Source organism: Ictidomys tridecemlineatus, chromosome 7 (genome assembly GCF_052094955.1).
Source record: "Ictidomys tridecemlineatus isolate mIctTri1 chromosome 7, mIctTri1.hap1, whole genome shotgun sequence".
NCBI classification, from domain to species: Eukaryota; Metazoa; Chordata; class Mammalia; order Rodentia; family Sciuridae; genus Ictidomys; species Ictidomys tridecemlineatus.
The window spans coordinates 1138590-1260485 of record NC_135483.1 but is presented as its reverse complement, the minus strand read 5'-3'; the positions used below and the strand labels follow the sequence as shown (position 1 = coordinate 1260485).

General features: G+C 53.3%; 9 protein-coding genes across 29 annotated transcripts; 4 read left to right on the top strand and 5 right to left on the bottom strand.

Moving 5' to 3' along the window:
* Positions 1 to 2460: 2460 nt before the first annotated feature.
* Positions 2461 to 6850, top strand: Gsdmd (gasdermin D). The gene is made up of 11 exons (XM_005316096.5): positions 2461 to 2674; positions 3454 to 3674; positions 3854 to 4046; positions 4528 to 4696; positions 4930 to 5032; positions 5258 to 5311; positions 5573 to 5671; positions 5797 to 5969; positions 6043 to 6187; positions 6285 to 6358; positions 6472 to 6850. The coding sequence occupies exons 2-11, from the start codon at positions 3458 to 3460 to the stop codon at positions 6712 to 6714; spliced, it is 1470 nt and encodes a 489-aa protein (XP_005316153.2). The 5' UTR covers positions 2461 to 2674; positions 3454 to 3457; the 3' UTR covers positions 6715 to 6850.
* Positions 6848 to 14667, bottom strand: Mroh6 (maestro heat like repeat family member 6). The gene is made up of 14 exons (XM_005316349.4): positions 14368 to 14667; positions 13988 to 14140; positions 13670 to 13824; positions 12973 to 13090; positions 12581 to 12765; positions 12361 to 12498; positions 12120 to 12234; positions 11868 to 12011; positions 11624 to 11797; positions 11241 to 11408; positions 10869 to 10988; positions 10548 to 10650; positions 10372 to 10437; positions 6848 to 10230 (listed from the first exon to the last, which is right to left on the bottom strand). The coding sequence occupies exons 1-14, from the start codon at positions 14650 to 14652 to the stop codon at positions 10001 to 10003; spliced, it is 2154 nt and encodes a 717-aa protein (XP_005316406.3). The 5' UTR covers positions 14653 to 14667; the 3' UTR covers positions 6848 to 10000.
* Positions 14668 to 16088: 1421 nt separating this feature from the next.
* Naprt (nicotinate phosphoribosyltransferase) lies at positions 16089 to 19297 on the bottom strand. The gene is made up of 13 exons (XM_005316095.5): positions 19025 to 19297; positions 18774 to 18901; positions 18616 to 18698; positions 18300 to 18430; positions 18099 to 18214; positions 17681 to 17877; positions 17466 to 17606; positions 17101 to 17185; positions 16930 to 17010; positions 16733 to 16835; positions 16492 to 16646; positions 16302 to 16409; positions 16089 to 16213 (listed from the first exon to the last, which is right to left on the bottom strand). The coding sequence occupies exons 1-13, from the start codon at positions 19248 to 19250 to the stop codon at positions 16151 to 16153; spliced, it is 1617 nt and encodes a 538-aa protein (XP_005316152.1). The 5' UTR covers positions 19251 to 19297; the 3' UTR covers positions 16089 to 16150.
* A 1059-nt stretch (positions 19298 to 20356) lies between these two features.
* Eef1d (eukaryotic translation elongation factor 1 delta) lies at positions 20357 to 34946 on the bottom strand. Of its 10 annotated transcripts, none has more exons than XM_013357013.4 (9): positions 34790 to 34946; positions 26611 to 26734; positions 26179 to 26250; positions 22130 to 22186; positions 21733 to 21832; positions 21556 to 21656; positions 21111 to 21332; positions 20628 to 20822; positions 20357 to 20448 (listed from the first exon to the last, which is right to left on the bottom strand). In XM_013357013.4, the coding sequence occupies exons 2-9, from the start codon at positions 26725 to 26727 to the stop codon at positions 20410 to 20412; spliced, it is 903 nt and encodes a 300-aa protein (XP_013212467.1). In that variant the 5' UTR covers positions 26728 to 26734; positions 34790 to 34946; the 3' UTR covers positions 20357 to 20409. The 10 variants fall into 10 exon arrangements, with proteins under 10 accessions (XP_013212467.1, XP_013212472.1, XP_077872684.1 ...); XM_013357018.3 differs by having other exon boundaries at positions 26611 to 26731; positions 34790 to 34945; XM_078016558.1 differs by lacking the exon at positions 34790 to 34946 and adding an exon at positions 28547 to 29741 and having other exon boundaries at positions 26611 to 26731.
* A 265-nt stretch (positions 34947 to 35211) lies between these two features.
* On the top strand, positions 35212 to 40391 carry Tigd5 (tigger transposable element derived 5). The gene has a single exon (XM_005316348.4). It carries the CDS (start codon positions 35341 to 35343, stop codon positions 37282 to 37284), a length of 1944 nt encoding a protein of 647 aa, XP_005316405.2. The 5' UTR covers positions 35212 to 35340; the 3' UTR covers positions 37285 to 40391.
* Positions 40392 to 41064: 673 nt separating this feature from the next.
* Positions 41065 to 45822, bottom strand: Pycr3 (pyrroline-5-carboxylate reductase 3). The gene is made up of 6 exons (XM_005316089.5): positions 45666 to 45822; positions 44123 to 44187; positions 43532 to 43711; positions 43141 to 43353; positions 42738 to 42830; positions 41065 to 42578 (listed from the first exon to the last, which is right to left on the bottom strand). Exons 1-6 carry the CDS (start codon positions 45757 to 45759, stop codon positions 42396 to 42398), a joined length of 828 nt encoding a protein of 275 aa, XP_005316146.3. The 5' UTR covers positions 45760 to 45822; the 3' UTR covers positions 41065 to 42395.
* A 689-nt stretch (positions 45823 to 46511) lies between these two features.
* Gfus (GDP-L-fucose synthase) lies at positions 46512 to 51034 on the bottom strand. Of its 6 annotated transcripts, none has more exons than XM_078016561.1 (12): positions 50906 to 51034; positions 50243 to 50399; positions 49804 to 49918; positions 48902 to 48925; positions 48661 to 48789; positions 48503 to 48576; positions 48195 to 48328; positions 47997 to 48061; positions 47670 to 47736; positions 47446 to 47525; positions 47148 to 47247; positions 46512 to 46839 (listed from the first exon to the last, which is right to left on the bottom strand). In XM_078016561.1, exons 2-12 carry the CDS (start codon positions 50386 to 50388, stop codon positions 46784 to 46786), a joined length of 990 nt encoding a protein of 329 aa, XP_077872687.1. In that variant the 5' UTR covers positions 50389 to 50399; positions 50906 to 51034; the 3' UTR covers positions 46512 to 46783. The 6 variants fall into 6 exon arrangements, with proteins under 6 accessions (XP_077872687.1, XP_077872689.1, XP_077872690.1 ...); XM_078016563.1 differs by lacking the exon at positions 50906 to 51034 and adding an exon at positions 50794 to 50890; XM_078016564.1 differs by lacking the exon at positions 47148 to 47247 and having other exon boundaries at positions 47409 to 47525.
* A 34268-nt stretch (positions 51035 to 85302) lies between these two features.
* Positions 85303 to 102609, top strand: Znf623 (zinc finger protein 623). 3 transcript variants are annotated; one of them, XR_005737638.2, is made up of 3 exons: positions 85303 to 85456; positions 91180 to 92954; positions 102042 to 102609. XR_005737638.2 is itself a non-coding variant. In XM_005316085.5 (2 exons), exon 2 carries the CDS (start codon positions 91253 to 91255, stop codon positions 92750 to 92752), a length of 1500 nt encoding a protein of 499 aa, XP_005316142.1. In that variant the 5' UTR covers positions 85303 to 85456; positions 91180 to 91252; the 3' UTR covers positions 92753 to 94634. The 3 variants fall into 3 exon arrangements, 2 of the variants coding, with proteins under 2 accessions (XP_005316142.1, XP_021579327.1); XM_005316085.5 differs by lacking the exon at positions 102042 to 102609 and having other exon boundaries at positions 91180 to 94634; XM_021723652.3 differs by lacking the exons at positions 85303 to 85456; positions 102042 to 102609 and adding an exon at positions 85481 to 85676 and having other exon boundaries at positions 91180 to 94634.
* A 2490-nt stretch (positions 102610 to 105099) lies between these two features.
* On the top strand, positions 105100 to 113953 carry Znf707 (zinc finger protein 707). 5 transcript variants are annotated; one of them, XM_078016556.1, is made up of 5 exons: positions 105100 to 105241; positions 108281 to 108316; positions 109178 to 109337; positions 109836 to 109952; positions 111337 to 113953. In XM_078016556.1, exons 3-5 carry the CDS (start codon positions 109304 to 109306, stop codon positions 112191 to 112193), a joined length of 1008 nt encoding a protein of 335 aa, XP_077872682.1. In that variant the 5' UTR covers positions 105100 to 105241; positions 108281 to 108316; positions 109178 to 109303; the 3' UTR covers positions 112194 to 113953. The 5 variants fall into 5 exon arrangements, with proteins under 5 accessions (XP_077872682.1, XP_077872681.1, XP_077872680.1 ...); XM_078016554.1 differs by having other exon boundaries at positions 105101 to 105241; positions 108248 to 108316; positions 109839 to 109952; XM_078016553.1 differs by having other exon boundaries at positions 105101 to 105241; positions 108248 to 108316.
* Positions 113954 to 121896: the final 7943 nt, after the last annotated feature.

Here is a 121896-nt window from a genome sequence, read left to right as displayed (position 1 = left end):
TAAAGTGTACAGTTCTGTGGGGTTTAGCATATTCAGAGGCGTGTGACCATCACTACAATCTTTTTTTTTTTTTAAATCAGGATTTTTTTTTTACCACTGAGACACATCCTCAGCTTTTTTTCCCCCTTTTCTTCTTCTCCTCCTCCTCCTCCTCCTCCTCCTCCTCCTCCTCCTCTGCCAAGGTCTCGGCTTGGCACAGAATCACGAGCCACCACACACCTTGTAGATTCAAACAGCAATCCTTTATTCCCGAACTCACACGGGCCTCTACACAAACAGGTTCTGGGACAATCTAAAATCACTCCGCCCAATTTACCTACTCCACCAGGCTTTTTCCAAATCCCATTTGAATCTCACGAGAACTCAACGGGAACAAGCAGCAGGAACACCCTAATCCCAGCAGCAATAATCTTCAACCTCCAACTTCCCTAAAACCCCTATTGTCTTAAACCGGGAACGCCCTAAACTCAAGGAGCGGGAAACTTCCTCAAACCTGATCAGCTCTAAACCTGGATCCGCCCTGGTCTTTGAGCAAGGTCACCTTACTAAAGCACACATGCAATGTCCCATCGAATGTCCTCTAAGCAGCATGGGGTACACTGACAAGGAGATTTTGATGCGTCATTCCTACTTGGCAATGGCCCTCAGCACTCCTCCTCCTCCTCCTCCTCCTCCTCCTCCTCCTCCTCCTTCTTCTTTTTTAAGCAGGGTCTCACTAAATTGCTTAGAAACTCACTAAGTTGCTTAGAGACTCACTAAGTTGCTGAGGCTGGCCTTGAACCTGAAATCTTCCTGTCTCAGCCTCCCTAGTCAATGGGATTACAAATGTGCACCACTGTGCCCTGATACCATATTTTTCTTATCATGCATCACTTGATGGACAGTTATTTCAGTTATTTCTACTATTTATTGTTTGTTAGTTTTGCAGTATTGGCAGTGGACATGCTAGGTAAATACTCTACAATTGAGCTTTACCATCAGCACTTTTTAAAAAGTTTTAAGATAGAGTCTTGCTAAGGGCTGGGGATGTGGCTCAAGCGGTAGCACGCTTGCCTGGCATGCGTGTGGCCCGGGTTCGATCCTCAGCACCACATACAAACAAAGATGTTGTGTCCGCCGAAAACTAGAAAATAAATATTAAAAAATTCTCTCTAACTCTCTATAAAAAAAAATTGCTGAGGCTGGACTCTAACTTGCAATCCTCCTGCCTCAGTCTACTGAATAGATGGGAGTACAGTCATGTGCAAATTGTCAGGTGCAGGACAGGCTGAGTAAGTTGTCTGCAGGGCATGCCAAACAAAGTTAGCTGCAGGGTGACCTGGTCACTCAAACCCTCTGTCTGGTTCTTTATCAACTATTTGCTTCAAGCCCAAACGCCCCAGCCCCTGCTCAAGGCTGAACACTCAGCTACCTGCTCAAGGCCGGACATGTAACCTCCTTGTGCCAACAGGCAGCTTGCAGAGCCAGAGAACTCATTAGATGTGGGCTATAAAAACTCCCTCCTGCTGGGCCCCTCTCTCTCTTGTTTTCTCTATCTCTCTTGCTCTCTCTTGCTTTGTCTGTCTCTCGTGCGCGCTTCCTCTCTCTCTCTCTCTCTTTCTTTCTCTTTCTCTCTCTTCTCCTCTGTTGCACTGCTGCAATAAAGATCTCTTGGTTGCTCTGAGTGTTGTGGTCACTTCCCTTTCACAAATGACACGTTTTAAATTTTTTTAAAAATTTGTTTTAATTAGTTATACATGACAGTAGAATGCATTTATGCACTTTGGTATGCGACTGAACTTTTTGACTATTATGAATAATGCTGCTATGAACATTGGTGTACAAGTCTCTGACCTCTTGCTTTCAGTTCTTTTGGGTATGTACCAAAAGAGTGAAATCACTTGGTCACATGGTAACTCAAAGCCCACCTGTTTAAGGAGGTAGAACTGGAAAGGGGCTCTGTCTGCCCTGGGGTTTCAGCACCTCCACTCCTCCCCACCACTTGTTAATCTTTTGTGTGACAGCCATCCTCGTGGGTGTGATATCTCGTGGTTTTGATTTGCATTTCTCTGATGACTAACGATCTTGAGCATCTTTTCATGTGCTTGCTGGCAATTTGTATATTTTGTACATGTTTGGAGCAATGCCTTTCAGATCCTTTGCTGTGGCCCCAGATTTTATTTATTTATTTATCCGTTCATTCATTCATTGATTGGTACCGGAGATGAAAACCAGAGGTGCTTAACCACTGAACCACATCCCCCGCCCTTTTTTAAATATCTTATTTAGAGATAGGTCTCACTGAGTTGCTTAAGGCCTCACTGCGGCCGGCTTTGAACTTAGGATCCTCCTGCCTCAGCCTCCCAAGCCACTGCGACCACAGGGGTTCGCCACCGCGCCGGCATTTTGGCGCGTGCTGTTCTGGGTACCAGAGCGGGTGCGGCCGCAATGCTGTGTCGCCGCCGAGGCCGGCGGGAGGAGGGGGTGCGGGCGGGTCCCGGGAGGTTCCGGGAGGGCGCCCCGGGCACGCAGCCGCGCCGCCCGCCGGCCGCAGTTTCGCTTTTGGCTCCTGCGCTGTGCTCCCGGCAGCGGCTCCCTCCGCGCTCCCTCCGGGCTGAGCGAGCTCAAGACCCCGGCCCGCCCGCCGCGCCGCCTCCCTCCGCATCTGGCCGGACCCCTGGGCCCGACGGCCACGGTGAGCTCACCGGCGCCTCCCCCGTCCACCTCGGGCGCTGCCCGGCGCGGGCGGGGTGCGGCCCTACCCGGAAGCCCTGCGCTCCAGACCTGCAGGCCGGGGCGCCGGACTCCGAGGTGGGCCCTCCAGGCACGGAGACCCGGCTGGCCCTGTGGCCCGCAGGGGCCTCTGGCCCATCCTGCCCCTGTGGCAGGTCCTGAGCCCCGGGCTCCCTCCCACTGGCCAGGTGGCCTGTGTGGCTCAGGCCTGTTTTGCCCTCTGACCCCTGAAGTCTCAGCCCTAGACAGGTGGCTCAGGGAGCTGCTGGGGAGAAGGCCCAGGAGACACAGCCAGGATGGGGAGTCTGCCTGGCCTTGCCATGGACCCCTCCTCCAAGTGCCCCCAAGGCGGAGGCTCCTGCTCCTTCCTCTTCCCTCGGGCTCCTCAGACAGGAAGGTGCTACCCATTCGGGTAGCCTTGTCGGGTTAATTGCTGTGTGACCCTCAGCAGGTGGACTAGGGCTGCCTCCAACACAGGTAGCCCCAGTAGCCACAAAAGGACCATGTGGATAGCTCGAATCCTGCTGAGGGTCATGAGTGATGGTCCTGCCTGGAGTACTCATGGCCCTGGAGAGATGTAGACAAGCAGGTGACAGGGTGGACACTGTTTTGCTATGGGTTGAGTAGTGGTCAGGGGCAGGAGCTTTCTCCCAGCCACAAGGTCTCAGGACTAGTTGTGGAGGGACTGAGGTCCCAGGTTCTGGGGGCCTTAAGCACAAACCCAACCAATGCCCTTCTCAGGAGTATGCCTTCAGCCTTTGAGGGGTTGGTCCGGAGCGTGGTCCGGGAGCTGGACCACAGCAGGGAGCTCATCCCAGTGGACAGTCTTCGGAGCTCTACCAGCTACCAGCCTTACAGACTGCTGAGCAGGAAGTCCCCAAGCTCCTGGTTCTGGAGACCTCGTTATACCTGTGTCAACCTGTCAATCAAGGACATTCTGGAGCCTGATGCCCCAGAACCAGGTATCCAGGGAGAAGAAAGGAGTGGCCTGGCCACACCTGCCACCTGCTAGGCTCACCAGCTCTGGGCCTCTGGCCCTGTTTGCAGAGGGTTGGCCTTTTCAAAGGTCCCACTGCCTGGGGGTGGGACAGGACAGGAGCAGGTGGGACAGGCCCCATGCTCAGGTCTGGTCTTGCTTCAGAGTTGGAGCGTAGTGGCCCTATCCACTTCTATGACGCTGTGGACGGCCAGCTGCAAGGCACTATGGAGTTGGGAGCCCTGGGACAAGGGAAGATCTCAGGTGGAGCTGCAGTGTCCGGCAGCTCCAGTGCTTCCATGAACGTGTGCACCCTGCGTGTGGACCCAAACACTTGGGAGATCATGCAACAGGAGAGGTGAGCTCTGGAGGGACTGAGGTCCCTGACCCTGTGCAGCCACACATATGGGGAGGCCGCTGGGTCATGGACATCAGGAGAATCCCAAGGCCATGCCTGTGTGCCAGCAAGGAGAGTCTAAGAGGCAAGGGAGCGCTGTGGCCATGGTGGGCTGCCAGGGAAGGAGGCGGCACAGTCACCCAGACCTCAGTTGCAAGGACATATCATGAAGGCAGAGACCTGGGGATCCAACTGAGCCTCAGGCTCAGTGTAGAGGAGAGTAAAGGCTAACGGGTGCCCCCAGGCCCCATGGGTCCACTTCTCCCTGTTGGACCTCATCCCTCCTCTTCACACCCACCTAGACACTGTTGGGAGTTCTCAGGAAGGGTCCCCATGCCTGGCATCTGCAGACTCCCAGATGCCCTTGCCACTTCACCCCACCCATCGTGGGGCAGTGGGGAGGCCAGTCTGTGGTGGACATACCCCAGTGAGCTTCCTGCAGGCGCCTGCGGCAGCCCGAACACAAGATCCTGCAGCAGCTGAGGAATCGCAGAGACAATGTGTATGTGGTGACGGAGGTGCTACAGACCCAGGAAGAGGTGAAGGTCACCCAAACCCGCAAGAAGGAGGGCTCTGGCCAGTTTGCACTGCCTGGAAACATGTGCCTTCAGGTGTGTGGCCAGCCCTCAGCCCATCTTGGCCTGACATGAATGCAGGGTGGCAGCAGGCAAGGTTTTGCCAAGAGCCCTGCGGGAGCAGTTCACAGCCCCACGCTTGACCCAGGGCTCCCCAAAGCCTGGGTTGGCTGACACCAGTAGCCAGCTTGTTACTAGCACCCAGCACACAACATACCCCACGTCCCCACACCTAGGGCCCAGTCCTGCTATGTCTATTCATCCCTCAGGGTGAGAGCCAGGGCCACCTGAGCCGGAAGAATACGGTCACCGTCCCCGCAGGCAGCACCCTTGCATTTCGAGTGGCCCAACTCATCATTGGCTCTGACTGGGGTCAGTAGAAGCTGGGGAATGTCTCTGGGGCCCAGACGCCATGGAGAGGTGGAAGGCCTTGGGAGGGCCACCGGCTGCCTAGGGGCTGCTGCAGGCATCTGGCTGCTCAACCTCCCAGGGCTCTGGTGTGTGGAAGACTGAGGCCAGGCCTCACCTGGGGAGGGGGCCTGTGCAGGAGGGGATCCTGGTGACCTCCTTCCCCTCTCTGCTCCCACCCATCGCCAGACATACTCTTCTTCCCGGATGAGAAGCAGAGGACCTTCCCACGGACCCCCAAAGGTGAGCCCTGCCTGTCCAAAGGGAGAACCCTTCCTTTGCTATTAAGGCCTTCTCCTGTGTTCAGGACCCGTGGTGCTGGACAGCCTCCCCAAAGGACAGGCTCCTCACATGCACACACAGGGGTCACATCCAGGTGTCACGGACCTCTGTGGTCTCACACTGCTCTGGGCTGCCAGTGTTGGGGATGGGGCCAGGGAGGAAGGCCTACTCTGGCACTCAGCCATGCTGTCCTCCCTCCCCTGTCCTCACACCTCTGCCCAGGCCACAAACCTCCCCGAGGGGCAGGCAGCTCACTGAAGCAAGCCTTCAGACTCTCCTCCGTGTTAGAGTCCATCCACGACCGCCTCAAGTTCCTGTCAGGTTGGTGCACTTTGACCCCTCTTGGACCCCTGGGCTCTCCTTCTGCTCCTTGGGTGTGCCCTTCCTGTGCAGGGCTCTCCAGGGCTCTGTGGGCACCAGGAAGTGCCAGCTCTCTGTCCCCATAGATGGGCCACTTGAAGAGTTGGTTGTCACTGAAGACTTCCAGGGCCTGCAGGCAGAGGTGCAGGCTGGCTCTGAGGAACTGGAGCACATGGAAAAGAACCTGAGACAGCAGCTGCTGAGGGCCCTGGGGAGGATCCTGAAGGACTCGCTGGCCCTGCAAGCTTTAGAGTCCTCAGTAAGTAGGGCTGGGTGGCGGTGGAAGGGTCTGCCCAGCCAGCTCAGGCTCATGCACCCCGTCTGTGCCCCAGCTGGAGCAGGGCCTATGCTATGGCGGGCAAGTGGAGCAGCTGGATGGTCCGGCAGGTGCTGTCCTCGAGTGCCTGGTGCTCCCCTCCAGGATGCCTGTGCCAGAACTTGCCGCCCCTGTCTTCTACTTGTTGGGGGCGCTGACGGGTGAGTGACCTCTGGGGAGTAGATGTGGGACAGAGGGAAGGACTAGGTTTCCCACTAGGCCTCCCTGAGCCCCCTCTCAGACCATGTCTCTCCCCAGTGCTGAGTGAAACGCAGCGTGAGCTGCTGGCTGACTTGCTGGAGACAGGGACCCTGTTGGAGCAGCTCAAGCTGGTGAGAGGGCACAGCATGGGGGCTGGAATGGGCCCTGGGACACCGGTAAGGGCAGTGCATGCCCAGGGACTCAGGACCAGCTCTTCCACCCATAACCTCCTACCCTCCTGCAGGTGGAGCACCTCTTGCAGCAGAGCTCCCCATGGCAGGAGCAGAAGGCTATTTCCTTGCCCCCTGGGCTCCTTGGGAGTAGCTGGGACAAGGAGGCCCCAGGGTGGACCCTGCTGGAGGAATGTGGCCTGGTGCTGCAGGTGGGCGCCCCCCATGTGTGCTGGGAACCTCAGGCCCAGGGCCCCACGTGTGCGCTCTATGCCTCCCTGACCCTGCTGTCGGGGCTACATCAGGAGCCCCGTTAACGCTGGGCAGCTCTCCAGCCAGGCACCACCCCTGCCAGCCCCAGGAAGGCTGAAAGCCCACTTAACTACAGGGCCAGCTCACTCAAAGGCCCAGGAGTTGGGAAAACTCAATAAATATGATGTACAATGGAAAGAATGGTAACAGTTCTGTTTTTGAGGGTCCTGAGTCCTCAAAAGGATGGGTAGGATGGGGACCATGCCCAAACAGGACTAGAAGGCACATGTGGGCCAAATGCAGGTACCCCCCATGGTCTTGCTCCTGCCAGGGGAGGGGTTTGGACATGGCCACATCCCCAGCCTCCCCAGCCTGCTTGGTTGCCTGTGAAAGGAAAGCAGAGCAGTTTAGGGGAGTCAGTTCCACAGGGTGGTCTGTTCCTGAGGCACAGGGAATGGCTGCCTTGCTTTAGGGAACTTGGGGTACCTTGCTGACAAGAGCAGGCCCCTTCTCAGCCCATAGGCTGGGACACAGGGATGCAGCTGTGGCTAAGGCCCAAGAGACCCAGGGCTCCTGGGACCACAAGGAAGGTCCTGGAGAGGTAAGTAAGGGTGACTTGTCCTAAAGAAACATCTTTGCTCATAGGTAGGAATCTCTGCAGATCCGAGGCCTCCTAGTCCCCATGTTCAGATCCCTGGGAATTCAGCAGGTCTCAGAGCACAGGCAGGGGATTCCTCCCAGGGGATCAGCAGCCCATGGCACCCATGTCTAGAGTGAAACGTGTGGTTGATGTGGCCAGGTACTATGGGTGCCCGGGACCTGGGATGCCAGGTGAGTGTCTTTATTGGCAGGTCCGCAGTCCGCAGCACAGCACAGGCTCACTCACACTGGTGGGAGGAGAGGGAGCTGCAACACCCCTCTGTCCTGGCATGCATGTTGACAAGCACTTGCACGACTTGCTAAGGAGAAAAGAGTAGGTTCTGCCATGCTGGGACATTGCACCCCCAAGAAAACCCAATCAGTGCACCTCAAACATCTCCTCTCCAGGTTATAGAAACCTAAAACTCAGCCTCCATACAGCAGAGCAGCTCAATGACTCTTGGGCCCATGGTCCCCCTTTGGAAACCCTGTTCTGGAACTTGAAAGCAAAACCTGGGTGAAGGGGATGGGAACAGCCCAGGCCTTGGAAAGCACTGAATAAGCAGGCATTGCAGCACTGCTCCTGAGGCCCAAAGACCCCCAAGACCAGGTGACAGGCGGTCCTGCCAGCCTACTGAAGCCCCATTGGGAGGGTCCAACAGTTGGCTCTTGGATATGGGACCATTAATGAGGTACATAGCAACAAGACCCGTGTAAGAGCATCTTAACACCAGAGTAAGGCTGGCTAGCCGGGCGTGGTGGCACAGGCCTGTAATGCCAGCAACTTGGAGGCTGAGGCAGGGGGATCACAAGTTCCAAGCCAGCCTCAGCAACTTAAGTAGCTGGGGGTGTGGTTCAGTGGTGAAGCACCCCTGAGTTCAACCCCCAGTACCAAAAACAAATAAATAAATAAAGCCTGGCTAGCCTATGGCAGGGCCTTATGTGAAAAGGGGAGAGGGTGTACATGTGTCAGGGTGCAGCTGCCCCCTGGCCCTCTAAGCCCAACCTCCAGGTAGAAGATTAACCATGAGTGGACTTTTCTGTGGGTGAAGGGGATGGATCCCCTGGAGGGCTGGAGCTGAGGCGTCCTCACAGAGGGCCCAAGCCACCTGGCCACCTGCAGCTTCCCTGGAATTGTAACAAAGTCCCAGGGCAGAGTCACACTTCCAGAGGCTGTGGGTACTTCACTTGAACCTCACACCACACCAGGGAGTACGCATGGCTGCCAGCTCCTGGGCCAGGGCCATGGCAGGCAGGTGGACCCAGGTCTACAACAGGCAGACGCTTGGGCAAGACAGCCTGGCTCCAAGCAGCTTGCAAAGGGGTGTGGGCCGTCCAAGTACCACAGGTAGGGTGGTGGGTGCTGTCTGCTCACCACTGCTTCCCCGTCAGAGCCCCCACCTGAGGGTGGGCTGTGCAGCACGTAGGGCTTGCCCATGGACACGCTGTGCTCTGGGGTGCAGATAAGCCTGTGCTTGGAGGGAGAGTGTCACATGCCCCTCCTGGGGTCTGCTCCTGGGTTGCAAGGAAGGTGGGGAGGCCAGGCTTGCTTTGGGGGGCACTGTTCCTGAGGGGATCCATTTGGCTTTTGTTCTGACACTCACCCTGCACATGGCTGACTGGCTTGAAAGCTCCTGAAGGCCAGCATGGATGTCCACAGCTCCCACACAGACGCTTTTCCTTCCCTCCCTTTCGGTCACCAGATCTGGCGCCTCCCAGGCTCTCCGGCCTTTCCTTTGACATATCTCTGCATGTGATCCCTTTCAGCATCTGCTCTGGAGGATCCTAACTGATTCACTGACCCTCGCCCCTGGGTCTACAAAGACTCACTCACACATTGGCCTGACCCTACATCGCAGCCTGACCCTGAGGCCGGTCCCAAGAGCTCTGGCCCTAGGGCTTCCCTGGGCGGGGCCTTGCCTGCTCCTTAGCTGTCCTGCAGGCACTCGCAGTCAGACCCACCCCTGTGAGCCCCGTGTTTATTGTAAACGCTGTCCTATGGGTGGAGTGGAGCCAGGGAGCTGGGGAAAGGGCAGGACCCCATCCCTGTCCCTGAGGGAAAGACATCTGCGTGTGTGAGCCTCGCTGAGGAAGAAGGTTCCCTCAGCCCATGAGGGTAATCCCCCTGTGCTGTCCTCAGGACGGGTCATCGGGGAGCCTTCCAGAGAAGCCCACTGTCAGATGGGGTAGGGGTGGGTGTCCCCTGGAGGTGGACAGTAGGTGTGGGCAGGAGGACAGAGAGGACATAAACCAGGACAGCAATCAGGAATAGGGACAGGGTAAGGAGAGGGTGATGACTGCCGGCAGGGCTGGTCTGCTGTGGTGGGCGACGGCAGAGTCCAGGAAGGAGCAGGACAGCCTGTGGTGTGTGGCTCCATAGTGTCCCTACCAGACCCCCATTTAAGAGGCCAGATGTCCTCTAGGCCAGATGCCAAGCCAAAGTTAGGACAGGGCACACTCCAGGGGACTAGGAAAATAGGCCTGGCAGGGGACAGATGGACCCGGGGATTCGAGAGGGGAGGAGCTCAGGGTGAAATGGTACCAGCTGTCCCTCTCTGTCACGTGGTGATCTCTGGAGAAGAGTCCCAGAGCCAGGGGATGGCGTCCAGCTCCAGGCCCAGGGTACCCTTTGCAGATCTGCCATCGTGGGGACTGAGGATTGTGTGGGTCAGTGTCCCCGTCAGACGCTGGTCCGAGGGCCCTAGCTTGGGCTCAGTGGGTTCCCGAGCTGCCCCAGCGGCCTGCGAGGCTCCTACGCTGGAACGGGCTGTCGTCGTAGAGAGGCGCGGGCTGAACTGAGCGGGCGCGACGCCAAGGGAGGCGCAGGAAGCGAGGACCGCGCCGTCGGTCCTGCGAACGGGTCAGCAGCGCCACCTGCTGGGCAGACACGTGCGCCGCCGCGGCCACCGCCGGCTCGGGGTCGCTTCGCAGCTGCCCTAGGTCTGTGCACACACACACGGTTCAGGGAGGGAGGGAAGGTCACTCGGGATGCCAGCGTCAGAGCCCTGGCCCTCCAGCATCCACTCGGTCCTAGCACCCGCCACCCCTTCAGGACCTCACGTTCTGACACGCTGAGTCCTCACCCTGGAACAGGGAATCCAACAGCTCCTGGCTGACTCGACTGGGACTTGCGTGATAAATCAGGAAGCCTGGACCAAAGCAAACGCCGAGTTCCGGCTGCATGTCCCAGAGGGGAGGGAAGGGTCCAGTTCATAGATCCCCAGGTGAGATGGTCTGCGATACCCCAGGACTACCTTACCTAGGAGCACAGTGGCAGCGCGCCGCAGTGGGTCCTGAGGGCTCCGCAGATAGCCCTGGGTCTGGCTCAGGAAGCGGGGCAGGTGGTTGGGGTAGAGCTGAACCTGGGAACAGAAGGGTTTGTTGCAGGAAGGAGGGCCAAAACTGCAGAGGTGAATCTTGGGGTTGGGGTCTCCTGAGGAACCCAAGGGCTGGGCAATATGGAGCAAGGTCCTGCACCTGCCCCACCAGGAGCATGATGGTCAGGTTTGTATGGGGTAGAGACTTGTTTTGGAGGCGGGGGACCACACCCCCTCACCATCACCGTGCTTCCTCTACCTACCAGGCGCCGGCAGACACGGCTTAGAGCCTCAGGACTGTCATAGTGGGCCACAGTGACCATCTCCTCCAGCAGGCCCCAGCGAAGAGCCTGGTCACAGCGGGCCAGCGTCCACTCCGAGCTCTGGCATAGGGAAAGGGAGCGGGGTTAGGGACCCAGGAAGTGGCACCAGGTAGAGGGGAAAGGGTTGTGACCAGGAGCGTTGGAAGAGCCCAAGGCAGGGGATTGAGTACAGCAGCCCAGGGGAAGACTAGGAACCTGGGAGCCCATGAGGTCACTGTGGGTGACCCTGACCTAACCTTCGGCGAGGCAACAGGGTGGGAGTAGGGAGACACAGTTGGATGGGATAGGGATGGGACGCGAGGGGCAGCTGACCTCAGCAGCGTCCCGACTGGGGTCGTGAAGGCGCAACAGCAGCGGCACCAGACTCTGTAGGATGAGCCTCCGCAGGGGACCGCGGAGCCCCACACGGAGCCCACTCTGGCCCTGTCGCACCAACGTCCCCAGGAGCCCGACAGCCGAGGCGCGGACCGAGTCCCGGGCCTGCATGGGAGGACACAGGCGGATGGAGAGGGAGAAGGGTTCAAGAGTGAGGGGGTGGTCAGGTGGAGCAAGGAAGGAGAGGGTCTGAGGGTGCTGACTGGGGTGCCTCTGGAGTCAGGGGGCGGGAGCGAGCCGAGAGCCTGGGGGAGGGGCGGAGACTGCCGCGGGACCGGGCCTGAAGGGCGGGTTGATGGAGGAGGCGGGGCCTTGCTCACGTCGTCCAGCAGCGGCGGGAGGCTTAGCCGGAGCTCCCGGCTCAGCAGCCGCACCGGAGCTCGCCTTTGCATCAGTAGTCTCCGCAGTGCACCCAGCGCTGCACCCACGAGCCGCGCGTCGCCCTCGCCCAGTGCGCCCAAGAGTGCCGGCAGCAGCGTGCCCACATGCCGCACCTGCAGAGACAGGGACTCGTGGCCAACCCCTGGCAGACCTGCCCTGGCCCTGCCCTGACCGGGTCCTCACCTTCCCTTGATTCAGGGCCAGGTGGCCAAGGCCTAGCAGGCCCAGCCAACGCACTGTGGGCTCAGAGTCGCCCTGCCAGGTCCGAAGCCGCTCTAAGATGATGTCCTCCCGCAGTAGCCGTGCGGTGGGCCGGCTTTGCAACAGCTAGGGAAGGGACACACAGTCAGCACGGCTCTCAGTCCCCTTGCAGGCCGGTGCTCCTTAGGGTTCAAGTAAGATCATCCCTCACCGCCCTTCTGGAAGAGGACTCACCCCTGTGAAAAAGGCCATAGCGGTGAGGCGCTGCGGCGCGTTGGCACTGCGTAGCCGGGGAAGCAGATCTGCGAAGAGGCCTCGAAGGTGGTGGTCGGCGTGTGCCACCATGGCACTGAGGGTGGGGTAAATGGGAGGTCTCCCTCCACTTGGGGCCTCACCCACCCTCCTTATACCCCTGCCTTGAACCTGGCCAACAGGAAGCCTCCTCCTGGGGTGCAATCCTGAGGCCCCTCCTCACCTGGCCAGCAGCAGGACACCCTCTAGGTGGGTGTGGACTCCCACCAGTCTCCTCCAGCCTCCCGCTTGCTCCATGCAGGTGACCACCATGCGACCACCATCCCCGGTGAGCAGGGCCTTCAAGGCCTCCACCGCACAGCTGGAGGTAGGGGCAGCAGTTCAGTGGACAGTGAGGGCCAAGGAGGTGCGAGCATCCCACTTACCTCAGTGTCTCTCCTCACCTGGCATGGCTGTGTGGTGGCCCTCGGTGGGACGGGGCCCAAACCTTAGGGCTGTCAGGAGAGCGTGCCCCGTGAGCCAGTTCATGTAGCTGTGTGACCAGCGCAAGCAGCAGGTGTGGGTAAAATCCTCGCGTGGCTCCCACACAGCCGGACACCGCCAACATCTCCCCAAGAGCCCGCGTGGCCTGTGGAGCAAGTGGTCCCCACAGGCTTGAGCAGTGCCCAGGACCGTATCAGGTACCAGGGAGGAGAGTGCTCCGCAGACAGGACAAAGCCTAGGACACCCATGTGATATTCTGCAAGATGTCCGTGACGCAAGTGGGAACCTGTGGGCTGACTCACAGCCAGGGCAGCCAGAATGGCCTCCTGCTGGTGCCAGTGGAGCTACTCACCGCCAGCGCCTCGGGCTCGGGCCCTGCTGCTCCCTTCAGCGCCCACAGCAGTTGCACCAGCACCTGTCCGTTCACGCGCTGGTTCCGGCTGAGGCTGCGCCACAGTTCTGCCGCTGCCCTGGGGGCACAGGGTGACAGGATGTGAGACAAAAATTGGGTGCAGGGCCAGTGCTGAGTGGCTGCAGGAGGTCCTCAGGCTGGGGCCAGGGAGGGGAGAGTAAACCATCCCTTGCCCTCCCAAAGAAACAAAATAAGCCACAGTGACTTTGGGGTTGGGATGCACTTTGGAGCCCTGTCAGGCATGACAGTGAAACACACCTGGTTCTTTCTGTTTACACAATAGCTCAGAGAGAATAAAACCAAAGATGATTTCTCCTGGAGCAAATTAAACCAATAACTAGAGGCATCCCTGAGCGGAAGCCACTCTGCTTGCTCACCCACCCCAGAGCACAACACCAGGTACTTCGTAGAACAACCCTCGATCCTCAGGAGAGACAAGGTGACCCCATTAAGGAATTCCATCATCTGGGATCCCAAGACAGAATGGTAAGGTGGAATGGATGGAAAGCAGCAGTCGAGGGGAGGGAATTCCAAGGCTCTGTTCCCTCACAGCCTGCCTATTGCAGAGCCAGATGGCCAAGCAGGAAGCGGGAAGGAAGCCGCGTGGGGCCGCAGGGGAGCAGACGGGTCAGGTTACCGATCTGGAGGCAGCGACCGTGGCAGCAGCGCCCACACCACATCCTGTGCATGCTCCAGGGCCAGTGCGCTCAGTACCCGCAGGGCCGCCCGCCGCGGCCTCCCTTCGGCCAAGCTGGGCACTTGTGCCAGCAGCCCACGCACCAGGGCATGCACCTGGGTGGAGGGGGCAGGTGTCAGCGGCCAGAATTCCACTCTTCACTGTGACCCTCTTGCCAACACCCCACCCCCAACCGGCAGAAACAGCCCAAAGGGGGCATGGGTGCCAGGCTGCAGGCTCCAACACCCCAGTGTGAATAGGGAGGGAGTGGGGGCTGACCTGGTCTCCCAGTCGTGCCCCATGGGCCTCCAAGGCTGAGGACAGGGTGAGTGCTGTGGCCTGCGTCCCTGCCAAGCCAGCCTCTTCCAAGCAGGCAGCCGTGTAGAGCGCAAGGTCAGAGAGAGCACCCTCCTCCCAGGAACTCTGGAAGGCCTAGGGCAGGGTGGGGGGTGTATGAAGTCTCCAATCCTCTCCCAGCTCTCCTCCCCAGCCTCCAAGCTTGGCTGTAAAACCCTGAGCCCCTGTATTGCTCCTCAGCCCATTTTATCCTAGACACCTTCCCCAGTTACAGCACCGCTTTCCATCTAGTGTCTGGGTGACCTGGAAGAGGAGCTGTGCTCCCCAGTGGTCCCCACAGTGCCCGATCCCTCAGCACTCACCTGCTGGGGCCCCTCTGGGGCTGGCTCCTGGGCATTGTGTGGGGAGCAGGGCTCACAGCCAGCTATGGGGTCAGTGGTCCCACTTCCAGGCTCAGCTTCATAATTAATGGGTGCCTGGTCCTGCAGCTCAGCCTGAGATCCAAGCTCCTGGGACTCAGGCTGAGGGCCTGTGGAAGGGGGTCCCAGAGGCTGCCTCTGGCCTGACCGTATTCCTTCAGCTAGAGCTGTCAGGGTTAGGGTCCCCATGGGGTGCCCCCAGTCAAGTCCCCACATGTCCCCAGCCATAGTACGCGACTAGCAGCACTTGCTAACTGCTCCTCCCAGGAAATCCTGTCCAAGCTTGACCTAGAAGCAGGCCCCGGGCGGGCCCACGGACAGGTGTGGTGTGTGGTGGCGCGTGCGTGTATGCATGCATGAGCATGTGTCTGGGGTGGCTGGGGAAACGCCGAGCTGCTTGGCTGGTGAAGGGCTCCCTTGCTGGAAGAGAGCAGCCAGCCTGAAGCCTGGGTGTCTGTCATCTAGCTCTGCCTACCGGGGCCCTAGGAGACTATGGATCCAGAAAGAATAGAGAAGGATCCTTAACCCCAACATCTGACCCCTCTTGCCAGGGTAGCTGAAGACATCCCTGGTGAGGTCCCAGCAGGGTCGGGCCTGGGCTGGTCTGTTGCATTCCAACCTAGTCAAGCATCTGGGGATAGGCACTGATGGGTGCTGTCACCATCTGAGCTTGGGGAGAGTTTGCTCCCTGCTACGGAGCAGAGGAGATAGGAGAAGTTGCAGCCTCTCGCCCACCACCGTTGGGATGGGCCCTTCTGGGTCCTGGCTAGTTCTGACCTAGTGACCCCTGGGCTGGCTCCTAGGAGTACAGGGCTGAGATCACTAGTGCCTTGGGTGCCTGGGTGTCGTTTGTGCTGCCCAGGGTATGAGTCATATTTCTCTGCAGGCTCATGCTTCTCAGAACTGGCCTGATAAGGCCTTTGCCCTAAATCCCTACCCTCCACCTTCACCCAATCACACAGTGGGTGCTGCCCAACCCAGAGCCAGGGGAGCCGGATAAGCTGGTCTGGCAGAGTGCCTGGGCAGGTGGCAGTGCTCCCGGAAGAACCCCAGATGGTTCAGCATTCTCCCCATTCCCTCACTGGCCTGTGTACCTCAAGCAGCCGGATGGGAGAGGCCCAGGCCCCGTGCCCTGCTGTCAAGCCTGGAGCACCCCTCCCAAACAGTTTTGAGGTCACCAACCTGCTGAGCAGAGGCAAGACTAGCCCCCACGGAGCTTCAGCTTTGCCCCTCCTCCTTCCCCTTTCCCAGCTGCTGTCAGGAGTTGAGGTCCCAAGGCCAGACCCTGGCTGGTCTGTGACACTTGCTAGGATCATGCAATAGCAGGGGACACCTGGGCTCTCCTCGGCTTGGGAGGCTTGAGATATCCCTACTGCTTCTGAGCCCAGGGACAGTGATCTCAGCAAGTGTGGGAGACAGAGCCATGCTTGGACTGTCTGATGCCCCTCTCCCTCATCTGCCCTCCGGCAGGAAAGGTCTTCCACAGTAACTCCTCCAACTTTGAGGTAGACACCAAAGCCCTCCCTCTCTTGGCCTGAGGCTCCAGCCTCAGCTCTGGTCTAGCCCCTGAGCCTGGGGTGCTCCAGGTGACCTCCACATTCCTGACTCCAGCCCGGCCCCCAGACCAGAGAAGCAGGCTGAATGAATAAATGACACGTGACAAGTTGTAGGGACAATGAAAGATTTATGTTGTTTCCGGGCAGCACTCCCCCCGACCCCGGGATTCTCACAGGAGGCCTCCAGCACTCAGACTGTCCACCAAGGCCCGAAGCTTTTCAGAGAGAGCAACCTGCGGGAGACAGGAGGGGCTGGCAGGTGGATGGTGGAGGGTGGGGTGTCCGTACACAGGGCTGCCCACCCACAGGCCTTCTGCCCACCTGGTACAGTGCAGGGCTCTGCAGCCGTCTGTGCGCAGGGCTGAGGCGGCTAAGGGACTGCTGGGCAAAGGCTCTGGACTCTGACAGGGACGGGAGCGGCTCACACAGCTGCAGGAGAGGGGTAGAAGCAGGGCTTGAGCGTGGCTGAGGGTCGGGTCTCAGCTGGACTCAAAGTGTGAGGAGCAGTCACCTCTCCCAGGCGCAGCCAGAGTCGCAACAGGGGCTCCACCTGGGCAGGCCTCACGGTGCAGGGCTCTTGAGCCCCGCGAGGCCAAACCCTCAGCTCCTGCCCAGCCTGGGGCGGTGGCTCTTCTGCCAACTGAAGCAGGTCCATCAACAGAGAGCCTGTGTGGGTGGGGGGCAAGAATAACAAACGTGTGGTGGGGATCTGGGGCCTTGAAGAAGAGCCCCAGGGACAGGAAGGGGCTCACCATCAGAGCCAAGGAGCCGGAAAGCAGCCTTGCTCCCTGGCAATGTCTGTTTCTCAGGGTCCTCGGTCAGCTTCATTCGAGGTTGACCTCCCACAGACACCAGCTGCAGGGAGACAGTGTTGGGATAGCTGGACCCCTGTCCTCTACCTGCCACAATCTCCTGGACCCACCCAACGTTGCCCAGACACTGTCCCCACCTTGTAGACGCAGCCAAGGGAAGGCTGTTGGGGACAGGTGACCACACTGGTGCCAATGCCAATGACGTTTACCTCACTGCCCTGGGGGGAAGAGGTAGAAATGAGCCCAGCCAGGACCTATAGGTTACAGGACCCCTCAGACCACCCTCCATCTACCCACTTCCACCCCACCTCCTGGGCCAGTCGGGCCAGCTCTTTCTCATCAATATTGTTGCTGACAGCGATGGGGACAGCCTCCAGCCAGGGCACCTGGAACCTGTGTGTGATGGGATTTGGGGACAGCCCCTTAGACCTTCCTGATTTACCTGGGCCTCCCCCGCCCCCAGTCAGTCACATTCACATTGGTCCTTAGCTTCAGAGACCCTGGTAGACCCACCTCATGCCTCCCTTCCAGGGCCTGCTCTGTTGCCCCTAAAACAAGACCTAAAGCCTTCGCTGTGGGGGAAAAAAAACACCGTTCCTCCCTGCCTCTACACCCCATCTCCCAGCTCCCCACAGGGCCTCCTACAAAGCATGCCCCCTGGCGGGGGACTCACTGGGCAGCAGTGGTCCGGAAGACTCTGCGGATCTCCTGAGCCTGCTGAAGTAGGTCACCACTGTCCAGCCTTACACCCACTGCCCTGTAGCCCAGCTCCCCCAGTGCCAGGGCTACTGCCAGGAAGTTAGGAAGACCACTCCTGCAGGCATAAACAAAGGGTTAGGGGCTGCAGCTGCTCTGCCAGGCCAACCCTGGGGAAAGCCTGCAGCTCACCTCCGCACACTGTAGGTGTCTAAGAGGCCCTGGAAGGCCCGGGGAAAGGCCAGAGCATAGGCCACAAAAGCTGCCTGCTCCCCCAGGTGGGGCTCTTGCAACCCCAGCCCCAGGTGTGCACACACTCGCTCCAGCCACAGCTTTACCCTGGCAACCAGGTCCACCCTGGGGCCTTTGCCAGCAGCTGGAGCCAACATCTGCAGAGATAGGTCAGTGAAGGATAGACCCTGTGGGCAGTGTGAGCTTGGGAGTGGCTGATATACCCTGCCCTGAGGGCAAAGGCAATGCCACCAGCGTGCCGACTTCCTGAGGTGGCATCTGTGTATAGGCAGCTGGGCCCAGCCCACCCCTACAGGGACAAGGGTTGGTCTTGAGGTTTGCCCTCTGAAGTACAGCAGGGTTAAGAAGAGGTACTGACCGGGTCAGGGGGCACCTCATTGCCTGAAAATGAAGTGATGAAGGAGTGGGCCAGGGTTCCAGCCATCGGCACACCCCGCAGCTGCCCAGCAAGTACGTTGCTGCTGCTGTCAAACCCTGGGCAGAGAAGTCAGGCAGGCTTGTGGGCTCTGGGCTGTGGTGGGGCTTGCTCCTTCCCAGCCCTGGCCTCCCCCATTCTCACCGCCCAGGTAGCTGTAGGTGGAGGCCGTGAGACCCCCATCTGGGCCCTGAGCACGCCGCAGGCCAAGCTCCAGCAGTCGCTTATCTGGCCCTGCAATCAGGCGAAGCCGGGCTGCGTTGGTGGCGACCAGACTGTGGCAAGTGACAGGCCAGGGAACCAAGTGAGGCTGTTACTCGGGGCCTGGAGTTCCAATCCAGAGCTCCACCTCAGCCCTCCCACAGTCCCTCCTGGAGGCCAGCCCTCTAAGGATCCCAGTCCAGCGCTCTATCCCAGGGGCTAGGCCTATTGGGGCTTCCCACGAAGACTCAGGTCCCACCTGGCATAGCTGACCAGGCAGAGGAGCGGCGTCTCCAGCAGCTGCACCAGCAGGAGCGGCCCTGAGACCTGAAGCAGCGGAACCTGCGGGGAGGGTAGTCAACTCCATGTGGCCGACGCACCTCGGGTCACCCCCTCCACCCCTTCACCCGCACTCACGCCTGGGAAAGCAAGGGAGCCCTCAGGAAGGGCTCGCACGGTCACCCCGGAGCAGTCCAGGGCCCGAAGGTGCTTGAAGAACGCAGGGTCCGTGTCTGGGGGCAGCATCGAGGCCAGGAACTGCACGTCTGGAGAGGACACAGGCACTTGTGCAGTAAGGGGTCTCCCGGGGTTGTGGAGGGGCGTGGGGCTTCTGGTGGGAATGGGACTGTCCTGTAGGGTCGCGTGGGCGTCGCTGGGCGCGTGGCTACCTGCGTCCAGAAGACGGAAGGTGCGCAGAAAGCGCATGCAGTCGCGCAAGCCCGCGGCCAGGACGAAGGAACCGCCGAATGGGCAGCGGCGGAAGAAAAGCTCGAACTCGGCGGGGTCGAGCGCCCGGCCTGCCCGCCAGTAGCCCAGCGCCATGGTGGCCTGGTAATAGTCGGTGAGCAGAGGCCGAGCCGCCGCGCGCCCCTCGGCGTCCCACTCCGCCGCCATCCTGCTCCGCTGAGCTAGTGACGCGCCCCGCCTAGCCCCAGTCCCATGACACTGGGAGACCGCGCCTCCCCCCCCTCCCCCGCAAAAACCAGCAGACGGCCACAAAGCTTGTGGAACCTGGACGGGGCGGGGACTTGTCTGTTGCTTGCCCCTCTCAGAACCCAATCCAGAGCCGGGCTCTGGACTAAGGGGCGGGCCTTCCAGCAGTCATCTCCCCCCTGTCGGGTAGCGACTTTCCAAGAACTTGCCAGGAAGTGGGTGTCACCCTGGCTTGTGCCCAAAGTGCAGAGATCCAGGACAGGCTGGGACTAAAAGGAGGTGGGTAGTTGGGGAGCCTGCAGCAGCTGGGCTAGGACACTGCTAGCCAGGACAGGCCCCCAAGCCTGCCCTTCACAAGTGAGGGGTGCCTAGGAAAGGGAGAGGGGACTGCGTGTTGGTTTGAGTTTCTTCACTCCAGGACCCCACAGGAAATTCTCACTTTTTGAAAAGGCATCACGTTGCCTGGTGGGCAAGAACCCCGGGATGGCAGCTCCAACATTAAGTAACCATATCCCCAACACCCTTTTAACCCCAAACCCATTGTGACCAGCAGTGCTGGCCTACAGCCCAATGGGGCACAACTCCAGAACATGACTGATCACATTTTGGACATCCCAGTTCATAATGGGACTGGGCCAGAGCCAGGTCTCCAGCAGCGGGGGGAGGGGGAGAGGGACCCAGAGAGTTAAAGAGGTGCAGCATGCTCCAGATGGTGGGAAGCAGCCAGTGTCAGGAGACAAGGGGGTGGGTTCCACCTTGTACTGCAGCAGGGCCAGGACACCTGCTGGGATCAGGGACAGGAGGCAGAGCAGAAAAAGGAAAGGGAGAGGGGGGTTGCTCTTCAGTGAATGAGCCAACAGGCTATGTCTGGCTTAAACTGCTTCAGACTTGTCACTTGCATCATAAGCAAAAACTGGTGGAGAACAGAGCAGAGGGCAGGTGAGCTAGGGGTGAGGTCACATGACCACCAAAGCTGTGGAGCTCCCAGTGCTGTGTAGGAGGGGCAGAGACCATCAGGGACAAGTGTAGGCCTGGCGCCAACCAAATGACAGGACAGGAGTCAAGAGTGCTGAGTCTCAGTCTTTAATCTCTGTAGGTCCTCACACAATGTGTGCTTGGCTCAGATCTTGTTGAAAGCTGCAATGTCGACACTCTGCACCTGTGGAAGAAATGGGTACCATCAGAGGTTTCCCCAAGGTCCACTGGCTCCAGTGCCTGTGCAGTAGGAGCGCAGTGGGGCTCCATTCAGGGACCCATTCATCACTGATGGGGCAGCAAGTGCAGCAGTGGGGTCCCAGGTTCCGCCCAATTGCTCACCAGCCCTTGCCCCTTACTCACGTGCTCCTCAAACTTGGTGATCTGCTCCTCCAGCAGGTCGGTGCCCACCTTGTCATCCTCCACCACACACTGGATCCGCAGCTTGCGGATGCCATAGCCCACAGGCACCAGCTGAGAGCCACCCCAGACTAGCCCATCCAGCTGGATGGAGCGCACACAGGCCTCCAGCTGGGCCATGTCTGTCTCATCATCCCACTGTGAGAGAGTGGAGGAAGCAGAGTGAGCCACCCAGAAACCCCCAGAGCACCAGGGGAGAGCCCACCCCTCCTTGGCCTTGAACCACCATAAAGACATAATTCTGCTTCTTTTGAAGGGCTCTTGGAAACAGTCCCACTTACACCCACCGGCCCCATGTTTCTGTTCTTATCCCAAGATTTCTAATCTTGACTTCCCACCCGGGAGAGTCAGAGGCTGAGGCTGTGGGCAGGCACAATATCCTGAGGGGACTCCTGCCCTCCCGAGTCCCTCCCTACCCCCACTCACAGGTTTGACATCCAGGAGGATGGAAGACTTGGCCACCAGCAAGGGCTTCTTGGCCTTCTTCTCTGCATACTGCCGCAGCCTTTCCTCCCGCAGCCGAGCTGCCTCCTTGTCCTCCTCCTCGTCACCGCTGCCAAACAGGTCAATGTCATTGTCCTCGTCGTCCTCTGCAGGTGTGGCAGCCTTCTTGGCTGGGGGTTCCACTTGGCGCATGGGAGACACGTGCTGCCACAGGTGAGGAGAGGCTGAGACCCAGCCAGGCCTCTCCTCTCTGCTGACCCTAGGCATCCCAAGGGCTTGGGCTCAGGGTCCACAAGAATAGCCGCCCCAGGTGAGGATAAGCTCCCTCACCCTGACTTGGGGGTCAGCCTGGGCACCATGAACCTTTCTGGGCCCTACTACCTCACTGCTGACCACAGCAAGAGGTGTGAGCCAGGAGGGTGCTCACCTGGGTTTGAGGGGCTGTGGCTCGGTGGGCGGGCGAGCTCTTCTCCAGCATGCTCAGCCGGGCCTCCAGCCTAGCGATGGCCTGCTGCAGGTCCTGCACCACTGTGGGTACAAGGGGACAGGGTCGGATGGCAGGTCTGGGGTGGGGAGGGACCCAACCATCAGGCCCAGGCCTCACCGCTTCGCAGGTTCTGGTTCTCTACTTCCAGGCTGGCAATGCGTACAGCCAGCTCGCTGTGGTCTCCACCAGGCCCGCCAGAGGCTCCAGGGCCTGAGCTCTGCAAGGCAAGGGAAGGGGAGCTTAGTGCCCAGCTGTGCCTAGGGCCCCTCAATCAGCCACTCAGAAGCAGAGTGCCATCCTGGGCAAGAGGCTCAGGATAGTCCTCCCTGCTGAGGCCCACCCTCGAGGGTGTGAAGACTTGTTAACCTCAGGGAGGGTGGCTGCACAGCCACAGTAACATTCTCAGTCAAGCACGAGCACAGGACAAGAAGCAGGGGGCCTGTGGCAGCCGAAACACAGCAGCAGCTCAGGGTTGTCACTGCTCAGTAGCTGGACAGGAGGTAGCAGGACTTACAGTCCCAGGGGCAGCCTGGCTCAGGGCTTCAGGGGGGCCGGGCAGCACCGCCTTCAGCTAGAAATGGGAGGGGAGAGCAGTTGAGGGAAGACTTGGCCACCAGCAAGGGCTTCTTGGCCTTCTTCTCTGCATACTGCCGCAGAGCAAGCGTGCAGGAGACCACTAGTCCAGCCCCTTGCCTCCCAACCCTCACCCCCAACTGGGGATTGAACTCGGGACACTCTGCCACTGAGCTACATTCCCAGCCACTTTCATTTTATTTTTGAGGCCTCATCAAGTAGCTCTGCCTGGCCTCGATCCTTCTGCCTCAGCCTCCCAAGTTGCTGGGACTACAGGTATGCACCATGTCAGCAGATCTGACCTGTGAAGGTTCCACTTACCATAGGGCAGGCTCCCCTCATAGGGCCTACCTTAGCTTCTAGACTACCTCCAAATGTTACGGTCCTTAGGCCAAGGGGGCAGGGGACTACATAACAGGTCAGGGGGTGCACGAGTCCTAGCCTAATGTTCTTGCAAATGGGATGGGATCCTCCAGAAGGATGGGAGGGCCTTTCTCAGGATCTGCTCCACAGCAACCTAATCCTTTCAGCAGGAGGCAGCAATCAGGCCTCTGCCCATTGCACAGCATGTGTGCCCCTGGGTCCTATCATAGCTCTTGGGAAGACAGTGAGTGTCCCCCCTTGGGAGCTGAGTGACACAGAGCAGGATTTGGGCAGGGATGGCAATCAAAGTGAGGCCCAGGAGACCCACCTGAGAGTGGAAGCTAGCTAGAGTGCCAAGGCTGTTTCCAGGGCAGGGAATGGGGCTATGCCCTGGGGACTGGTACCCACTCTAGTCTGTGAGTGGCAGGGCCTGGGAGCCTGGGGCCTCACCCACCATATACAACAGGCCTGAGGAAAAGGAAAAGGTCCCTCTGGAAGAGGCACAAGTTAGCACAGGATCTGGGAATGGTCTCACTCTGTCTCCACACAGCCTGGGCTGGCTCCAGGGATGGCCAATCAGGCAGGCGGGAAGACTTCCTGCAGCCCCAGAGCCACCGAGCCGGGTCTGACCCTCTGGATGCTGGAGCTCAGTATGCCTGATTCCAGTGCAGTAGTCTGTGAGGGTCTTCCTGGACTGAACTAGGGTGAAGGGTTGGGATTTAGGACTGCTGAGATGAGATCAGGTAAAAGGCAAGGACAACAGGGAACCAAGGATGGGCATGGTGGCCAGGCCTGTAATCCCAGCTGCTTGGGAGGCTGAGGCAGGAACGTCAAAAGTTCAAGGCAAGCTTTGGCAACTAAGCAAAACTCATCTCAAAAAAAGGGATGGGATGTAGCTCAATGATAAGAGTGCTTGCTAGCAAGCCTGAGGTCCTGGGTTCCACCCTCAGCATAGGGGGAAAAAGAGAGGGAAAAAAAAAGTGTGTGTGTTGGGAGAGAAGCCTGCATGAAGCAAGAACCATCATACAGTGGTGGCACTGCTCCCAGGAGCCCATGTGCCAGCTGTGCCAGACAGACTGGCCCCCAGACTTACCATACAAATGCTATACAAATGCCAGAGCCTGTAACACTGGCTCACATGGCAAAGTGGACTCTGCAGAGGGCATTAGGACCTGGAGATGAGGGTAGGCCTAAGGTCACCACAAGGCTTTATGCAAGAAAGAGGAGCCAGAGAGGAGGCCAGAGTGATGGACAGCTGAAGAGAGCCTGTGCTAAGGCAGACAGAACAGAATTTCTCTAGACTTCAGAAGGAACCTGCAGACAGCTAAGACACCTGCCTCCTAAGACACATTTCAGACTTCTGATCCCGGAACCACAGGATGATAAATGCATACCATTTTAAACCACTAGATTGTGGCAATTTGTTACAGTGCCAGCAACTAGAAAACACAAACAGGCCTTGGCTCCTACAAGGGGGTGGGGGGGTACTGCTAAAAGTCCCTAGAAATGTGGAAGTGGCTGTAGAATTGGCAACGGTAAGGCTGGAAGGCCTCTGTGAAGCATGACAGAAAAATCCTGGCTCCCTTGAGCAGGCTGTGGAGGCAAAAGCCTGGGAAGAGGATGAGAAGCAGCATCACCTTGGAGACAGAACACTAATGGCAGATGCTGCAGTGAACTTAGGTGACAGAAGTATGCATCACGGGCTGGGGATGTGGCTCAAGCGGTAGCGCGCTCGCCTGGCATGCGTGCGGCCCGGGTTCGATCCTCAGCACCACATACCAACAAAGATGTTGTGTCCGCCGAGAACTAAAAAAATAAAATATTAAAAATTCTCTCTCACTCTCTCTTTAAAAAAAAAGAAGTATGCATCACCAGAGAGGATAGGGGCATTGGAGGACAGGCTGGCTCCATGTATCAGGCAGAGCGCAGAAAACAGGACTTCTAGATGAAGGAAGCTGACCTTCCACTGAGACTCCTGAGCCAAGTCTGGAAGGCACAGGTTAGCTTTGTGACCCTTACAGCAAGATGAGGAAGAGACAGAGGAAGGAAGCAAAAAGAAACCAGAACACAAGAAGGGCCAGGCACAGTGGCACTTGCCTGTAATCTCTGTGGTTTGGGAGGCTGAGGCAGGAGAATTGAGAGTTCAAAGCTTACCTCAGCAACTTAGTGAGGCCCTAAGAAAATCAGGTCGACTTTGTCTCTAAAATATAAAAGGCCTGGGGTGTTGCTCAATGGTTAAGTGTCCCTGGGTTCAATCCCTTGTACCAAAAATATAAACAAAAAGGATATCCTAGGGCTGGGGTTGTGGCTCAATGGTGGAGCACTTGCTTGGCACATTGTGAGGCACTGGGTTTGATCCTCAGCACCACATATAAATAAAATGAAGGTCTATTGCTAGCAAAAAAAAAAAAAAAAAAAAAAAAAAAATTTAAAAAAGAAAGGATATGCTGGATCACCTGGACAGGCCCAGTGCAATCACGAATCCTTGTGTCAGAGAGCTGAAGCAGTAGCAGAGGGACTAGGGATATAGCTCACTTGGTGGAGTGCTTGTCTCACATGCCCAAGGCTCTGAGTTCAATCCCCAGCACCACCACCACCAAAAAAAAAAAAAAAAAAAAAAAAAAAAAGCAGCAGAGACGGAGGGTAAAAGTGCAGGCCAGAGCCATAAGCCAAGAGTGTAGAGAGTTTTGAAACCTGGCAAAAGCAAGGATGGATGCTCTTAGAGCCTCAGAAGGATCACAACTCTGTGGGCACCAGGGCTTTAGCTCCGACATCAATTTTGGATGTATGGACCTCTGGACCATGATAGAGGGTAAGTTTGTGGGTTTTTGTTTTGTTTTGGTGGTGCTAGAGATTGAGCCCAGGGCCCTGTGCAGGCAAGGCAAGCAACTCTACCAACTGAGTTATATCCCCAGCCCCAAGTTTGTGTTTTAAGCACAAATCATGTGGTAACCCATTACAATAGCCAATGGGAAACCGGAACCCAGCCCTCAGGACAAGACATCACCCACATCCCAGAATGAGGCCCTGACTTCCCTAGAGCAGGGAAGCCAGAGCAGCAGATCTGTCCTCCATCTGAAGGCACACCTTCCCCATCCAGCCTGCCAAGCCAGAGTGGGACAGAGCTTGCCATTCCTCCTCAGTCTGGGGCCTGGAGGCCAAGCAGGTACCAGCTCTGATCTAAAATGCAACACACCCTGTGAGCCACCATTCTTTCCCTGGGGAAAGCCACTAGATTGTAGCTTGGCAGACACACACACTCCTTCAGCAGGGAGCAAGCAGGAGGACACAGGCTTCCAGAGTGTACCCAGTGTGTGTCTTGAATCACTCAGCCAGCAGCCCAGGGTTGACACCAAGGGAGTGGCCAGGGTGACCACCAGCAAACAGGTGAGAGGGTTGTGTAAAGGTGGAAAGCAAAAGATCATCTCTGTGGAAGTTTGGGTCCTGCAGGCCTCACTGTTGTGTCCTGCAAGAACACAGCACTGCACACGGTACCCTAACTTTGATCCACAGGGCCAAAACAGTCAGTAGTACCAAGAGGGAAAAAAACAAAAAACAAACAAAAAAAAACTGACGTGCGGTTTGGCCGAGCACGAGCCCACGTATACGTGGGCTGTGGGTACTCACTCCGGCCAGGGATTTCTGGATGTTCTCTCTGGCTCTTGCAATGTCGCGGAGGATCACGCTGGCACCATTCTCCTGCAGACAGTGCAGAAAGAACCAGTCTCTCTCTTTTTTGTTGTTTAAACACACACACATACATACACACACACACATTCCCAAGAATCCTCACTTAGAAAGCAAGAAAGAACTGCACAGAATGAAAGTTCCAGGGGCAGTGAAAAGCAGGATTCAAGGACAGGACCACAGGGTCTCAAGTGCGGGTCTGCAGCCTGGCCCCCCACTGCCTGGGAGCATCAGAAGCATGCTCTCCTGTGTTGGGACAGGAGCCAAGAGCAGACGCCACTCCCCACCCGACCTTGCCAGCAACCTCTTTGCAGGCTGCGGCCACTCCTACTGAGCAGCAGAGCCACCTGGTGGCCCCAAGCATTCCCTCACCTGGCGGGAGGCACCAGCCACAGGCCCATTCATCTGCTCATAGAACTTCCTTTCTGCATCATCGTATTTGAACTTGTCAAACCAGATCTTCTCATGCACTAGAAAGTTTGTAGCCATTTTTCTGCTGGGAGCAGGAGGAGAGGTAAGGTCAGAATGGCTGGGAAAAGGGGGTCCTAGTCAGTGCCGGCCTCACCTTCACCACAAGCCCCCAAGCCTGACCCACCCTGCCTGGGGAGTGGCCCAGAAGCAACAGGGTGCTGGGTGGGCTGCAACACCCTCCCCCCGTACAGTCCCAGATGTCAACTCTGGGCCTGCCCAGTCCTTCTGGCCCATAGACCACCAGTCCTGGGTGACAGAGGCTTCAGAACCCAGGGAAAACACAAGTGATCCTTGGCATGACAACACGAAGCCCACAAGGGCCCTCTGCACACAAGTGGCCACACCAACACATCATCCTCTCCTCCCACCCCGTAAGGATTTCCCCCAGGGCCTCGATGGGGTCCATAGGCTTGTCCTCTGGCCAGTGGGTCTCAAAGTTGGTCCAAAATCCTCTAGGGATCCCCAAATTCCTCTCCTTTTTTTTTCTTTTTTACAATTCTTGGGATTAAACTCAGGGCATGAGTGCCAGGCAAGTGCTCTACCACTGAGCTACATCCCCAGCCCTAAGGTGCTCCCTTTCAAAAATCAGTCAATTTCTGCAGTTGAGGGCAGAAGCAGCTGCTGCCATGAGAACACAGAACTCTGACCCAGATAGACCAAGGGAGATTGCAACAAGGTAGAACAAGGCCACTCTGCTTTCTGAATCACTTTGCTACAGGAAAGGTATTTTTGACAACATGTTTTGGGCACTAATGTGCAAAAGCTTTTTTTTCTTCAGTAAATATATACTTTTGGTACTTGTAGTTTACATCCTTTAACAGCCAAGATGTAAATATCAATAGACATAAAAGCTCTTCAGGGTCCCAAGACCAAAAAGCTCGAGAACAACTGCTCTGGCCAAGTCCAGCAAACTATGGCCCACAGGCCATGTCCAGTCCCATCTCTGCATACCAGGCCTCACTGGGTCTCTGGCCCTTCAGTTTATCTACTCTTTTTCTCCAGCTGTCTTGCCAAGTACTACAGACAGACCTGTCTGGCGCTGCCCTCAATTCTCTGTGCCAGGGACCCCATACTATCACAGGGCCTCACCAAGTGCCCTCTCACAAGAGAAACAACCCTGTGTCTCCTTTACTGCCCTCACCCAGGACGACCTGGCAAGCAGCCAGGCCACCAGGACAGGTAGGTGCAGGCAGGAAGTTGCAAACCTTCCCCTAGCACTCAGGGCCCAAAGGGTATTGCTTCCTAGGAGGCCCAGGCAACTGGTTGGGACCCTTCATGTTCCCTCTGTGTCCACCCACCTCACCCATCATCTGCCCAGGTCCAGCAGCTGTGGGGGATGCATTCTATGACCAGGCACTGACCCGAACCCCAGGCCTCCAGCCTCCACTGCTGGGTCTATGTCCACCTATCCTGGAACAAGGCCACTTGGTTCCCAGGCTGAAGGAGGTCTCCCTCCGCAAGGAGTCCTTTAGACAGAGGCTGCTAGACGAGCCACCAACTCTCGATCTGATGCCCACCTTACCTCAGAGGCAGGCACACCCAGTGGGCAGGCTTGCCACCCTGGCCCCCACACCTCACCCAGGGTATCTGTCCAATGATGACATCTTCACCGACCAACCCCAACAGTTTAGAACTGCCATCTCCATCCAGGACAGACACACCAGCCCTGCCCGCCCAACCCACATTCAACTTGGCCGGGTCCTCAGGTAACTGGAGCGCCCCCACCCAGGGGAAGGGTGGGGAGGGAAGCATGAGGGGCCCAGGCTGGGGGTGGCAGTCCCTGTGCCTGCAGCCCAGGCCGGACCGGGCTGGGTGCCCAAGAGCACAGGTCTCCTACTTGGGTCTCAGGCTGGACATGGATGGGCCAGAGCGGGGCCCAGTTCGGTGAGCCAAGGAGGCGGCCTCAAGGCGCCAGGCCATGCGCAGGGCCTCGGCAGCATGGTGGCGGCACTCAGCGCTGTCGTAGGAGGGCTTGCTGAGCCAGGGGGCCTCAGCATCCTTGTGCAGGAAGTACCAGTAAGGCAAGGCAGAAGGGGCCTCCCCATCAGCCCGCAGTGGCCCGGCCCTCTTGCTTCCTACGGGGTTGCGGCCCCGCCGGTCTCTGCGGCCCCGCCGGGTGCCCTCTGCCTGGCCAGCTCGCTCCTGTAGGCGCACCTTCCCGGGAGGATGGCCATCAAACAGGGCTTCATAGAAGCCCCTCTCGGCAGCATCATACTGGGGCTTCTCCAGCCACACCTCCCGGACCAGTGCCTGTAGGCTGCCCAGAGGAGGCTGGCCGTTGGCTGGTGGGCTGGGCTGGTGAACCAGGGCCAGGCTGGGAGTGGCCAGCAGCTGGCCTGCATCAGGAGCCCCCTGCCTGCAGCTCCCCTCTGCGGTCAGCAGCAGGGTCTGAGACTGCTCCACAAAAGCCCGCTCGGCCTGGTCAAAGGAAGACTTGTTGACCCAGACTCCCCAGGTCACGTGGTGACAGGCCACCTGGTTCCCATGTGTGCAGGGACCCCAAGGGGCCAGGGCAGGCAGCTGGGCTGCCTGGGCGGCCACATCTGCCAGCCTCTGGCGGTAGGAACTTTCTGCCTGGTCGAAGAGTGGCTTGTCCAGCCACACGTGATCAGCTGAGAGGCCCACGAGGGCCAGGTCCACCTGGCCGAGCCAGCTCTTAGGGGAGCGCTTCCTCTTCTTCTGCAGGGGCTTCTTGCTGTCACGGCTCTTCCTGGGATCGCTGCTGCTGCTGCTGGTATCGGGGGCCCCTGCCTCGCTGGCCTCCTTGGTGTCCTCCTGACCGGGCCCGTTCACGGCTGGCACCTGTGTCAGGAGCTGTTGGGCAGAGGCGGCGGCTTGCGTGGCCTCCCGCTCATGGAAGCGCCGCTCGGCCTCCTCATACTTGTGCTTGTCCTCCCAGACGGTCTCCAGGGCACAAGAGGCCTTCCCGCTCCTCATCTTCGGGCGCAGCATTAAAAAGCAAGCACAAGAAGGCAGTTGCAACACAGCAGAGGCACCTGCCTCCCAGGCCCTCCTCAGCCTGACAGGCAGAGGTGGGCAGGAGACCTGGGGCAAGGACTGGGTGGGGCGCCTCCCAAGGGGCTCCATGAGAGGACATGCCGAGGCTCAGAAGTCAGACCCTCGTGGGGAGCTTTTGTAAATAAAAACCAGGAGACATACATACACACCTAGGTAGTGTGTACATGTTTTCACTGCCAAAGTTGCCTCTGTTAACTCCACAGGCCCCACGGCCCTCTGAAAGGAATCTAGAGAACACTACTTCCAAACCTGCCACAGAACCCTCTTCTCATGGAGCCTCCAGGTAGGTTGCAGATGAAACGGAAACAGCTGTGCTCAGACTTGACTTTCATGTGAACCCCCATAGTTTTCTAGTACAAGTACATTCCATTAAATATTTGAGATTAACTTACACTAATTAACTACTCCCCGTTTATCTGAACTGAACTCCAACTTGACTTCCTGGACATGTGCTAAACCTGGCTGCCCACCCTGGAATAGCTGGTAATGCACTTCACAGAAAGGCTGCTGCAGCTGCCCATCACCATGCCACCTGCACTGCCACAGCCTCACCACTGCCCCACCCAGGGCAGCCACCTGTCCAGTACAGGGACAGGGATCTTAGCAAAGGGACCTGACTGACCTCACAGGAGGGGTGGGTGGCTGGGAGCAGAGGCCAAGTGTCCATCCCCAAATGATAACATCAACAGGACACACCAGGGAGGGTGCCAACAACTGGTCCTAAAGGGAAGGAACCAGAGCCCAGGCTGCTCAGCCAGCTGTCACTATGTCCTCAGTTGGTACTGTGGCCAGTGCAGGCAAGAGTCATCCCTGGGGGCTTCAGCCTTCTTACTGGCCTGGGTGTTCCCTCAAGCTGTGCGAGATAGGGCCCTGGGTCTGATACATTCACCAGCAGCCACATGATGTCATGCCCCTGCTGCCCCAGCATCCTTCCAGGAGCACAGAAGCCCACAGTCTGCCCCCAGAGACTCTGCCAGCCAGCCCCCAAAGCCAGGAGGCAAGTTGCTCAGAGGATGTAGGTAAGCATCGGCCATGTGCTCAGCTGCCCTGCCCCATAGCCATCTCTGTCTGGATTCTTTCTAAGCCAGATCCAACTAACAACCCACAGGAGCTGACTACAGATAGGGGCACCACTGCCCCACTGCTTCTGTGGGTTTGCAGGGAGCAGCCTAGGGGAAAACAGACTTGACAGGTTCCAGGACCTCTGTGTAATCATGCTACCTAATGGTCCTCACCCAGGAGGGCAGCAGCCTGTGGCTAGACAGCAAACCTAAACCACTGTCCAGGACCCTTTCCTAGTATCCACAACAAAATCACAGTCTGACCTCCCTTGTCCTGGGGGTGCTTAGTTGTCTAAATTCCACCCATGTAGTGGACTTCAGGAAGCCCTGCCCGTCCTATCCTGACACCCACTAGGCTCCCTCCATCACAGAAAGGAGACCAGGAGCCATAGAGATTCAGACAGGGAATCCCCGGGCCACCCCTCACTCACCAAGGCCAGGCTGCTAGGGCAGAGGCAGGGGTGAGTGTGCGGCCTAGAGCCCAGGAGGCAGGGCACTGTGACATCACCCACTGTTGCCAAGAGGCAGTAGAGTTGGCCTTGAGTGTTGTCAACACAGCAGGGACTTGTCTGTTCTCTAACCTCCCCAGCATCAAACCCCCAGGACTCACCAGCTGCTCAGCGCCCATGGAGCTGATCCCTGTCCCTTCAACAACACCCACTAAGCTGGCCCCAGAACTCATACCCTGCCAAACCTTACTGGCCTAAATGACCCAAAACCAGGACCTAGGGGCTCTTCCTGGGGCAGGAGCTGCAGTTCAACGAGGGGAAGCCACCTCCAAGGTACATGCCAACAAGGAACACTTCTTAAGGCCACATCTTCACATGTGGCTGCCAATACTCTGCAGGGGGCTGCATGCCACCTGCCTGTTCCAGGCCAGGACCCTGCTTAGTGCCACACTGCTGCCCCCCGCCCTCCAGCAAGCCCAAATCCTCACGGGCACTAAGGGGACGGCTGGGGGGCTCCCTGGCGCAGGAGAAGAGAGGCGGTGCACCAGACAGGTGTACTTACTTCTGCTTTGGCCTCCTAGGACAGCATGAAGGAAAAGCATCAAGGTTAGAGCAGTGGGAAAGCCAGCCGTGCCAGGCAGCAGCTGGGGCAGCCCGAGCAGGCTGGATGGCCTTTCAGAAGCTGCTGAGGTGACATGGGTCAGAAGGTGAGCATTGAACACACCTGTACCACCCAAATCCCAGGCAGCTGCCTGCACACTTGAGGCAGCCTCACCCCATCATCCCTTGAAACACAGCTCTTATGTTGGCTGCATGAGATCAGCTATTCCCTGGAGCACACATGTACGTACAAGACCACAGCTGTCCGGGAAGGTCAGCCAGGAACAGGAAGCAATGAGGTTCTTGAGCACCAGCTGCATCCCTACTCAAGGTGGCCCTTCTGAGGCTCATCCAGGCAGCAGAGCTTGCCAACAGAATGAAGCACAGGGAAGAAGGCCAGCTGCCAGACAAGGGAAGGGCCTGAGCAGCTCTTGCTCCACTTAGGGATGCAGGCTGAACTCCTGCCAAGGTCTCTCCTGTGAGAGGTGGAAGGGGCCCAGTCTCCGGGGCGTTCCAGGATGCAGACAGCTTAATGGGCCCTTGGTCCTAGTAAGAGGTGCCCAAAAGCCCCACGGGGCTGTCCAGCTCAGCAACCTATACAAGAAAAATCTCATAAGAAACTTAACGAATGAGCTCACTGGCCGAGGCAGACACAGCCTCTGAAGTATGTGTGAGGCCCCATGGCCAGGCCACATCTATTCTGCTGAAGGGAGGACATGGGGTATGGGGCCGTGTCATTTGCTAACCTGGAACCTGGCAGCAGTCCCTGTGAAGGACCCTCCTGAAGTGCTGTGCCCTGAGGAAGATGAGGGCATGACCTGGCACAGCTACATCCACCACAGTGGCAAGGGCCTGGAGGTCTCCCTGTACCAGGGCAGATGGAAGAGAAAGAGAGGGCTCCCAGGCCCTGCCCTCCACACCTTCCATCCTCTGGCATGTCACCCCATTCGCCATCCACACCGATGGGCTCCCAGACTGTCCACCCTCCAACACAGAGTGGAAATTCGCTGAGGATGGGGTCAGCTGGTTAGACTATACTCCAGCAGCATGTCTCTCTGGGCCGGCCTGAGTTCGTGGATCAGTGCTGTCCAAGAGAATTTTTGACATATTCCTTGTCCAAAAGGGCAGCTGCTAGCACTTGAAATGTGGTAAGGATGCCAGAGGAAGGGGCTTTTTTATTCAGGACAGGAATGCAGCCACGTGGCAAAGAGCAGATCTCTGCATGGGAATGAAGCCTTTGGTCTTTTCTCTCAGGCTGCAAACTCCACAGCACCAAGTTTCTACTCATTGCTTCCCTGCATACTGGAGCTAACTAAGCCACCCCACCCCAGGCCTGGCCAGCCCCAACAGCTTTCTTGCCTCAAATGCCATCTCTGTCACTTCTATTTCTGTCCCAGTCCACAGTACCCTGGGCTGACCCATCAATCGGCCCAACTCAGCCATGGGGCCTGTTAGGTGCCTCCTGCTTTCCTGACTCTCCCCCACATATACACCTGACTTTATAAGACAGGTGTGTCCTCACACAGGAATGAGAACACCTAGCTGGGGACAAGAGTGTGATGTCTTACACTGTGGGAAAATTAAGGCTCCAAGTGTTATGGCCACCGAATGCTGCCAAGTCAGTGAGGTGAGGGGCTCGACACCAGCATTTCACACAAATGCCTCATTTTTTGCAATTCCCAACATGCACATGTCATCTTAGAATTCTGGCACAAGGCAAGGGCCCTACAAAGGCTTAATGTCTCATTTCCTGCCCTCAGCCCCAGAAACGCCGACAGCAGCAGCAACACCTCAGAGACACTCTCTTCAACTACCAAGCTCTCTTCAAGCACATGTGCCCACCTGTGCTGAGCCCTGCTCCCTTACCCAGCTCTCCAAGGTTTACACCCATCAGGCTCCTCCAGAGGGCAGGAAGCCATTCAGTGATCCCAGGCAAGAAGGTACCAGTGGTCTTTCTCCACTCACACCACCCCAGTAGCCCGTAGGGAGGTGCTGCTATCCCTTAACTCCAAGATAAGAAAAATAGCAGCCTGAACTGGTTACCATGCAGCTTAGAAGGGGACCTGCCCTCCTTTAAGAGGTCCTGCCTCTTCCTGGTAGATCCTTGATTCTGCTGACACACAGGACTGGCTCAAGACCACTTCATAAAAAGGCCTAGGAGCTCAGCTGGACCTGTGCCAGGGACAAGGTGAGAAAGCATTTCTCAGGGAAACTTGGGAGCTCCTGTCACATCTGTCTTTTGCCATCTCCCACCCCTAGCTGGGCACAGTTTCAGGAAAGGAAAACCAACAGCTGGAGATCTCATTTCCTTCTGCCTCTGGCAACATTAAGAAGAAGCATCCCTCCCAACCTGGTAGGGAACACCCCAAAGTTTAGCTTCAGCGTTCTTTTGCTAAGAGGGGCCCTTCACTCAATAACCAACCCAAAGTCCCCCCACCTCACTTGCTCAGCCTTCTGAAAGTGTTCATTTCCTAGGAACAGTACGACAGTCTCTGTCAACGTCCCCCCTCCACCCAGACCACCTACCTACACCAAAACTGTCTCTTTCGAACCACTCAGCACAATACATTACTCCTTACTCTCTCGCGTGTTTGGGAACCATCTAAGTCTCGCAAAGGTTGCACAGAGCTCGGTGTGCTGTAGGTGTTTAACACGAGCTGGACGAACGCAAGGATTACAAGCACGAACAGCTGGGGCAGATGGGTGCTAGGGTTCCCACGAGGACGAAGTCAGACCCCGAACCCAGCGGCCCCACCAATCTCAGGGCAGGTTCCAGGTTGGGCCGCCGGCCACGCAGTGCGTCTGACCACGCGCTCAGCAAGAGGCGCGCGGGGTCTGCGCCCAGGGCGGCCGTCGCCTTGGACCCTGTGGCGGTCCACGCTGGCCCACTCGCGCTGGCCCGTAGGGCCTCTCCGGCGCGTGCGCTCCTTACGACGGGGTCGCGGTACTCACACGCCAGCCACCAACACGACCAAGAGCAGGGACCTGCAGCGCGGGTCTGCTGAGGAAAGGGCGGGCCGTCCGCGCCGCGAACGGGAAACGGAGCCGGGCGTACCACGACAGGCGCCGCGGGGGAAGCAGCCCTGAGCTCACGCCGCCTCGCCTACGGAGCTCTAGGCGTTATGCGCTTTGTAGCTGCCAAGGTACAAGACAGTGGGGTCCTACCCCAGAGGCCTTCTCCACGGGAGAAATTGGCTCAAAGTGCCGGGGAAAGAACAGCAGCCAGCCCCACACCCCTCCGCCGTCCACCTAATGGAGACGTCCGCTAGGCCTGGCATATTCGGCGCACGCGCCCAGGGACCGCGAGAGGCGGCCAGTGCGCAGGCGCGGCGAGGCTGGGGGCGTGGCCGAGCTGTTGGGGCGGGGCCAACGCGCCTGCGCCGGCTGGGCTGGCGAGACAAAAAGGAGGAACCGGGGCGGCCCCGCCCCTAAGCGCCCCGCCCCGAGCGGCCCGCGGGCGGGCGTCAGGCTCCCGCGCCCCCGGGGTCGGCTCTGCAGCCGCTATGTACCCCGCGAGTCCTCCCGCAGGCTCGGCCCCGCACTTGGCCCCACACTGCGACCGCTGCCCCCCGCCCGGGCGCCTTGCGGAGCCGCCGCGGGCCCCCTTGCCCGCCCCGGACCCCGTCGCGCGCCCGCCGCACGCCGCGCCCGGGCCGCGGCCCCGCGTGGCAGTGAAGATGGCCTTCCGCAAGGCCTACTCCATCAAGGACAAGCTGCAAGCCATCGAGCGCGTCAAGGGCGGCGAGCGGCAGGCCAGTGTGTGCCGAGACTTCGGCGTGCCCGGCGGCACGCTGCGCGGCTGGCTAAAGGACGAGCCCAAGCTGCGCTGGTTCCTGGACCAGCTGGGCGGCGAGGTGGGCACGCAGCGCAAGAAGATGAGGCTGGCCAACGAGGAGGAGATCGACCGCGCGGTCTACTCTTGGTTCCTCACGCTGCGCCAGCACGGCGTGCCACTGTCGGGGCCGGTCATCCAGGCACAGGCCGAAGCCTTCGCGCGCCAGATCTACGGCCCCGAGTGCACCTTCAAGGCTAGTCACGGCTGGTTCTGGCGATGGCAGAAGCGCCATGGCATCTCCAGCCAGCGCATCTACGGCGAGGCCGAGCCCCCGCCTGCAGGACCCGCGCCTGGCCCACCAGTCAAGGAGGAGCCGGCGCAGCCTCCAAGCGGCGGCCCGCTGCCCGACCGGGCACTGGCCGCGCCGCCCCCAGCCGAAGGCGGCTATGGTGACGAGCAGATCTACAATGCCAACGTCACTGGCCTTTACTGGAGGCTGCTTCCGGAGCAGGCTGCACCCCCGGGCACAGCGGACCCCGGGACGAGGGTCTGCGGCTGGAGCGCCGACCGGGTGACAGTGCTGCTGGCCGCCAATTTGACAGGCAGCCACAAGTTGAAGCCACTGGTCATCGGGCAGCTGCCAGACCCGCCCAGCCTGCGACACCACAACCAGGACAAGTTCCCGGCCTCCTACCGCTACAGCCCCAATGCTTGGCTCAGCCGCCCGCTGCTACGGGGCTGGTTCTTTGAGGAATTCGTTCCGGGCGTCAAGCGCTACCTGCGTAGAAGCTGTCTGCAGCAGAAGGCGGTGCTGCTGGTGGCCCACCCGCCCTGGCCAAGCTGGGCCACCAGGATGCCCGCCCTGGAAGAAAGCGAGGAGACCCCCAGGCGGTTTGGGCCTGAGCCCTTGGGGCCCCCTGAAGAGCTGCAGACACCAGACGGCGCTGTGCGGGTTCTTTTCCTGTCCAAGGGCAGCAGCAGGGCACACATTCCTGCACCACTGGAGCAGGGTGTGGTGGCTGCCTTCAAGCATCTGTATAAGCGGGAGCTGCTGCGGCTGGCAGTGTCCTGTGCTAGCGGCTCCCCGCTGGACTTTATGCGCAGCTTCATGCTTAAGGACATGCTGTACCTGACTGGCCTCTCCTGGGACCTGGTGCAGGCAGGCAGCATTGAGCGCTGCTGGCTGCTGGGCCTGAGGGCTGCCTTCGAGCCTGGACAGCAGTCAGCCCACCAAGCTGAGGAGGCTGCGGAGCACAGCAGGGCGCTTAGTGACCTCACACATTTGGCTGCTCTGGCCTACAAGCGCCTGGCACCTGAAGAGGTGGCTGAGTGGCTGCACCTGGACGATGATGGGGGCCTCCCTGAGGTCTGCAGAGAGGAAGTGAGCCCTGTCTGGCCCCCTGCATTGGCCCCTCTATCCCCAGCCAGCCTGCCCTCTAGCATGGGGGGTGGAGAAGAGGAGGAGGAGGAGGTCACTGAGCGTGGTGGGGTATTGGTACCCACTGCAGGGGAGGCTGTGTGGGGGCTGGAGACAGCTCTGCGGTGGCTGGAGAGCCAGGACCCCAATGAGGTGGGGCCACTGAGGCTGGTACAGCTGCGCTCACTCATCAGCATGGCTCGGAGGTTGGGGGGCATTGAACCTTCCACAGCAGTTTCAGATGACAGTGTGTGACCACACTGACCCAATGGCCTTTTTCCTGTACTCAGAAGGAGAGGCATGCACAGTCTCACATCTCCCTCTCTCTCTTCTCCCTGAGGTGGCCCACCACATGGGCCCAGGGGTTACTGGGTCCAAGTCCAGTCCAGCTTGGAGGGGGTCCTTTGGTGAAGTGATGTCCTGCTCCATGGTCCACAGTCTTCTGGGGGGATTCCAAGAGAGAAGCCTCAGCTCACGCTCTTCCCTGAGCAGGCATATACGTGGGGTTCCCCCTGAACATGCTGGGCACCCAGTCACAGCATCTGAGAGCAGTTGACTGTGCTCTTGCTCTGGCCCCTGTGGGGCTCACACCTTCCTCTCCCCAGCAGGTTATATGTGCACTGGATGAGGCCTCTGTGCCATCGTTCTGCAGCCCTGGTGCTACTTGGTCCTATCATCTCAGTGGAGAAGTAAACCACTTGTTTGCTTTTTTTTTTTTTTTTTTTTTTAAACACATTGAATCTGAATCTGTTTTTAAAGGTGCTCTTCAGAGGGGACAGTGAGAACAAGGGCAATATGAGATAGTCTCTGGGTTATTTCTGCCCTTGCTCTGGAAACTATAGGCTCCCATCCTCCTGGATCAGAGCCCAGACCCAGTGCCCAGGAGGCCCAAACCAGTTGGTCACAATGAAGTGGTAAGGGGAGGATGGGCTCAGTACTGAGGTTCTGGATGCAGCAGCGAGTGTAGACTTCTGTTCCACTTGGATTCTAAGTCCTTATGATTTATTCTCAGTAGATCTTTTATTCCATGGGTTTGGCAAGTGTTGAGATTTGGTCCCTGATTGATTCCTTCATTGACCCCAGAACACTGTCTAACCCCAAGGCTTGGATCCACATAACCTACCTCGGAACAGGCCTGGCACTGGCCCAGCCATCTGGGGACAATCCACAGTGCCTTAGTGCAACCCCCTTGGGCTCTTTTTGCCCCAGCCCCCCTCCCCAAATTTTTCCACTTCTTGATACTGCCAAGGGTGTGGTAGAGGAGCTGCTTCTGGGTAGCTCAGTTTGAGAGTGTGTAGAAAAGGCCAGGTGACTGTCCATCACTCATGCCATTCTGTTGCTCTGTCCAGTTCTAGATTCAGAAGTCTCCCAATGGCCTAGGACTAAGAGGTGCCCATGCCTTTTGCTGCTTTGGCAGAGATGTTGCCCTGAAGCCTCATGAGGAGTCTGGTGCCAGGGCTGAGGAGGACCACATGTCCTCACCTGATCTCCTAGTAGTCTAAGCCTTGAACACAAAAACAGTTGGTGAGTGCAGGTGCCTGTGCTCAGACATTATGTCCATGGACCAGAAGGGCTGTAACTGACAGTGGAGCAGTGGGAGGAAGTACCTCCCCAGAGCGATTTCCACTTGGGTCTAAGAACAAACAGCTCCTTGGAACTGCCCCAGTCCAAAAAAAAAGAAGAACGTGTGCTTGTGTGACACACACATGTAATATTATACATATCTCAAACCTGAGTGCAAGGGAAGGTATGAGACTCTGGGAGGAAGAGAATCAAAAGTCCACCTGTCTAGGTTTAGGCAGCAGCCTCCACCCATACCTGCTGAAGCTCATCTGGCCACCTCCATGTCCAACCTCCCTGAGCCTGCAGACCTAGAGACTCTTTGGTGGTCAGGGCTGGCTAAGGATCTCCAGCCTAAGTGGTTGGGACTGGGCCCCAGGAGATCTAAAGCATTTATACCAGAGCCTTCCTATCTACCCAGCACCCAGACTAGGAGCTGGTACCCTGCTCCTCTGGCTCTGCCTCCAGGGCTCTGAGGAAAAGTGAACTTTGAACCAGGAGCATGGTGAGGACTGCACACTGGACCTTAGTGTGCATGCAGACTGGGTAGCCTCAAGTAGTAGCCCTCTTGGTGTCTAAGAAACCAGGGGTGAGACCTCTTACTTGTTCACCACCTGTCCCATGCCTCTTGAAAGGACACTCATGGCCTGGGAGGTGGTTCTGGTCTGTCCCTTTGGCACCAGATGACCATTCTATAAACAAGCTAAATGCAGGCCAGCAGGGTTTTAGGGAGCTCCTTAGTGTCTGTCAAGTTGTGGGTTTGTGTACTGACATTTGCTGGTCCATGAAACACCCCGAGAGGGCTCAGAAGGTGTTGCCTTGGGCCGGAGATGTTGCTCAGTGGAAGATATCTGCCTTGCGTACATGAAGCCCAGGGATGGATCCGCAGCACCACAAAAAAGTGTTTTTGCAAAATGAGATACACTGGTGTTCCTGTGGGCCATGGGCAGTTTCAGGTGGTTGTCGCCTGCTTGTGGAGATAGCTGCTCTGCTCTGATCCCTGGCCCCATGGGCATCCGCAGCTATGGGTCTCAGGGACCCCTGGGGCCTTGCAGTGGTGCACAGATGCTTAGCCCCAACCATAGCTCTACCACTGGCTCACAGCCACCCCATTTCTGGGTTTGGCTCTGTGGTAGGGATACCCCAGGGTTCATGGACCCCTTCAGAGGGCTGCATACCCAGCTGGCCTGTGCCCCACTGCTGTTCACTGTGGGCTTTCTGAGTTTGCCACCTCAGGCTTGAGATAACATGGCAAGTCACTGAGGAGCTTGAAGCTGCAGTTTCTCCTTGGCAGGTGGCAGCCCTTGGGCTGTGGTAATGCTGGCAGATAGCAGCTTCTGCTTCAGGGTCATTAGCAAAGTTCCTGGGCTGGGAAGGGAAGGCATTGTGAATAAAAAGGCAAATGCAGGTTGTTGAAGCCATCACCAAACCACTGTTTTGGGGGGAAGGATATGGCTGCAGCAGCCACAGGCGGTCTTCCCCTAGGCCTCTGCACACTTGGGAAGTGACTGCCTGAACATCAGTTGGGCTGTGGATGGAACAGCATGCTCGGAGAGGGAGAGAGGGGGAGCTCCCTAAGCTGGGGACATGGTCCTCCAGGAGCCTGGCAATCTGGCCCTCACTGGGTGTGCCCAAGGGTGACACCTGACCCCAGCAGTGTGTCCTCAAGAAGACCGTAGGCATGTGAGGTTCACGCAGCGTCCAGGGACCTTCCTCTAGCACTCAGCCCACTCACAGCTGAGTGCTCACGGCCACATAGCCCAATGGCACTTGTGTAATAAATATGGAACATGTCAACTTCATGAGCACCTATTTCAGTCTTATTTTTGTAACTCTTGGCCCAATGCCTGAACCTGGAACACCGCACAAATTGGGAGGCATAAAAGTTGAGCAGTAGTGATTGAAGAGGGTACTCTGGTTACAGCCAGTTTCCATCTTGAAAAGCTGTAATTTTAGCCTGGCAGCATAAAACAGAAGAGGATTAGATGGTATGATCACAACCCTGTTCCCCATCAAAGTTTCCCTTCTTGAGTAACTAATGTGTCTTTGTTTTGGGCCATAGCTGGGTCTGGAGCTCCATCACAGCCTGCAAAAGTTCAGGACTGGGCAATGGAGAGGTGATTTCCCTGCCAGGTCTCAGGCAGTGACAGGTGTTGGCTCATACAATAGTGGTTCTCTTGGCAGGTGGCTCTTAGGTGGGCTGCCCAAGGAGTTCCTGCTCAGTGCAGCCTACAGAGTGTCTTGGAACCCCAACATGCCCAGGCTTGGTGTGGCCTGATCAGGGTCAAGATACAGGGCAGTGGGTGATCCTGTGTCTGTACAACCCACATGATAGTGACCTGTAGCTAGAATGGGACCCTCTGCCATCCACACTGCCTACACCTGCTCCTACTCTTGAGGTATGTCTTAAAAAGTTTCAGACACTTGCAACTTGAATTTCTCAGCCTATAATCAAAGAACCAGTTCACCCAGAGCTCTGAGATGTCCTTTATTCCCATTTCACAGATAAGGAAATCAGGCTGGCTCTTCTGACAAGTGAAAGCACCAGGGTCTGACTAAGGGGTCACTGACCGAGAGCAGCCATCTTCTGGCTGGAAAAGGGGTTTGGTGGGATGCCCTGGGCAGCAGTCTCGGGGAGAATGAGTGAGACAGTGTAGAGACAGGAGGCATGGCAGAGAATTACACACAGGGATGGAACATCCTGTCCCTGCTGCCTAAGTGCCACTAGCTCCACTTCATAATATACCTGCCATCACCCAGCTAGCAGATGGCACTGTCAGAGCCACCTGAGCCAGACATGCAGGTGCTTTTACCCAGGCTCAGGAGGCTAGGAGTGGAAGCAAGGGAGAGTGCAGCACACCCGAGTCTGTGTGGCAAGCCAGGCCCAGGAAAGCAGAGCCAGAGGGATGGGTGGTGCTCAGTGTAAGGATCAGAGCTGCATGCTGCTAGGCCAGACCCTCCCCACTCAGGGACCTCAGAGCCCCAGCCCTCAGTCTCATGGCCTTGCTCCTCTCCTAGTCCTAGCTTTTCTGACTTGTGGTTCATCTTAAGGGACATACTTCAGAGTCGAATCCTGCAGAGGCCAGTGTAATGATGCCATGGCCGCAGGACCTCCAAGACTTCTGACCCAAGAGGCCATCCCAGGGCCTGGCTCCACCTGACTATGTGCCAGGAGCTTAAGGTCCAAAGGAGGGAGGGGACATCTGGCTGGCAGGGGGTGGGTCTCCTCTCCCAGACACTGAGCAGCCTCTCTGCCCACTGCCCACCTGGTACTGCCCAAACACTGAGGTGGACCCAGCAGACACACAGCCTTCCCAACAGCAGCAGGCCAAGCTTACTGGCTTTAAGGAGAGAAGGGTGCATCTTGTGCAGACTCCATGGTCCTGTGCAGGTCCTGGAGCTGGGATGAGAGCACTGGCCAGGCTGCACTGCTGAGAAATCTGAGGAAGGGCCAGCGCTCCAGACCAGTCCCAGCTACTCTTGTTGCCAGCAGCTCTGCTCCTGGCCTCCAACCACCCCAAAATGCAGGCCCCTAAGAAAGAACATCACCCACTATGGTGGGCTCATTAGGGGTAAGGTCACCACTATTATGGGTGGGAGATCCCCATAGGAGGGGTTGCATTTATCTCTGCATTTATCACTTGTGTGGGATGGAAAGAGAATTGTGGTCCTTAAGGGAAGGGAAGGAGGGAACTGGGTGGGGTGGGTCTGGGCAGCAAGGAGGCCAGTGTGCCACAAAGGGCTGTTCTAGGCACTCAGGAGATTCAGGTGGGCGAGGAGCCATGGCCTCCTCTTGAGCCTGGGACCTATTTCCTGCTGAGCTCTTTTGCCCGGCAGGTGGCAGCTTCCACAGCACTCATAGTAGCCGCTCGCAGTCCACCTTGTTCCAAGGCGTGGAGCCCATAGATGGTGGTGCCAGCTGGTGTAAGCACATCTGTCCGTAGTTGGGCCGGGTGCTGTCCCTCCTGCTGCAGCAGCTTGGCTGTCCCCTGGGAAGAAAGACATTAGGGGCGGTCACTCAAGAGAGGTGGGGTAGCTACATGTTTCCCCAACCTTGGCCTGGGATTGCAGGCCTGCTTCCTCCCTGCCCACTGGAGATGGTACAGGTTGGACCTTTCCAACCTTCCCCTGGGAAGACCCTCACTCACCAGCAGGGTCTGGGCAGCAATGCGGTGAGCCAGAGCACTGGGCATACCCATCTTGATGGCGCCTTCAGCCAGGGCCTCAGAGAATGTGCACACCTATAGCAGCAGCATGGTGGAAGGGTAATGTCAATGCTGACACTGCCCAGACATAGCTCCCGGCCTTGAGAAGGCTCAGAAGCTTCAGGAACAAGGCCTGGAGCATTACCATGCATGCCCAGAGCCAAGATCAGCCCCAAAGGCCACCAAAGCACAAAGTTTGGAGAGGGAGAAGGGCTAACAAGAGGCTTGGAGCCAGCACTTGCGGCCCCAAGGCTGGACTCCTGAGGGCACAGGTATCATGTGAAACTGGGAGGGCCTCTTTTGATTGAGGGCTTACCTGCTGGGGTATGGGCAACTCAATACTCACAAAGGCTACACCACTGCCACTGAGGCCAGTGTGGATGTCCACATAAGCCTCAGGCACCTCCTCACACTGCCCACAGGCCTCCAGCAGATTTTGCAGGAGCTTGGCCTCCTCGCTCCCAGCATGGTGACCCCGTGCCATCACCATGGCCCCCTCCTGGACTATGCAGGGCAGATTGGGTGAGACTCGTAGCACTCGTGTGTTCAGGGGCAGCAGCTGGTCAGAGAGGTCAGAATCAGGCAGCCTGCAGGACCCGGCCCCGACAGGCGATGTCTCAGGCAACTGCAGGCTCCAGTCCCCATGTCCCAGGCAGTGTCAAGAGGCTGTCTGCTACTCCAGTCCGACCAGCACAGCCGAGGCTGTGGTCAAGGCCTCACCCACAAGTGTTGCTCACCTCCTCCAGGGTGCTCAGGGAGACCCCAGCAGCCACAGACACCAAGACATGCTCAGCAGTGACCACAGGAGCCACCTCTTTCAGGACAGCTGGCAGGACTTGGGGCTTGGTGGCAAAGATGACCAGCGAGCAGCTCTGCAGCACTTCCTGGTTAGAGTGAGTGGTCTGGCAACCCAGAGCCTGCAGAGGGACACCAGGACCAGAACCAGGACCAGAGCTGCATGAGCGGGCACTCTACCACACCACAAGCTGCCCTCCATCCCATGAGTCCCCTCAGGCCTCTTTCACTTTAAGAATCTGCATTAGCCCTGCTCTCAATAGCCAAGACCAACCAACTGGCCCCGTTCTTCACAGACCCCCAAGCCTGCACCTTCCTGACCCCTCCATCCCAATGAATACCCATGCCCAGTCCTGCCTACCCCCATAGAGCACGAATGTGTTCAACTTGTATCTGCGCCTCCCTCTACAACCTTGACTTTCCTCTTGGCCTTTGACCTCCCTTTCCCCAGCCACCCAGACAGTCTTAATAAGCTACACTTTCCTGAACCTAATGACTGTCTCAGGAGGACAAGTCATCTGGGCCCTGCTCACCCGGAAGTGGCAGAGGTTCCTGTCTGTTGGTGCACTGGCCAGCACCTGCTTAGCTTCCACTTTGCCTACAGAGAAAGGCAGAGGTGGAGGCCACTGATGAGGAGGAGATAGAATGGCCTGGCAACCCGAAGTCAGGCTATCAAACCCACCTGATTCAACTCGGCAATCACTGTCACCTGCCTGCTGCTGGACACAGGGGCCAGGAGTTTGTCTGGTCCTGTGAGGGACACAGATGCTAGGGGCCCCAGCCTCCAGGGAAGGGATGGCTGCCTGGAGCACTTAGGTTGTTGGCCAAGGGACAGAACCCAGAGGGAGCACCAGGTCTCGGGATGGGGTGGAGGAGTGGGTATGAAGCAGCTAACAGAAGGTTCAGCAGCAGCTGGGGTTCCTTGAAGAAAAGGAGTGTGCTAGGATGTCCTAGAGGAAGCTAAATGACCCTTTGGTGGAAACTGTCTGCTTTTGTAGGATATAGGGATGAGAAAACTGAGCCAGATTTCTGTAAGGTGTAACAGGAAGACAGAAATGCACACCATGGCCCCTGGATGCAAGTGAACCATCAGGTTTTGCCTGAGACTGTGGTAAACTATTTTCTGATTGATTGTGACCCATCTGGACTTTGAAGTATGGCTGAAAGCAGAGAGCCAAAGGTCACCAGATCCCTATCTGTAACTTACATGCAAAGGTTTCTAAATGCTGTGCAGTATAGGATTAGGGTGGCAGTAATGCCCCTGCTATATACTATTGAGCCCAGCTGGGATGATATCCCTGGCCCAGAAGACATTGGTGTTGTCTAAAGACCAGCTGTCACAACTCAAAGGTAACTAGCATCTAGGGAGAAGAGGCCCAGAAGGCTACATGCCCTTGGATACACAGGTACACAGGACAAATTATCTGGTCTAAATGTCCACAATGCTGTCCACTATTGGATGTGGAGCCTGCACACAAATAGAAAAAATAATTAGAAGCTCAGGAAGACCACCCGGACCTAGGCCATGAGTCCAGGAAGCTGGCCATAGATGCCAGGGTAAGTCAACACTGTCCAGGAGAAATATGGTTCAAACCAAATGTGTAACTATAAATTCCCTAGCAGCCACTTAAAGACAATAAGAAACAGGTGAAGTTAATTGTATTCTTTACACCCAAAGTATACAAAGTCACAGCTGTACTAAAAAAAAAAAGCCTAAGGCATGTTACTTTTCTAACTCTTCCCAAACCAGAATGTTCTTTATTCTGCTCATCCACACGCGATCCAGAGGCTGGTTTCACACATGGCTCATGGCCAGGTCGGGCAGCAGCTCTGGCCGCCCACAGTAGGAAGCCAAGTCTAGAGGAGAGGGTGGGCACCACGCCTAGCACAGCCACAGCTGGTGGAAAGAGAGCTCAGCCAGCCCGGAGATCTTGGGGGCGTGGGGACCGTGGAAGCACCGGGAGCTTGCTGCCCAGGAGCCCTGCAGTTCACAGCACCCACCCGGAAGCGCCCCTCCCACCCAGCCAGGCGACCTGTTCCCACAAAGGTCCCCCCAACCAGGGACAGCCACCCCACCTGCTCGGATGAGGCCTTGCGCAATGGCTTCCGCCATGCGGCCCGCGCCCACGAAGCCCACGCGCAGCCCGGCTGGCACCGCCGCAGCCTCCATCGCGTCCAGGGTCACTACTTGCGAGGCTGCGGCGATAGGCCCCGCCCCTCGCTGCTCATTGGCTGCAGGAACTACGGGGCTCCTCGTCGCCTTTTGCGGGGAAGTCGGTGGGCGGGGCGTACCAGCACACGGGTCAGTGCTGACAGTAATAGGGAGCTGTGGTGGGTTCTGGACCCAGCTAGGGGCCAGACCTTGTTTTTTACTGACTGCATGTCCGTCCACTGAAAATGCGACGGCCAATGATACTCAACCCTCTGGTGGCTGGAGCTGATCTATCAAAAAAACAGTGCAGCCTCCCCCAACCCCTACCACGCAACCAGCTGCTGCAAAGGGCTATGAGATGAAGGGCCAGGCCTGGCCCAGCTCTTCTAGAGTCTCAGGGAAGTCCGTGCTACCCAATCACCAGCCCCAGGTTCTCCTCAAAATATCAGACAGCCCGCTGAGCTCGTCCAAATCCACACCCTGCATCTTTCCTGAAGGTCCTCAGGGTTCAGATGAGCAGGCCCCAGGGAGCTGCTCACCCAGGCCTAAAAGGGTTAGGCTTAACTGAGATCCAACGGGACTACGGAGACATTCCCTCTCCGCACCTCAGCCCATCAACAGCCTGTTCTGCCTGCTGCTTCCTGCTCCTCAGAATCAGTTCTCAGAGGCTGATGATCCCAAGGGAAGAATGGGCCCCAGGACTGGCCAGTCTGGGAGACAGTCAGTGCCGGGTGTGGGGGATGGCTGAGCACAGAGCTGCCCAAATCAGGTCTGTGGAAACGTACTTTATTGGCTCCCAGACAAAGCACAGCGGGCCCAGAGTGCACTGAGAACAGGGCAGTGGGGGGTGAGGTGCTGGGCCGGGTCTTGATTTCCCTGAGGATGAGCACAAATGAGTCCCCGCTGGACAACTGCCTGGAACCCCTGGCAGAGGCAGTGGGACGTAGCCCGGGTTGCTGAGCAGCGTCCTTGGTTCCTGGCAAGGTCTGAAGGTGGGGGGCGCTGGGCTCTGCCAGCTGAGTGCCTGCTCGTCTGCACGGCTTTACTTCCGGGCCTGCTCATAGTTGTCAGTGAACCAGGCACAGGTCTCCTTTACAGCTGCAGGTGGACAAGTGAGGGCTGGTGAGCAGGTGAGGGCCAAGACCACAGTGACCCACAGGACCCAGGGAGGGTACAGGCCCCAGGGACCCAGGGAAGTCACTTCCTCCAAGCTGCAGTACCCTGACTCCCAGGTGACCAGGCCTGGTGACCAAATCTGCAGAGCACCCCACCTCCACATCACAGTAGGAAAGCAGAAGCCACAGCAAGGAGCAAAAGGGAGGAGCAGTGGAGGGGGGTCCAAAGCCAGGGGGGGCCGGGGGATAGGAGGTTGCCAAGGGGAGGGCACTGGAGGGGGAGGGGCTCACCCTGCTTGAAAGGTGTGAACCGGAAGTCAGGTAGGTAGCCCCGAAGCTTGCTGTTGCTGGCTGTCTTCTTAAACTGCCCGTCTGACTTGGTGGTATCATACTAGGCACCTTAGTCAAGGCCACAGCAGAAGGTACACCCCACCTCTTTGCTACTTTAAACCTGCCTTTCCTGGGGAGGGAGCCTGGCCAAGACAGACCCCCCTCCAGCTGCCAGGGCAAGTACCACCTGGCCACAAAATGGTGTAAGGCTGAGTGTCCCACCTGGGCTTCAGTTCCTCTAGAGTGCCTCAAAGGATACGGTGACTTCCCCGTGGAAGCCCATGGCCTCCATCACAGCCTCAGCTGCCTCCTTGATGGAGACCTCATCTTCCTCGCCCACTGTGGGAGCAATGGGCAGTGGCCTATTAGGCTTCCTATCAGCCTCCCATGGGTATTTCTGCCCCCACTTCTCTGCCAGCCCTCAAAGACAAACTGGGTCTTGTCCCACTGTAGGAATGGGGTGTGGGGGCTGTGGGTGCCAACCTGAGAGGATGATGGGCTCCACCTCACTGTACTCCCGTAGGACCCAGATGAAGAGCCGGGCCAAGTCCTGGAGGTCAGGCAGGCAGGTAGGTCAGAGCCCACAGTGACAGTCAGATGAGGGAGCCAGGGGGCCACACTGCTATCTCTGCTCACTGGGGGCACAGCCATGGCTCACCCAGGAGGGTATGGGGTTCCTCCTCCAGGCAGCCCTTTCTCTTGCTGAGCTCACAGCTGGACCAGGGACTCCCAGGCACCCCCAGGCACTGTACCCAGACCCCCTCATGCCACTGCCTCCCCATCAACCCAGCAGGCCAGCCTTATACACACCAGCGAGTAGATGAACTGCCTCCGTGGTTTCCCTGTACCCCACACTGTCAGGGCAGAGCCACTGCCTGCAGATTAGGGGCAAGAGCAATTGTCAGAAGCATTCCAGCTGCCATGAGCTGTCTAGATGGGAGCCCAGGGACCCCTTCAGGCCAGAACCCTGGGAACTCTGGATGGGACATGCTGGGCAGCTGCACTCACTCTTCGCCAGGTGCACCTTGTGGATAAGGCCGGGCAGCACATGGCCATCTTCAATGTTGAAGTTGTCGTGGGGCCCAAAGACGTTGGTGGGGATGACAGCGGTGAATGTGCAGCCATGCTGCTGAAAATAGGCCCTGCAGAGGCCCAGCATCTCCTGCCTCATCCCAGGACACAGACCCCACCCATAGCTGGTCTCTCACAGATGCAAACACCAGACTCAAGAAGGCAGCCACCCAACTAGCCCCACCACCAGAGCTTAAGCCCTCCCCCACTCCTGGTTAGGCCTGGCCAAGGCAGCATAGGAGGACCTGTTCTGCACGTCAATCATCCTCTTGGCGTAGGAGTACCCAAAATTGCTGTTGTGGGGTGGCCCGTTGTGGATCTATGGGAGCAAAAGATGCACTGAGGCTCCCACTTCCAGGTTCCACCCACAGACCAAGTCCTACCCCACATAGGCCCCCCTCACCATGGTCTCATCAATAGGGTAGGTGGTCTTGTCAGGGAAGATACAGGTGGACAGGCAGGAGACCACCTTGCAGACGCCCACCTCGAAGGCAGAATGCAGGACATTGTCGTTGATGTGCACATTCCTCCTCTGCAGGGTGGAGCAGGGCAGGTCAGGCTGCCCAGGCAGGAACCCAGCCCCTTTCCACTCCTCCAGAGACAGAGGTGGGGACATACTCTGGCCCCTTAGACATAGGCAGTACCTGTGCCTGTTCGTCTAACTCCTCCTGGGACAAGACAAAGCCTCTCAGCACTGACCTTACTGAAGCCACTATCCCTATCATAGCCACATAGGGTCTGGTTCTGTTCTGCCTGCCTACCTGGGGTTGCTGAAGGCAGGGCAGGTCGCAGAAGAAGGGACAGGAGCTCAGAGGCCTAACCTAGCCCTGGGTGGGAAGCTCCCACTACACAGAAGTGGCCCCTCCCCTGCCCACCTCAGGGGAGCTCACACCCAGGTCTCCTTCCCTGTGGCCTACCCTGATCCCCCATGACTCCCAGTTCCCTTTCCTAAATTGACATGAGATGGCCATGGCATTTGGCCTGGCCTCAGAACAGGGAAGAGGCTGGTGGCCAGGCAACTTATGGGGGAGGCTGAGATAGACAAGGAGGGCCATGGGTGACAGTGACCCTGGGCAGAGTCTTGCAGAAGCTTCTGATCCCAGTGCTGGCACAGGCCAGTAAGGCCAAGGCTGCTGCCCAGAGGCAGGAGGCCAACCAGTAGGGGTACAGCCCTTACATTATACCCCCTATTCCCAGGGCACAGACACCCTTGCACCCCATCAAGCACTGTGGGCCTGGCTCAGGAAGCAGGAACCAGCCTCAAGCCACGTAGAATGACAGCTTCTTTCAAATCCCCCACCCTCTTTGCAGGTTGACTTTTTACTGATCTAAATGCCCCCAGACCCACCTATATGGCCTTCTGCCTGCAGCACGAATGTGTGTCACTGGGAGTCCCTCAGGGGCTGCCCCCATCAGGCTGTGCCAAGCCCCAATCCTCAGGGACTCCACGAGGTAGGAAGAGGAACCTGAGAGTGGGAGACCCGCTAGAAAGTTCTCAGAACCTGGACTCCTGTCTTCCAGTGCTTGCTGTCTGCCCCCAACTTACCCAGAAGTCCAAATTGTATTTGATATTCCGGAACAGGCCCCCTACCATTGCAGCAAGGTGGATGACATGAGTGGGCTGGACCCTCTGGAACAGGGCTTGGGTCTGTGCTGTGTCCCTGGAGGAAGCCGGGTTGTCAGGGGCCCCATGGAGGGCCCTGTATGGGGGAATGGGGGCTAGTACTAAGTGGGACCATTGCAGAAGGGGCAGCCAAAAGCACAAGTGGTGGAGTTCAGTGGGTAGCTGTGAAGGAATGGCTTGCAGAGAGGAATGGGAGGATGCCTGCCCAGAGCAGCATACCTAGGCCAGGCCAGACACCTGGCAGGGAGGGCCCAGACTGGGGCCAAGCTGGGGGTGGGGGGCAGCAGATGTGACTCCAGGCTCTTCTGTCTGGAGAGGGCATGGGGAGGAGGGGAATGCTTCTGGGATGGTCTCCACTCACGTGAGATCGGCATCTTTGGAGGAGACAAACACCCATTCCTCTCCAGGAAGGCCAGCCCCATCTTCCACCACCTTCTGGATGGCTCTGCCCACCAGTCCAGAGCCCCCTGTCACTAGGATCCGCATGGACCTCTGGGGGTCACCCATGGTGGCTGTACCTGGAGGGCCAAATTGGTGTGAGGCCAAGGCCATCTGGTTCCAATCCTTTCATGCCGCATCCTGGGGGGCAACGGTCACAGGGGCAGACCCCGGGAGGGGACACAGGCCACAGGCAGTCAGACAGACCCTGCTGGACTGAATCACACCACCTCCCAGTCCTGGAACCAGAGCAGCTGGAGGCAGAAAACCTTGGCGCTGAGGCTCCAGGAGCAAATCGTGGGGGCTACTCTCAGCCAAAGCCCACAAGCCACAGACAGGCAAGGGGCAGTATGGTGTTGGCAGCCCCGTGTCCACCCACGTCCGGCTGGTCCCTGGAGGCCCTCGCGAGCCAGGTTCTTCCCTGCAGGCCGCGGGCTGGAGGAACCTGGCGCGCCGCCGCCGGGAGGACCCAACCTGGGAGCTGGATATCGGCTCCGGCCGCAGGGCCCCCACGACCACTCGGACGGGAGGGGCCCCGCGGGACACCTGGCGGCCCCCACCCGGCTTGCGGCCCGCGCCGTCTCACCCGCGCCCGGCCCCCAGCGCCGGCAGCTTCCGGCGCGGTCGGCGGCGGCGCGGTCGTGGGCGGGCGGCCCGCGGCACTCTGGGAGCCGAGTCCCGGCTGCGCCGGCGCCGCTCGGGCGCTTCCGGGAAACGCGCAGGGCCGCGCGGGAGTCCGAGCCCCGGGCGCGCCCGCCGGGTTCCAGCGCCTGCCGGGGCCGCTGGGGACTGGCGAGGGCTGCGTGGCCCTGGCAGAGCCCGGCCGCCCCGAGCCGCGCCGCTCGCCCGCGCGATGCTTCTGGCGCGCGGGGCCGGGGCCTGGGGCCAGGCGCGTGGGGACGCGCAGGCCTCGGTCGCCCTCCCCGCCGTGAGGCCCCGCACTCGGTGTCTGCCTGCTCCCTCTTCCCGGTGTGGCCGCTCCCTGAGCCCCTAGGTGTCTGCGAAAGGACAGGGCGCAGACTGCCCCGCTGCACCCACGGGGACGGGGGACGCCGCGGCAGGGACGACCCGCCGGGAGCAGTGTGCCCTTCGCTGCGGGCCTCGTGACTGCTCCGTAGATTCCGCGGCCCTGCTCCTTTCGCGCGGAGCGTTCCGATCGCCCCTTTTGCGAACGGCCCCGCATCTTCGCACGACTGGGCCGCAGCCTTCGCTGTGCCACAGCACTGCCCCACCGGGGGTGCTGGTGACCGGCCTTGGCGCAGCTCGAGGGCCCGGGCAGGAGCTCACAGGGGAGCAGCAAGGGGGCTCGCATCCTATCAGAGTACTAGGCTTTAAAAGCAACCGGTCCACCAACCGGTAAATAAACTGCACCCTGCCCTCCTACCTTGACGTCTTATTGTGAAAGTGTGTTTCCTAACGACAAAACCCTCAAATATCCATAAAGGGATGAGGTTTTCATGTTGATACCGCTGACGATGAAAATCAGGACCGAGTTCTGCCTCCTCCAATGTTGAAGTTTGAAATCCGAGAACCCTCGAGACAAGCATAGAAAGCTAGTTTTATTAGAATAATAATAGACTTCTCCCGTGAAGGAGAAGGGGGCTTTGGACATTTTAGGCTTTCTTTGTTCTCCTGTCCTCTTCCCCCTTATCTCTCCTTCCTGGTTATGTGATGAGAAGCAGATGCCAGGCAAAGGGCCCTACGGAGTAATCCAGGCAGGTGGCAGCCCAGGAGGCATTAATTAACACATATAACTCCTTGCAGCGAGGGACAAGTTACCTTAGCCACGGGTTGGAGCAGGAGTAGGTTATCTTGCTAAGGGCTCTGGAGGCATTAACACTTCAATCCTCCATGGGTGCCTTCAGCTTCCCAGACCCAAACCGGCCTCCATCTTTACAACGGGAATCCCATACTATCTACACTGACTGCCTGTCTTTAATTCTTGCTTCAGTACAACTGAGGGCCCACAGAGCATCAGCAGTGGTAGAGTTTGTAGTGCACATGTCAGGGTGCTCTGGTGAGAGTTTGGCAGTGCTGTTAATACAGATGTCAGTTGAGGCCCTCACGAGCCTTCAAGCAAGCACACTGGCTGGGGAGTGGGGCCTCCAGGGACAGCTGTCAACCTTGTACATGGAAGTGGAGGACTTGTCCTCTGGAAAATGAAGCAGTCTCTAAAAAAAAGCCTCCTACATAATTGGAAGAAAATAAAGACATGATTTGTCTCCATTCCAGAAAATTTTAGCGTTTTACTCTATATTTCAGTAAAATTGCTAATTGTTATTATAATGAAAAGTCACATAATTTGTATTCTGAACAAGACAATAATTAGTTTTTTGTTGTTGTTTTTTCTTTCTGGTACTGGGGATTGAACCCAGGGGTGTTCTACTACTGACCTATATCCTTAGCCTTTTTTATTTATCATTTTGAGACAGTGTTAGAAATACTAGGGTGCTTCAAGGAATCAAAGGCATGCTCCACAATAGCTCAGGAAGGCAAAGAGAAAACCTTACTTCTGCAGAGTGTGCTGTAAGCAAGCACACTGGTGGAGGGAGCTTCTCATTTTGTTCCTAACAGAGCACTGCCCCTTGCTCTGATAGGAGGAGGACAGGAGGAGCTGGGGTGACAATCTATGCATTCGCTAATTTTAAATTTGGGGAGGGCAAGGGGAAGGGCTGTAGTTACAATAGCTAGGATTGGATCATACATCCCAAAGAAGGCTAAAGACTATATTCTGAAAATGGACAACTGGACTTTCTATTCTTAAAACAGGTTCTCCCTAGGTTGCCCAGGTTGGACTGAAACGTGCAATCCTCCTGCCTCAGCCTCCTAAGTTGCTGGGATTACATGCATGCACCTCTGTGCCAAGCTAGACAGCCTTTCTTAACTCATTGTACTTCTTTTTTCTTTATTTTAAAAATTTGGTTCAGTTTGTAGAATTTTTCTCTATCAAGGCAGTAGCATTTGAAAGTGTCAATAAAATCCAAAAAAGTACTTCGATTTCGAAATGAGCTGATGATTTATGTGTATCATATTCCCAGATTGTAACAGATCATATATGATAATTTTTCAGGATTGCAGAAGCTATACCAAACATTTCAATTCCAATTAAAATCACCACCTCCGGGCTGGGATTGTGGCTCAGCGTTAGAGCACTCGCCTAGCACGGGCGGGACCCAGGTTCGATCCTCAGCACCACATAAAAGAAAGGCATTGTGTTGTGTCCGTCTACACCTAAAAAATAAATATTTAAAAATAAATAAATAAAATCACCACGTCCATGGAGTGCTCTTCACCACCTGTCTGTCTGTTGGGCTGCTATAACAAATACCATAACCTGGCTGGCTTAAAGCACAGAAATTCCTCACAGTTCTGGAGGTTGGCAAGTCCAAGAACGAGGTGCCAGTGAGACTCGATGCCTGGGGCGGCCACTTCTGGGTTCATAGGTACCACCTTCTCACTGTGTCCTCACATAGTGAAAGAGGCTGCGAGGTCTCCCTCAACACACACACACTCTCTCTTCTTTCTTTTTAAATCCTTTAAAGACAGAGACTCCTATGTTGCCCAGACTGGTCTCAAATAGTTGGGGCCGCAGGGCGACACCAGCCAGCCCAGTTTCTCAGACCTCTGTTACAGGGACACTACTCTCATTCATCAGGGCAGAGCCAAAGGCCCCACCTCCCTCTGTCACCTTGGGGTTAGGAATTCTGTATAGAAATAAAGGACACAAACATTCAGACCAGGCACTATCTCTTATAGCGATATATGATCACTTTGATGCAGAAAAGGCAAACTGCATCACATTGTCAGGAGAACATTCAAGAAGCTAGGAAAAGAGGAAACCCCCTAACCTGATGAAAAGCCCTCACTGAATATTATACCTAATGGTGGACGACCAAAGCTTCCCCTTAAGATTGGGAATAAGGATCCCATTTCCCCTGAATTTATTCACACTGTTGTAGAAGTTCTAGCCAGAGAAACTTGGTAAGAAAAAGCATTCAAAAGCCTCCAGATTGGAAAGGAAGAGGTAGAGCCATCTCTTCACGGTGACATAGGACATGTAGAAAATTCCAGGATACACAGAGATTGTCACAGCTAAACAACAAATTCATCACAGTGGCAGGGTACAAGATAATACACCAAAATCAATTTATTCCTATACTATAAGGAAAAATCTAAAAAAAAAAACAAAAGGAAATTAAGAAAACAATCAATTTACAATAGCATCAAAAGCAGTAACTTGAACCAAGGAGGTGCGATTTTTGTACACGGAAAACTATAAACGCTGTTGAAAGAAATTTAAAGGGAAAGTCATTCTGTGTCCATGGACTTCAGGACTTCACATTGCTCAGTGGAATGGCATGACGGGATCGACGTTTCTCCCAGATGCCTGGCACAAGGCTCCCAGATCCCTTAAAGTGTCCCTGTGGCCAGGAGCATAGCTGGTCACTAAGGTCCCCTTTAGATCACACCTGAGTGTGTGCTAATGAGGCCACACAGGACAAGCTGAGGGCCATCGGACAGCGCAAGACGAGTGTGTGACTTTCAGCACCACCCATGCACCTCCAGGAAGCTGGTGGCATGGGACTGGAAGTGAAGCTGTATAAAAACTCTTCAAGAGGGCTGGGGTTGGGCTGGGTTCTGGCCCAGTGGTAAAGCACTTGGCTCACACATGTGAGGTACTGGTTTTTGATCCTCAGCACCACAATAAATAAATAAAGATATGTGTCCATCTACAACTAAAAAATATTTTTAAAGGGGGTGGGGCTGGGGATGTGGCTCAGGTGGAAGTGCACTCGCCTGGCATGCATGAGGCACTGGGTTCAATCCTGAGCACCACATAAAAATAAAATTGTCAGAACCCGCTGACAATCTGTAATTCCTGGTACAGCAGAGATGCTTAAGAAAGACACATGCACACACACGCATCAGTAGAAAATGAGCACCGCCTTTACTTTTTTCTCTCCTTCTTTTATACAGCATTGTTAATTAAAACCAGGGAAAAGAAAAAAAACATCCTTTCGGCAGCTTAATCCTTACAAGCATGGATAAAACTTCTCAGGAAAACTTTGTTTATGGTCACAGTGCTCCATATTTCTTATCAATTAACTTGTGATTAGTTATTCCCAGGCAAACACACACACACACATACACACACACATATATAAATTTTACACTCAGCAGAACATTCTTTTATCTTCTTAAGACAGCAACACGGACACAGTTCAAAGAGTTCATACTTTCTCTCTTTTTTTTAATATTTATTTTTTAGTTATCAGTGGACACGCTTGAGCCACATCCCTAGCCCAAGTTCATACTTTCTCACAGAACTCCTTGTTTTGCTAAGCACAGCAAAACTTAACTGTTTGTGTGCGTGAGCACACAGTTCCCCCTTAAGTAACAATGACGGCGGTTGCGCCTGTCTTAGGTTGTGAACCATACTGCAACATTCTTACCCGTCATGGAGGACTTCCACTGATGGAAAAGGAAAGTCTCTGTCTTAGGTTGATACGTGCAGTGATTCATCTTACCCGTCACCGGCAACAATCATCCAAACTGTCGGGGGCGTATGAAGTCACCACAGGAGGACGATGTAAGACAAGTGATCATACAACGACCATCGACACAAACAAGTATAGACATGCCAAGTATCAAAATCACACATAATCCTTTGAACCAGGAAATATTAGGAAGCCGAGAGGTTAACCATGACAATAAGTCTTCATTCCCTTCATATTGTCTGACATTACCAATCATTTCTTTCAAATGATGAATTTCTGTGTCAGTAGGAGCACTGTTATCTGTCAGATTAAAGCAGCACATATTTTTTACTTGAATACATTTTTGTGGTGTAACAATAGTAAATAATCTATAGCAGCTCTATTATCCAAAACTCCTTGTCGTAAAACCTGCTGTTCTTCATTCAACAAGCCTAGAGCAGTAGATGTTCGATTAATGTTCTTTGCCATTGCACATGCCAATTTCATAGCTGTCTTATAAGCTCCTACTGCCAATCCAGGGATCCCCACAAGGGAAAAGGTCAATGCATCAAACTCTGCTTTAGATAATAAGTTTATGTCGTCCTTACAGTCCGATGTTAGTGTAGCCATTCTTCGTAAGCGACGAGAAGGAGTTCAGGAAGCAAATCATCAATGGAGGGAAGGAAAACTGTGAGACGACTAAGCCAGCAACGTGTTCCATGAGTCATATTTGCTGGTAAGAAGTTGAATGTATAAGTGCCACAGGGAAAAAACCAGCCTCTTGGAAGTGGCACATGTCCATAACTTGAAGGAACCGCAAAGGAATTATTACATGCAAAGGAAGGTCCCATAGATCTACATTTAGTTGCACAATTGTGAAGCTCAGCGCAGGTGTCATTATCTGTCACAATAACAGTAGTGGTCATAACGTGAACTGCATTGCGGAGTAGGCGATAAGACGGGGTGCCCCAATTAGAATAATCAGCATAAGTAATAGTTTTATCAAAATTGGAGAAAAAGGTCTTATTTTTTATTTCTTCTGCTGGATGACAGGTAGAAAACAGGAACCCAATACTGCTCCCAGATGGACATCTTGTTTTAGGCAGATATTATCAGTCCCTGCCAATTGAGCCAATCTCAGCCATACACTGGTGTGATTGAAAGAGGCAACTTCCATAGCTCCGAAAAGGAGAAAAAAGGTTAGGGACAGCGTCTATAAAATATAAAACAAACCAAAGAGGTAAGAGCATTCATGATGTAGTTTTAGAAGAGTCAAACAGAATCAAACGAGAAGGAATCCATCGAGGTCCAGGATCATTTTGCGGAAAAACACAGGCAGCTCCTTTTCCCCACATTAATACAGGATCAGGACCCATCCACTGTCCTGTTAAAACATCTTTCCACCTTACAAGTGGATGGGCTGTTTGTCCCTTAGCATGCCATAAGTGATCTGCAGCTGTCAGTTTTGTATTATTTATTTTAAATTTTTTAACTTAGCTGGGTCTAAGTTAAAAAATCTAAAATAAATAATACATGTGCTAGACGAGAGCGGGGACTGCTGTAAAATAAAGATATTTAAAAAATAAAAAAGGAGGGCTGGTATTGTGGCTCTGTGGTGAAGTGCTTGTCTAGCATGTGTGAGCACTGGGTGCAATTGTCAGCACTGCATACAAACAAATAAATAAAATAAAGGTCCATCAGCTATACACACACACACACACACACACACACACACACACACACACTCTTCAATAAGGAACACATGATCTTCTACATTGCTGAACACAGCAAGGAGCTTGGGAGGGTGGATCCCTGGAGAGGGCATGGAATGTCTTGCACCCCCAGCCCTACCCCCATCCTGTCCTATGCATCTCTTCAATTCAGTTGTTCTTGAGTTATATCCTTTACAATGAACTGGTAAATGTCAGTAAAATGCCTTCCTGAAAGTGTTAGTCAGCTTCCCATTACTATAACAAATGCCTGAGACAGTCAATTTGAAAGAGAAAAGGTCTGGTTTGCTTCACATTTTCAGAGAGTCCAGTCCATGACCAGTTGATCTTCTTGCTTTTGGCCTGTGATGGAGCCGCAGGTCATGGAAAGAGCATACAGAGGAACAACTGCTGGTATCATGGCAGCTAGGGAGCAAAGAGAGAAACAGGAAGTGGTCGGCATCCCAATATCCCCTTCAAGACAGGCCCCGATGGCCTCCCTTCCTTTCACCAGGACCCACCTCCCAATAGGGCCAGACACTGGGGACCCAACCACCCTTTAAGACCTGGGCCTTTGAAGGCTCTGATCCCAGCCATGAGCACTGCATTCTGGGAGCCGTTCCAGTACAGTGCCCGTGTTGTACAGGGTCACGGGTCCCCAAGGGCTGCAGGTGCACCCGGTGAGACTGACCCCTTGGCCTGTGGGGTTGCAGTAGCACCGGGGGGTGTCGGAAGGGACTCCATCACTGGACACACAGCTGGTGTCCATGAGCAGTGGGTGGTGTGAGGACAAATCCCACACGTGTGGTGTCAGAGGTGTTGTGAGGGCTGGCGTTGTGACTCAGTGGCAGAGCGATTGCCTCGCACAGGTGAGGCACTGGGTTCTATATATAAACAAAATAAAGATAGTGTGTCCATCTGTAACTAAAAAAATATGCCAATCAGGGGAAGGAAATAAGTAAAATTTAAAAATAACAACATTACTCACTAACAAGACTCATTAAAGGAATAGGAAAAAATGCATAGTAAAAATGTGGCCACAGATCTAGTACGTAGAGGGACAGTTTCCCAGACGGCAGTGCTACTCAGGGCACTATGGACTGAAGACAACCCACACAAAGTTCCAAAGGCCCTGGGGCTGGCGCTGCGGCTCATGGGTAGGGCATTCACTTAGCACAGGTGAGGCACTGGGTTGGATCCTCAGCACCACACAAAAATAAAGTGAATAAACTCATGTGTCCATCTATAACTAAAATAAGAAAGTGAAAAATCACCACGGTCCTCTGTTGAACAATGAAAAAGCCGATCGATGCTCAGGTCCTCTGGCCCACGGAACGCACAGACCACCTCGAAAAGAGACCACATTGGAGAACGCTCCTTTCCCCATCTCAAAACACACCACCCAGCTTCAGCCATCAGAACAGTGCAGCACCGGCTCAGGACAGATGTGGGGACAAACGGCATGGAACCAAAGGTGCAGGAATAAGCTGAGTGATGACGACCTGTGTCCGGGACACGTGAAGGCCTCTTACGACCCCACGCAAAAACAAACAATGCAGATAAAAAAGGGGACAAAAGTGGTACACGCCTGTCCTGCCAGCTCCTTGGAGCCTGACGGAAGGGGGACTGCAAGTTCCAGGCCAGCCTAAGCTACTTAGAGAGGCCCTGTCTCAAAACAGGAAATAGAAGGGCTGAGGGTGTAGATCAGAGGTAGACAGTCCCCGGGTCCAAGCCTCAGTGCACGCACACAAACACACACGCATGCACACACACTCACACACACGCACGCAAACACACACTCGCACACTCACACACGCGCTCACACACACTCACACTCACACGTGCACACACTGTCACACACGCATGCACACTCTCACACACGCATGCACACACACACACACTCTCTCTCACACACCCACACACACACTCACTCACACAAAAGGGGACTGAGAGACATTTCTCCAAAAATAGATAAATGACCAAAGATGGTCCACCTCATTAGTCATCAGGACACTATAGATAAGTCCCAACCACCATGAAACACCCCTGCATACCACTAGGTCAGCTTAATAGCAGCAAAGGAAGTCACAGATGTTGACATACGAAGAAGTTGGGACCCTGGTCCCGTATTTTCCTGGTGGGAATGTAAAACCGTGCAGCTGCTATGGAAGACAGTTGGTTGCTCCTCTACAGGTGGGTACCCAGAACACCTGCCCGAGTGTGTACCTGGACAATGAGGCTTGTCCATGCAGAAGTGTCCACACAGCATCATTCATCATTGTCAGGGGTGGAGACTACTGAGATGGGCAAATGGAGGAGCACAATTTGGGGTTCGGCCCATGGGCATTCCTCCTAAATCACAGGAGCAAAGCCCTGGCAGGTGCAGCAGCATGGGGGACGCAGAACACCAGTCAAAGTGCTAACGTCCACCACCCCAGGCCGCGGAATGTGTGACTCCACTTGACAAACCGGGGGACAGGGAGTAGATGGGTGGCCACCAGGGCTGGGGGGCAGTGGGGGACAGGGAGAACTGCCCGAGGGCACAGAGTCTCTGGCGTGACAGGTGTCTGGAACCAGCGGTGGTGGTGGTCACAGAGCCTGAAGAACCCACGTCCTGAGCCTGGTGTCACGTTCATGCCATGATGATGTCACCTCGGGGAATAAAAGGGCAAACAAAGCCCCAGAGCAACTTCAGACGGGAGGGTGGACCGGAAGGAAGGGCAGGGTGTGTGCAGGTGGGATGCGGCTGGTGTGGGGAGGGAGGGCGAGGCTTCCGGAGAGTTGGACACCTGAGGGATATTGTATTCAATTTTATGTAGAGTTCCCCAAGTGGGCACCCATTGCTTCTGCAATTAAGTCATTGGGGTGTGAGAACATGGCTGAACCCACCCATACCAGGTTTCACCATAGATAGTAACACTTTGAGTGATAACGTGAGCTCTTCAGGACTGCAGAGAATTCAGGGGGCCATCCGTCCACAGAGGCACAGCCCTCCCTCTGCTCCTGGACACATGGTCAACTAACTTTGCCAACAAACTGACTTTCATGCCAACCCGGTATTTTTCCTGGTCTCTGGCTTGTCTTATACATCTTGCATTACAACAGTTGTCACATTACCGTGGAAATATTCACACTCTGCAAACTTTATGGAACAACTGCCAAGAAAAGACTCTGAAGAGAAACGTGCACACTGAGTTTTCAGCCACCCCTGACTCCAGCCAAAGGCAGCTTTTGTGAAAGGCAGTGTAATTGGCTAAAGATCCTGGTGCCTAAAACCAGCAGGGGCTGCGCCTGCCAAGCAGACACGTTAGCATACAGTTCCAACAAATTAGCATCAGAAAATTGTTGGGAAAAGTATAAATGGCAGCGTACCCCAGAGAAAAAACCCCAACATGGCGCCTAAGGACTTCTTCCTACCTTCTTCTTCTCTGCAGTGGCGCGAAAAGTTCCTGCCCTTGTGAACTCTCCCGCCGGCGCCAATTTCAAATCTCACTGGCGGGGAACCTTAGCCCCAATGAGAATTAATTCCTGATATCTGGAAGAACTTGCCAATAAACGGGTGGCCTGCCATTTATCTAAGCCCTACCATCTCCCCTTTAGTTCTATATAAGCACACAGCTTTTGCAATAAAATTGGAATTCTCCCGGCGAAGTGTCTTTGCATGGGGAATTCTTTCAAAAATAAAAAATTTGACCCAGCCAGGCATGCACCATACTTGCAATCCCAGCTACTCTGGAGGCTGAGGCAGGAGGATTACAAATTTGAGGCCAGCCTTGGCAACTTAGACCCTGTCTCAAAATATATTCTTTTTGTCTGGCATATTCGAGGCCCTGGGTTCCATCCCTAGTACTTTTCTGAAACAAGTAAATAACAAAACACACACACACACACACACACACAAAAACCACCCTGGACTAAATGATGATTAGCATTGTAACTTGTGGACCCTCTTTCCACCACAGAGATCTGCCAAGTGCTTGCCCACTGTGGGCAGCCCCTTTTGAGAGTTGTGGCCATTTAGAAAACAACTATGTTGCAAATAAAAAGAAATCTGTCTTTTAAAACTAAATTCTAGTCAGTCACGGTGGCTCCCACCTGTACCCCTGAGGCACGGGAGGCTGAGGCAGAAGGATGGCAAGTTCAAAGCCAGCCTTAGCAATGGGAGGTGCTAAGCAACTCAGTGAGGGGGGACGTGGCAGGGATGTGGCTCAGTGGTCGAGTGCTCCTAGTTCAATCCCCAGTACCCAAGAACAAACAAACAAACAAAATCCCAAAACTAAATTCTGGATGCTTTTGAAACGCCTAAGGTTTGTGGGAGGAAGGGCCGCAGAGACATCAAGTCCAACTGCAGCAGGATGCTCCTCAGGAGGACCAGAACACACGCCTGGTTTCAGGTCTCAGTCTTCCGACTGCAGGGCTGTGGCCTGAGGAAGCGCCCCACTGCGGAGCCCTCAGCCACACCCAGCCCTTTCCCTTTGCTCTTCCTTGTGCCAGAGGCACCCAGGCTGACCTTGAAACTAAGGTCAAGCCATCCTCCTCCCTCTCCTCCAAGGAACTGGGACCACCCCCCCAGGTCTTTGGGGGTATTTTACAAGTTGAGGTTCCACTCTTCCTTTTTATGGGTCTGTCCATAGTGTCTGTGTCTCCCTGGGTCAGCCGTGTCTTTTAGGAAGGTCTCCCTTTGATGTAAGCCAATTCACAGAATTAAATGCAGGCCTTGGTTTAGGAGGAGGGCTCACTGTTGCCCGAGCGGAGCTTGGGCTCCTGGGCTCCAGCAGTCCTCCTACCTCACCTTCCCAGTAGCTGGACGACAGGTGACCACCCGTCAGAACTGAGATGCCCACGTGGACCTGGGGCTGGCATTGTACGGGGCTGCTGTCCCTCCCCGGTGAGTCCTGTGGCGTTCCTCACTGCAGGAGGCAGCCCTGCTCTCCCGCAGCCTGGCCTCCAGCCCTGCCCTTCTCTCTCCCATGGCTGCTCCCAGGGCTTCCCTCTCTGGGTCAGAGAGGCACATGGCACAGGTGTGACTTCTGAACTCGACTTCCGTGCCCCGCCCCTCCCACTGCCCACACTGAGCGGCATCGCCTGGGCCTGGACGTGGCAGGTGCAGTAGATAAGTCTCCCCAGGCCGGCGCTCGAGCCGCAAGGCTTCCCTCCGTGCGCTGATGCTGGTTCCGGGGCCGCCTGGCCAGGCACGCCAAGGCTTTGGTGGCCCTGTGGCAGCTGTGTGGCTTCTCACAAGTACGGTGGCTGCTCCCCACTGTGGATGGTGATATCTGAGCAGGGGCGACAGGTACTGGCAGCTCTGTGGACTCTCTCCTCTCAGGTGTCTCTCTGGTGGGGTCCCAGGTCATCACTCGGGGTACCCTGGGTTCTGTTTCCTGCATCGCTGGGCACCTCCTCCTCTCAAGACTGTCCGGGGTTCTGCCTTGCCGTCCCTGGCGGCCCCGACTCCAGGGGCCTCTCTGTTGACAGTGGTAGGTCCCTTGGGAAGCTCAAAGGTGCTTCTGACCATTTCACTGCAGCTATACGGTCTTTGCTCAGCCTCTGAACGACAAATGAAGTGACAACCAGCATTTTAAGGAAAAACTTTCACTTTCCCGCCCAAGGACCTTTCTGAAGAAGACTCATCACTCCCTCCTACCAACGCACCCTTAACTGCCTGCATGAGGATCCTCCAGGCTCTGATTCCTGAGCTCCCCATGAAAGTCCCAGAACCCCAGCCTGTCCTGCCTCTCTCTCCTACACACAGATGGCCTTTGTTTGTCAGCTCTGACAAATAAACTCTTGTGTGTATCTGCCTTGCCTCCATCTTTCATTTCTCGCTTACCTGTCTCTCATTCCTTACTTTCCCTCCCTTCTGGTGCTGAAACCTGGGATCAGGTTCCCCAGTGTGCCCACTCCCCTCTTTGAGGGTCACTGAGCATCCCGGGCCCCAATCTGGATTCCATCATGGGACCAGGCCCTCTACTCTGCACCCACCACCAGACATTCCCGGTAAGACCCCTGTCTCCGGTCAGCCGAAATGACCTACCGGTCCTGGGAAGTGACTGATGACCGTCCAGCACTCCCAGGTTACCGTGGGGTGGGGCACCCCAGCCCTAGCGTTCACAGCTACAGTTGGTCCCGACTGCCGACCAGGGCTACAGGTGGGCTTCTGTTTGGGTCCAAGGATGACTGGGGGCTGCTCCTGGTGAGACGGCCTCGTGGCCTTGGGTTAATCCCTAAGGGCTTCCGCCCCTTCCACGAAGTCCCGGCTGGGCGCCCCAGTGCCTCTACGGGCTCCTGACACTTACCCAGTGGTGGTGACGACCCCCTGAGTGTAGTGGTCTTCTCTCCACTAGATGATAATAGAGACTGGGGGACACCCCCCTCTAAACTCACCTCCTAGGTCAAGACTCCTCATCTGTTCCTCCATAGTCCCCTAGGCTGCCCCCCGGTCTCACCCTGGACCTAACCCCCCAAAACTTATCCACTTATGCAATCAGGTCTGACCTTCTATATCATTTGGATAACAACTCTAAAAGGCCGCTTGACGCCACTCTAGATTCCAATATCATCAGGGATCTTTACAACTACTGTAAGCGTTTGAAAAAATGGAAAGAGACACACATTTAGGCCTTCTCTCTAGGTTGTAAGCCCTCTCTCTGCAACTCTTGCTTTCCTGCACAAGTCCTCTTAGCTCTCCCCTAGTAGGCCTGCTTCCAAAGGGGCAGAAGCCCCTACCCAGGACTCCTCCTTCTACCCAGTGGACCAGCCCAGCCACACCACAATTTTCTTTTTTTTTTTAATGTTTATTTTTAGTTGTAGTTGGACATAATACTTTTATTTCACTTATTTATTTTTTTTAACGTGATGCTGAGGATTGAACCCAGGGTCTCGCATGTGCAAGGTGATCACTCTACCACTGAGCCACGACCCCAGCCCACCACAATTTTCTTTCTAATGAAGCCTCTGCAGCAACTGTCCCCTGGGCCCCTCCCTGCTTTTCTCCTCTGCCACACGCTCATGGGCTGCCACTGCTTAACCCGCATCTCTGTGTCCTTGTCTCGAGGGGACAAAACTGTGATGTATGCAGTCGAGGGGAGAAATAAAGAATGTCCATGCACTTCTGCCCCTTTCAATGCTTTATTCACTCAGATCACTCCATACAGTTTCACTCTGTAGGTTCTTAACCAAGAAAACGACAATCCTTGATGCTGGGCACTGCAACAGACATAATCACTTCACAGCAAACAATTCTAGATTCAGTCTAAGCACTGCAAACACACCTAATCATGACAGGCTGGTGACAGACATCCCCTCTGCAGGCTAAGTTCAAAAGTCCTAAGTCTTAGGCTTTATGTCCAGCAGATGCCCACCCACTCAGACTGCGGTGACCAGGTCCGGAACCAAGCAGGCTTTTCCCGGCGTGGAGGGGACGACCAGTTGAGGAGGGGGTCTTAGGGAGAAGTTGCGGCTCTCACCAAGGTTCAGATGGGGCGGTAGAGTTTGAGAGTGGTGACGATCACGCAGAGGCTCAGGAAGGATGACAAGTGATGGGATGTCAGGTCCTCACCAGGCTCTCCAGCTCCAGTGCATCCTTGTTTCGGGTGGCTGAATCCCTATTCATTAGCTCTATTATTTATACTAAATTTTGGGGCTTTTGACCCCCCTTTCAATCCTTATCAGCTGCCACTGGATTCTCAGTGACATCATTTACCCTGGGGTCAGAATCATCTGGTCTGGTGTCTCCCCCACCCCATCTTCTCGCCCTTCCCTCTTATCAGGGAGGACAGCCTGCCAGGCTTCACTCTGTTGATGAGGGTCAGGGGAAGTGACTGTCTGAGGCCACACTGAGGGCTCTGTGGGTGTGCCTGGTGAGCCTGCAGGTTTCAAACTGGAGTTTGTAAAATGGAGTTCCCTAGGCTCAGGCCTAGGGCCATCCTCACAGCCCTCTATAGGAGGTGACTGGGTAGGTGGTGTAATCCGGGTTCATGTACCTTTGTCTTTGACAGATCTTTCAGATAGAAAAGCAGCTTGGGAGCTGGGGATGTGGCTCAAGCGGTAGTGTGCTCGCCTGCATGCGTGAGGCGCTGGGTTCGATCCTTAGCACCACATAAAAATAAAATAAAGATGTTGTGTCCACCGAAAACTAAAAAATAAACATTTTTTAAAAAGCAGCTTGGGTCCTCTACTTCAAGTCCCACCACTCTCAGGGAATTTAATGGTTCCAGATTGGGAACATGTAAAAGAAGATTTGCAAAAATATTTAAGGGAAAAAGGTCCAGACAGTTTACCTGTAGCTACTTTTTCTTTGTGGAAGTTGGTGAAAGATGCTCTTTTATCTCCAGATGAATTTTTACAGCAGACGCAGGGAACTTGGATGGAGGTTCAGGACAGGGAATCAATAGTTTCAGTGAGTGAAAGTGATTCCTCAGACGATGAGGCCCCCATTTATGACGCTTCTAAATTAAAATCAGAGGATCCACCACCTACAAACGAGGAGCTAATCCTATTAGTAAAAGGAGGGACTGAGGGACTCCCAGCAGCCGCTGAAGCCCTATTTTGCTTCGGGGAACTCCTGCCTTCCTTCCCTGCACTGTAAGCATATGCTACCTCTGTCTACTTATCTGAATGGGTTTTTGAAGCATTGCACAATCTTGCAGTTAAAAGTTCAGTTTAGGTAATTGTTTAGTTTATGATTTCAGAGAATTCATGCCAGAGAACTTAAATACTTAGGATGGAAAACTAAAGAACTCTACTTCTAAGTTGGCAAGTAACTCCCAGTCATTCAGTTTTTTCACCAATTTTTGAATTGGGTAGCCTGGGAAGATTTTACTGTGTGCATTAATTTGGACAAGGATAGTAAATCAGAGTATGGTATCTGTTGACAAAACAAGATGTAAAGATATAAAATTTTGTGAATTATATCTTAAAATTGTATCATAATTTTCAACATTCAAACCGAAAAATTATGACTTATGGTTAAAATGCCTTATACATGAGGTGTCTGCTCAGAATAACAGTTTTCCTGCTCCTTCCAGACCTCAGTCAGAACTTACATTAAAATGCAAATGAAAGAAGCCTGCAAGCTCAGTAGGAGACTGATCTGAGGCCTAAGGGGAAAAAAAGTAAATTGTATGGTATTTACTAATTTCTGGCCCGTCATTTTTTCTAGGACTCTTGCTTTTTCTTAGATTCTGTATTTTTTTTTTTTTTTTGAGCTCATGATTTTGATCCTACAGACCTAGGTTAATGTTTTTCTGATCAGTTCTATTTTTGACAACTGTGGAGTTTTTAAAACATTGCAATGGAGATTTCACCTGTGAAAAGCTACAAGACCTTTACTATTGTGTTATGTGTGCACACTTGTGTTATGTGTTGTATGTCTATATGTACATATGTCCGTATATCATATATATGATATACAAATTAACATATATAAGGAGCGCTCATAAAAAATTTTAAAAATGGATCTAAGATCTTTAATTCATGTAATTAAAATGGTTCAATTTAAATTGGATAAATAGATAAAAATAAATGTCATTAAATTTAAGCTTACAAGTTTTTCTAGGTGTTCAAAAAAACTAATAAAATATTAATGTCTACAAAATGTCTAATATGCCTTGGTTCTAGGACTTTTCCTTCAACAACAACAAAAAATGGCTAGGACTGTTCAATATACTTCTCTAATATTTTGACAAAATAAGTAAAGTAAATTTGATATGGGATTACTCATTCATGAGTACTTTTGTTAAATATCTGATTGATTTACTAAGGTCTGTATAAGTTTGTTTTTACAATCAGTCATGTGTTAAAAAGACAAAAATTTCTTAAAACATGTTTACCCATAACATTGTGTTTATTAAGTTTTATTTTTTTCTAGAACAAGCAACCATAAAAATTAAACAACTGGTTAAATAAGAACTGTTATTTTAGAGCATTGTGCTGTCATTTCTTTAAAAGCTTAACTTGGTTAATATAGAAATGTTACCACTGTTGACCGGTGACGAGTTCTTGCTCCCCGATGTTGAAGAGGCAAGGCCAGAGTAGAGATTAGAAATTTATTAAAGGACAGAAGGAAAGACTTCTACCGGAGGAAGAAGGGGACCCAAGAGGTGGAATCCGTGGAAGTGTGGTTGTTTCCCCTTTTTATAGTTCTTTTGGTCATGGAATGTAGGTTAGAAGGCCCCAGGGGTGGGACACAGGAGGGCCAAAGAAGTAGTCTGAGCAGGAAGGACTTCATTATCACTTCTTTGTGATGGGCTCATTAACATTTCTTTGGGATGGGCTGTCTTCAAATCTGTTGGGGGCTGTTCATTAATACTTCCAGGTGGACTTTGGCCTAGGGCCTTTTCGGAACTTCATTAACATTCCATGAGTTGTCCTGTGTTTTCCCTGAGTCATTCCCAGCATGGCCTCCATTTTAGATTTCACTCGGTATTAGACCCGATTTACCTAACTACACTAACTACCTAACTTTAAATCTGGCTTCAGAAACATCAATGTAATTGTGGTGCTATAAATGTGCTCATATCTTCCAGGTATACAAGTCTGTAAGGTAGAAACTTTAAAAGAGCATTATATCAAGCTTGTGTTCTAAAGTTGTACGGTAATTTTAAAGGGAAAAAAACATATTGGGGATCTACAAGGACAGTTATCTAAAGTCATTCAGGGTCCTAATAAATCATATTCAGCATTTGTAGATCGCCTATTAACTACAGCTGGAAAGGTCTTTGGAGATGTTGATCAAGCAATGCCTTTAGTAAAACAATTAGCTTATGAAAATGCAAATAAATGGTGCAAAGAAGCTACTCCTCCTTGGAAGCATAAAGATATAGGAGCACACGTTTGCATTGTAAGGATCTTATGGATGTGGTATCACTGGGGCAGTAATAGCTGCAGCCTTAAAAGGAGATCCCTCCTCTAAGGTGACAGGCTTTCAATGTGGACAAAGGGGTCATAAAAGAGTAAAATGTCCTCAAAATAGAAATGAAACTCGACCTCAGCCCCCTACCATTTGCCCTTGCTGTAAAAAGGGATTGCATTGGGCAAATGAATGCAGATCTAAATTAGATATTAATGGACAACCAATTCCAGGAAACTGGAATGCGGGCCAGCCTTGAGGCCGAGACAAACAGTCGGGGCTTACGTGACTCAAGAGTCATCCTCCATAGAGCCTCAGATTCCATTTATTCCCAAAGCTCCATTACCGTTGACCAACTCTTTCTCGTGCCACGCCAGGGAGCGCAGGATTGGACCTCTGTACCTCCACCTACTCAGTAGTAACTCCTCAATTAGGAGTCCAGGCATTGCCCACAGGAGTATTTGGCCCTATATATATGGCCCTATATATATAATATGTGATTAATCATTTACCAGTAAATTTATGGGGAAAGGATATTCTTCAACAAATGGATGTTAAATGAATTTCAGGGCCCCCTGCAGTAATTAATATCTTACAGAAAAATGGATATATTCCTGGTAAAGGATTAGGAAAAGATCTACAAGGAGGAACTTCCCCTCTTTCCTTTAACATTGAATCAACTCGATTGTCATCTCTAGATAAAAGAGGATTGGGGTATTTTCTGTAGGGGCCACTGAGTCGGCAGCAAAAGATCCTCCACCTTTAAAAATTACGTGGAAGGATGATAAACCTGTATGGGTCAATCAGTGGCCCCTTTCATCTGAAAAATCACAAGCTGCCTGTGCATTAGTAGCTGAAGAGTTACAAGCAGGACACATTGTCCCTTCCACTTCCCCTTGGAATACTCCGATTTTTGTGATTAAAAAGAAGTCAGGGAAGTGGAGACTCTTACAAGACTTAAGAAAAATTAATGATACTATGCAATCAATGGGGCCTTTACAACCTAGGTTACCTAGTCCAGTAGCAGTACCTCAACATTTTCATCTTATGGCCATTGACTTAAAAGATTGTTTTTCCTCTGTTCCATTACACCCTGATGATTCTCCTAGATTTGCATTTAGTGTTCCTTCTATTAATTTACAGGAGCTTATCAAAGATATCAATAGGTGGTTTTGCCTCAAGGAATGGCTCATAGCTCTACTATATGCCAATATTATGTTTCTTCCTGTTTAGCTCCCATACGGAAGCAGTTTTCTTCCACATATATCATACATTACATGGATGATATACTTTTAGCTGCAGAAGATGTTTTAAAATTCCCTACAAGAATGTTATAAACAACTAATTGAAGCTCTTGCTCAGGCACATTTGCTTGTATCTCCAGAAAAGTTTAAAACTCAATATCCTATTCAATATCTTGGATATTCCATCTTGACTTTAGGCATTAAGCCTCAAAAGGTTCAACTTTTTACTGACCATCTGAAGACTCCAAAAACTTCTAGGGGACATAAACTGGATACATCCCCTATTAGGGTTAACAACAGGAGACTAAAAACCCCTTTTTGATATATTACAAGATGATAATTCACCTCAGTCTAACAGATCTTTAACAACTGAAGCACGAAAAGCTTTACAATTAGTTAATGATCGTTTGAATGATTGCATAGTGCAACAAATTAATTATAATAAACCCTTGTCTGTTTTAGTGTTTTCATCAAAAATATCTCCGACAGGAGTTATCTGGCAAGAGAGTATTCTTTACTGGATCCACCTAAGTGTGAGTCCAAAGAGAGTACTTAATCCCTATTATTTGGCCATTTTGCAACTAGTACAAAAGGCTCATTATGAATGCTTACAGTTATTTGGAAAAACTCCAGACATCATTATTCTTCCTTTTACCACTAAACAATTGGACTGGCTTCAGACCAATGATGATGACTGGGCACTCTATTTATCTACCACTAAAGCAAAATTTGACAACCATTATCCTAAGCATAAACTTTTAGATTTTTTGAACCAACATCCAATATGCTTCCCTGGAGTTATTTCTTTACAACCATCGTCTAACGCCTGTTTACTTTTTACAGATGGCTCTTGCTCAGGTAATGCTGCATATGTGACCTCATCAGAAACCAGAGCTATACCTACAAAATTTACTTCTGCTCAATTGGTAGAATTATTTGCTGTACAAGTTGTACTTCAAACATTTTCCAATGTACCTTTAAACGTTTATTCTGACAGCAAATATGTTGCTAATGCAATTCCACATCTTGAAACAGCTGCCCAGATTCCTGTCACTTTGGCTGCCTTTTCATTATTTCAAACAATACAAGTGCTCTTATGGAAAAGAACTCACAAACTTTTCATCCAACATATAAGAGGTCATTCAACTTTACCGGGACCACTTAAAGAGGGAAATGCTGCCGCTGATTTAGCCTCCAAAAATGTCTGCCTTTCTATCTATGGATCCCCAAACTTTACATTCTCAATTTCACCTTAATATTCTTCTTTAGCTCATCACTGTAAAATTCCTCATGAAGCGGCTTCTCAAATTATTCGAGATTGTTCCCTCTGCTCTGCACAGATACACTCACCTAATTTTGGCATTAATCCTAGAGGCCTTTTACCGGGTCATTTATGGCAAATGGATGTTACTCATTATCCTTCTTTTGGTAAATTAGCGTATGTTCATGTGTCTATAGATACTTACTCTCACTTCATTTATGCTTCTCCTCATTCAGGGGAAAAAGTCAAAGATGTAATTGCTCACAGTATGGAAGCTTTTTCTATAATGGGTCTCCCTATACATATTAAAACAGATAATGGACCAGCATATACTAATACATCATTTGCAAGATTTCTTCACACTTATGATGTAAAACACACAACAGGTATTCTCTATACCCTCAAGGACAAGAGCTCTTCAAACCCTTAAAGCATATCTGTCAAAAGGGGGGAGTAGCGGCAGTCCTTGCTCTCGTCTAGCACATGTATTATTTATTTTAAATTTTTTAACTGTAGACCCAGCTACAAAACTGACAGCTGCAGATCGCTTATGGCATGCTAAGGGACAAACAGCCCATCCACTTGTAAGGTGGAAAGATGTTTTAACAGGACAGTGGATGGGTCCTGATCCTGTATTAATGTGGGGAAAAGGAGCTGCCTGTGTTTTTCCGCAAAATGATCCTGGACCTCGATGGATTCCTTCTCGTTTGATTCTGTTTGACTCTTCTAAAACTACATCATGAATGCTCTTACCTCTTTGGTTTGTTTTATATTTTATAGACGCTGTCCCTAACCTTTTTTCTCCTTTTCGGAGCTATGGAAGTTGCCTCTTTCAAACACACCAGTGTATGGCTGAGATTGGTTCAATTGGCAGGGACTGATAATATCTGCCTAAAACAAGATGTCCATCTGGGAGTGTAAAGGTTAAATTTAAGTTTTTCTCTCCTGTTAAGTTTAAGTTTTGCTTTTCTGTAAGTTTAAGTTCTGTTTTCCTGGAACCCGAAACTTATGTTAAAAACAGTTACTTATGTCAAAACGTACCCTGGCCCAACACCCCCTGACAAAACGCATGATTATTCTGTAATGGTTATTTTGTAACAATCCCACCCTCGCACCCTAACTGCCATATGCACTTCCCTGTTTAAACACTGCATAAAAACTCCGCTTAAGCTGTACTCAGGGCTCCAGTTTCTCTCAGGAGAACTCTGAGCCCCAGCATGCTGGTTTCCCCCCCCCAATAACCCTCTGCTTTTGCATGAGACAAGTCTCTTGGTGGTCTCTTCCTCCGACGTTTGCCCGACCCTAACAGGAGCAGTATTGGGTTCCTGTTTTCTACCTGTCTGTCATCCAGCAGAAGAAATAAAAAATAAGACCTTTTTCTCCAATTTTGATAAAACTATTACTTATGCTGATTATTCTAATTGGGGCACCCCGTCTTATCGCCTACCCCGCAATGCAGTTCACGTTATGACCACTACTGTTATTGTGACAGATAATGACACCTGCGCTGAGCTTCACAATTGTGCAACTAAATGTAGATCTATGGGACCTTCCTTTGCATGTAATAATTCCTTTGCGGTTCCTTCAAGTTATGGACATGTGCCACTTCCAAGAGGCTGGTTTTTTCCCTGTGGCACTTATATATTCAACTTCATACCAGCAAATATGACTCATGGAACACGTTGCTGGCTTAGTCGTCTCACAGTTTTCCTTCCCTCCATTGATGATTTGCTTCCTGAACTCCTTCTCGTTGCTTACGAAGAATGGCTACACTAACATCGGACTGTAAGGACGATATAAACTTATTATCTAAAGCAGAGTTTGATGCATTGACCTTTTCCCTTGTGGGGATCCCTGGATTGGCAGTAGGAGCTTATAAGACAGCTATGAAATTGGCATGTGCAATGGCAAAGAACATTAATCCAACATCTACTGCTCTAGGCTTGTTGAATGAAGAACAGCAGGTTTTACGACAAGGAGTTTTGGATAATAGAGCTGCTATAGATTATTTACTATTGTTACACCACAAAAATGTATTCAAGTAAAAAATATGTGCTGCTTTAATCTGACAGATAACAGTGCTCCTACTGACACAGAAATTCATCATTTGAAAGAAATGATTGGTAATGTCAGACAATATGAAGGGAATGAAGACTTATTGTCATGGTTAACCTCTTGGCTTCCTAATATTTCCTGGTTCAAAGAATTATGTGTGATTTTGATACTTGGCATGTCTATACTTGTTTGTGTCGATGGTCGTTGTATGATCACTTGTCTTACATCGTCCTCCTGTGGTGACTTCATACGCCCCCGAAAGTTTGGATGATTGTTGCCGGTGACGGGTAAGATGAATCACTGCACGTATCAACCTAAGACAGAGACTTTCCTTTTCCATCAGTGGAAGTCCTCCATGACGGGTAAGAATGTTGCAGTATGGTTCACAACCTAAGACAGGCGCAACCGCTGTCATTGTTACTTAAGGGGGAACTGTGTGCTCACGCACACAAACAGTTAAGTTTTGCTGTGCTTAGCAAAACAAGGAGTTCTGTGAGAAAGTATGAACTTGGGCTAGGGATGTGGCTCAAGCGTGTCCCCCGATAACTAAAAAATAAATATTAAAAAAAAGAGAGAAAGTATGAACTCTTTGAACTGTGTCCGTGTTGCAGTCTTGAGGAGATGGAAGAAAAGAATGTTCTGGCAAGCTTAAAACCTATATAGGTATAGATATGCAATTGCCCGGAAATTAACTTGCCGCAGTCTGGCTGGGCACAAATCAGGAGCCACTGAAGCAGAAACAAACTTTATTTGTGAACTCCACCGCACACTCCACACACATTCCGGAACTCCCCCGAACGCCACGTGGCTCCTCCAGGAACCAGTAACTGGAAAATCCCTCCTCCGGCACTTCCCCCACCAATGGGAACTCTCCGGGAATCCCCAAGAGAACTCCGCGGGAACTCAAAAGTCGTCATCTTAATGGCTTGCTGGCGTCACCTCTCAACCACTACTTCTGGCAAAAGTGCCATGCGTCATCCCGACTCGGCTGTGGCCCTCAACATTAACTAACTACAACTCAGATAATAAGAAATATGGAGCACTGTGACCATGAACAAAGTTACTCTGAGAATGTCTGTCCATGCTTGATAAGATTAAGCTGCCGGAAAGATGTGTTTCACTTTTGCTGTATAAAGGAAGCAGGGAAGAAATAAAGGTGCTGCTCATTCTCTACTGGTGTGTGCGTGTGCGTGTGTCTTTATGCATCTCTGCTGTACCAGGAATTTCAGATTGTCAGCGGGTTCTGACAATCGCCCACCTCACCTTCAGGAGGCTGAAAAGCAGGGATTTGCTCTCGGGGTCCTTGGACACATGCTGGGGCCACTTTGCCCCTGTGGCTTATCTATACAAGGGTCTTGACCCCACTCTCTGGGGATGGCCCCTGGCCTAGGAACATGGGCCGCAGCCTCTCTACTTATTAATGAGTCAAAAAAACTCACCTCTGGGGCCCCACTCACCATCCTGGCTCCCTCCCCGTCTCCCCACCTGCACTCCTTACCCACACCCATCACCTTTGCTCTCTAGGGTCTCCCTGGAGGGAGATGCACTCTTACTCTGCACACACACACACACACACACACACACACACACACACACACACGCATGCACCTTCACATCCTGTGGGAAGCCACCTCCCTGACTGGGTGTGAGGCCTTCCGGCCAAGCTGTGTCAGAACTAATCCCCACCCTGTCTAGGTGCAGAGCCCGTCCTTGTGGGGGTGTGACTGACCGTTGACCCTGAGACCAATCACTGACCCTGACCCCCTCGACCTTCATTGGATGGAATTTTCCCCTGAATTTCTTGTTCCCCAATAAAAGGCCACTCTCTGGCGTGCCCTTCCTCTCTCCTGCTAGTCTCTTGTGTAAACCTCGCTGCCCCACCAGGTGGTTGGAGGCAGGAGCTGGGGGGGCCGTCTCTGACCTGGTCAAGAAAAAGGTATATGAGTTTTGTGTGTTTATTTTGATGTCACTAGTTAACTTCTATGCTTAGGACCTCCAGTATGAAGCCAGCCTGCTGGTGGCCACAGGCACTCACCTTCACATCCTGCTAGTCTCCTCCCTGCTACTCAGGGCCCTTCCCCTCTCTCCCCTGACCCCAGGAGCTTCCCCCCACCACCACAGGAAGGCCCCTGCTCCAGGCAAAGTTCCGGAGGTTCACAGATGGCTCCTCCTTCCTTCAGGAGGCAGGTCCTCGGGCAGGGTCTGCTAGAGCGGCTTCCCTCCCCAGTAACAGTCCAATCAGCAGCTGAACTGGTCGCCCTCGTCAGAGCCTCCCTCACGTCTACGCAGACTCTGAATACCCCGTCCACATGCTTCTCTCCCTCTCTGCTCTCTGGAAGGAGTGTGGATTCCTTGTGACCAAGGGAACTTCAGTCACTAATCCCCCTTTACCTCCCATCTCCTTCAGGCCTCGAATCTTCCCCCTGCCTCCAGAACTGAGGATGGCAGCTAGGAACCCCCTTCTCCAGGGGCACTTCCTTTCCTGACCTCTCTCCTTGCTGAAGGCCTTTTGCCAATGCTTGCCCCCTGGGCCATTAGATTTATTCAAGACCAGATTCAAAGGATCTCTAACCAAACCGTGAACCAGCTTCTGTCACAGGACTTCACAGGACTTCCACTTCCCCTCACCAAAACTGGGCCATCTGGAGTCAGCCTCGCCCAGTACCTCCTGACCATCACCATGGCCTCAGTGACACCCGTGTCCCTAACAAGAGTCCAGACACCATCCCTTTCCATCAGAAAGAAGCTACAGAACGTTGATCTACACCCCTGTCCCTTAAGGAACCCTATAACAAACAAAAAGGGGGGAAAGTAAGGTCCTGTTTAGCACCTGGATGGCCATCTTAAGTGACCATCTTTCCTGCCCAAGGACTTTCTGAGAAAGACTCACTCTCCCGCATTCCAACCCATCCTAACCATCAGCATTAGGACCCACCCAGCTCTATCCCTGAGCCTGCCCCCAAAAGTCCCAAACCCCAAGACTGTTTGCCTGTCTCCGTCCATGGAGAGGTGGCCTTTATTGTCAGCTCTGACAGATAAACCCTCGTGTGTGTCTTCCATTTCTCACAGGCCCGGCTCCCAGTTCCCTGCTTTCCTTTCAGGTACTGTGATGCTCAAATTCGGAGACCACCAGAGACCAAGATCCATGTAAGCAGCAAAGAGGTGTTTATTGTGAGCTAGCTCAGTCCTCCACGTGCACACACAGCAACTGGTGACACTGAGAGGCCCCGAGCCCAAGGTTTGCAGCAGTTTTATACATTCTTTGGAGAAGGCAGGGACCCTTATATACATCATAGCGTCTCTTAGCAAATCATCACACACCGCGGGAAAATCAAATAACAACTCTAAAACAAGATTAGCGCATTCACTGGCGGGGACAAGTTAGGTAGGGGTGATTGGTTACTACAAGAGGGGGATTCATTTGAACTGATTGGTTTAAGCCAAAAGGGGTGTAGGTGCTGAACTACATGGTTTCCCAACACGTTATCAACCACCATAAACTACTGGGGGTCATCTGGCACCCCAGGTATCTCCCTGTCTCATGCTGATTGGTGGCTGCTAGGGGGTTGCTATGGGTCCCCACCTAGCCTGACTGAGTCAGGGACACCTGGTGCAGCAGACCTCTCCTGTTATTTGTAGATAAACAACTCAGCAGAGTGGGAATTACCTAGGAGTGCTCTGTGGGTCTTTCCAAGGACAGAGGTCACACCCCCTTCCTTGGACAGGCTTTGCTCTGAGGTGGAGCTGGTTTCTCAGTACCAAGAAGTGGGTCCATTGCTGTTGTAAAGGTAAAATTTCTAAGCTGATTCTAAGCTGCAAAAGTCTGAGTTAAAGTGTAAAAGACCGAGCATTGTAAGGTTTCTAAATGGCAAGGCCTGGGCTAAAAAGTAAAGACTAGGTATTGTTAAAATTCTTCTGCTACCCCCGGAACCTGTAATCTCTGTAGCTGTTAGGACAATGCTGGAACTGCCCAGTAAATGTCTCCATTGATTCCCTGGTTGTTTAATAGCTAAGGGCTCTAAGTAACTTGGCATGTAAGCATCCAGGTCCCAAAACCAATCAGTTTAAATGTGTACCCTGCTTAGGGGTGACCAATCACCCCTGCCCAGACTGTTCCCGCCAATGAATGTACTAATCCCGTCTCAGAGTTGTTGTTCAATTTTCCCGCGCCTCATGATGATTTGTTCTGATGTATGCAAAGCCCCCGCCTTCTCCAGAAAGTGTTCTTAAACTCTGCTTGACCTCTGCTCTGGGCTCTGGGCTGCTCTCCCTTCTTGAGTGAGCACGGAGCCCCAGCGCACTGGAATGGATCCCCAATAAATCCCCCCTTGCCAATTGCATGAAGTCAGTCTCTTGTGTGGTCTCTTTCTCCAACGCTCTGCCGGACCCTTACACTGTGACTAACCTGACCATGTGGTTCAAAGCTTTTGGAGCTTTTTGGAATTTGTGGGAGGAATTTTGAAACGTTTGGCAATGCAAGCTGGAAAGCTTTAGATTGTTGTCAATTAATGATGATTCTGGTGGGAGCTCAGAAGAGCAGAATGACAATGTGGCAACAGGACTGTGAACACTGAAGACTGGGGTCATGAGGTCTTAGAGTAGAAGGAAATTGTTTTGCGCAAAGCTTTTTGGGTGTATGTTTTGGGGATCGAACCCAGAAGCTCAATCCATGTCCTTGATGCCAATCCAATAATGAGGACATAGTTTTGAGGAAAAGAAAAAAAAAAAAAGCTTTATTGCTCTGCTAGCAAAGGAGAAACACAGGGGACTCCTGTCCCAAAGGCTGTGGTTCTGCCCGTGAAGGGAACCAGGGGCTTTTAAAGAAGTGACTAAGGCTCCATTCCCTGTGCTGTCTATTGGAGTTGAAATTCACTTGTTAATTTGGGAGTCAGTCATTTCTGAGGTCTTCTGGTGCCATCCCCAAGTCTGGTGATCCAGACTTCATTCCTATGGTGGGGTGTACTCAGGGACAGACAAATCTGCTGGGATGGGGAAGAAAGGTCCTTCTGTTCCCCCTGAGGTTAGGGAGGGGAGAGACTAGGGAGGAGCAGGGAGAGGAAGAGAGAAACACGTCCATTTTAAAAGTCAGTTGCAGTGGCCAAGCAGCAAGGCTGTGTTCCAAGCATACGACTGGGTTCAGAGAGGTTTACATGATCAGAGCCTTGATCTCCTGACAGGTGGTGACTGCAGGCAGGTAGGTGTGGCTGGGAGAGGTGGGTCACTGGGTGTGCCTTTGGAGTTCACATTGTGACGTGGTGCCATGTTCTGAGCTGCTCTCCTCTACCACTCCCTTCTGCCCTGATGTTTGCAATGAGGTCAGCCATCTGTGGACTCAGACCTCTGAAACTGTGAGCCCGCAAATAAAATCTGCTCCTCTGATTGTTCTTGTCAGGTCTTTTGATCACAGCAGTGAAAAAGCTGGATAAAACACTCCTGCTGCCAGCATCCCTGGGGGCACAGGAAAGCCCCTCGGCCCTGTCCCTGGGCCTTCTCCAGAAGCCTGTACTGTCAGCCCCAGGTCATGAGTGGAAGGTAAGCGCCTCGGCCTCCCTTTCTTTGTGAACACCCTCCTCCTGGACGAAGGAGGCCCCTCAGCAAGGCCCTGCCACTCCCCATAGCACCCCTCATACTGACTTGCTTTCTGTTCTCTCCTTCTGAAAGTGCCACCTTCAGAATTCGCCATCTGCACCTACGATGCTCAGTCTCTGTAGGACAAGTCTTCAAGGCCATGGGTTTGCTGGGCTTTGTAAACGTCCTGGACATCACTGATGGAGAGACAGGACAGCCAGCTGTCCCCAGGCGAGGCCTCCACAACTGCGTTAGAACTGTGAGCTCCTAGATGGGCGGGGTGGCCAGGCCTGTAACCCCAGGGCTAGGGAGGCTGAAGCAGGAAGATCACAGTTCAAAGCCAGCCTCAGCAATGGCGAGGTGCTGAGCAACTCAGCGAAACCCTGTCTCTAATAAAATACAACATATGCCTGGGGATGTGGCTCAGTGGTCGAGTTTTCCTGAGTTCAATCCCTGGTATACTACCCGCCCACCAAAAAAAAAAAAACCAAAACAAAAAACAACAACAAAAGAACAAAGGACTGTGAGCTCCTGCCATGGACTCCCTTGTCAGCAGGAGCGTGACCAGGTGTCTCAGGCTACCTGTAAGTCAGCCGGTAAGGCAAGGGCTCTGGGAAACAGGCTGGAAGTCACCTCAGCTCAGGTCAGGACCCTGACAGGGAAGGAGCAGGACTCAGTGCCTGGAGCGGAAACCCTGAACCCCCCACTGTCCCAGATTCTCCGTGTGGCAGAGCAGCCCCCCTCACCCCTGCACTTCCCCGACAGCCTGCAGACTGGTACCAAAGCTCAGCCTGACTGGGGAAAGCAGCCCCTTCTCAGCCAAAAGGGGCACTGAAGATGGCAGGGCCTGATGTCTGCTCCAGCAAGAACTGGGGACCTGGGGCAAGGCCCAGGGAATGTTCAGTGGGAGGTGCCCAAAAGGAGGGAGGTTGGGCAGGAGAACCAGCTGAGGCCTGGACCCCAGGTCCTGCCCCCAGTGCTGCACTGAGCTGGCATTGTGAAGTCTGGGTGCAGCGGTGGTCCATGAGGTGTGGAATACTGCGGAAGGGGGCGGAGTTCCAGGAGGGAGGGATGGATCGTTGGAGAGTATCACGAGGTGAGGTCACAGGGCTCCAGGGCATGCACCTCCCAGAGGCCCTGAGGAGCCTGGGTGGAGGTGGGAACACTGTCATGGCATGGGCCTTCCTGCTGTCAGAGGAGATGACAGGGGTTTTGAACTGCAAAGCGATGGGACAACATGGGTGCTTAGCACCAGAGGCAGCTTCTATGACGGCACAGCTCAGGGGGACAGCTCAGTGGGACAGCTTTGGGGGACAGCTCAGAGATCCCAACTGTGGACCCATGGTGATGGGCGGCCAGCCTCGGCACTCCTTAGGCAGACATGGGCATCTGGCCACGCTGCTGCTCCACTCGTAGCAGTGGAAAAGGTCAGGGTGTGGGGACATCTTAGACCTCTAGGCCCTCCCCTAAAGGGGAGACTGGACCCCTCAATAGGGACAGCATCCCTGAGGGTTAGTTCAACCAACATTCCTGGCCTTTCTCAAAGGGCTGGTCACTGGGGAGAGGAACACCAGCCTCTGGGGCTGCTGGACCAGCGTCTGACCTGAGAGCTGAAGCCGACACCAGGGGCCTCGAAATGCTGCTGGATGAGGTTATGGAAGCCAGGAAACAAGCTGGAGGCGTAGCTTGGTGGTCACAAAAGTGTGTGGGTGGGAGAGCCATGTCACGGTTCCCATCCTCCTCCCAACCCCAGGGGCCTAGGAAGTGCAGCTGCACTGAGCAGCTGGGAGAACCTTCTCATTTACCTGCTGACCTGTGCAGTAAGAGCCATCATGGTGGCAAGGGCCAGGTGACAGCTCTGAAACTGTCCCCAGACCTGTCTTAAGCTACCACAGAAGCAATGCTGAGCCCACATGGGACAGCAGAGGTCAGACACACAGGAGACATGAGGGATGCAGGACGGTGGCCCTCCATGGTCCCATTCAGTGCACCCAAGTGTTCCCAGAAATCAGTGGCAGATGCCTGGGGACAACAAACCACCTGAAGCTCAGCCAGGCTTCGGCTCAACCACTGCTGCTGACTGGACTCAGTGCCTCCACAGGACAGACTTCCAGCACTTCCAGCCCTTGGGAGGGGGCTGTCAGTTTGGAGACTACATGCTTTTTAATTCCCACCAAGGAAGAACAAGAGGGTCCAGTAGCACATGCCTGTAATCCCAGCAGGAAGACTACAGGTTTGAGGCCAGTTTCAGCAATTTAGTGAGATCTTCAACAACTTAGCTGGGGAGAGTGGTCATCTAAAGCATGGCCTGTCTGACTCTTGTGGTGCTTTTGCACTGGGAGCTGCCTGTGCAAAGGTGCAGGTCAAGATGTGCCAGTTGCTATGGTAATGCAGGCCAGGGGGTGCTACATGCAGCTCCATCCATTGAGGCCTTCAATTCAGCACCCTCTTGCAGAGATAGAGGATTCTGAGCAAACAAGATGACCCTAATGTTTCACCAGTCCTGTGTCCTTCCGATTGCCTGCTTTGCTGAAACTGCCCCACAATTAACCTTTTGGTCTTTTGATGATGAAACCTACATAGTAAACTTGCTCAGCTCTGGAGGCAGTCAAGCTCCACCAGGGCTTGGCCACCACCTGGCCTCAGCTTCTCCTCCTCTGTGTTTCTGCTTGTCTTTTCTTCATCCCCATCACACTGTGAATCCAGTATTCCCTTAACAATCAGGTCCCAGAACAGAGATGAGGCTTTGGCACTTAGCAAGGGCCTGTCTCAAAGTTTTAAAAAGATCTGGGGATGTGGTTCAGTGGCAGAGCACCCTGGGCTCAATCTTCAGTACCCACAGAAAAAGGAAAAGGTGGACTGAAAGCAGTGAGCATTTCTTATGGGAAGTGCAGAGCACACACGCACGGTCGACCTCGGGCTGGGTGTCCTGTCACAATAGGTCTACAGAGAGGTCTAGAGTGACTGTACCAATAACATCAAGCTAATGAGATCTTCTTGAAAATGCAGTGGAAGCTGCTGCGGGTGCAGGAGGAAGGGGGGAGGTAAGCCCTAGTGAGGGCAGGGGTCTGGCATGTTGATGAAGCTTGTGGGGGTCTGGAGATGGGTACCATCCATCTCCAGAAGAAAACATTCAGAATCTGTGTGGCTAAAACAGTATCCAAGCATCACCATCAAGTGGCTGGTGTAAGCCAGGAGCTGAATTTGAATTTACTTGATGGATTTAATGTCTATAGCGCAGGTGGCCAGAAGCTCCAGTATTTGGAGACCATAGCTTACAGCCTGCCAGATCTCCCAGGTCCCCTTTCCTGTGCCACTTGGAAAGGAGGCTGGCAAGTGTCAGCACACTATGGGTGGAAGAGTTTGGAGCAGAGACTTCAGCAGCATGAGAGAAAACAGCTCTGAGTGCTGTATGACCTGTTGAGAGCCACAGCCGAAGGGGCCCCAGCAAACTTCCAGCTGCCGGCTGATGATTGGCTCACAGTGGCCCCAGCAACATCTAGCTGATTGGCTCCTCTGCGGTGATCCTCATTGGGCTGTTTCCCTGCCCTTTCAGACCTCGGAGCTGCTCATTGGGGGACTATTTTGGCTCCACCCACGCGATCCAGCGAATTGCCTCAAGAGCAGGAGGATTGTGGGAGGTGGAGAGGCTTGTGGTGGGGAGAGAGGCTTGTGGGAAGCTGGTGGTGGCAGTTGGGCTCTGAGGGTTTTTCCTGAGGAGCTGTTTTGTTTGGCGTGTGGTTCTAAAAATAAAGTTCGTTTCTTTTGACAAGTGGCTCCTGAATTGTGCCCAGCCAGACTGGGAACAGCTCTGTATGACCCATGAGCACTTGTGTTCTGTGGAAGGCCTAACTGTGAAGTGCTGCTCTGCAAACCAGTCACAAGGCAATAGCAGCCACCACACCCTCAGGCACTGAGCCACATGCAGGCGGGGGGCTACCAGGCAGCAGTGTGGATGCTGGCCTTCTGCCTGTCCCTAGGCTCCTTGACTTATGGGCATCTGACATTCGCCACTGCTCTGTGCCCACAGTCACTAGAAGGACCCGAAAGACCCAGAGGTTAGTTCCGTGCTCCACTGGGTAGGCTGCCCAAGCCCAGACCCCACTGGCTGGACATCCGAGATCTTCCTGCTCAACATTCGTTTCTGCCTTTTGGTAATGGCCCCCAACTTGGAAGACCTAACAGTGGACACATCCACCCTTCTTGTTTGCCACAAGCAGGGAGCCTATTCAGGAAATGACTTGGGGAAAGCAGGCAGCCTGGCCCAGGAGACCTCCCTCCTGCCCTGGAGATGCTGTGGTGGTGAAGCAGACAGTGAGGCAGGCCTCAGCAGCCCTGGGATGCCATTGCTATGGGAAACTGAGGCATGAGGGCTCAGTATTATGCCCAGCCAGCCGTCTGATAAGGAAGTGGCAGGACCAGATCTGGGCCCAGAGCTGCCACCTTCAGCACAAGCAGGGGCTCCCTAGGAAGGGATTGTGATTGGGTAATGGTCAACCAGTGGGACACAGCATGTACGGCCAGTGAGCTGGATGTCGGGATAGACCCGGGCTGAATGCTTTCACCCCACTGCTGATGACATCACTGGAGCCCGAGGCCCTGCAGAACCAGGAGCATCCCCACCTCCAACTTCTCATGACCTGCTCAGGAGTTGTCTTCTCTTGGTTTGGGTTTTCTTTTCTTGGTACCAGGAATTGAACTCAGGGGCACTCAACCACTGAGCCACATCCCCAGACCTATTTTGTATTTTATTTAGAGACAGGGTCTCAGTGAGTTGGTTAGTGCCTCGCTTTTGCTGAGGCTGGCTTTGAACTCCTGCCTCAGCCTCCCAAGCCACTGGGATTACAGGCATGCACCACTGTGCCTGGCTGGTTTGGGGTTTTTGATCCTTGAAATTGAAAGGGTAAAGTTTCTAAGCTGGAAGGCTTGAATTAAAATGTAAAAGATTAGGTATTATTGAGTTCCTCTGTTACACCCAGATTCCTGAGATAGTTAAGACAACACCCTACTAGCCATTTAGCCTAGGGCCCTGTGCAGTTTGTCACAGGGCCCGAACCAATCAGTTTGAATGTGTACCCCGCTTAGGAATGACCAATCACCCCTGCCCGAGCTGTTCCCGCCAATGAATGTGCCAATCATGTCTCAGAGTTGTTGTTCAATTTTCCCGCGCCTCATGATGATTTGTTCTGATGTATGCAAAGCCCACCGCCCTCTCCAAAAAGTGTACTTAAGCTCTGCTTGACCTTTGCTCTGGGCTCTGGGCTGCTCTCCCTTCTTGAGTGGGCACAGAGTCCCAGCGCGCTGGAATGGATCCCCAATAAATCCCCTTTTGCCAATTGCATGAAGTAAGTCTCTTGTGTGGTCTCTCCCTCCGACGTTCCGGAACAGCTTCTCCTATGGGGTTGTTGGGGAGTGAGGAATGATTTCTAAAACACCTGACGTGTTCCACAACTTATCACTCAGGGTCACTCCAGGGGAACTGGGCTACATCAAATAACCACACAAGAGACAGAGAGACCTTTTTCTTTGGGTCCTGAGATGCCTCCTCTGACTTTACAGGTTTGTGGAAAAGAGAGAACATGTGCTGAACCCTTTTATTGGGGAGAAGCCATTCAAATGAGGCAAAGGGTCAGGTTTCAGGGGGTTGAGTCTAGCTTTTTGATGTCTCCTGTCAGCAGGTTGACTGACATCTAGGAAGGCCATGCCCATCTCATGAGCTGTGTGGGGATCATGGCAGAGCCAGGCCCAGGCAGAGGGACAACATCGGGTCTGTCCACCCTGTGGGCTCAGTGCTCAGAGTCCACACACACACACACCGCCCATGGCTGGCTTGCCACATCTCCACATTCTCATCGCTCAAGGCTAGGGGCACTCGGTTCCTATGTGGAGCTTCTGACACTGGTCCAGAGCTGGGCTCCTCAATGTTTTCCACAACCTGAATCAGCCACAAGGGTGGGGAGGGCAGCAGCAACCCAAGGCTTCCCTCCCTGCCTTCTTACTGGCTGCCTGTTCCAGGTTTTTGTTTTGTCCTGCCAAGCTGGAGATCAAACCCAGGGCTTCCTAAGTGCTAGGCAATGCTCTACCACTGACCCAAACCCTACTCCTTTTAATTAATTAATTTACTTATTTTTAGTTTTAGGTGGACACAATTCGTTTTTTATTTTTATACGGTGATGAGGATCGAACCCACTGCCTCGTGCATGCTAGGAGAGCGCTCTATCACTGAGTCACAATTCCAGCCCTCCTTTTTTTCATTTTATATATTTTAGTTGTAGACACAGTACCTTTATTTATTTGTCTTTATTGCTGAGGATCGAACCTAATTCAAAGGAATGGAGACCTCGCTGGCTGTAAAAGATCCCATTCATAACCGCAAGTGCTTTTAGAAAAGTGCTCTAGAAAAGAGGGCTCAGGGGCCTCTTGGCTGGAACTACATGTTGGGTTCTGCCTAGGGTCGCCTGGGTCTCAGGCTGGTCTCCTGCAGGCCGGCGGCCCCCGGATCCCCTGCGCGCCAAGACCCGGGCGGTTCTCAGCGCTGGACAGCGGAACCCTCGGCCCTCGCTGGGGCTGGGGGTGAGCCTCTCGCTGCAGCTCGCTGCTCCCCAACATTTTCAGGGGGCGATGACCAAAGTCTGAGAGACCCACACCACCCGGGATTTCCCGGAGGCCAGCCCTGCCGCGGGAGAGGTTCACGGACCTGCCAGCGATCCACCCGCCGGCCCGCGCTGCGCCGCGGCCCAGATCCCGACCCCCGCCATCCCGGCCCACTGGCCGGAAGTCCGCACCACCGAGAGGGAGTCGGCTCCTAGAGCGCCTAGAGCGTTCCCGGAAGTCCTCAGGGCGGGATCTCGGATGACTTCCGGTGGCGGCTTGCGGGCCGTCGTGCGGGCTTTGTCGGCTGCTTGCGGGGTCGAGGGCTGGGCGGCCTGGCTACGGCGTCGGGCGCGCGCCGTCCTCTCGCCGCCGGGCGCCGGGTGAGTGGCGTGTTGAGGGCTCGCGGCCGGGCGGGGTCCGGCCCAGCCAAGGCGGGCCGGTCTCCCGGGGCCGCGGCGGCGGCGCCCAAGCCGGCCGTCTCGTCCCCCCAGAGCTTCCTGCGTAATGCCAGGCGCGTTGCCCCGCTCCGCGAGGCCGCCGAGGTGCCACCCGGCCTCTGAGCCGCTCCGAGATGGGCTGCCCAGGCGTTTGCGGGTGCAGGTGCGAGCGTCGCTGCTTTGTGCCTCTGACCCTGTCTCCCTCCCTGCGGCCTCCGCTGGAGATGCATGGCCGGTACCTCTGTGCTGCTGGGGTTAGAGGCGGAGATGAAGCTTGGTCTGAGTCAGCTGCAAGAAACCCCACGTGGGGACAGGTGGTTGGCTGTGCTGTCTCCATTTTCCTGGAAACTTCCTTTTCTCTTAGAAGTCTGTGAGCCCCAGTGGTGTCTCTGCTGATGCCAGGCACGTTTTATCCTCTTTACACACTGGCTGCACCATGATCCAAGGGTCCTCGGGACCCGAGTGTGTGCCTGCGGTTCCCCAGAGTATTAATGTCTTATGTCTACCTAGGATCTGAGAAATGAGTCTTCAGGCAATACCGTGCTCTCCCTATCCACAGAGAGGAGGCCTTTGTCCCTGTCATTCCGGTGACATTACATCGGTGCTTTCACGGTTGTCATAACCAGGGCATTCATCTTATGGAAGGTGCTGGGAGGGATTTCACATTCATCACCTGTGCTGGCCTCTCCTGGAGTTCTGGGATGGATTGCTGTTTCTGGAACAGCCAGCAGGTGATAAGGAGAGAGGGCAGAGCTGGGAAATCCGTAGGACACTTATTAGCCCAGCTGAAAATGGAAGACCCCTAGCTCAGGGAAAGAGACACAGAACACTGTGGTGTCATTGAAACAGTTCAGGAAGCTGTGGGTGCTGTTTGGGCTGGTGGACAGTGCTGGTGAAAGAACACTGGGTTTGTCAGGAAAGGGAGGGTTTTTTTTCTGTTTTCCTTGGGAGAACCCTGAGAGCAGCTGCTAGGGTCAGAAAACAGTGGCCTTATAGTGAAGAGGGAGAAGAGGAGCCAGAGAGAGCAGCTAGCAGGTGGTTCTGCTTCTCTTTGACCTTGAACAAGTCAGTTCCTTGAATCCCTTGGAAGGTTCTGAAGAGAACATGCAAAACAAGTGCACCTTGCCTGCCGACTGTCACACACTTGGGGCCTCCACTGCTGCAGCATGTGCACTGCCAGGGCCGAAGCTTAGCAAACCATCCTGCTCTTTCTGTGGGCCTCAAGCAGTAAATTACTGAGAACCAAAGCTGGAATGCCCCTTTACCAGTGCAGATGTGAAGGCTGAACTTCTAGTGCCATAAGGAACACCCCAGTATACCCCAGAGTCACGGTCACTGCTGCTGATACACAGCATCACTGTGCATTTATACCATTCCTGTGATGCTTCTTCCAGTAGATTCCATGTTTTGTAACAGAAAAAGGTCATGTTGTTTCAGAAACCTGGCATAGTTTTACTATTATTTATTTCACTCAAGTTTCTTTAAAGGAAAAAGTATTGATTTAATTTTACTTATATTCACAGAAAAAGGAGCTAAGTAGAAACTTAAGATTGTTGATTTTGAAATATGTTTGTTTAAAGAAAGGTATATTCTATTTAAGAACTTCCTATGAAGTTAAAAAAATATATGAAAACCTTTGTCAGGCACATGGTTTTAAACTGTGTTCTTGTAGACACACAGAAGATTGTTGCCAGATGTGTTGTCACTTTAAACTAGCAGTTAGGTCAGGTGTAATGGCAGCCTGCCTATAATTCCAGTGACTCAGGCAGGAGGATCATAAACTTGAGGCCAGACTCAGCACAGACCCTGTCTCAAAATTAAAAATAAATAAAAAACTGGGCATGGTGGTATACATTGGATGTAATCCCAGTAGCTCTGGAGGCTGAGGCAGGAGGATTGAGAGCCAGCCTCAGCAATGGTGAGGTTCTAAGCAATTTAGTAAGACCCTGTCTGTAAATAAAATACAAAATAGAGCTGGATAGGACTGAGGATGTGGCTCAGTGGTCAAGTGTCCCTGTGTTCAATCCCTAGTACTGGGGAAAAAAAAAAAAAAAGCCTGGTGTGGTGCAGGACTGTAATCTCAGTGGCTCAGGAGGCTGAGGCAAGAGGATCTCAAGTTCAAAACCAGCCTCAGCAAAAGCAAGGTGCCAAGCAACTCAAACTTAGTCAGACCCTGTCTCTAAATAAAATATAAAATAGGGCTGGGGATATGGCTCAGTGGTCAAGTGCCCCTGAGTTCAATCCCTGGTACCCCTCAAAATAAATAAATAAATGAAAAGGTTGGGGTTGTAGCTCAGTGGTAGAGTCCCTGGGTTCAATCCCAAGTACACGGGGGAAGAAAAATCAATGTATTACTGATTAGAACAGCCAAGAAACCACATTCCTACTCCTAATTCATTCCCTCATTTTCCTGGTACTGGGGATCGAACCGAGGGATACTCTACCACTTAACTGCACCCACTGCCCCTTATTTAATATTTTGAGACAGGGTCTTGCTAATTGATGAGGTCATAATACTAATCCTACCTGATATCTCAGCAAAATATCTGTAAAAGTGACATCACACTTAGGAAAGAAAACAGTCTCCATGAGGAAATGGGTGTGGAGGCCGGCAGACTGGGATTCAAGCCTTAGCTGCCCTTGTTGGCTTGGTACCTTAGATCCTAGCCTTAGCTGCCCTTGTTGGCTTGGTACCTTAGATCCTAGCCTTAGCTGCCCTTGTTGGCTTGGTACCTTGGGTGACTTTTTTCTTATTCTGTTTCCTCTGTGAATAGTGGAGTACATGGTGCCCTCTGAGGGTTGCATGAGGTGATGCCAGTCCAGTGCTCAGCACTGCGTGGCCAGAGCATGAGGACACAATCCCTTTCCTGGGTCCTGAAGCAGTTGGCACAAGAGTGAGGCACACAAAGCACAAAGAGTCACTTTACTAGTCAGTGACCAGGAGACTGAATGCCAGTTAGATCTGTTGCCAGACTTCCCTGTTTAAAACTCGTGGCGTGGAGGAGCAGAGCAGAACACATGCCCTGGAAACCGCTGGCTCAGGAAGGGGGAAGAGGTTGGCCTGAAGGCCTGGTCACTGACCAGTTTTGTTTTGCAGATTCATCTTACCTACTTGGGGCAGAATGCTGTCTCTGACATAGTGGGGGTGCAAGAGCCCTGAAAGTTTTTGAGTAGGAGATTGACAGCTGATTCATGCTTTTAAAGGCTCCTTCTGCTGCTATATAGAAGATGGAAAAGAAGAAATATGGAGTTAGGAGGCTGTTGCACCTGTGTGGTGACAAGTGGGGATGGAGGATGGCATTTGACATTTGAGACACTGTCAGGTGCCTTCAGCAGTGTGCAGGCCTGGCCTGCAGGTCTGCTGATGGGTTGGACTTGCGATGTCAGTGGAAGAGCAGGGAGTCCGGATTGCAGTCTGGTCTGAACAGATGAAGTAATGTGGCCTCGCTACAGAAGGGGCAGATGGGAAGAGCAACCTCTGTTCTGAAGTTTGACCCATTAGTTTGAGAAGCTGAGCGCATCCAAGTGCGGGCATCAGGTTGGGAGCTGTCAGGTGCGGGAGCGGGGAGAGAGCCAGGCTGTAGGTAGAAGTGCGTGTCGTCTTCAGTGGATGGGTCTGTCTCCTCAGAGGCTGTGGAGATGGAGAGGAGATCTGAGCACTGAGCTTAGTGTATGGGAGGGTGGAGATGGTCAGAGGACACCAGGAGGGAGTTATGGTCAGAAAGGGATAGTCGGGAGAGGTTGTCCAAGAAGCCCATTGACAGGGTGGCCTCCAGAGGGGCAAGTCAGTAGCTGGCAGGTATGGACAGGGATTGAGTTGCGTGAGCATCCATGGCCGGGCCCACTGAGCTGACGAGGTGGGCTGCGAGGGTGAGAGTGCTGGAGGAAGTCCAGTGAAGAGGAAAAGGTGGAGAAATGAGCGCCGTGACCCTGTGTGGCTGCAGGGGAGAGCGCGGGTGGAGCTGGAGAGAATAGAGTTAGGAAGTGGGGGGTGTGTTTTGGTGGTTGTTTATGTGGTTCTATGGATTGAACGCTTATGTGCTTTACCACTGAGCTACATCCCAGACTTTTTTACTTTTTATTTTGCGACAGGGTCTCACTGAGTGGCCTGGGTTGGCCTCAAACTTGAGACCCTCTTGTCTCAACCTTCTGAGTATCTGGGATTATAGCTGTGAACCACCATATCCCACCTGTTTTTATTCTTTTTTGGTATCGGGGATTGAACTCAGGAGCACTTACCACTGAGCCATATCCCCAGCCCTTTTTAATATTTTATTTAGAGACAGGGTCTCACTGAGTGGTTTAGTACCTCACAATTGCAGAGGCTGGCTTTGAACTCATGATCCTCCTGTCTCAGCCTCCTGAGCCACTGGGATTACAGGTGTGCACCACAGTGTTTCACTGTGCTGCCCAGGCTGGTCCCAGACTCCTGGGCTCAAGTGATCCTCCTGCTTCAGCCTTCCCAGTGAGTAGGAGTATAGGCACATGACAAAGGTTTTTAGGTGGGTGGAAAACTGTGTTGCTGTGTCCTGGTGGCAATGGTGGGCTGGAGGGATCATGGGATTAGATTGCAGAGAGGAAGTGAATTATGACTGGGGAACTCCAGTTGGGTCAAGGACAACTTCACAGAGCAAGAGGTAGGTGGGGGAGTGGACATGCTGTCCCACTGCTTACCGTTTCTCATTGAAGAGGAGGAGCCAGGTTATCACCTAAAGGTCAGAAGAGAGTGATGGACATGATTTTAGAGGAAGCACAAGGGAGTGTAGAGCATTCTGGCAGCTCTCGGTCCCCAGGCAGTACGAGCACACCCACAGGTCAGCAGGCAAGCTAAATGTGACCAGAGCCGGGTCCCACACCAGCTGGTAGGTGTGAAAGGGCAGGGGAATTGGGATTATATGAAGAGGCTACTGTACAGGCATCCCTAGGTTCTGGAGATGCCAAAACGGGTGGATATACTTAGTTCCTGTGTGTAACATCGTATTTGCTGTAGCCTATGAATAACCTCCAAATACTTTAAATCACCTCATGTTATTTATACTTAACACATGCAAATAGTTATTCTATATTTTTTGAGGGAATAATGCAAGAAAAATGTTTGCGTATGTCCCATACACAATTTTACATTTTAAATACATTTGATATGAGGTTGGTTGGAGTGTGGATGTGAATCTCGGGATGAACGGGGCAGCTGTGTGAAATGATGTAGTGACTGTACAGGAGGGAGTGCCAAGTGGCTGCAGTACGCTGAGCCTGGAGTCCTTACTGGGTGAGGACAGAAGGCCGCACCGGAAGGAAAGAGAGACAGTGAAGAGAAGGTCGGGTTGATGCATTTAATAGTTCAGGAATATACATCTTGACTTTTGACTAGAGTTCCAGCCATATTCCTACCCTCTGCGACCCACCCAGAGCATACCAAGGGTCACCAGGGGTCCTCACCACAGAACCCCCTGTCCTGGAGTTGGACGTGTCGGAGGTGGACCTACAAAGAAGCCTTTCTACATGGAGGTGGCTGGTGGGTGAGATGAGCACACATAGTGGAGGAGGGTTGGGAGTGTGGGCAGAGGAAACTCTTCCTCTCCCACTTGCAGCGTCTGAGCTGAGTCTTGCACCTGCTTCAGCACCTTCCTGTTAACCAAGGGAAAGATGATCTTTTTCTGTCGTTTCAGATTCTGCATAGGAGCTGGTAACAAGAAGATTGACTTTGAAACTTGAATTCCTGAGGATGAAAATTCACATAATATGATGTCAGACAAACTGACAGTGATGGAGCCCCCTGCCCCTGAATCTGGGGAAGTCCAGGAAGCCAGGTTAGGGCAGCTATTGAGAAACCCAGAAGGGCAGAGCCTGGAGAGTCCTCCCTCACAGGAGGGGGACTTCAGGCAGGTGACAGTGACCCACTGGAAAATCCAAACAGGAGAGACAGCCCAGGTGTGCGTTAAGTCAGGAAGAGACACTGTTCTGAACTCAAACATTCTTATACTTCAGAGGGAGCTCATAGAAGGGGAGGCACATCCTTGCGATATTTGTGGTAAAAGCTTCCCTTTTAATTCAGACCTAATTAGGCATCGGATTTCTCATACTGGGGAGAAGTCTTACACATGGGATCACTGTGGGAAAGGCTCTGGGCAGACCCCACAGCTCCCTGAGCATCAGAGGGTCCACACTGGAGACCGACTCGGTGTGTGCAATGTGTGTGGGAAAGACTTCATCCACTATGCAGACCTAATTGAGCATCAGCGAGTGCACGTGGGAGAAAAACCTTTCAAGTGTGCTCAGTGTGGGAAAGCCTTCTGTCACAGCTCCGACTTGCTGCGGCACCAGAGGGTTCACACCAGAGAGAGGCCCTTTGAGTGCAAAGAGTGTGGGAAAGGCTTCAGTCAGAGCTCCTTACTCATTCGCCATCAGAGAATACACACAGGAGAAAGGCCCTATGAGTGCAACGAGTGTGGGAAGTCCTTCATCAGGAGCTCGAGCCTCATTCGGCACTACCAGGTGCATACTGAAGTGAGGCAGTACGAGTGCAGAGACTGTGGGAAGGCCTTCCGCCATCGCTCGGACCTTGTTGAGCATCAGAGGATTCACACTGGAGAGAGGCCCTTTGAGTGCAGTGAGTGTGGGAAAGCCTTTATTCGGAGTTCAAAGCTTATTCAGCACCAGAGAATTCATACTGGAGAACGGCCGTATGTGTGCAATGAGTGTGGGAAGCGTTTCAGCCAGACGTCCAACTTCACTCAGCATCAGAGAATCCACACTGGGGAGAAACTCTATGAGTGTAACGAGTGTGGGAAGGCCTTCTTTCTGAGTTCCTACCTTATCCGACACCAGAAAATCCACACTGGTGAGCGGGTATATGAATGTAAAGAGTGTGGGAAGGCTTTTCTGCAGAAGGCCCACCTCACAGAACATCAGAAGATCCACACTGGGGACAGACCTTTTGAATGCAAAGACTGTGGGAAAGCCTTCATCCAGAGCTCCAAGCTGCTGCTGCACCAGATTGTCCACACTGGAGAGAAGCCCTATGTGTGCAGCTTCTGTGGGAAGGGCTTCATCCAGAGGTCAAACTTCCTTCAGCACCAGAAGATGCATACGGAGGAGAAGCTCTACGAGTATAGTCAGCATGGGAAGGGCTGTGCCCCGCCCCCAGACTTTGTGCACCAGGAGGGCCTTTCTCTGGATGAGGCCCCCATGCATTTGGCTAAGAGAGCCACAGGACAGGGGGATTGTGCAGACAGTGTATAGAAGATCACTCTGGCTCTGGGAGTGGTCTTTGGTAATGGGTGGACTTAGCATTCATGTGACTTGTGAGAGTGGGATGTGTAGTTTCCTTGATCTAGACAGCCTGGTTTTGGAGTGGACTGCCATCAGGGCAGGAGAACTGAAGAACCTGGTGGCTGGCCTGAGCTGGGGTGGGCTCAGGGTGGGAAGGTCGTCTCAAGAAAAGGTAGGTTTCCTCACAATCATAACCCACACTTGAGCTAAGTCGTTTAAGTGCACAGCTGAGTGTCTAATCCTGTTACTCAAGAGAGAGTTACCTATCAGAAAGACTGAAGAGCGAGACTCAGAACCAGCCCTGCCCCGTCCTAAGGTCTCTGCTCCTTGACCACTCAGCTTCTGGCCAGGCAGGTGATACATGCTATTTCCCATGTTCTCCAGGTTGTTTCCGCCTCTGTTCTTTGAAGGGTCTTCCTTGCCCTGCTGATTCCTGATCACGGTGCGAGGCTCCTCAGGCGTCACATTAAGCCGAGTTTCCCTGGTGCTTAGCCAAGCAGGCTCCGTGCTTCTCTGGCTCAGTGCTTTCTCTGCTACTGTACTTCTTTGATGTACCAGAATCACGAATTCTCTCCCCTCACACTCAGATCCTTTATGTGTCCCCAGTGTCTGGCACATGGCAATAAAAAGCACCCCCAGATCTGGGTGTAATAGGCGTTGACTTATTGCCACTTTTAATGTTAGCATATGCTTTGTTCATCTGGCACCAGTGTGATCTGTTGTGCTGGAGGTGTCTTCTCTTGTGTCCTAGCAGCTCCAGGATTAATTTGTCTTCTGTCATTTCCTTGCTCACATTGTCATTTGTGACATTTGAAAAAAATATATTGAGGTCTAAAGAGAATAATCCTAGATAATGGAAAAAACGAGTAAGGCACTGTCCATCCCAAAGCCACTGAATGCAGTGGGGAGGACAGATGTGGTGTATGACTGGTGTGTCGAAATAGAAGAGTGTTCTGGGTCCTGTAGGACCTTAGGTAAGAAGGAGACTGTTACTGTCTCATGGATCTGGAAGGCTTCACAGAGGAGGGACATTTTAGCTGCTCCAGAGAGGGCAGTGGGTGCTTGTCAGCTAGAGGAGGAGAAATGACCTGGGGGAGGGAATCCCAGGGGACAGCAGACAGGATTGCCATGTGGTTGGGCTGTCGGAACCGGGAAGTTCAGTCCATGGTGAACAGCAGCTGGCTCTGAGGTGGTACAGAACAACTCTCGCCCAGAAGGACACAGTTTGAGCTCTTAACACGTTCTAGGGACCCTGGAAGCCTTGAAGGGGCGGGCCATTCTAAACAGACTGTACACAGAGTCCACTTCCTGGAAAATGCCATCACTTGATGTTGCAGACAGTCAAGAAAGGGGCATTACTGGCCACTTTAACCGGGACAAGGGAATCCCCACACCTGTGTAACCACCCCCACAATTAAAAAGACGTCTTTCATCCAAAAGTTTCCACTTGCCCTTGCCAGCCAGCTCCAGCCCAGCCCCAGTGACCACTGTGTCAGTGAAGGTCAGTGTTGCTTGTCCTAGAGCCCCACCCACATGAGCGCAGCCGGTGATGTGTGGAAACGGAAGTGTGTTCACTTCTGTTGCTAGTGCATACTCTTGTCCCTTAGACTCAACAGGTTGTGTTTTAGTGGTAGTCTTTGTCAAGTGGTGTTTCACTGCATGGAAAATTTGTCATTTGTTTATTCATCCATCTATTGGAAATTTGAGTTTCCACTTTGGGCTCTTAAAAATAAAATTGCTGGGAATTCTGGGAATGTAGCTCAGTGGTGGAGTGCTTGCCTAGCATGCTCAAGGTCCGGGGATCATCCCCAGTACCAGGGCAGGTGGAGGGAGAATAAAACTGCTATGAACATTTGTGTAAATTTATTTATTTGCACATGGGGTTTTCTTTTGGGTGAATACCTACAGCTTCTATTGCCAAGTTTTAAGATAATTGTTCATTCAGGCGCTGTAACAAAACACTCTGAGCTGGGAGGGCTTAAGAACAATAGGAATTCATTTCTTGTGGCTCTGGAGGCTGGGAAGTACAAGGTCAAGTGCAGGCAGATTTGGTGAGGGTCCTCCTCCATAGGTGGGTGTCCTGTAACCCCCACGGCAGGAAGAACAAGGAGTTTTCTCCGGCCTTTCACAGTTCATTTGGGAAGACTCTGCCCTGGACATCTGATCATCTCAAAGGCCTCACCTCCTCATACCACCACTTGGGGGGTTGGGATTTCAGCATAAATATGGGGTGTACTAAACAGTCCATTGCCATGAACGTGTTTTGGTGGGAAATCCCAACAGTCTCCTGGTGACCCGTCTTCTCTTCCTGCCAACGTTGGTGCTGTCACCATCTCGCCTGGGGTCAGGGTTGATTTGCCTGCTGAACGGTGCCCAGTGCCTGTCTGCATCATCTTTTGTGATGTGTCTGTCCGTGTTTTTTGCTCATGTTTAAGGTGGGTTGTCTTTCTTTTTTTTTTTTTTTTTTTTTTTAAAGAGAGAGTGAGAGAGGGGGAGAGAGAGAGAGAGAATTTTTAATATTTATTTTTTAGTTCTCGGCGGACACAACATCTTTGTTGGTATGTGGTGCTGAGGATCGAACCCGGGCCGCACGCATGCCAGGCGAGCGCGCTACCGCTTGAGCCACATCGCCAGCCCTGGGTTGTCTTTCTTGCTTTTTGTGCTAGGGATTGACTCAGGGAGCTCCACCCCTGAGTGGCGCCAGGCCTTTCTATATTTTGTTTTGAGGCAGGGTCTCCCTAAGTTGCTGAAGCTGGCCTTGAACTTGTGCTCCTCCTACCTCAAGCTCCTAAGTAGCTGGGATTACAGGTGTCCTCCACTATACCTGGACAGATTTTTAAAAACTTTTTTATTAAACCTAACTTATTGGAGTCTTCTATTTATTTATTTATATGTGGTGCTGAGAATCAAACCCAGTGTCTCACACATGTCAGGCAAGCGCTCCACCACTGAGCTGTGAGCCCAGCCCTATCAGAATCTTTTTTAGCTAATTAATGATTTTTAAGAAATATTTGCTGCTGGGTGTAGTGACCTACACCTGTAATCCCAGTAACTCTGGAGCTGAGGCAGGAGAATCTCAAGTTCAAGGCCAGCTTCGCCGATTTAGTGAAATCCTGTTTAAAAAAAAATAAGGCTGGGGTGTAGCTCAGTAATACAGCACCCCAGGTTTAATTTCTAGGCTGAAAAACAAACAAAAAATGTTTGCCTGCTTAAGGCCATTGCTGTTTTCTTATGTGGCTGAAGTGGAACGTGGACCATTTTGGCTGCTGCAGTTAGGTCCCCGACCTCCTGGAGCTCATTTTCAGTGTGCGGTCAGGCTCTCGCCCACGTGGGCAGCTGCTGTGTCTGCACTGTGTTGGGAGACTTCTTTCCCATATAGTGAGCTTCTCTACCTTTGGAAAGCTTTAGGGTCATGTGCGAGTGGCTGCTGCTTTAGCTCAATGTGGTACTTGATTCACATAGTTTTATAACAGGTATTGGAAGTTGTTCATTTTTATTTTTTTCCAAGATTGTTTTGACTATTCTAGGTGCTTTGCATTTTCCTACAAAATTCAGTGTCAATTTGTCAAATCCTGTGTTGTGTAGATCAGTGTAGGGATAATCGGCATTTTAACAACCCTAACTTTTTTGGCTCTTGAACTCTGCATACCAAAGTTCTTCCATTTTGTCCCTCCCATACTGAGCCCAGGAGCACTCTGCCACTGAGCTATGTCTCCAGCACTTTGTGATTTTTGAGACAGTGTCTCGCTGAGTTGCTGAGGCTGTCCTACTTTGATCCTCCTGCCTCGGCCTCCCAAGTCACTGGGATTACAGGTGTGCACCACGGTGCCCAGCTCAGTTCTTTTAAGTTTGAGGCTTCTATTGTGGCAAGGAACGTAGTTTGCCTTTGAGGGCATATGCCTTCTGCCGTTGTTTGCCTGTTGGTGTTTGTGAATGTTGATCAGGTCAAGCTGTTTGCTAGTCTAACTCATGTTTCCTTTGTCCTTTCTGGTTTTCTTCCCCACTACTCATTTGCTTTACTCGGCACTTCTCCCAGTAATGTACTCAGAGTTGGATTCATGAGTTATAATTCCGTTTTGTCAGCTCTGGTTTTGGGTGTGTAAACTTTTGGAATCGTGATTTCCTTCTTTTCATTTCCTCCCACTTCAGGATTGTGTCCATTTGTCCATCTGGGTGCTCTACCACTGAGCCACATCCCTAACCCTTTTAAGTTTTTATTTTGAGACATGGTCTCAATAAGTTCCGAGACAGGCCTTAAATTTCTGATATTTCTGTCTCAGCCTCCAGAGTCTCTGGGATTATACATCTGGCAGAATTGTTTTCTTGATGACTTTTTTCTCTCTTAAAGTCTCCCTCCCAGCCACTGGGTGTGGCGATGCACCATGTAGTCCTTGGGAGGTGGGGACAGGAGGATTGCAAGTTCAAGGCCAGCCTCAGGATTTAGCAAGACCCTAGGAAATTTAGTGATACACTATCTCAAAAAAGGAATGGGGATGTGGCTCAGTGGTTAAGAACCTCTGGGTTCAATCCCTGTTGCAGAAAAAAAGGAAAAACAAAATTCCCTCTTAGCTGATGTGGTGTACACCAGTAATCCCAGCTACTCAGGAGGCTCTGGTGGGTAGAGCACCCGTCAAATGGAACCCAATTAAATTTGAATTTCAGGGGCTGGGGTTGTGGCTCAGTGGCAGAGCACTTGCCTAGCATATGTGAGGCACTGAGTTCGATCCTCAGCACCACATTAAAAAGAAAAAAACCAAAAACCCCTTCAGTTTTCCTACAAGTCTGTGCTACACAGACGGCGATCACCAGTCCACCAGGTCTCTCTCCTCAGCTTCCTGCTCACTGCCAGTGGCAGAAACTGCTGACCCCGTTAGTGGGCAGAATCCAGGAGTGCGTCCATTTCTCACAGGGCAGGGTGGGGGGAGGTTGTCCCGGGCAGTCTGCACCACTCACTGCCTTTCTCAGCCTGTGGGAAGATGGGCGTGTGGCCTGGAGGACAGGACCCTCCTGCTCTCATCCCCTGGGAACCAGTCAGCCACACCAGGTCCTGAGCCCGACAGAACTGTGGCTCCCTGGGGGCATGCATCGTGAGCGTGGGAGGCTCCACGAGGGTATTGGTGGTCTCTGCCCACAGGGTGCCTAGTGGAGCCGGAGGTGGGGAGGGGATGTGGGTGGAGTGAGGGTCACCACAGAAAATGCCACAAGGCACAGACTTAAAGGAAACAATAAGGTGATTCTCCCCATTTCCACGGTTGGTTGGGCATCCTGTACTTTCATGAGCTGAACATGCAACAGCAAGTTGGAACTCCATCTTACCCGGTAGAGAGCAGCGGGTGCAGGAGCCCTGCGGGCACAGCTCCCGGGGCTGATGGCGGGAGGCTGTGGTCACAGGCTGCCTAGCTGTAGATGAAGGCCTTGAAAGCCGCCAGGTGGCTCTAAGCAGAAGAGTGGCCCTGTCAGCAAGAGCAGTGGTCACCTAGCCCAGGCAGATTCCAGGGTGCACGGGGCAGGATGCTGTGGTGGGAGGAGGTCCAAATGCAGAGGAGACCAAGCCACCTCTCCCAAGCACCTGGGCCAGCAGTCCAGCTGCCCTTCCAGATCACAGTAGGCTATTCCTTCCCAAGGCAGCCCTCCTGGAAGAAGGGGGACTCCCCTTCATATGGTAAGTCCTGGTGGCCTTCACTGCTCACAGGAGGGCTGCAGTACAGGTCTGTGGACTTCGCTGAGGGCCAGGGCCGACACCTCCGGGAACACCCCTGTGCTACCACCCTCCACATCACGTTTACTGTCTCCAGAATCTACTCCCAGTCTGAGTTGTGGCCTCTGTTGGACCTGGGGCAGAAATCAGTGCTTGCTTGCAGCTACTCAGACCTGCAGTGGGCCCTGGCCATGTGCCTCCAGCAAAACCTTGGTCCACTACGGCTGTGATGGCCAGCCTCACACTACCCGGGCACCTGCTCACCCTTCTCCAGCCCCAGAGGGAGGACGCTGTCCTCACTTCCTTTCAGTCCCTGACTGCCCGGGGTTGGCTTCTCTCCTGTGGCTGGGTGGAAGCAGACCTTGCTCCAGGGAGGGCCCCCCACCTCCAGGCTGCGCCTGCTTCCAGGACTCCACGGCCACACTGCAGCCCAGGCCTTGCAGCAGCTCATACTGCCATAAACGATGCTGCCAACTACAGGCATTTTCTCACTGCCGCACTCCCACTGGACACAATAACCGGGAGGTGACAAGCGACTTGAAGGTTGAAACGGGAACTCAATGTAGCCTCCTTATTGCAAAACAGCAGAGGTATATATACCTAACTGATTACACACAGCTTGACTCAATTAGCATCATCCAGTTATGGCAATCAGCCAATAAAGAATCTCCACCAACTTAATGGCTCGATGGCGTTGCCTCACAAACCACTCCTCCTGGCAAACTGCCAGGTGCCATCTTGACTTGATTTGCGGTCCCCAACATCTCACAGTCCTGGAAGCCAGAAATCTGAGGTGAAATCGCCAGAAGTCTTGTTTTCTCCTGGGCTTGCACTTTCTGTGTCTACACAGGCATTTCTCTCTGCATCCAGGTTTCCTTACTTAAGGGTCATAAGCCAAACTGGAAGGGGCCCAACCTAACACCCATTTTTTTTTTTTTAAGAGAGAGTGAGAGAGGAGGGAGAGAGAGAGAGAGAGAGAGAGAGAGAGAGAGAGAGAGAGAGAGAGAGAATTTTTAATATTTATTTTTTAGTTTTCGGCGGACACAACATCTTTGTTGGTATGTGGTGCTGAGGATCGAACCTGGGCCGCACGCATGCCAGGCGAGCATGCTACCGCTTGAGCCACATCCCCAGCCTTCTCTGCAAATTCTTAATCTCTGAATACAGTCACAAGCTGAGCCAGCAGGGTCAAGACTTCAGCATGAGTCGGTGAGGGTACAGTTCAGCCTCTCACAGGCAGGTTTCCCAAAGTCTGTATTCAGTTTCATTCACACACAAGTGGTCATCTGTATTCTGTGTAAATAAGAGACCCACGTTCTCTCCTGAGTGAGGAAAGATGGTGTGTGCTGTTTCAGGAGTGTTGGAAGAGCCGCTTGGCGCATCAGAATAAGGACGAGTGCTGGGCACGGTGCTGCCAGACGGAGGTTGGGATCTCGCGTCCACCCATCTTTCAGCTCCAGTGCATTCTTCACTGCCCACTCCGTGAAAAGGGCTGCACTGGGGGTGTTTCTCTCGGGTCTGGACACTGCTAAATGTTGCCGGCAGGCACGCAGGAGAGCCGCTGCAGGGAAGCCACTTCTCCCCGTCCTCTGCTTCCTTCCGCTTGCTCCCTGCTCTTGCCAAGACAGCGACTGTCGAGGGCCTCCAGCAGCCCTCACCCGAGCCTCAGCTGTCCCTCCACAGGCACAGTCACTCAGGCTCACATGGACGCCCAGCCTCAGCTGTGAGCCTCAGCTGTGAGCACCCCCGCGGGCGATTCCTGCTTGCCTGTCCTGGCCTCACGGGAGCCGCTCCAGAAAACACAGAGTCCGAATTTCAAATCAAAAGAGAGTTTATTTTTTACCTGGCCAGGGACTGCCACCCACCGCAGAGACTCGAGCTCTGTGGGAGGACAGCAGCTTCCTGTCCACCCAAGGAGAAAGCACAAAACCCCAACTCAGTGACGTGCTTATCACAGAAATTAAAACATTGATAATGGGACCGTGGGCTCTGGGCAGGACTCCAGTCAGCAAGCGAGCGATAAACAGAAGCTAAAAATGCAGAGCTCTGCGCCTGAGATGACCACAGTCCTGGGCTCAAGCAGGTGCTAGACAGTCACCCCCTGAACTTGGGTGGGGGTTGGCGGGACAAGAATCTACTTCAAAGTCACGTAGACCCCCAAGGGCACTCACACCCAGGGTGTAGCTCCCCATGCCCATGCCCAGGCAGCATCCTGAGTAGGGCTCAGGGTGTGGGGTACAAAGTGCAGAAAAACAAGTTTTTAAAATAAGAAAACAGCTTTCGTTTCTGTTTCCTAGAAATGGGTCATGCAGTTCTCTCTTCACAGGACAGTGACAAACTAAGACGGAGTTTCTATAGTCACATCATTTTACTTAAATGACTACAGTGACCCTGTTCCTGTAATCCCAACAAGGTGGGAATTGTTGCAAGTGACTAATGAGTCTCTACCAGAGCAATTGCTGTACACACTCAGTACTAGTGACTTATTTGATGCCTGCTTAAAACTACACACATTTTCATCTGTTGTTTTAATATCTATAAACCCTATGTCCTTTATCCTATGCACGGCTACAAGATCAAATTCCTATGTTAATCAATTTGATCATATTTATTTATAACTATGCTGACACACTGACACATCCTGTGACTTAAATCCTATGTTTTACAGTTACAGGATTCTTCTACTATTACGTAGGCTTATTCCTGATGAACTTATCTTATTATCACTTTTCTATGTTATCTTACCTTATTTCTGTAGTCTTTATGTCCATTGCATGTTGATTATTTATTCTATCTTGCCTTATACCTATAACTATGACTTATTGATTATATTGATCAGTTCACACCGTAACACTAGCAGGGTTCCCTGTCCACCTTCCGTGGCCCACGTGCACCTGGGGGTACTGCTCATCAACTGCTGACCAGCTCTACCTGGGCCATTCTGGGAAGCGTCTCTGCATCTACTGAGTAGCACAACTTGGAACCACCTATTCTGGTGTCGGAGCCTGATCCCGGTGGTCCTCACGAGGCCCTCCTCACAATTCTCAGCCCTGGGTCTTTATGGTTCTCTTGACCTCCAAAGACAATTACATTAGGGCCAATGATTGTGTGTTAGACCTTCCTTCTTCATATTTCTGTCTCCTGATTGGACCTGCACACAAAACCGTGAGTTTGTAGCAACCTGGGTCTTGGAAAGAATAGTGGTCTTTTCCACAGGCACCTATTTTCTGTGTGAGGCAGTGGCCAGCCCTTGTGCTGCCTCTGCTGGAACACTTCACTGAGATGAGACTTGAGAGAACCCCAGGTGTCCTGGCCCCGGCTGCAGGGACGTCAGGATGCAGTTTCAGTAGTGGTGTGCAGCTAAGGCTTCCTAATTCCACGTTTTCCCTCAGGTCACAGAGTGGTGTTACGCTTCTGAACTCAGTTCAGAGCCTCCTGCATCTCCAGGCATTCTGTTTAAATACCATTCTAAGCATAACAATTAAAACCCATTGTCTAACAACATGAAAAGTGTTTTCTTCTATCTTCTACAGTTTATTTTTATTTTTTTACTTTATCAAGATGGGGTCTTGCTGTGTTCCACACACTGACTTCTAACTCCTGTAAGAGCCTCAAGTACTTCTCCTGCCTCAGCATCCTGAGTAGCTGAGACTACAGGTGTGCACCAATGGGCCGGCTTATCGTCTGGAGTGTAAATGTCACCTGTGGAGCCTCTGCCAGTCACAGCATTTGATATATCTGCCAGCACACCCTCAAGTTCTGCCCTGAGAGGCTCACAGCTGCCTCCTGCACACCTGTAAGCAGCGCCACATGAGCTTATCATCACATTCCCAGGATGTGCCTGGCCTGCAGAGCACCTGTCCTGCATCAGCACCCACAGGGGCACCAGCCCAGGGAGACATTTCCTGTTTGAACAATTTATATTTTAGTAATTTGTTAGTTGTGCAATATAATTGGGCATTTTAATAAAAAACCCTCTTCCGTTGACTATTCTTTAGCATGTATTTCTCAGTTAAACTGTGATGTATATACATGCATATGTACACATGTACATATACATGCCTACATACATACACATCCTCACCTCCAACTTTCAACTGGAAGGTAATAAAAACTTTGTAAAGTTCAACTAGTTCTTTCATTTGTTCACTTTGGTCCTGGGGATTGAAGCCAGGCCCTGGACATGCCAGATGCTAGGCGAGCTGATATCCCAACAATCACGCCCAGCCTCAAATGTTCAGTGGTAACCCTGACATGCGAACAAGGAGGTGGCACCAATGTGGGCTGGGACACCTCTACAAATGCACACACTTCTCATTAAACAGCTAGCACTTCTACTTGATTCATCTTCTTATTTTCTTCTTTTACTATCTTACTTTTTTTTTTCTTTTGAACTAACTAGGGATTGAACCCAGGGGGTGCTTTACCACTAAGCCATATCCCTAACCCTTTTTATTTTATTTTATTTTATTTTTTTGACACAGGGTCTCACTAAATTACTTAGGGTCTTGCCAAATTGACAAGGCTGACCTTGAACTTGCAATCCTCCTTCCTCTGCCTCCTGAGCTGCTGGGATTACAGGTGTGCTCATTATGCCAGGCTTCTTATTTCATTTTCTTGGGCCCACAGGCAGCTTCAATGTAGAAGGTTTTAGTTGACAACTGTCTGTTTTTATAAATTTACTATCTAAGACAATTTTGGGCCCAACAAGGTATGAATCCTTCTTGTTTCTTTTCTTTTTTTTTTTTTTTTGGTAGACACAATATCTTTGTGTGTGTGTGTGTGTGTGTGTGTGTGGTGGTGGTGGTGCTGGGGATTGAACCCAGGGCCTTGTGCAAGCAAGGCAAGCACTGTATCAACTGAGCTACATCCCCAGCCCCTAGACACAATATCTTTATTTTTTATGTTTATGTCGTGTTGAGGATAGAACCCAGTGCCTCATGCATCCTAGGCGAACACTGTACCACTGAGCCACAACCCCAGACCTGCCTTCCTATTTATTCAGTTTGAATTTGCTCTTCCTTGAACTGTCAGAGGAACTAAACTTCGGTGTGAGCTACCACATGCTCTCCGATGGCTGCCACCCACCGCCGGGTGCACAGGCACTGCCACAGGGGCCTCCACCCCCCATCCTCCTGTGGGAGGGTGGCCAGGGCTCTGCCTGCAGCACACCGAGGTGTGGTCTGCAAAGGAGGCCACGTCAGAGCCTGTCCTCTGGCATGGGGAACCTGGAATCCTGGTGCAGCAACCCAGTCAGCACATTCTTGTGGTTTCTTTCCAATAAAGATTTGCATCTATGTAGTAATGACTGAGTTAGAATTATGGCCTTCCCGTATTCATTTCACAGGTGGAAGTCTCCTGCGTGAATTCTCTTGTGCTGCATAAGGTCTGAAATTTGTCAGAACACTTCGCAGTCCAGCACGGTTGCACACACCGGTAATCCCAGTGACTTGGTGGCTGACACAGGAATTACAAGTGTAAGTTCAAGTTCAGCCTCAACAACTTATCAAGGTCCTTAATGAGACCCTGTCTCAAAATAAAAATAAAAAGGGCTGGGGTTGTATCTCAGTGGTGAATCGCCCCTGAGTTAAAATCCCTAATACCAAAACAAAAATGCAAACCACGCTTCCCACTGTGATCACACTCCCTGGGTTCCCGCCGGTGGCTTCTGACCAGTTCTGGCTGTGGCGATCTTGCGTTCTTCTGCGTGGGGCCTCTGAAGACCCCGTTCTTGCACTCACAGGGTACATCTCCTGTAGGTTAATGGGGATCCAACTCAAGAGGCGCTCTACCAGGGAGCTGCACCCCCAGCCCTTTTTATATTGATACAGGGCCTTGCTACGTTGTCCTGGCGGGCCTCAAACTTGGGACCCTCCTGCCTCTGCCTCCGGAGTCACTGAGATCACAGGCATGAGCTCTGCGCGGCCCGGGCCTTCTGTTTTGCAGAAGTTTTGAGACTCAACACACTAGGTACGGCGTGAAGGTACTGAACACTTCCACTTCACATTAAGAAAGGTTACGACGGTGTATTTTGCGGTAAAAGTAAAAAATATCCCCCAGCAGGCTCAGGAGAGAGCCACAGCCAATCCAGAAGGCGGGTGGAAGGGGTCCGCGGACAGGTGCACGTGGCCGGGGACCTCACTATCCAGGGAATGGACGCCCCAATGCCAGGCGTGCTCTGAACTGGAAGGACGTGTTCTAGCCAGAGCGCGCGGCCGGCCCGGGCGCTGGAGGGCGGGGCCTGTCCGGCGGGCGTGCTCCCGCTCTGGGGGCGGGGCCTGTCCGGCGGGCGTGCTCCCGCTCTGGGGGCGGGGCCTGTCCGGCGGGCGTGCTCCCGCTCTGGGGGCGGGGCCTGTCCGGCGGGCGTGCTCCCGCTCTGGGGGCGGGGCCTGTCCGGCGGGCGTGCTCCCGTTCTGGGGGCGGGGCGCGCGCTGGGACGGTGCCCCCGCGGCGGGGCCTAGTCCTCCAGCGTTACACCGAGATTCGGTTCCTAGAAGGGCCGGAAGCTGCTCCCGGGCAGCGCACTTCCGTTGGGAAGTTGAAGTCCGTGTGTCGCGGGACCCGGTGCGGCACTTCCCTGCGCTGCTTGGGGGCTGCGGCTTTAGGTTGCTTTCGGTCACTCGCGCTCCAGGCCTGCCTGACGCGGGCCGGTCTTCCCGATCCGCGCTCGGAATCCCCTTCCCCTGCAGACGCGCCGAAGCCGGTCCCGCTGCACAGCCCCGGAGGGCGGGCGCGCGAGTCCCGGCTGCGGAGGCCCGCAGGTGAGCTGCCGGGCCCGCAGTCCCCCGCCTGCTTTCCTGGGGCTGCTGACCCCCTGCTGCGTGCTCTGCAGGTTGCACCCTCTCGCTCCCATTGGAAATCCAGGCTTTTGCCACTTGGTGCTCAGAGGAGGGGAGCTGTCACATTGCGTCACAGTTGTGAGTCACTGTCAGTAAGATACCGCCCGTCACCGCCGAGTCCTGCTCCCCACATGTTCAACATGTAGAACACTGGAGAAGCGCGCCAGGCGAGCACAAAGCAGGGCTTATTTAAAAAGGGGAAACCGACTTCTCCCGGGAGGGAGAAGGGCCATAGCTGGCATCCTGGTATCCCCAGAAGCGAGGTGTTGTGCCCTTTTTATATGTCCTAGGCTTCCTTTGTTCTCCTGCCCTCTTCCCCTGTCTTCTTCCTGCGCACCTGACCAGACCCAGAGCGCTCGGTGGGAGGGCCAAAGGTGGGACACAGGTGGGCTGAAGGGGGAAGGGCAGCTTGGAGCTGCTCAGGACCGGGTACCTTGGCAACAGGTTGGAGCAGGGGCAGGTTCTAGATAAGATCCCTCAGGGGACAGTCTCCAACTTCCCAGACTCACTCAAAGTTGGCCTCCTTGGATCTGTCCTGACAATATTTACAGATCTACACTGACTGCCTGTCTCATTCTGGCTTCAATTATAGAAAACCCTGTGCTCCAGGTACCTTTTCCTGGACCATTCCGACTTTATTCTAAAGTGTCCATTCAGACATTTTGTTTGTTTTAAGCTTTTCTTTTTATTGATGACTTAGAGGGGTTATAGTTCTGATCAGTCTGTGGCTTGCCCTGACAGTGATATCAGCCCACCTGGTGACCTCCCAGGTCCCCTGTGGCTACTTGAATGGATACAGAATGTAGCATGAGTTTTGGAAAAGACATTTATTTAAATCATATCAGTATATCTTTTGAGATAATTATAGAACTTTATACTGTGTTTTCTCCTTTGTGTTTTTTTAAATTTTTTTAGTTATCAATGGACCTTTATTTTATTTATTCATATGTGGTGCTGACAATCAAACCCAGTTCTCACACATGCTAGGCGAGTGCTCTACTACTGAGCCACAACCCCAGCCCATCTCCTTTGTGTTTCTAACATGGTTAATGATATTGGTTCATTTCCAAATGACAAAGGAAAAGCTAGGAAAGTCATTGTAACTAAAGCTGCCACCAGCATTTAAAAGGAAGAGGTGATCTCATCAGGGGAAAACCTGGCACCCCATGTGTGAGAGTGTCTGCAGAAGGTGGGAGTGGCTGAGACCAGAGAAGGCTGGCAGATCCAGGCCGCAGAAGGTAGCAAGCCAGTCCCTTACCAGGCAAAGCAGCTGCAGGGCAGAAGGTTCATGTGCTCAGCTGGACACATGTGGGCCCTGGCCAACCAGAGCAGACCTGGCCTTTCTCAGGAACCATTAACATGTCAAAGGTCAGTTAAGAAGCAGTCTGGGAGGCTGGGGACACAGCTCAGTTGGTAGAGTGCTCCCCTGGCGTGTACAAGGCCCTGGGTTCAGTTCCCAGCATAACAACAACAACAACAAAGCAGCAGCCATCTGTGGGCCAGGTTGTGGCTCAGTGGCAGAGCTTGCTGGTGTGTGAGGCATTGGGTGGAATTCTCAGCTCCGCATATAAATAAGCAAAGATAATAAAGTTCATCAATGACTAAAAAGAATCTATTAAAAAGAAAAGCAGTCTGGATATCGATGACCACCACAACACACACAGCCTATCTTAATAACTCTGCTCTATAGTGCCCTGGTCACCTGGTGGGCACACAGGCTCTTACAGCCAAGATGGGCTGTGGTCACAACAAGCTGGGTCCTTACAAATCTCAAGTTGGAAAACACTAAAGCGTTGAGTAGCTCCATGTGACTGACTTGATAGTGCCAGAGGGGAAATGGGGAGAGTCTGTGAGGTGAGTGTGCAGAGGTGAGCGCAAGGACAGCTCCTGCCTGGTCCCAGGTCTCCAGCTCAGACACAGTGACTGTGTCTTTGGGGTGCATGCCCTCAGTCAGGGGTTTGGCCTTCTGATATTTGGAGAATGTCCATGTCTGTTGTTAAGAGATGGGCTGTAGTTTTCCTCTGACAGTTTGGGTTTGAGGTCGTGCTGCCTCATTAAGAGAAACTGGAAGTTGTTTGTTGGTCCTGCTAGAAAAAACATGCCAGGCATGCAGCCTGCTCTTCCCTCGGGGAGTGTCCGTCTGGTGGCACTCGCTCAGCAGGCTGGGCTTCCACTTGGCTTGCTCAGCTCTAGTCTTTATCTAAGTTGCTGGACTTGGTGTGACAGGCTCATGATGGCTCTCAGGGCACTCCTGACGGAGGGTCTGTGGCAAGGCCCCTTCTCACGTGCAGGGGAAGAAGGTGTGCTCTTTCTTCCTACCACTGGGGATGTCTTCTCCCGTGGTGTCTGAGGCTGGGCTCTACAGGGGAGGTGAGGCCCCTGCAGCAGAGGCGCCTGGATCCCGGGGAAGGTGGTTCTTGGCAGGCCAGAGGCCAGAGCAGCAAATGCGGCTCCTAGTGGGGAACGCCTGGCCTGACGGGCACCTCAGTGAGGGCGAGTGGACTCCCCAGGCCAGCCCATATTCTGAGTTAGGAGAAGGTGGCTGGGATGTGGCCCCTTCATGGGAAAGCACCCGAGGACAGTTTGTGTGCCTGCCCTGTGGAGTGGCCTGGCCTGCTGTCCAGGAACTAGCTATCTTGGTTGGGGCTCTGTGTCACTCTCCAGTGCCACATCCACAGTCAGGCTGGTGACTTTCAGCCATACCGGCTGGTCTCTATCTGGTCTGGAGAAGGCCTGCCTGCTTCCTGGTGCTCCAGAGTTCTGCTGCTTGCCAGGGGCCATAGCACCTGCTCTCCCTGGCACCTCAATGCCAGGGCATAGGCACCACTGGCTTTTCCTGGGCTCCCTGGGCTTGCAAGTGGGGGTTGGCTCTTGGAGTTAGGTGGGGCTCTGGGCCAGCCTCTCCTGCTCACCCCACTCTCTCCCCAGACTGTCTGCTCCATTATGCCTGTGTTTCCTCAGAGCGTGACCACTGCAGTTCCCGTGGATGTGCGCCAGGTGAGCTGTTGTTGGCTGCAGGCCCCCAGGTGCGGCCAAGGCAGGGAGGGTACCCGCCAGGCTCACCTTTCTGCTGGTTCTCTTTCTTGGGGCTGGGAAAAGGAAAGAGCCCAGTTCACTTAGGTAAGAGCCGGGTAGAAGTCATAGCCAACTTGGAAAATGGGCTTGGTTCTTTTACGTGCTTAGTCCATCACAGTTGCAAGCAAACTACCAGGCGGGCAGCTTAACGCTATAGCCATCTGCTTCTCTATCCTACAGAGTCCAGCATCAGTGCTGGCATGTGCAGTCCTGGCCAGGGCTTCTTCCTGGATGTAGAGGTTGCCTTTGTGAAGGGCCTCCTGTAGGAAGGAGCCATGGGCTCTTCCCTTTTCCCCCTCATCCTGGGATTGAACCTGGGGTGCTTAAGCACTGAGCCACATTCCCAACTCTTTTTTTTTTTTTTTTTTTTTCAGATAGGGTATTGCTAAGTTGCTTAGGGCCTCAATAAGTTGCTGAGGCTGGCCTTGAACTTGTGATTCTCCTGCCTCTCAGTCTCTCGAATTGCCAAGATTACAGGCATGCGCCACCCCCCCCTCAGCCTGGCTTTCTGACTTTCTAATAAGGACCCCAGTCCTGTTGTTTAGGACCCCACCCTTTGACCTCATTTAACCTTAATTACTTCTTCAGAGGCCCCATCTCCAAGCGCAGCCACGTGGGAGTCAGGGGTCTAGCTAAGAGTTGGGTGCAGACACCTGCCCACGCAGATGCCTTCCCAGGTTTGGCTGTGGACCTCTTGGGGTTTTTCCTCTTGAACACTGTCACCTGCTCTCACTCCTTCCTGCAGACATGGGACTTGGTGCTGTGTCTCTCACTCTTTTTCAGGAGCAGCTAGTCCTGGAGCCGTGCACATGTCAGGTGCCGGTGACCTTTGAGGATGTGGCAGTGTACTTCTCAAGGGAAGAGTGGGAGTGTCTTGGCCCCAGCCAGAGGGCCCTCTACCAGGATGTGATGCTGGACAACTTCAGGAGCTTGGTTGCTTTGGGTGAGGCTGTGTGGGCCTCGAGAGCCTGATAGGTTCTAGCTGAGGGCTTGGGGTAGGGAGTTCTCAGCCTGAGCAGACAGAAGGGCCCGGCCCACCCTCTGACCATCTGGTCCGGGGGCTCTTTTGACTTCTTTGGGGGCAGCTTGTCTTCTCTTTTTTTGGGGGGGGTGCCGGGGATTGAACTCAGGGGCAGTTGACTGCTGAGGCTGGCTTTGAACTTGTGATCCTCCTGCCTCAGCCTCCTGAGCTGCTGGGATTACAGGTGTGCACCACCGTGCCCAGCCTCACTTGTCTTCTTTGCCCAAGTCTCCAGGACCCTGTGTGGGACAGTGGGAATGGGAATGTCTCTTCTTTCATCTCTGCTTCAGGGAAGATTCTCCAGGGGGTCCTTCAGGGCTGTCCTGGCTGCTTAGTTCACCTTATACTGACCTAAAGCTGGCCTGAGCCCTGACCCTCACTTTGTCCTCTGCACAAATAAAACCTTTTCTCTCTTTTGAGAAGGACTTTGCGGCCCCAGACCAGATCTTGTCTCTCACCTGGAGCAGTGGGGTGAGCCATGGGTTGAAGACTGGGAGAGAGCTGAGTTTCGGGAAGCACAGCGGGATTCCCACCCAGGTGAGCGCAGCGCTCTGGACTGGCTGGCCTCTTCCTCTGTCCTCAGAGCTCCCATCACCTTCCTCTCCCAGGGGCGAGGGGGCACAGAGCTGCTTCTGAGTGGGACACGGGTGGCAGCTGCACTCCTGCCACTGGTCCTACTGGGATGGGCATTTACAAGGATCCTGGGCTCAGCTGGTGAGGGAGGTGTGTGGAGAGCCTGTGCCAGTCCCAGGCACTGTTCTGTGACAACTCAGGGGGTTTCTGAGGCCTGTATGCCTGATGCAGGTCAGAGTCTCCTGAGTGGCCTTAGGTGGGCTCTTTGTTCTGGCTCATTTGTGACGCTGGTCAACAGTGCTGCCTCCCTCCCTTAATGGAGGTGGTGGCCTTGGCAGTGGTCACCAGGGTATTTTGTTTCTCCCTTTTGTGGTGCTGGGGATGGACCAGGGTCTCTCCCATGTGCTGGGTAAGCCCTGTGCCACTGAGCCCTACCCAGCCCCAGAGTCGGTGCCTTAGCTCAGATCCAGGGCTGTGTGCGCCTGAGACAGGCTGGAAGGCGCCTAGACCTGTTGGAGCCCCTGGCTGGGGAGGTTGTGGGGTCCTGAATATATGGAGTTCCCCGGCCCCTGCCTAGGCCCTACCTGTACCTCAGCGGGGTGACACTGTCCTGAGTCCCCCCTCACGTGGGGACACCAGCCAGTGTGCATTACTGAGCTGGTCAAACCTTCTCGCAGGTCCCCCTCTCCTCAGTGGTCCTGGATGACTACCACGGAGCTAGAGCGAGCCCTGAGTTCACTCTGTATAGTCCAGTGCTAGTAGTTCTAGCTGACCTATGTGGGTTTTGTTTTTTGTTTTCTTTTTCTCTTTTGTTGTCAGTGGATCTTTATATATTTATTTGTATGTGGTGCTGGGAATCAAACCCACTGCCTCACACATGCCAGGCAAGCGCTCTACCACTGAGCCCCAGCCACAGCCTCCTCTGTGTTTTTTTTTTTTTTTTGTAGGGGGGTACCAGGGATTTGACTCAGAGGCATTTAAGCACTAAGCCACATCCCCAGCCCCCCTAATGTATATTTAGAGACAGGGTCTTACTGAATTGCTTAGCACCTCGCCGTTGCTGAGGCTGGCTTTGAACTTGCCATCCTCCTGTCTCAGCCTCTCGAGCTGCTGGGATGACTCCTGTCCCTGCATGTGCCACCAAGCTCGGCTCACCTATGTGTTTTTAGCATGTTTCTTTATAGCTTATGCTATAGGGAGTGACTTTTTAGGAGTGCCTCCTTGTTTCACTTGAGATGAGTAGAGATGACATTTGGTAGCTTTTCTTCACACTTTCAGGATGGCCACTGTTCGACTTGCCTGCCCCTGGAGCCACCAATCCTGTAAATTTGTTGGTGTTCCTCTGTAGGGTCAAGGAAGCCTGTTGACCACAAAAGACTCTGTGATCAGCTGGCCTGGGTTCACGCGAAGACCCACCTGCGGAGAAGAGTCCAGAGAGGGGCTAGCTGGGGGAAGAGCTTCCTCCCAGCTGTGGGTGAGGTGCAGCTTCCCAGGACTGCTCCAGGGAGGAAGGCAGGTAAGCCCACGACTCTCCACGGCCAGGCGTGTGGAAAGTCCTGCAGGCAGTGGCCAGGTCTTGGGGAGCAGCACAAGAGCCGCACGGAGGAACCTGCATTCATCTGTGGCACGTGCGGGAAGGCGCTGAGCTGCCACAGCCGGCTGGCTGCTCACCAGACGGTGCACACAGGAACCAGGTCCTTTGAGTGCTTCCAGTGCGGCCAGACCTTCCGCTGGTGTTCCAACCTCCTGCGCCACCAGAGGAACCACACGAGTGAGAAGCCCTTCAGCTGTGAGCTGTGTGGACAGGCCTTTAGCTTGAAGGACCGTCTGGTGCAGCATCGCAAAGTCCACACAGAGCACCGGCCCTACGTGTGTGGTGACTGCGGGAAGGCCTTCAAGCAGAAGTCCAACCTCCTCCGGCACCAGCTTGTGCACACTGGGGAGAGGCCTTTCTTCTGCACCAACTGCGGCAAGGCTTTCCGGACCAAGGAGAACCTTAGTCACCACCAGCGCATTCACAGCGGGGAGAAGCCCTACACCTGTGCCGAGTGTGGGAAGGCCTTCCGGTGGCCCAAGGGCTTCAGCATCCACCAGAAGCTGCACCTGGCCAAGAGGTCCTATGAGTGTGAGCGCTGTGGGAAGGGCTTCCGCCACCTGGGCTTCTTCACTCGGCATCAGAGGACTCACCGGGGAGGCCAGGTATAGAGGCCCTGGCCCCGGGGCTCCACCTTTGCTGAGGACGAGCTGTGCCCTCTGTCACTCTTGAGCCTAGAAGGAAACCTTATGGGCTTTCAGAATAACTAGGTAAAGCTTGGAGCTCCGTAGAGCTCCTGAGAAGTACCAACAGGAAAATACCATCAGAAGAAGGGGATCCAGAGTATGCCATGGAGACTGAGCAGTGCGTACGCGTAAGCATAAACACACACACACCCCGTTTACCCGCCCTGGAGATGTGTCTGTGACTGTCTCACCCCATGAACTTGACCCCTGTCCCCGCTGTCACTCATGTGCACTTTAACCTTTTGTCCTGGCTCTTTCTCTCCCTCTTTCATCCATCTTTCTTCCATCTCTGCAAGGTAGTGTTACATTTTTCAGAGAAGCAAAGCCTCTTTTGCGACCTCACTATGTGGGAACTTACAAACGAGCACCTTTGTGTCATCGGGAGCCAGTTAAAAGGCCAGATCTGAATTCAAAGCCAGGGTCTGGTTGGCATGGCACATGTGGGGCTGCTTCTGCTCCGTGGCAGCACAGGACGGGTGGGCTGTCCCTGGGGGTCAAAGCTGCACCCTCAGTTCTTGTCCTTGCAGCTTCTTGTACTGAGACTGACCTGGGCGTCGGCTCTTTGGCACAATGGCATCGTGTCTCATTTCTGTTCATTGAGTTCATAGAACGTGCCCAGGAAGGCCATGGTGTATGGATGAGAACTGGACGTGTCTGCCCAGCTCTGCATCCACATGTGGGACCACGAGTTACAGAGATGCTGCCAACCGGGGCCTGGGCTGCTCAGCTCTGGCCCTTGGCTTTCAGGCTGCTTAATGACTCCACTGCACTGCCCTGTGTCATGGGCCTTGGCTGCTGGGCAGCTCTGTGCACATGCCTGGTGCTGGGTGGTGCCCAGAAGCTGGCTGTATAGCGGCTGCCCGTCTGCCTGCCTACTGGGCAATAGGAGCTCCCTCTGCCCATGCCCTCCCTGTTGGTTGGTGCTCAGAGCTGGTCACGCCCCTGGAGCTGGTGAGTGGCTGGGTCTGAGAGCAGAATGTGGTGGCCAGGCTTGCTGCAGGTTGTCTTCTCGGTTTTCAGCTTGGGGTACCTCTGCTTTGCCCAGGCAGAAACAGCCTGCCAGGCAGAGCTTGCAGGGCAACTCCATACTGTGAGAGCTGAGCAGGGACCCGCATTTGTCACTGCTGTATCAGGTTATCCTGATATCTGATGAGAGTTTTGCAATTAATGACAGGCACAGTGGTGCACACCTATAACCCCAGCAACTCAGGAGGCTGAGGCAGGAGGATCACAAGTTCAGGGCCAGTCTCAGCAACTTAGTGAGACCTTGTCTGAAAAAATAAAAAGGTTTGGGTGCACCTTAATGGTGGAGTTCTTGTGCCTAATCCCTGGAACCAAAAAGTAATTCCCAGATAACATGCACCTAGACTTGGCAATGTCACAGGAAGCAGGGTGAAGAGGACCAGCTCAGCCACCAAGAAGAAGCATGGCTCCAGAGCCCTGAGGGACGCTGTTAGACAGCACCTTCTCCAAGCAGCCAGAGGCCCAGAGACGTGGGGCTGTGGTGCTGGGAGCAAATCAACTGTAAGAAGCCATTTTTGAGACAATCATGTGAACAGGCTGGGCATTGGTAGCATTAAGGAATTTGCTGGTTTTGAGGTGAATTCTGACATTTGTGGGAGAAATGACATGGTGTTAAGGATTTGCCTTTAAGTTCTAATAAAAAGGGAGAAAAGCCTGGCAAACATTGGTGAGTGAGTTGAAGCTAGGAGGTGTTTGAAAACTCTGAGGTCATCAATGCATACTGAAGCTTGCTCTGAACAGCCATGAACTGTGGCTCCCGTCTCTGCTGCGGGCCAGGAGGAAACACTGCAGACCACAGAACTTGGGGCCAGACAGCCCTGCCTGGCGGGCCCCTCTGTGCAGAGGGCGTGCATGTGTGGAGAAGGAGCCAGAGGTCCAGCTGTCTCCTCTCAGTAGGCACTGACCCCACTGAGGGGCCTCCCCCCCCCAGACACCCACCTCCTAACACCAAGCTGTGGCTTAGAGCCCCAACATGCAAACCTGGTGGGAGGCACAGGTCATCCTGCAGCAGGGGTCAGAGCCCACCCCTTGGGATGTGGGGACACGGTAAATATGGCTTTTCCTCCTCGAGGGCTGCTGGGCGGGGCCCTGGGTCCACGCTCCTGAGTCCGGAAGGCCTTGGGATGGTGAGTGAAGTGAAGGCTGTTCAAGAGTGGGAGAGATGTCAGCGGGCAGGCAGTGGATGCTGAGACTGACCCAGTCCTTGAGTCTCAATGTCCTGGGGAGCCAGTTGGCCGTGTCTAGGTCACTGCCACATGCTGAAGCCTGTGTGGTGCAGCTGTGAGGGGTTAAGCTTGAGCGTTCAGGGTCAGCAGAGAGCTGTGCTTCCTGAGGCCACTAGCACTTGTGGACAGCTGTGGCATGACCAGTCTGCTGCCTTGCCCTACCTGGCAGGCTCTGGAGCTGTGCGCTCCTGGCATTTCTTCTGAACAGGACACTGTATTCCCCACTGACTTAAGGTTGCTGCCCTGCGATGTTCCTGGAGTTTCCAGTTGCTTGAGCAGACAGCCTTGGGTGGAGACTGGTGGCCAGGAAGTGGTGAACAGGTAGGGTGGCCTGTGTCTCCATCTTAGCCCACTTCCCATAGGCTGAGCCTTCCTGGGTGGGCATGTCTCCAGGCAGGTGTCACTGGCCAGCAGCCCACGTCCTCCAGCCCCACATGCCTTTTCTCTTTGCTTAATGGAAATGGGGAATGTGTGAGGCCACTTTGTGGCCTGGAGTCACGTCCCAGTAGGGCCAACAGGTGGAAGAGCCATCCATGCCTGTGATCACCATGCCAGGCATCCACCCATCTCTGGTCTGTACTGGCTCACCGATCTGCCTGCCATGTTCTACACATGTGCCCACCTGAGGTGCACCCGGAGCTCCGGGGTCACCAGGGCCATGTGGCATTCCCTGGTGGCCTTGACTCAGGTGGGCTGGCTCTCGCTGTGGCTTCCAGTATTCCCTGGACTAGGTGCAGGTAGGTTGATGTCTGGGCCCACTGCTTTTGCAGTGAATCATCAACTCTGCGGTTCTAGGGGCCATGGAGCCCTCTATTGCTGCCCCTGACCCACACGCTCATGTGAATTTTCAGGGACACCAAATAAAACACACACACTTGACCTTTAAACAAGCTCAGGACGGCTTCTTTGTTCTCGGCCTCAAGCTCCCCAAATGGGAGAGCAAGAGAAAGTCACTGGCAAGAGAGAGCGAGCACATTCAGAAGTGGGCTTTTAGTGGGGGGACCCTCATTCTTAGAAAGTTCCATCCGAAAAAGACCAGAGGGGCAAAGTTACAAGGGACAGGTGAGTGTAATTCAACCTAAGGGGCATCGCCTACATCTGAAGACGCCCTCAACTTCCTGAACCAGGACAACACCCAGATCACTACGAAATGTAGTGATGGTCAAAGCCTCTCCTTCAGAGTGGCTCCCCACGCTCTATCATGCCAGTCCTGGAGGTTCTCAAATCCATGGGGACCCTGCAAGGGTGGACAGCTGCTTCTTGGTGCAAGTCTAGCCCCAACAGTTTGCTTTGCAGTGTTTGTATCTGGGACCTAAATAGTGGGCCCATCAAGTGAAATGCTATGGGGGATTTGAAATGTATAGGTTCTGAAAACAGCATTAAAAGCCAGCTCCACAGGTGAGCCTAGGGTGGAGCCATATTGGATTTGAACTTGCAGAAGCATCTTTATCACCATGCCAACTCCTGGTCAGAACAGAGCTGGCATGGAAACCTGGGATCCAGACAATCATGTGGCAACTCGGGACATGGAGGCCAGAGCCCCCTCCAGACCATAGCTTGTTGAGCCCTTCCTCTCTCCATGCCCCCTTCCCAGGTGCACACCTGTGAGTTGGGATGCTTATGCCAATTGCAGTGCATAGGATAGCACTGCAGCTCAGTCCAAGCACGGGTTAGCACGCCAACCTCTCCACTAGGATTTAGGAGAGTGTTCTGAGGGGCTTGTCCTGGTGGAATCTGCCATGAGTGGCAGCATGGACATTACCAGGTCCCACCGTCAGGCCCAGGCGTGTCCCTGACGCAGGGGGTGGTAAGAAGAGATCCCCCCCCCCCCCCCCCCCCCCGTGCTCCACCCAGCAGACTTGAAGTCTGTGTCTAGACTGAGCACCTGCCCTCCCCCTTTCGCTAGTGCTCTAATTAGAGCAGTTAGCTCAGCCTTCTGAGCTGAGGTCCCCAGGGGCAAGGTTGAGCTGTTGTTTTTTCTAGGTTAAATACTGCAGACCCAGCCTTCCTCTGACCCTGGAGACACAACTACTCTGTCGTGAACCATTCCTTCTCCATGTTAGGCAGGGTTGTGCAGAGAGGTCTGGGCAACCGACAGGCCTAGAAGGTCACTTCCTCACATGAGTGTTCAGCTGGAGGGCAGAGGGCATCAGGGAGGCTCACTGAAGTATCATATGTCTGATACCAAATTCAGGGTTAGCCAAGAGAACTGCTTGGTACTTTGTGAGTCTCATCATCCGTACATGCCCTTTCGTTTCCAAGGTGGCTTTGACCTGGTGTCAGGTGAGGACCTCAAGAGGTTGTCCTAAAGTAATCTTAGTGGCCTCTGTTACCAGGAGGGCTGTAGCACAACCACTTGCATACATTCTGGCCACCCTGCAGTTCCTCCAGGTCTTGGGTTAGGACCCGTGTGGCTATTCCCCTTCTTTCTGCCACGTAAGGGGTGAATGGTGTGGTAAGGTCAGGTGCTCCTGAGCTGGGGCCTGGCTGAGGGCCTGCTTTAGTGCCCCCAAAGCCCCTTCTTTTTCTTCACTCCACTCTGGAGGCTCTGAGGCTAGCCCTTCTATGCTTTCATAGAGGGGCTTTACAGTAAGGCCAAAGTTGGGATCCAGATTCTATAGAAACCTGCTGTTTCAGCTTTTTATGCCACTGTGACTAAAAGACCTGACCAGCACAATTGTAGGAGAGGAAAAGTTTATCTGGGGGCTCATGTTTCCATAGAAGGCTGGCTCCATTCCTTGGGGTTCAAGGTGAGGCAGGACGACATGGCAGGAGAGTGTGGTGGAGAGAGGCAGCCCACGTGATGATCAGGAGGCAGAAAGATCCACTCCATACCAATGCCTACCCCAGCCAGGCCTCCCATGACCAGCCACACCCACCCACTCCAGCTTCCACTGTTAATTCCCATGAGGTGACTAAGTCACTGACGGGGCTAAGGCTCTCACAACCCAGTCATTTCTCCTCTACACCCTCTTGCATGGTCTCGCACATAAGCTTTTGGGGAACACCTCACATCCAAACCATAATACCTGCCATTCCCCCAAAGGAGTGGAGCTGTTGCTTATTGGCCAGTGGACTCAACTCACAAATGGCCCTTATCCTGTCCAGGGAGATTTGTTTGGTCCCTACAATTAATATATATCCCAAATATTACACCCTCTTTTGGGAGATCTGGACCTTCTTTTTAGGTACCTGGCAACCTCTTTCTGCTAAGCAATGAGTGTAGGGTGTTTTGCTTGGAGACCTCCTTGGTTGGACCATATATTAGCAGGTCATCCACATGATCCATCCCCACTTGAACTTGAGATCCTCAAGTACTTTACTAGGGCCCAAGCAAAGACATGAGGGCTGTCCCTAACCCCCCCTGGGGAAGGACAGGGTTTTCCCAGAGATACTGGGATGACAGAGGCAGAGGGACTGGAAATGCACCCTTGAGACCCAGCACGGTAAACCAAGTAGCGTCTCTGGTATTTGAAGAGCAAGGTATAAGGGTCTGCACCTACAGGGTGTACAGGGACTGGTCTCAGGTCTTGTACTGGCCAGTATTCCCTGCCAGGTTGTAGAACAGGCAAATTGACTCATTATAGGGGAGACTGGCAAGATTTAAGAAGTCCATATTAACTAGCTCATCTATAGTAGGTCATAATCCCTTTTTGCTGCTTCTTTTAAAGGATATTGCTTCTATTTGGGTAATGCTCAGGATCTTTCTGGATCATATGTGCTAGGTGAGTATAAACAGCTTTCTCTGGCCTTGGAGCAAACCAAGCTGCAAGGATATACTTGAGAATCAATCTACAGGGTCACAAATGGCCACCAGGTGTGTTTGGGGGTTGTGCCCTCTGTGAAGCAATGCCCTGAGTTTTGCCATTATTTCTTGTCCTAGTAGTGGGAGAGGAGAGCAGGGTATTATTAGGAATACATGAGTGAAAAACAAATCATCAAACTGGCCAGGTATGGGAAAGGTAAAGTGTCCTTTTTTGTTTCTCCTTTCAAGGCCTACCACAAAAGTGGACCTAGAAGAAGGCTTCCCCCAAAAGCAGTTAGAGCAGAGCAAGTAGCTCCCGTTTCAACCAGGAATTAGATTTTTTTTCTCCCATAATATCCAAGGTTCCCCGAGGCTCCTCAGGAGAGGTGGTGATGTCACAGGGGCTTCCGGGCACCTGGGGCATCCTCAGTCAGTCTCCACTGACAGCCCCTCTTTTAGAACAGGGGCAGTCAATTCCCCAGTACCAGGGTCCTCTGGCAAATGGTCCCTTCCCATGTGAAGGGATCTGACGGTGGCCTTTGACAGACTCTTGCCAAGTGCCTGGTGTTTTTGCACTGGAAGCAGGAAGTCTTCTCCTGAGGTCCTCTTAGATTTCCTCGGGATGATTTACGGGTCTCAAGGGCATTGCCAATTTTGGTCTGTCTTTACTCCGATCCTTCCTACTTTCCTCCACATCCCCGTTGTTGAAGACCATGAAGGCAGAGTCTAGTCCTGGTTTTGCTTGTTGGAGGCCCCCTCTGGGGTTTCTGTCATTTTCTCCTGCTCTCTGGGGCTGACTGGCCAATGAGATGTCTTCCCCATGGGTGAGGCCCGCTCTAGAGGAGGGCTGTACTGGCACACACGCGGAAGGCTCTTCTAGCTGTCATGGAATGCTGCACGTTTCCATCTTTTCCTTTTGGTAAAGGGCCATGAAGGTTTGGACATAGGGAACTTTTAATCTATCACCATTTATTGGGTTTTGTATGCCCTTTTTCATCCCTGCCAAGAGCGCACCTATCTTCTGGGCTCTCCTTGTCATTCCTGCAGGGTGTTATGATCCCCAGGGGGTCCTCCGTTGGGACTGCCTCTGTCTGGGGTGGCTCTCCTCTGGAGTTCAGGCAAAGAGCTCAGCTTCCCTGCCGCTGCCTCAGGGACTCTCTCCCTGTCCCGTGGGCGCAGCCTACTGTCAAGATGCACTGTGTCTCCAGCACAAACCACAAGCCCTGGCCAGGGTCTGGGACCATCAGCAAGCCTGCCTGGGACTGCTGGGCCTTCCCAGTCTTCCCTTGTGCTGATGGATGGCCCTCACATCCAGGGGCCTTGTCCCCTCACATGTCCTCTGCCCCAGCCACCTCCCTGAGGTAACATGAGGGACCAGGATGAGTCCCACTTCTGGTGTGCTGATGGCTCAGAAGCTTTGGGGAAGGAGGCGGCCTGTGGTTCCTCCCTGGATGGGTCATATGGAGGAGTTGCCATAGCGGGCAGCTTAACAATGGGTCCAGGATATTGGGGTTTGGGACAGTTTTCTTAGGGTTCCTTGTGGGATCTTGTCATCACATAGGAGTGGGATTTGGTAAAGGGCCATGAAGGTCTGGACATAGGGGACTTTTAACCACTTGCTTTATCTCCTGCTGCAGGATGGTATTACAATTGGGCATCCACTCAGAGGCCATTTCTCCAGATCCCCTAGCTGTACTGGGGCCCAGCATTATAACAGTAAAGAGAAGTTCTTTTATCAGATCATCAGGGTTGAAACATTTCCGCTGATAAGGGTACATCCAGGTGGCAAGGGCTGTGGAATGCAGGTGGGCCCTCCCATGTTGGCTATTCTGGAAGAGAGGAGAGTTTTTAAGTCCCGTAACTAGGCCTCTGAATCCCACCCAAGGCAACTCTTTTCGGAATTAGGGACCTTGGGTTTTGGTGTTTCCCACTTGTTCCCATAGAAATCCCACAAAAAACTTGTAATCAGATGTCTCTGGCCTTGTGTTAGGTGCGCACAAATTTCCTTTGGGTCTCTATGACCAGGACCATGAGCTTCCTGTCTAACAATTTTGGGACATAATTTCTTCTTTCCCTTTTGAGTATAGACACCCTTCTGGTCTGACCCTGTGACTCCCTGAGGTCTTCTTCTGCTCCTAGCATCTTGGTAACTTTTCTTTCCCTGTTTAAAAATCATCATTCTCTTGCCAGCAGAGTTTAGTCTCCCCTGCTCTTAGGACCAAGGAACCCACACAGTCCTATGTGTGCAGTGTCACTGAATGGCGTCTCAGTTGTTCCTCTCCTACCTTTTGTGGTCTTATTAAGCCCAGAGAAAGGTGTGGGGGTCTGAAGTGTTGAGATTCGCTCTGGGTGCAGTGTTGGGTTTCTTCAGCTCTGGACCCAGGAACCAGAGTTCTGTAACAAGGACTGTGGGAGGCTGCCTGGCTGAATGACTGGCATTCTCCTCCCCGTGGGTGGACATGGCTCTGTCCATGACCTGGATGTGCCCCCATCTTGGAGGTAGAGGATGTGTTCAGGTGTAGGTGTGCTGTCCCGCAGCCCCTTGGGTCGAATTACACTCACCTGTCCTTGTGACCCTGCCCCTCCTGACCTTTTTTGGATGGAACTTTCTAAGAATGAGGGTCCCCCCAATAAAAGCTCACTTCCGAACGTGCCCTCTCTCTCTTGCCAGCCTCTGTGACTTTCCTCACTCTCCCATTTGGGGAGCTTGAGGCCGAGAGCGGAGGAGCCATCCTGAAGCTTGATTTAAAGGAAAAGTGTGTGTCTGTGTTTTATTTGGTGTCCCAGGAAATTCACATGAGCAACCTTAAGTTCAGCTGCCCACCAGGTCGGAGCAGCAAAGGACACCCATCCCACTGGACTGGCCTACTCTAACACATCTGCAACAGCCCCCTGCAGACACAAGCACTCAGAGGCAACAGGTACAGGCTCAAACACAGCAGGCCACCAGACACTGACGTCAGAGGCCCTGGGGGACTGCTGCATCAGGTTCCGATGGCAGCAGGCTCAGGAGAAGCTGTCGCCTGCAGATGTGGACACCACCTCAGGTCAGGCTCAGCAGGAGTCAAGGGCAGGCCTTCCTGGGCCTGCTCTGCCCTGCCCTGCCCTCCTCTTTCCTGAGCAGCACTGGACTTCTCGGCTGTGCAGCCACATTCCTATGTCTTCTGCACTCATGGGTCTACCTGCCTTTTCTGGCAAGTTGTTTGGTTTTTTTTTTCTCCCATTATAAGGAGTTATCCTTTAAAAACATTTTTTTTAAGCTTTTAGTTGTTGATGGACCTTTATTTTATTTATTTATATGTGGTGCTGAGAATCAAACCCAGGGCCTCACACATGCCAGGCAAGTGCACTACTGCTAAGCCCCAGCCCCGAAAGGTATCCTTTTAAAATTGTTTTTTACAATATATTTTTTAGTTGTTGATGAACCTTTATTTTATGTATTACTTATATGCAGTGCTGAGGATTGAACCCAGTGACACACATGCTAGGCAAATGCTCTACCACTGAGCCCCAGCGCCAGTACAGGAAAGTCATGCTTTGTCTATTTTATTGTTGTAAATATTTTTGCCACCAGGTACAGTGGGCACACCTGTAATCCCAGTGGCTCAGGAGACTGAGGCAGGAGGATAGCAAG

What these genes read in the sequence shown, in the direction of transcription:
- Eef1d (XM_078016558.1), bottom strand. Translation starts at nt 29,661, where the DNA reads ATGCTGCGCCCGAAGATGAGGAGCGGGAAGGCCTCTTGTGCCCTGGAG. An exon ending in ATGTCCAGCCTGAGACCCAA is followed by an intron (nt 26,732 to 28,546) that starts GTAGGAGACCTG and finishes TGCTCCCAGCAG; the next exon opens with AAAAATGGCTACAAACTTTC. An exon ending in TCCAGAAATCCCTGGCCGGA is followed by an intron (nt 22,187 to 26,178) that starts GTGAGTACCCAC and finishes TCCCATTTCTAG; the next exon opens with CTGAAGGCGGTGCTGCCCGG.
- Znf707 (XM_078016553.1), top strand. Translation starts at nt 108,263, where the DNA reads ATGCCTGTGTTTCCTCAGAGCGTGACCACTGCAGTTCCCGTGGATGTG. An exon ending in CAGGAGCTTGGTTGCTTTGG is followed by an intron (nt 109,338 to 109,835) that starts GTGAGGCTGTGT and finishes CTCTCTTTTGAG; the next exon opens with AAGGACTTTGCGGCCCCAGA. An exon ending in ACAGCGGGATTCCCACCCAG is followed by an intron (nt 109,953 to 111,336) that starts GTGAGCGCAGCG and finishes GTTCCTCTGTAG; the next exon opens with GGTCAAGGAAGCCTGTTGAC.
- Gsdmd (XM_005316096.5), top strand. Translation starts at nt 3,458, where the DNA reads ATGCCTTCAGCCTTTGAGGGGTTGGTCCGGAGCGTGGTCCGGGAGCTG. An exon ending in GCCTGATGCCCCAGAACCAG is followed by an intron (nt 3,675 to 3,853) that starts GTATCCAGGGAG and finishes GTCTTGCTTCAG; the next exon opens with AGTTGGAGCGTAGTGGCCCT. An exon ending in CCGCCTCAAGTTCCTGTCAG is followed by an intron (nt 5,672 to 5,796) that starts GTTGGTGCACTT and finishes CTGTCCCCATAG; the next exon opens with ATGGGCCACTTGAAGAGTTG.
- Naprt (XM_005316095.5), bottom strand. Translation starts at nt 19,250, where the DNA reads ATGGCGGCGGAGTGGGACGCCGAGGGGCGCGCGGCGGCTCGGCCTCTG. An exon ending in TGCCTGGTCAGCTATGCCAG is followed by an intron (nt 18,431 to 18,615) that starts GTGGGACCTGAG and finishes CACTTGCCACAG; the next exon opens with TCTGGTCGCCACCAACGCAG. An exon ending in ATGAGGTGCCCCCTGACCCG is followed by an intron (nt 17,878 to 18,098) that starts GTCAGTACCTCT and finishes CTATCTCTGCAG; the next exon opens with ATGTTGGCTCCAGCTGCTGG.
- Znf623 (XM_005316085.5), top strand. Translation starts at nt 91,253, where the DNA reads ATGATGTCAGACAAACTGACAGTGATGGAGCCCCCTGCCCCTGAATCT.
- Tigd5 (XM_005316348.4), top strand. Translation starts at nt 35,341, where the DNA reads ATGTACCCCGCGAGTCCTCCCGCAGGCTCGGCCCCGCACTTGGCCCCA.
- Pycr3 (XM_005316089.5), bottom strand. Translation starts at nt 45,759, where the DNA reads ATGGAGGCTGCGGCGGTGCCAGCCGGGCTGCGCGTGGGCTTCGTGGGC. An exon ending in GCAAGGCCTCATCCGAGCAG is followed by an intron (nt 44,188 to 45,665) that starts GTGGGGTGGCTG and finishes CTTTCTCTGTAG; the next exon opens with GCAAAGTGGAAGCTAAGCAG. An exon ending in GTGGCAGTGGTGTAGCCTTT is followed by an intron (nt 42,831 to 43,140) that starts GTGAGTATTGAG and finishes CTGCTGCTATAG; the next exon opens with GTGTGCACATTCTCTGAGGC.
- Gfus (XM_078016561.1), bottom strand. Translation starts at nt 50,388, where the DNA reads ATGGGTGACCCCCAGAGGTCCATGCGGATCCTAGTGACAGGGGGCTCT. An exon ending in AGTTAGACGAACAGGCACAG is followed by an intron (nt 48,790 to 48,901) that starts GTACTGCCTATG and finishes TCCACCCTGCAG; the next exon opens with AGGAGGAATGTGCACATCAA. An exon ending in ACCCTATTGATGAGACCATG is followed by an intron (nt 48,577 to 48,660) that starts GTGAGGGGGGCC and finishes TTGCTCCCATAG; the next exon opens with ATCCACAACGGGCCACCCCA.
- Mroh6 (XM_005316349.4), bottom strand. Translation starts at nt 14,652, where the DNA reads ATGGCTGGGGACATGTGGGGACTTGACTGGGGGCACCCCATGGGGACC. An exon ending in TGGCCCTGAATCAAGGGAAG is followed by an intron (nt 11,798 to 11,867) that starts GTGAGGACCCGG and finishes CTGTCTCTGCAG; the next exon opens with GTGCGGCATGTGGGCACGCT. An exon ending in GCCGTGTCTGCCGGCGCCTG is followed by an intron (nt 10,651 to 10,868) that starts GTAGGTAGAGGA and finishes TTCTGTTCCCAG; the next exon opens with GTTCAGCTCTACCCCAACCA.